This window comes from Elephas maximus, chromosome 7 (assembly GCF_024166365.1).
Source record: "Elephas maximus indicus isolate mEleMax1 chromosome 7, mEleMax1 primary haplotype, whole genome shotgun sequence".
Lineage (NCBI taxonomy): Eukaryota > Metazoa > Chordata > Mammalia > Proboscidea > Elephantidae > Elephas > Elephas maximus.
Window position 1 is genome coordinate 120,534,740 of NC_064825.1, and position 144,179 is coordinate 120,678,918.

At 40.6% G+C, this 144,179-nt stretch overlaps 2 protein-coding genes and 1 pseudogene across 2 annotated transcripts; all 3 read right to left on the reverse strand.

The window, feature by feature from the left end:
- Positions 1 to 6,207: 6,207 nt before the first annotated feature.
- On the reverse strand, positions 6,208 to 93,191 carry LOC126080868 (glycine N-acyltransferase-like). The gene is made up of 6 exons (XM_049892060.1): positions 93,128 to 93,191; positions 25,164 to 25,259; positions 23,492 to 23,599; positions 9,796 to 9,922; positions 7,346 to 7,517; positions 6,208 to 6,610 (listed from the first exon to the last, which is right to left on the reverse strand). The coding sequence occupies exons 2-6, from the start codon at positions 25,239 to 25,241 to the stop codon at positions 6,208 to 6,210; spliced, it is 888 nt and encodes a 295-aa protein (XP_049748017.1). The 5' UTR covers positions 25,242 to 25,259; positions 93,128 to 93,191.
- On the reverse strand, positions 67,380 to 93,191 carry LOC126080865 (glycine N-acyltransferase-like). Its single transcript, XM_049892057.1, has 6 exons — positions 93,128 to 93,191; positions 87,935 to 88,030; positions 86,259 to 86,366; positions 71,001 to 71,127; positions 68,531 to 68,702; positions 67,380 to 67,782 (listed from the first exon to the last, which is right to left on the reverse strand). Exons 2-6 carry the CDS (start codon positions 88,010 to 88,012, stop codon positions 67,380 to 67,382), a joined length of 888 nt encoding a protein of 295 aa, XP_049748014.1. The 5' UTR covers positions 88,013 to 88,030; positions 93,128 to 93,191.
- A 14,387-nt stretch (positions 93,192 to 107,578) lies between these two features.
- On the reverse strand, positions 107,579 to 113,465 carry LOC126080604 (glycine N-acyltransferase-like; annotated as a pseudogene).
- Positions 113,466 to 144,179: the final 30,714 nt, after the last annotated feature.

Sequence of the window (144,179 nt, forward strand, 5' to 3'; positions counted from 1 at the left end):
TTCATCCGTTGATGGACACCTTGGTTGCTTCCAGCTTTTTGCTATTGTAAACAGAGCTGCAATAAGCATGGGTGTGCATATATCTGTTTGTGTAAAGGCTCTTATTTCTCTAGGGTATATTCTGAGGAGTGGGATTTCTGGGTTGTATGGTAGTTCTATTTCTAACTTTTTAAGAAAATGCCAGATAGATTGCCAAAGTGGTTGTACCATTTGACATTCCCACCAGCAGTGTATAAGAGTTCCAATCTCTCTGCAGCCTGTCCAACATTTATTATTTTGTGTTTTTTGGATTAATGCCAGCCTTGTTGGAGTGAGATGGAATCTCATCGTAGTTTTAATTTGCATTTCTCTAATGGCTAATGATCGAGAGCATTTTCTCATGTATCTGTTAGCTGCCTGAATATCTTCTTTAGTGAAGTGCGTGTTCATATCCTTTGCCCACTTTTTGATTGGGTTGTTTGTCTTTTTGTGGTTGAGTTTTAACACAGTCATATCGATTTTAGAGATCAGGAGCCGGTCAGAGATGTCATAGCTGAAAATTCTTTCCCAGTCTGTAGGTGGTCTTTTTACTCTTTTGGTGAAGTCTTTAGATGAGCATAGGTGTTTGATTTTTAGGAGCTCCCAGTTATCTGGTTTCTCTTCGTCATTTTTGGTAATGTTTTGTATTCTGTTTATGCCTTGTATTAGGGCTCCTAAGGTTGTCCCTATTTTTTCTTCCGTGATCTTTATCATTTTAGTCTTTATGTTTAGGTCTTTGGTCCACTTGGAGTTAGTTTTTGTGCATGGTGTGAGGCATGGGTCCTGTTTCATTTTTTTTGCAAATGGATATCCAGTTATGCCAGCACCATTTGTTAAAAAGACTATCCCTTCTCCAATGAACTGACACTGGGCCTTTGTCAATTATCAGCTGCTCATATGTGGGTGGATTTACATCTGGGTTCTCAATTCTGTTCCATTGGTCTATGCATCTTTTGTTGTACCCGTACCAGGCTGTTTTGACTACTGTGGCTGTATAATATGTTCTAAAATCAGGTAAAGTGAGGCCTCCTACTTTCTTCTTCTTTTTCAGTAATGCTTTATTATCCGGGGCTTCTTTTCCTTCCATATGAAGTTGGCAATTTGTTTCTCCATCACATTAAAAAATGTCATTGGAATTTGGATCGGAAGCGCATTGTATGTATAGATGGCTTTTGGTAGAATAGACATTTTTACTATGTTAAGTCTTCCTATCCGTGAGCAAGGCATGTTTTTCCACTTATGTAGTTCCCTTTTAGTTTCTTGCACTAGTACTTTGTAGTTTTCTTTGTATAGGTCTTTTACATCTTTGGTAAGATTTATTCCTAAGTATTTTATCTTCTTGGGGGCTACTGTGAATGGTATTGATTTGGTGATTTCCTCTTCGATGTTCTTTTTCTTGATGGAGAGGAATCCAAGGAGGATTTTTGTATGTTTATCTTATAACCTGAGACTCTGCCAACTCTTCTATTAGTTTCAGTAGTTTTCTGGAGGATTCCTTGGGGTTTTCTGTGTATAAGATCATGTCATCTGCAAATAAAGATAATTTTACTTCCTCTTTGCCAATCCGGATGTCCTTTATTTCTTTGTCTAGCCTAATCGCTCTGGCTAGGACTTCTAGCAGAATGTTGAATAAGAGCGGTGATAAAGGGCATCCTGAATTATTTTTTTGATATGCGGTTGCATTCTATTGGCTAGAATTTTGTTGAGGATATTTGTCTGTAATTTTCTTTTTCTGTGGAGCCTTCACCGGGTTTTGGTATCAGGTTTATGCTGGCTTCATAAAATGAGTTTGGGAGTATTCCATCCTTTTCTATGCTCTGAAATACCTTTAGTAGTAATGCTGTTAACTCTTCTCTGAAAGTTTGGTAGAATTCTCCAGTGAAGCCGTTAGGGCCAGCGCTTCTCTTTGGTATGAGTTTTTTGAATACTTTTTCAATCCTTCCTTTTGTTATAGGTTTATTTAGTTGTTCTGTCTTTGATTATGTTAGTTTAGGTAGGTCGTGTGTTTCTAGAAATCTGTCCATTTCCTCTAGGTTTTCAAATTTCTTAGAGTGCAACTTTTCATCGTACTCTGTTATGATTCTTTTAATTTCGGTTGGGTCTGTTGTGATATCGCCCATCTCATTTCTTATTTGGGTTATTTGCTTCGTCTCCTGTTTTTCTTTTGTCCTTCTGGCCAGTGTTTTATGGATTGTATTAATGTTTCAAAGTGCCAGCTTTTGGTCTTGTTAACTCTTTCAGTTGTTTTTCTGTTCTCTATTTCTTTTAATTCTGCTGTAGTTTTTATTATTTGCTTTCTTCTGGTGCCTGGAGCTTTTTTTTGTTGCTCTCTTTCTATTTGTTCAAGTCGTAGGAATAATTTGTTCTTTGATTTTGGCCCCTTCTTCTTTTTGTATGCGTGCATTTATCGATCTAAATTGACTTCTGAGCACTGCTTTGGCTCTGTCCCAAAGTTCTGATAGGAAGTGTTCTCATTCTCTTGGATTCTATGAATTTCTTTATTCCATCCTTAATTTGTTCCATAATCCAGTCGTTTTTGAGCAAAGTGTTGTCAGTTTCCATGTGTTTGGTTCCTTTTCCCTGATTTTTCTGTCATTACCTTCTACTTTTCTGGTCAGAGAAGGTGCTTTGTAATATTTTCATATTTTGGATTCTGTTAAGGCTTGCTCTATGTCCTATTATGTGGTCTATTCTATAGAATGTTCCCTGTGCATTGGAAAGGAAAGTATACTTGGATGCTGTTGGGTGCAGTGTTCTGTATATGTCTATGAGGTCAAGTTGGCTGATTGTGGTATTTAGATCTTCTGTGCCTTTATTGAGCTTCTTTCTGGATGTTCTGTCCTTCACTGAAAGTGGTGTGTTGAAGTCTCCTACAATTATTGTGGAGCTATATAGCTTACTTTTCAATGCTTTTCGAGTTTGTTTTATGTATTTTGAAGCCTTGTCGCTGGGTGCATAAATATTTAATGTGGTAATATCCCCCTGGTATATTTTAATTTTAATCATTATATAGTGCTCTTCCGTATCATTTGTGGTAGATGTAAGTTTTGCTTCTGTTTTGTCAGAAATTAGTATAGCCACTCTTGCTCTTTTTTTGATTGTTGTTTGGTTGATGTATTTTTTCCCATCCTTTGAGTTTTAGTTTGTTTGTGTCTTTAAGTCTAAGGTGTGCCTCTTCTAGGCAGCTTATAGACGGATTGTGTTCTTTTTAGCCATTCTGCAACTCTCTGTCTCTTTATTTGTGCATTTAGTCCATTGACATTCAGCATGATTATAGACAGGTATGAGTTTAGTGCTGTCATTTTGATGCCTTTTTATGTGTATTGTTGACAGTTTCATTTTTTCACTTACTTTTTTGTGCTGAGAAGTTTTTCTTGGTAAATTGTGTGTTCCTGTTTTTCATTGTGGTTGAATTTGTTTTTGCTGAGTGTTTCTGTTTTTCTTGTTTTTTATTTTGAAGTGTAGGATTCTTAGTGTTCTTTGTGGTTGCCTTAACATTTACCCCTATTTTTATAAGTTTAAACCTATAAAGTTACGAATTCTTGATTTCTTTATTTTTATTCTTTTCTCATTTAATTTTAGTGTGCCTTCGAGTCAATATTTCAGTTAGGATGCATGGGCAATAAACTTTCTAATTGTATACACTGCACAGCATTCATTAAGTAAAGTTATTTTCTCTTATTACAAACCATCTCTGGTGTTGTCTAGTCAGCAGGTTCCATATGGGCAAAGGTGAAGGGGTGGTTTGCTGTCTGCCTACTATACTGCTTAATGGTGAGTTTTCCTGAGGTGTCCAATTTAGACCTTCATCCAAGAGAGATAAAAAGTCCTTAAAGGATGACTTGACCATTTCTGATGCCTGAGTCCCCAGAATATGTACGGGTGGTTGATATTAATTCTGGTACAAAACCCTTCTGGGTCTAATTTATACCACAAACTTGGAAGTCTACAACGTGGGTCCAGCTTGTTAACCATTTCTTGTTTTCCTCAGAGAAACAAACGGAATTGCCATGGTGCAAGTGAAAGAAATCAAACAGGGCAGGGCACTTTGGGTCAAAACGAATAATCCTGCTGTTCACTGGCAAGTCCAAAGGTTTTTATTACTTGCAGTAATCAGGACGAAGTAAATGGAGTGGGGCTTATCAAATAGAGTAGGTCCTCCCAAAAGGTTCTTTTCTAAGGGTGAAATGTTTGGTCACTTCCATGCACATCCCTCAATGGGTAAGAGAACAAAGAGGAACTTGGGGCTGGGTTTATATAGATAAACGGGAGAGTTGTAGTGCTGAAATGCATGGAAGTAAGAGGAAGGGGAGTAAGAGAAAGGTTCCTTTGTTCAGGTACCAATAGCACAGCAATCCGGGGACCAGGAAAATATCTTTGTTGAGGAAAAAACAACATGGCTGTCCTGTGACCAGCTTCCCCACTAACTACAAGATTAATAGTGCACATTTAAGTAGTTATGGATAGTCATGGAGACAGGAAAGTTACTGTGAGCTCAGACAGGGAGGAAGACTTCTCTGTCAATAAGAACCTGGGAGAGAGAGGTGTGACGCAATTCCCAGCCTCCTTATCAGAGAATGCTCTCAGCCCAAGACTTCAGCTTTGGTGGCCTGGAAACCAAAAGTCACTCCCTTCAAGCTGATTCCAACTCATAGCAACCCCAGAGGGTTTCCATGGCTGTAAATCTCTATGGCAGCAGACTACTACATCTTTCTCTCATGGAGCTACTGTTGGTTTTGAACTGCCAACATTTTCGTTAGCAGTCAATTGCTTTAACCACTGTGCCAACAGGGCTCCTTAGGTGGCCTGGATGGGAATCATAAAGGCAGATGGCCCACCCAGTACGAATCGTTATATCATCCAAGTGCTTTATAATAAAAATATCATCAAGTTAGAATAAGATGAGTCAATAAAAGATCATAGCTTATAAATTTTACAAAGGATCTTTATTCACTGCTATGTTCCAAATGCATCAAACAGAGGCTGGCACGTACTAAGTGATCAATTAATATTTATAGTTGTTGTTGAAATGAGGAAAATTACGGAGAATTTAACATATTCAGATTGGTGCTGCCAGCATGGAGAAACCTAAATCTGGATATCTAAATCAAGAGTTATGAGAATGTGGGCCCTCTTACATCTTGCCATTTCCAGATTTGGGAATTCTCCTCAAGAAAATAAGTTTAAGAAAATGGATATAGAAGGAAAAAATGAAGAAGGAAAGGAAGGAGGAAGGAAAGGAGGGAGGGAAGAAGGAAGGGAGGAAGAAAGGAAGGAAGGAAAGAGAAAAATGAAGAAAAGAAGGGATAAAATGACAGAAAACAAACTTCAGTGTTCACCAACAAGGCAATTAAATGATACTATATCAGTATGATTAAATATTTTGCCACATTCAACATGATCAAGCTATAGAAATTCTTAGATATTTCTAAGAAATAATATGAAAAATCATTTGGAACACAAGTTTCCATTATAACTACAAAAGTAGAATCAATATGCTTAATTAGAGCAGGATGTGAATTTTCATCTATAGTCCTATGGAATAAGATACACTGTATTATTTCTCTACACCAGTGGTTCTCAAAGGATGTCTCTGGACCAGCAATATCAAGATCACTTGGGAACTTGATAGAAATGCAAATTCTTGGGCACTACTCCATATCAACGGAAGCAGAAAATCTGGGGATGGGGCCAAGCAATCTGTGATTTGAAGAAGGCTGCAGATGATTTTGATGCAGGCCAAGTTTGAAAACCACAACTTGAAACCAGTAGCTCTCAACCAGGGGTGTTTTGCCTCCAGGGGACATTTGGGAATGTGTGGAAATACTTTTGGTTGTCAACTCTGGGAGGGAGGATGTTACTGGCATCTAGTGGGTAGAGGCCAGGGCTGCTGCTGATGAAAGAGTGTTGCAGCAATCCTGGAAATGTGGGGAGCTAAACAAAGTGGAGGCCACTGAAGGAATGTTGAGCCTGCTTCCTACTGAGGAACAAAATGGACGTCCATGAGCTCTTTGAGGGCAGGGACTGTGGCTGTTCTATCCACTATGGATTTCTGCATCCCCAGAGCCCAAAGAGCTCTCACTCCTTTACCAGTGGTTACAGTTTACTCTTTTTCGCCATCCACCCACCTGCTCCTCCAGCTACATCCACAGTCCCGCCCCCCAACATTTTCTATGTTCAGGTCCAGCGTCACAGAGGCACACAGTTCCATTGGTTCCAGGTACAGGGCATGATGATATGGTTCAGCTTGTGACTGAACTTTTGCATAGTTATGTTGCTCTTGTCTACGTGAGAATAGATGGGGAAGCCAAGTGTGAGCAGAGTCTGGGTGTGGTAATACCCGATATGGGAGATAAGGCCTTGTTCCCGATACTCAGGCATAGTACCTGCCATCCTCACCTCTCCCGTCTGATCCATCAAGGTCCAGGACACAGGGGTCCCTTCGGGCCCCAGCAGACAATAGGTAGGGAAGGCCCGAATACAGCGTTCAATATGTCTCTGGCTCCTCTCGTTGCCACCGAAGAGCCAAAATTTATTCACTAAAGCAGCATGGGTGACATCCAGTGATGAAGGCTTAAAGAGCTCTTGGTTGCTATGGAGAGGTCAAGAGAAAAGAAAAGCTGATGAGCATGAAGTTTTATCAGGAGCCCTGGCGGTGCACTCAGCTGCTAACTAAAAGATTGGTGGTTCGAATTCACTCAAGAGCTCTTCAGGAAAAAGACTTGGTGATCTGCTTACATAAAGATTACAGCCAAGAAAACCCTCTGGGGCAATTCTACTCGGTCACATGGATTTCTCATGAGTCAGAATCGACCCAGTAGCAAACAACAGGAGCAACAGTAACGTGAATTTTTCTGGTCCCTAGGTGACAAATTGTTTAGGCTTGACTATTAACCTAAAGGCCAGTAATTCAAACCCACTCTGTGTCACCGCAGAACAAAGCCTTAGCAATCAGCTTTCATAAAGATTACAGTCAAGAAAACCCTATCGAGTACAGTTCTCCTCTTAATATTTGGGGTCACCATGGGTCAAAATCCCCCTGCTGGCAACAAGTTTTATGAAGTTGTACATTTTCCCTTACCTCTATTGTCTTGGGAGACAGAGTAGGTAGAGGAAATAGCAAGTGCAAAGTGCTGGAGTATGGATGAGCATGTGACAATAGAGGAACAGAAAGAAGGCTAGTGTTGTTGGAAGGAATGAGCAGGAAGGACAAGACAGGTTGAAGAGGTAGACAGAGGCCTGATTTGATAGCCTTGAAGAAGAAAGCAGGGAAATATTTTAGTAGTGAGCGATATGGGTAATGCAGAGTAACTTTTATCACACTCACATGGCCTTGGTTCTGCCACTCACGGGTGATAAGTTCTTTGCATCCAGCAAAGAAGGAACCAGTTTCCTCAGTGTCTCAGGTGCCATATAGAGGATGCATTGTGTGTGCTGGACCTCGAAGGATTTAGTGGCTGCAAGACTTTGTATCACCTCATTCAGGCTGGACTGTGAACCTAGACAGGATTATAAGGAGAGATGTAATTGCTTAAGTACTTTTGAGGGAGAAGCTATCCAGTGGAGTAGGAAGTCCAGTGGAGTAGGAAATGTCTAGGATTTAAATTCAGAAAACCATGGTTCTGGGGTTGGTGCTGCTGCTGTGACCTTGGTATTATATATTAAGCATTTGTGCAACTTTCCCTGTCTTACACAAGTGGAAATATGCTGAAGGATTAATTCAGCCACTGTAATACCATTAGTGGCAGTACCAAGACCAGAACGAAGTTTTCTAGCCTGCATAAAAGAGCTGAGTTATAAAGAAAAAGTAGCCAACATCTCTGGGCACTTACTCTGCTCTCAAAATGGCAAATTTTGGCATTAATAACCCATGATTTGTCCAAACCTCCTGCTATCTATTTCCTGGGATAGTGCCCTAATGCATTGAGACTTACTGTGGTCATATGACTTCCTTTCACCAATGAGCCAAAAGTAAATTTGGTGTTTGAAGAGGCTTAAATGTGCTTGCATGTTGGAGCTTGGCCTCTCTTTTATGCTGTAGGTTACCTGGTAACTAACACCATATGAGTAGGCCTACACTAAGCTACCTGAGAACCTACATATAGTAGTCTACACAGGGCTTTATCTCCCTGTCACCGCAGCTAACAGTTGGCACTGACAGCCAGAGCCATCGTTCAGATATGTTAGTGATGTCACAGTATAGCAACCAGCCCTTAGCCTACCTACTGCCTGACCACAACTGCATGTGTGAACCAAGGAAAATCAGCAGAAAATCTGACTTGCAAAGCCCAACTGAATTGGTGATTTGCAGATGTAGGAGCTAACCAGTGATTGTAGATTTAACTTTTAGGGTGGTTTTTCTATGCAACAAGGGAAACTGATACATTCAGGTATTGTGCTAAGCTCTTCCTATTTAAGATTTCATTTCACAAGTTTTCTTAAAACCAAACAATTAAGTTAGCTTAACTAGTAAAGAATATCTGCCTTGTGCACTTTTTAAAATCTATCTATATGGGATCAAATTGTCAACACCAATTGAAATATTACATCGGAAACTTAGGTGGCAGTAAGTTTATGTTAATGGGGGAGGGACAACTTGGACAAGGAGGGTGAGAACTCTTGCACAACTCAAAGAAGGTACTCAATGTCACTGAACTGATATATGTCGAAATTGTTGAATTGGTGTATGCTTTTCTGTGCATGGTCTCAACAGCAACAACAAAATAAAATATATTATTTTAAAAAAAGGATTTAATTTCAGCTTTTCAGTGCCCCTATTTTTAGATAAGAACTTTCGATGCTAACCAAAAGGTTGGCAATTCTTCCACTCAGCAGCATCACAGGAAAAAGACCTGGTGATCTGTTTCTTTAAGGACTACAACCTAGAAATCCTATCGGACAATTCTACTCTGTCACATGGGGCCAGTATGAGTCAGAATCAACTCAACAGCACATAACAATGGCCCAACATGTTTAGGTACTATTATTATCCTCACTTTTATATATGAAGAAATGAGCCTCGGAGAGGGTAAATCACTTGGCTAAGATCACATGGAAACTCTGGTGGTGTAGTGGTTAAGTGCTATGGCTGCTAACCAAAGGCTCAGCAGTACAAATCCACACAGGTAGTTTGAATCACACAGAAAGGAACAGACCTAGGCAGTCTGATTCCAGAGGGCGTGTTCATAACCAAAACAGTTATCCTTGGTGAATGGAAGAGTGCTGTATGGTACAATGAGCTGTCATTGTTATTCCAGGAACAGAAGTCCAGATGGAAACTGCTTTCATGACTAATCACCTTCAGGGATCCTGAATATCTTAGCAAAATATATCATAAGTCATTGGCACCAATCAATTATATTATGGTTCCTTATATGAAACCTGGAGTCCCTGAGTTGTGCAAGTGGTTAACACATTCAGCTATTAACTGAAACTTTGGAGGGTCGAATCCACCCAGAGGCACCTCAGAAGGAAGACCTTACAATCTAGTTCCAAAAAATCAGCAATCAAAAATCTCACAGCTCACAGTTGTACTCCAACACACATGTAGTTGCCCTGAAATGGAATCGACTCGGTGGTAACTGGTATGTGAAACCTAATCTTTACAAGCTTTAAGGATTTTTTTTCCTTTATAGATATAGTAGCCGCTGAGTTAAAAAAAAAAAGGGGGGGGGGACAGTTGGCTGAGAGTCTGGAACTTGTAAGAAGGAGGTATAAGTCATCGGGGCACTGGCTCAGCACAAAGAAGTGAATCCGCACATATCCCAGGCCTCTTACTTTGGATCTGCAGATGTTGTTTCCAGTTGATGACTTCTGGTGGGTCAAGGAATTTCAGGCAGTTCTTGGGATCCTTGGAGTAGATTTGGTAAGTATTGATGTAGTGATCAAGATCATCTGTCATCTCCTGTTTGCATTGGAAAAAGGGGGATAAATCAAATTCATTCTATTTTACTATTGCAGTGCTGGTTTTTGGAATTTTAGTACACTGTGATAATTTTTAAGTACTGAAATATTGAAATTTTTCTGACTGCATTGTCAATATTTCTGAACCACTTAAATCATGAGATCAAGATCAGAGATTCTTCATCAATTGGTCCCAACCCACCTGGAGCAAAGCAGAATGAAAAACACCAAAGACACAAGGAAAATATTAGCCCAAGAGACAAAAGGGGTCACATAAACCAGATACTCCATCAGCCTGAGACCAGAAGAACTAGATGGTGCCTGGCTACCCCTGATGACTGCCCTGACAGAGAATAAAACAGAGAGCTCCTGACAGAGCAGGAGAAAAATGTGGTGTAGAATTCAAATTCTAGTAAAAAGGGCAGACTTAGTGGTCTGACTGAGACTGGAGGAACCACAGAATACATGGTTCCTAGACTCTCTGTTAATCTAGAACTAAAACCCTTCCTGAAGCCAACTCTTCAGGCAAAGAATAGACTGGACTATAAGACATGAAATGATACTCATGAAGAGTGTGCTTCTTAATTCGAGTAGATACATAAGTCTAAATGGGCAGCTTCTGTCCGGTGGTGAGATGAGAAGACAGAAAGGGATAGGACCTGATTGAATGGACACGGGAAATCCAGGGTGGAAAGGAGGAATGTGTAGTCACATTATAAGAATAACAACAAGAACACATAACAATGCGTGTAGAAAATTTTGCATGAGAAACTAACTTGATATGTAAACGTTCACCTAAAATACAATAAGACAAAAAAGAAGATGAAGAAAAAGAGATCAGAAATTCAAGTATTAAATTTATGATGCTCTCAGGGGACATCTGGTTCAATTGGCATAACATTATTTATAAACAAAATATTCTACATTCTGAGGTGCAACCAGGATGGCAGAATAGCCAGATGCTTCCAGCGATCCCTCTTACAACAAAGGCCAGAAAAAGCAAGTGAAATGATTATATTTATGACAAGCTAGAACATCAAAGGCAAAGTCAGAAAACAGACTGAGGGCAGGGGGAGGGAGAGAGGGTTCAGAAGCAGAGAGGAGTTACCGGACCTGAATCACCAGAATCCCTCAAGCACCGTTCATGGAATCAGCTATGGTGTGCTGGTTGTGCCATTCAGCCACAGTTTTCTCAAGGAGAAGCAGCCTGGCGCTCAGACAACTGACACCTCCGGAAGCACAGAAGAATGGCGCTCTTGGCAAAAGCTAAGTGCCTGCATATATTTTACCACACCCCCAGCCCCCAAGCTGGCTCCAGTGGCTGTTGATTTCCCTGGTCCTGAGACAGGCCCTGTTGAGTGCCTGGAGCCTTCCTCCTGGTCTTGGAGAAGGAATAAATTCACAATTGGGGGAAAAGATAATTTGCCAGCTCCACTAACCAGAGGAGCTCAGGAGAGAAACAGCTCCCGTCCAAGCATAAACAGTCCATGTTTATGCATGGTCCTTTGTGGGCTTACTTCAGGAGAATAGACCCTTGTTGGTGGAGTACAACTGTTTTACCTGTGCCATGAAGAGGTAGGTGTTTGATATTCGACACTGCTTTGCCTATTAAACAGGGTCTTTGCATACCCACATCAGGGGCCTAAGGTCTGGTGGCTGCACTCAGGTCACCCAGCCACCTGCGACAGGGGTCAAAGGATAACTGGTACCTCCCAGTCCTTACAACCAAAAGCACTGGGTGTCCATGATCTGTCTATGGAATCTGCCTACCTCTATGCTCTAGGGAACAGACACGCTTTCATCACAGACATTCGGGGGATGGTTCTCAGCTTGCTGCCTTGTTAAGAGCTTGAACCCCTGGTACAACCAGATACCAGTACCTACACCAATCACCCCTGCCCCTCTAAGACTTTAGGACAGAGCCTATACCATACACTTTGATGGTCAGCTACATGGACACCTGAGCTGAATTCATACAAGAAAAGTGAATGGACTCCTAGACTAATATACTGATAACATCTCTAGCCATCTGGTGACAGGACGTCAAAGCTTCAAAGGTGAAAATAATCCAGCTAGCTCACTCAAGCAACTCTTGGGCATATCAAAACAAAACAAAGCAAGAAGCTAGGGTATAGTAAACAAACATAAAATAAACTAATACAATAATTTATTGATTGCTCAGAGACAACAGTCAATATCAAGTCAAATGAAGAAACAGACCATGATCGCATCAACAAGCTCTCAAAACAAAGAATCAATGAACCTTCTGGATGAAGGTGCCTTCCTGGAATTACCGGATGCAGAATTCAAAAGATTAATATACAAAAGCAGTCAAGACATCAGGAATGAGACTAGGAAGGAGATGAGGCAATATGCACAGCAAGACCAGGAACACACAGATAAAGCAGCTGAAGATATTAAAAAGGTTATTCAAGAACATAACGAAAAATTTAATAAGCTGCAAGAATCCATAGAGAGACAGCAATCAGAAATTCAGAATATTAACAATAAATTTACAGAATTAGACAACTCAATAGAAAATCAGAGGAGCAGAATTGAGCAATTGGAAGGCAGAATTGGTGAGCTTGAAGATAAAGCACTTGGCACTAATATATTTGAAGAAAAATCAGAAAAAAACTAAAAAAAAAAAATGAAGAAACCTTAAGAATCATGTAGGACTTTATCAATAGAAATAACCTATGAGTGATTGAAGTACCAGAACAGGGATGGACAAGAGAAAAATATAGAGAGAACTGCTGAATGTTTGTTAGCAGATAATTTCCCGGATATAGTGAAAGATGAGAAGATAGCTATCCAAGATGCTCACCAAACACCACATTAGGTAGATTTTGAAAGAAAGTCACCAAGACCTATTATGATCAAACTTGCCAAAACCAAAGATAAAGAGAGAAGTTTAAGAGCACCTTGGGATAAATGAAAAGCAGAGAGTCAATAAGAATAAGCTTGGACTACTTGGCAGAAACCATGCAGGCAAGAAAGCAATGGGATGATTTACATAAAGCATTGAAGGAAAAGAAATGCCAGCCAAGAATGATATATCCAGCAAAACTGTCTCTCAAATATGAAGGTGAAATTAGGACATTTCCAGATAAACGGAAGTTTAGGGAATTCATAAAAACCACACCAGAACGACAAAAAAATACTAACGGGAGTTCTTTGGTTAGAAGATCAGTAATAGCAAGTGTCAGCCCAAGACTAGAACACTTGGCAGAGTGAACAGATGTCAACCCAGATAGGGAAATCACAAAAATAAATCAAGATAAAAAAATACTGAAAACAGGGAAACAGTGATGTTATTATGTAGAAGAAGACAACATTAAAACAATAAAGAGAGACTAAGAAATGTAGTCATAGAAATTTCATATGGAGAGGAAGACAAGGCGATATAAAGAAATCAAAGTTATTATTTTTTTTTTTTAAACATAGGAAACTAGGGGTAAATATTATGGTAACCCCAAAGGAGACTGACTATCCTACTTATCAAAACATTACAAAGCATCTTCTCTGACCATAAAGCCATAAAAGTAGAAATCAGTAACAGAATAAGCAGAGAAAAGAAATTGAACACTTGGAAACTGAACAGTACTCTGCTCAAAAATGACTAGGTTATAGAAGACATTAAGGATGGAATAAAGATATTCATAGAATCCAATGAGAATGAAAACACTTCCTATCAGAACCTTTGGGACACAGTGAAAGCAGTGCTTAGGGGTCGATTTAAATCAATAAATGCACAGATCCAAAAAGAAGAGAGGGCCAAAATCAAAGAATTATCCCCACAACTTGAACAAATAGAAAGAGAGCAATAAAAGAAGCCCTCAGGCACCAGAAGAAAGCAAATAATAAAAATTAGAGCAGAATTAAATAAAATAGAAACAGAAAAACATTTGAAAGTGTTAACAAGACCAAAAGCTGGTTGTTTGAAAAAATTAACAAAGTTGAAAAACCACTGGTCAAGCTGACAAAAGAAAAACAGGGGAGGAAGCAGATAACCAGAATAATAGATAAGATGGACGATATTACAGAAGACCCAGCTGAAACTAAAAGAATCATATCAGATTACTACCAAAAATTGTACTCTAAAAAATTTGAAATCCCAGAAAAAATGGATGAGTTCCTAGAAACATACTACTTACAAGCAGAGGTAGAACAACTAAGTCCACCCACAACTTAGTAGAACCATAAAAAAAGAAGGGGTGAAAAGGTAATCAAAAAACTCCCAAAAAAAAGAAACTAAGCCCTGACCTGGACGGCTTCACCGTGAAGTTCTTCTAAACTTTCAGAGAAGAGTTAACACCACTAGTACGAAAGGTATTTCAGAGCATAGAAAATGACAGAATACTCCCAAACTCATTCTATGAAGCCACCATATCCCTGATACCAAAAGCAGGTAAAGACACCACAGAAAAAGAAAATTGCAGACCTATATCCCTCATGAACTTAGATGCCAAAATCTTCAACAAAATTCTAGTCAATAGAATTCAACAACATAGCAAAAAACTAATTCACCATGACCAAGTGGGATTCATACCAGGTATGCATGGATGGTTCAACTTTAGAAAAACAAATAATGTAATCCATCATATAAATAAAACAAAAGACAAGAACCACATGATTTTATCAATTGATGCAGAAAAGGCCTTTGACATGGTTCAACACCCATTCATGATAAAAACTTTCATCAAAATAGTTATAGAAGAAAAATTCCTCAACATAATAAAGGGCATTTATACAAAGGAAACAGCCAACGTCATCCTAAATGGAGAGAGTCTGAAAGCATTCCCCTTGAGATTGGGAACCGGATGAGGATGCCCTTTATCACCACTCTTATTCAACATTGTGCTGGAGGTCCTAGCCAGAGCAATTAGGCTAGATAGAAAAGTAAAGTGCATCCGGACAGGTAAGGAAGAAGTAAAAAAATTTCTATTTGCAGATGACATGAACTTATACACAGAAAATCCTAAAGAATCCTCAAGAAAACTACTGAAACTAATGGAAGAGTTCAGCAGAGAATCAGGATACAAGATAAACGTACAAAAAACAGTTGGATTCCTTTACCCCAACAAAATGAACATCAAAGAGGAAATCACCAAATCAATACCATTTACAGTAGCCCCCAAGAAGATAAAATACTTAGGAATAAATTTTACTGGAGATATAAAAGACATCATATACAAAGAAAAGCACAACACACTACTGCAACATGCTGAAAGAGACCCACATAAGTGGAAACACATACCTTGCTCATGGATAGAAAGAATTAACATTGTAAAAATGTCTGTTGTACTGAAAGTGTTCTATAGATACAATGCAATACCAATTCAAATTCCAATGATGTTTTTTAATGAGATGGAGAAACAAACCAACAACTTCATATGGAAGGGAAAGATGCCCCAGATAAGTAAAGCAGTACCGAAAACAGAAGAACAAAGCTGGAGGCCTCACTCTACCTGATTTTAAAACCTATAATACAGCCACAATAGTAAAAAAACTCTGCTACTTGTACAACAACAGATACATAGGCCAATGGAACAGAATTGAGAATCCAGACATAAACCCATCCATGTATGAGCAGCTGATATTTGACACAGGCCCAAAGTCAGTCAAATGGGGAAACGATAGTCTATTTACAAATGGTGCTGGCATAACTGGAAATCCATCTGCAAAAAAAAAAAAAAAAAAAAAATGAAAAAAGACCCATACCTCACACCATGCACAAAAACTAACTCAAAATGGATCAAAGACCTAAGTATTAAATTGAAAATGATAAAAATCATAGAAGGAAAAATAGGGACAATGCTAGGAGCCCTAATACATGGCATAAACAGTATAGAATACATTACTAACAGTGCAGAAGAGAAACTAGATAACTGGGAGCTCCTAAAAATCAAACACCTATGCTTATCCAAAGACTTCACCAAAAGAGTAAAAAGATTACCTACAGATTGGGAAGAAGTTTTTAGCTATGACATTTCCGATTAGCATCTGATCTCTAAAATCTACATGATACTCCAAATACTCAACTACAAAAAGACAAATAACCCAACTCAAAAACAGGCAAAGGGTATGAACAGGCATGTCACTAAAGAAGACACTCAGGTAGCTAACAGATACATGAGAAAATGGTCACGATCATTAGTCACTAGAGAAATGCAAATCAAAAGTACAATGAGATTCCATCTTACTCCAACAAGGCTGGCATTAATCTAAAGAACACAAAATAATAAGTGTTGGTGAGGTTGTGGAGAGACTGGAACACTTCTACACTGCTGGTGGGAATGTAAAATGGTACAACCACTTTGGAAATCAATTTGGCGGATCTTTAAAAAACTTGAAATAGAATTACCATACGATCCAGTAATCCCACTCTTTGGAAGATATCCTAGAGAAATAAAAGCCTTTACACGAACAGATATATGCACACCCACGTTCATTGCAGCACTGTTTAAAATAGCAAAAAGATGGAAGCAACCAAGGCGCCCATCAATGGATGAATGAATAAATAAATGATGGTATATTCACACAGTGGAATACTGTTGTTTTTTGGTGCCACTGAGTCAGTTCCAATTCATAGCGACCCTATGCACAACAGAACGAAACACTGCCCTGTCCTGAGCCAGCCTGACAATCGTTGTTATGCTTGAGCTCATTGTTGCATCCACTGTGTCAATCCACCTCATTGAGGGTCTTCCTCTTTTCTGCTTACCCTGTGCTCTGCCAAGCCTGATGTCCTTCTCCAGGGACTAATCCCTCCTGACAACATGTCCAAAGAACTTAAGACACAGTCTCGCCATCCTTGCCTCTAAAGAGCATTCTGGCAGTACTTCTTCTAAGACAGATTTGTTCGTTCTTTTGGCAGTCCATGGTATATTAAATATTCTTCGCCAACACCACAATTCGAAGCGTCAATTCTTCTTCAGTCTTCCTTATTCATTGTCCAGGTTTCACATGCATATGATGCGATTGGAAATACCATGGCTTGGTTCAGGTGCACCTTAGTCTTCAAGGTGACATCTTTGCTCGTCAATGCTTTAAAGAAGTCCTTTGCAGCAGATTTACCCAATGCAATGCGTCTTTTGATTTCTTGACTGCTGCTTCCATGGTTGTTGATTGTGGATCCAAGTAAAATGAAATCCTTGAAAACTTCGGTCTTTTCTCCATTTATCACGATGTTGCTCATTGATCCAGTTGTGAAGTTGTTTTTTTTTTTATGTTGAGGCGCAATCCATACTGAAGGCTGTGGTCTTTGATCTTCATTCGTAAGTGTTTCAAGTCCTCTTCATTTTCAGCAAGCAAGGTTGTGTCATCTGCATAACACAGGTTATTAATAAGTCTTCCTCCAATCCTGATGCCCAGTTCTTCTTCATATAGTCCAGCTTCTCATATTGTTTGCTTAGCATTCACATTGAATAGGTATGGTGAAAGAGTACAACCCTGGCACACAGCTTTCCTGACTTTAATCCAATCAGTATCCCCTTGTTCTGTCCAAACAACTGCCTCTTGATCTATGCAAATGTTCCTCATGAGCACAATTAAGTGTTCTGGAATTTGCATGCTTTGCAATGTTATCTGTAATTTGTCATGATCCACACAGTCGAATGCCTTTGCATAGTCAATAAAACACAGGTAAACATCCTTCTGGTATTCTCTGCTTTCAGCCAGGATCCATCTGACATCAGCAATGATATACCTGGTTCCACGTTCTCTTCTGAAACTGGCCTGAATTTCTGGCAGCTCCCTGTCGATATACTGCTGTAGCCATTTTTGAATGATTTTCAGCAAAATTTTGCTTGCGTGTGATATTAATGATATTGTTCTATAATTTCCACTTTCGGTTGATCATCTTTTTTGGGAATAGGCATAAATATGGATCTTTTCCAGTCAGTTGGTCAGGAAGCTGTCTTCCATATTTCTTGCCATAGACGAGTGAGCCCGTCCAGTGATCCATCTGTTTGTTGAAATATCTCAAATGATATTCCATCAGTTCCTGGAGACTTGTTTTTCGCCAATGCCTTCAGAGCAGCTTGGACTCCTTCCTTCATTACCAACAGTTTCTGATCATATGCCACCTCTTGAAATGATTAAACATCGACTAATTCTTTGTGGTATAATGACTCTGTGTATTCCTTCCATCTTCTTTTAATGCTTCCTGCATCATTTAATATTTTCCCCATAGAATCCTTCACTATTGCAACTTGAGGCTTGAATTTCTTCCTCAGTGCTTTCAGATTCAGAAACTCCGAGCTTGTTCTTCCAGTCTAAGAAAGACTAGGAAGAAGGACCTGGGAGTCTACTTTTGAAAAGCATTAGCCAGTGAAAACCTTATGAGTAGCAGTGGAACACTGTCTAACATAGTGCTGGAAGATGAGCCCCCAATTTGGAAGGCACTCAAAAGATGACTGGGGAAGACATGCCTCCTCAAAGCAGAGTTGACCTTAATGAGATGGATGGAGTAAAGCTTTTGGGACCTTCATTTGCTGATGAGGCAGGACTCAAAAAAGAAGAAACAGCTGCTAACATCCATTAATAATCGGAACCTGGAAAGTACAAAGTATGAATCTAGGAAAACTGGAAATCATCAAAAATGAAATGGAACACATAAACATTGATACCCTAGGCATTAGTGAGCTGAAACGGACTGGTATTGGCCATTTTGAATTGGACAATCATATAGTCTACTATGCTGGGAATGACAACTTGAAGAGGAATGGTGTTGCATTCATCGTCGAAAAGAACATTTCAAGATCTATCCTGAAGTACAACGCTGTCAGTGATAGGATAATATCCATACACCTACAAGGAAGACCAGTTAATACGAATATTGCTCAAATTTACGCACCAACCACTAGGGCTAAAGATGAAGAAATAGAAGATTTTTATTAGCTGCTGCAGTCTGAAATTGATCAAACATGCAATGAAGACACATTGATAATTCCTCGTGATTGGAACGCAAAAGTCGGAAACAAAGAAGAAGGATCAGTAGTTGGGAAATATGGCCTTGGTGATAGAAACAATTCCGGAGATCGAATGATAGAATTTTGCAAGAGCAAAGACTTCTTCGTTACAAATACCTTCTTTCACCAACATAAACAGTGACTGTACACATGGACCTCGCCAGATGGAACTGACAGAAATCAAATTGACTATACCTGTGAAGAGATGATGGAAAAGCTCAATATCATCAGTCAGAACAAGGCCAGGCGCTGACTGTGGAACATACCATCAATTGCTCATATGTAAATTCAAGCTGAAACTGAGGAAAATCAGAGCAAGTCCATGAGAGACAAAATATGACCTTGAGTACATCTCTCTGAATTCAGAGACCATCTGAAGATTAGATTTGATGCAATGAACACTACTGACCAAAGATCAGACCAGTTGTGGGATGACATCAAGGATGTCATACATGAAGAAAGCAAGAGGTCATTGAAAAGACAGGAAAGAAAGAAAAGACCGAGATGGATGCCAGAGGAGACTCTGAAACTTGCTCTCGAACCTCGAGCAGCTAAAGCAAAAGGAAGAATTGATGAAGTTAAAGAACTGAACAGAAGATTTCAAAGGGCCTCTCGAGAAGACAAAGTAAAGTATTATTGCATGTGCAAAGAGCTGGAGATGGAAAACCAAAAGAGAAGAAATGGAGTGCTACGCATCCAGAAAGAACAATGATGAATCCATGAAACCTTTCATAACATCGATGAATCTGGAAGGCATTATGCTGAATGAAATTAGTCAGTTGTGAAAGGACAAATATTGTATAAGACCACTATTGTAATAACTGGAGAAATAGTTTAAGCAAAGAAGAATATGTTCTTTGATGTTTACGAGAGGGGGAAGGCGAGAGAGTGAGAGAGGTTTTCACTAATTAAATAGTAGGTAAGAATTATTTTAGGTGAAGGGAAAGACAACACAATACAGATGAGGTCAGCACTACTGGACTAAACTAAAAGCAAAGAAGTTTCCTGAATAAACTGAACGCTTTGAAGGCCAGTGTGGCAGGGGCGGAGGTTTGGAGACCATGGTTTCAGGGATCATCTAAGTCAACTGGCAAATAAAATCTATTAAGAAAACATTCTGCATCCCACTTTGGAGAATGGCTTCTGGGGTCTTAAACACTAGCAAGCGATCACCTAAGATGCATCAATGGGTCTCAACCCACCTGGAGCTAAAGAGAATGAAGAACCCCAAAGACACAAGGTAATTATGAGCCCAAGAGACAGAAAGGACCACATAAACCAGAGACTGCATTAGCCTGAGACCAGAAGAACTAGATGGTGGCTGACTACAACCGATGACTGCCCTGACAGGGAATAAACAGAGAACCCCTGAGGGAGCAGGAGAGCCGTGGGATGCAGACCCCAAATTCCCATAAAAAGACCAGACTTAATGGTCTGATTGATACTAGAAGGACCCAGGAGTTTATGGTCCCCAGAATCTTTTGTTAGCCCAAGACAGAAACCATTGCCAAAGCCAACTCTTTGGACAGGGATTGGACTGGACTAGGGGGTAGAAAATGATCCAAGAAGTATGAGCTTCTTGGATCAAATAGACACATGAGACCATGTGGGCATTTCCTGTCTGGAGGGGAGATGAGAGAGCAGAGGGGGTCAGAAGATGGCTGAATGGAGACAAAAATAGAGAGTGGAGGGAAGTAGTGTGCTGTTTCATTAGGGGGAGAGCAATTAGGAGTATATAGCAAGGTTTATATAAGTTTTTGTATGAGAGATTGACTTGATTTGTAAACTTTCACTTAAAGTACAATAAAAATTTTTAAAAATTCTACATTCTATTTTGGTGCATTATATCTGGGATATTTAAAGCATGTGAGTGGCTATCTAACATATTCCACCAGCCCTAGTCCATCTGGAGCAAGGGACAATGAAGAAAGCCAAAGAAAAAAGGGAAAGATTCATCCATAGGACTAATGGACCACAACTACCACAGCCTCCACCAGACTGAAAAAAAAAAGTGTTGCCGTTCAGTTGATTCTGACTCATAGCGACCCCATAGGACACGGTAGAACTGCCCCATATGGTTTCCAAGGAGTGCCACGTGGTTTCGAACTGCCAAAGTTTTGTTTAGCATCCATAGCTCATAAACACTAGGCCCCCAGGGTTTCCACCAGACTGATCCAGCACAATTAGATGGTGCCCAGCTATCACTACCAACTGTTCTGACAGGGATCACAATAGAGGGTCCCACACAGAGCTGGAGAAAAGTGTAGGACAAAATTCTAAAACACAGAAAAAGACCAGACTTACTGTCTTGACAGAGACTGGATAAAACCCGAGAGTGTGGCCCCCGGACACCCTTTTGACTCAGTACTGAAGTTACTCCTGAGGTTCACCCTTCAGCCAAAGATTAGACAGGCACATAAAACAAACAGGTCTAAATGGGCACAGCAGCCCAGGAGCAAGGACAAGAGGCAGGAGGGGACAGGAAAGCTGATAATGGGGAACCCAAGGTTGAGAAGGGAAGAGTGTTGACATATTGTGGGGCTGGCAACCATTGTCACAAAACAATATGTGTATTGTTTAATGAGAAACTAATTTGCTCTGTAAACCTTCACCTAAAGCACAATAAAAATATTTAGGATGGATATTTGCTGCAGAATACTGTCCTCTACACATATATTGCATTAAAATTTCAGAGCAAAGACATAACCATTTAGACAACACTGCGTTATACCTCCACAATCCTTTAGAGGAAGATGAAAAAATCAACTGACAAGGGAAGACTTCTGTTGCAAGGATGAATTTCACTACAGTTGGAATTCTTGTGGAAAACACTGAGGGTGAAGATGACAGTGTTAAATGTGCTTCAGGAACACAAGGATTCAAATAGCCATCTATACAGAACGCGGCCCCAAAAAATAAGGACCAATTAGGAAAGCTTTCTTATAAAATACCGTAAATCGTCATTCCAGAGAAACAAACCAACCACTTAGGACAAAAAAAAAAAAAAAAAACACCAAACCAAACCCATTGTCATCGATTCAATTCGGACTCATAGGAGCACCTAGTGGATTTGAACTGCGGACCTTTTGGTTAACAGCAGTAGCTCTTAATCACTAAGCCACCAGGGTTTCCCTTACTCAGAAAGATCCCCTTAAATTAGTGAATAACAGATGGGATTATTTGGAGGAATGAGCCAGAGGAAAATATTACCCCAGTTAGTATAAAAAAAAAAAAAAAAAAACCAGTTAGTATAGAATCAGTATAATTGGAAAATGATGGGCAAAAAATACATTCACAAGTCAGCAATGATATCACTGATACATTTTGTTTTGTAAGATCACATTTAAATAAAAGATCAAATCATTTCATTCTAAGTTTTTATTAATACAAAGTTCTTCATTTTACCAATTATTTAATTTAGTGATTTTTGCATTGCATTTTGCTTGTAGTAGAGGCATCACATTAATATTTTCATAAATTTATATTTTCAGTTGATGTTTGAAAATAAGTTGAAGAATTTTTGTCTTTGAAATGTATTAACAATTTAGCTTCACTACTTTTTAAAAACCTTTACCCAAAACGTACATGGAAATTCTTGCAATGTAATTTTGCTTTTTATTGTCCCCCTAGCTCACTTTGCAGTTTCACACCTTCCTGTCTGCTCTTTCTACTGTCTCTGGTGAGAACTCTCTTTTCCTTCTCAGTCTGACAAAAGTATATATTTTTTACAAAATTAAGTTCAGATGAAACCTCCACCAAGAAGTGTCTCTAACCGTCTCCCATAACCTCCACCACATCTAGTTTTAATCAGCTTTTGCCTGGACTAGTTTTTTTTTTTTTTTTAATTTTTCTTGTACTTTAGATGAAGGTTTTCAAAACATACTAGTTTCTCATCAAACAGTTAGTGCACACATTATTCTATGGCACTGGTTAACAACCCCACGACATATCAATACTCTCCGTTCTCAACCCTGGGTTCCCTATTACCAGCTTTCCTGTTCCCGCCTGCCTTCAAGTCCCTGCCCCAGGCCAGTGTGCCCCTTTAGTCTTTTTTGTTCCACGGTTCTGTTCAATATTTGTCTAAAGGGTGAGCCTCGACAGTGATCTCATTACTGAGATGAAAGGGTGTTGGGGGCCATACTCTTAGGGTTTCTCTAGTGTCCGTCAGGCCAACAAGTCTGGTCTTTCTTTTTGAGTAAGAATTTTGTTCTGCATTTCTCTCCAGCTCTGTCTGGGACCCTCTATTGTGATCCCTATCAGAGCAGTCAGTGGTAGTAGCTGGGCACCATCTAGTCATACTGGAGTCAGTCTGTTGGAGGCATGGTAGGTGTGGTCCATTAGTCTTTTGGACTAATCTTTCCCTTGTATGGACTAGTTCCGTATCTTGTACATCTTTTGTTCTTGCATATCTCACATCGTGTTGTAATTTATTTGTTTATCTTCTCTAGAGTAGGAACATCTTGAGGGCAGGAACTTGTTCCCCATCATCATGCTTCATTTCTGTATCCTCAGGGTCTACCCTATTGCCAGTCATGTGATAGGCACACAGCAAATAGAAACATAAAAGCATACTCATTCTACATCTGGCGTCTTACCTGTTCCTGAGGGCGGACAACCACTGTATTAAAATCTGGCCACTTGTCCACTAAGGCCTTTAGCTTGAATGGGTTTCCCTGGTTCATATGGAAGATGGTCCCATAAACCTGCAGCATTCCAAGAGATTAGGAGAGTTGGCGTGTTAGGCTGGGATAGTAAGTTGCCTTGTGCTTGATCAGAACAATGATTATTTCTATGAAACCATGAAAATGTGTGGTAGAAAGGGCCAAACAGGGCATCTAGATCAAATAATCTTTATGGTCTATGTTTTTATGCTAAATGAAAAGAACTTTTTCCTCTATCAAGTTATAAGAATTATACATAGAGTGAAATAGTCATACAAATAAAAAGAATGATTTAAAAAGTACCACTTTTTATTGATATTCTGATATGATATTTTTCAGGACTTTATGCTCATGGCAAGATGCAATTCTACAAAAATAGAATTACCTGACACATACTGTTTTGCAATTTGAACATACAGTGATACAGTGTGCACAATGACCACACTGTGGGCATATTTCCATGTTAATATATGCAAGCATTTCAACTCTTTTCTAAAGGCTGGGTTAAAAAAATAAATAAATAAAATGAGGAGCCAAGGGAGCTACCTTACCTCACCATGGAGGTGGTCCTCGAAAACACTCTGCCAATACTATTTCCACACTACTACTACACCTGGACCCGAAGCTGGTCAGCTTTGGAGATAGCTGATTGTGAAAAGTCATCTATTTTCATTAGCTGAAAAGACTTCAAATGAACTGGTCTCCAGTTTCAGTTGCTCCTGAATGTTGAAACACAGGCACAAATGCGTGCGCGCACACACACACACACACGCGTCCATGGATTCACTCACTTTGCAAATATATCATTGCAATGAAATGCCTATAGTTAAAAATTCTTTTTAAGACTCATTAATTGACCTAGTTTGTAAATCACAACATTTTGAGACTTGATAAAATACAATTTGACCTATGGCCACGGTCCAGGAAGACTCATGATAGTTGATCTCTCACTTGGCAATTATTCTTTAGGTTGAGCAAATTAAACAGTACTATATAATCTCAGTAAACTTTGGAGGACTCTGGACAAATTTCCAGTGTTGTTATGAAATGTTTCTTAGAAAAACGAACAAAGGAATATTTTTTGAATCAGCCCAGAGCAAAAAGCAGTGTTTGGTCTCAGATATACCCATGCTTACAACATATCATTGCAGTCCAGTATTTGTGTGCTATTGGGCAAGATATGCAACCAAGCTTCTCTTTTTTCATCTGCGACACAGACATAATAGTAAATATCTTGTAAAGAAAAAAAAAAAAACAAATCTGTTGCCCTCGAGTTGATTCTAGTTTATAATGGCCCTATAGGACAGAGCAGAACAACCCCAAAGGGCTTCCAATGCTGTAAATCTTTATGGAAGCAGACTGCCACATTTTTCTCCCCCAGAAAGGCTGGTGGATTTGTACCACTGACCTTTCAGTTACCAGCCAGGCACTGAGCCACTGCACCACGAGGGCTCCTTATCTTGTAGAAAGATAATGAAAATTAAGTGAGAAGGAACATGAGATAATGCCTGGCACAGAACAGATGTTCAATAAATGTTAGCATGTTTTCCTCCTCTTTCAGAGGAAGTTGCCATTTCTTGCTCCCTTTAGAATGTCCCGCTCTCACCTTTAAGGATTCAGGGAGGCTTTTCCTCAAGGAATTCTCCAGCTGCTGCAGCATCTGGGCTCCTTGCAATACAAACATGGTGGAGGACACTTCAACCTGGAGAGAAGACCAAGAAACAAGAGGGAATGAGAAGAGCCAGAGGAAGCTGAGAAATAAGAGTAGCAAATTCTATGCTAACGGCCAGAGTCTCTTCACCGTCACCACCTTCACTAAAGTCCACACCAGCTCCAAGTAAGGATAAGACTGGCAGAGCGCACAGGGGCCTTTTTCCAAATTTCCCTTTCTTACATTTTAATTGTTTCCAGCCATTAGTTTCACTTTTAGATTAACAAGCATATTTTTTAAATACGTATAGAATCTTTTGAAATTAAGTTGTTTTCGGTGACTCTCCTGATTCCACCAGTAACAAGCTATGTAATCTTGGGAAGGAGACCCTGGGTGGTGCAAACAAGGAACGTGTTCGACTGCTAAACAAAGGTTGGAAGTTTGGGTCTATTCAGAGGCATCACAGAAGGCCTGGTGATCTGCTTCTGAAAACTGAGCCATTGAAAACCCCATGGAGCACAGTTCTACTCTGAGATACCTGGTGTTGCCAAGAGTCAGAGTCGACTTCATTGGTCAGTTGGAACCTTGGGAAAGTTGTTTAGCTTCTGTGCCTCGGTTAACTCACATGTGGGTGGGATAACAGGACTGTCTATCTCAGAGTTTTTGTGAGGCTTAAATGAGTTAATACATGCCAAGTGTTTATTTTATTACTACTACAGTCTTCCTTCTTTTTCTCCTCCTCTTCCTCTAATGTCTTCGGTGGCAGACAACCTCACTGGGACTCGAATTGGTTCATTGGCTTCCTCTTCTTCTACACTGATGGACTGGGATGTATGTTTACATCTGGATTGTGCCATGAGATGGTACTGGAATCCGTGTGGCCTCCTCCTCCTCCACTTTCCCTTGTTCCTCTGTATTCACACCTTCTTCTTCCTCCCTCCTACAGGGTCGCTATGAGTTGGAATCGACTGGACAGCTACGGGTTTTTTGTTTGTTTGTTTTATTTCCTATGGTGGCGCAGTGGTTAAATTCTTGGCTGCTAACTGAAAGGTTGGCGGTGTGAACCCACCAGCCACTCCATAGGAGAAAGTTGCAGCAGAAGTCTGCTTTTGTAAAGATTTACAGCTTTGGAAACCCTATGGGGCCATTGTACTCTGTCGTATAGTGTTGCCATGAGTCGGAATTTGACTCGATGGTAATGGGTTGTTTCCAATGGAATCCAGCTCTCAGGAGCCAGACGTCAAGTTTTTATTGTAAATTCTCTGCTAATCACTCCCCAACTCATTAAAAAAGGCTCTGGTATGTTCTTTGCACTCCAGAAATGCATATAGTACATCATAAAGTACAAAACAAAAACAAACAAACAAACAAAAAAACCACATGAGGAAAGTCAGGCAATAGAAAACTGTAAGAAAACAATATGAAAGCAGGCTGATGTTTAGATTACACCTAATAGTGTTTTATGCTGTGGTGAGAAGAGGGTAAAAATTTGACTCTGAGCTTTTCTGAAGTCTAAGTAAAGAATAAATATGATCAAAATAATTTCCATTACATAAAAACTAGGAGCAGTAGATTCTAGTGATCAAGAGTCTCGACTTGACCTCGGGCAGACCTGAGATCAAATCCTACCTTTTCTACTTCTTAGCTGTGTAATCCTCAGCAAGTTTACTTAATCTCTCCTAGATTTTCTTTACATGCAGTGTAACATAGAGACTGGAGTCAGACTGAGCTCATATCATGGTGGTAGCACTTAGTAGCTCTTTGACCTGTTCAAGTTACTTAGCCTAAATGTACTTCAGTTTCCACATTGGTTAAATGGAGAAGAGAATGATACTATTTATTTCAAAGAGTTAAATGAATACTATTTACTTCAAAGAGTTCATGCATCTGGCACCAAGCCAATGACACAATGCATCCTAACCCTTAACAGAATGTCTGTCTCAATATGCAGTATTATAAAAAATATAATTAATGTTATTATTTGTGGGATATCATTCGCGATGGTGACCACCTGAATGCCTCCTATCCTGATTCATTAAAAATTAAGTAGACTTCTGTGAATCAGTTGGAAAACTGAGCAACTCTCCCTTCATCCATCCAGCGTCCCTCCGTCCATCCACCTACTTATTCATTCATTATTTCAATAAGTATTTTGAGTCCTTACTCTGAGAAACTTCCCGAGCTAGGAAGATATGGACCCTGTCCTCTAGGAATTCATAATAAGAGAAATGAAACCTGGCTATGACTAACAATGATATCTGCTAGAAACAACTAAGTCATTCGTTGGACACGGTGAAAGTGGGCCATGTTTTAAAGCAGCCATTTTAATGTAGGACATTTTGACACGGTCTAAAATATAAACAATTAACGTTTTCTTATTAACAAGTCCTATTCCAAACTGGTGTTCTCAGCCTATCACTGAGCCTCACTGGACCTTAGACTTTATCTTTAATCCCCACACATGGATCTGTGAGAAGAATTGCAGGAATTATTAACCAATTGCTGCTGAGTCAATTCCAACTCATGGCGAACGCCTGTGTGTCAGAGGAGAACTGTGATCCATAGGGTTTTCAATGTCTGACTTTTTGGAAGTAGACCACCAGGCCTTTCTTCTGAGATATCTCTGGGTGAGTCAGAACCTCCAACCTTTTGGTTAGCAGCTGAGTGTGTAAATGTTTGCACCAGCCACGGGCACCATAGAAATAACCAGGTAGTATTAAAAACAACAGCTTTACGTATTTGATTTATTGCATGAAATTGTGATCACCCAAACAACTGGCTTATAACATTTCAACTCAAAAACAAAGGTGAAAAAGTGGCTATGTCACAGTGCTTTCTTTAGAAGCTGTTATATTTGGAGGAGGAAGAAGTCACTTCTAAGTGGAGACATGAGAAAGTGTTTGGAGAGGACATTACGTTAAAACTGGCCATTGAAGAGAAGGCAGTATGAAATGCCACCCTCCAGGCCAGAGCTGAAGAACTTTGTGACTTTTTAAAATAGACTTTATTTTTTAGAGCCGTTTTACGTTTTAGAATACTGTGCAGAAAGTATAGAGTGTTACTATGTATCCCCTCCCCTCTGCACACAGTTTCTCCTATTAGCACCTTGCATTTCTGTGCTACATTTGTTACCTGTGGTACAGCCAATATGGACACAATGTTATTAACTAAAGCCCAGAAATATATTAACTACGGGCTTTTTTAGTTAAGAACATTGGAAGACATATATAAAAAAAAAAAAACACCCCTAGATGGAGCTTATGGAAATGAAAAATACAGTATCTAAAGGGAAACATACACTGGGTGTGAGTACCAGGAGATCAGCCATTGCAGAAGAAAAAGCTAGTGAACTTAACGACATCCCAATTGCAGCTATCCATAATGACACACAGAGAAAAAATAGATCGGAAGACTCAGTATCATTAAGGCGTCACTGTCCCCAAAATTGATCTATAGATTTAATCACAAAATGCCCCGTATTTCACTCATGGAAATTGGCAAGCTAATTCTAAAATTTGCATGTTTTCAAGACATAAGATTGAACTAAAGTAATCAAGACAGAGGTGTATTGGCATGTTGTCATCAGGTGCCATGGAGTCAGCCCTGCCTCATGTCAACCCCATGTATACAACAGAATGAGACCATTGTGATCCATAGGGTTTTCCTTGGCTATTTTTTCAGAAGTAGATCATCGGGCCTTTCTTCCTGGTCTGTTTTAGTCTGGAAGCTCCACTGAAACCTGTTCAGGATCGTAGCAACACACAAGCTCCACTGACAAATGGGTGGTGACTATGCTTGTGGTACATTGCCTGGGAATCAAACTTTGGTCTCTTGCATGGAAGACACACAGATCAGTGGAAGGGAATAGTTTGAGAAACAGACCTTTCTTTTATGGTCAGTTGATTTTCAGCAAAGATACCTTGGCAATTCAGTGGGGGAAAGACAGGTCTTTTCAACAAATGGTGCTGATTTTTATTTCTCAACAGTCAGATGGTCTCTTGACAGATTCAAGTGGCTGTAAACATCTGATTGCAGATGTTAGAAGGTCCGTCACTGTGTTAGGAGACTGAGATTCTCCAGGAAATCTGACACACTCACTGTGAGCTGCCAGAACTCGTCCTTTCGTTTGAACTTCAGGACCTTTGACCATTTCAGAAGTGGGGATTTATCCCAGGAAAACAAAAGAAATTTAGACAGAATTTGATAAAGCCACACAAACATAAAAAGGACTGAATAACATCTCAGTGTCCAGCAAAAGGAAAGGTAATATAAAATATCAGAATGCTGCAACTCTAAGGCATTAACATAATACCTCTACATATAGCTACGTGAGAGAGTATGAAAACAAATTGAGATAATGTAGGGCATAAAACAGTTCATATATGTCATAAGCATAAATTTAGAATAGAACACAGAAAAATAAGAAATAAGTAGGTGGTGGCAATAGCATTACAGGTACGATCTTTACTGTCAATTTTTTTTTATATGATTTCAATGGGCAATAAATCTGTTATGCATTCTTGTCTTTATTTAGCAGCATAGTTATTCTCTGACTTAAAGTGTGACAACTTCTTTACTAATCCTGCAGGAAAGAAGCTGCTGATCTTAGAATGTAACCAAAAGCCCATTGCTGTTGCGTGAACTCCGACTCATAAAGACCCTATAGGAGAGAGATCTGGTGGATTCAAAATGACGACCGTTTGGTTAGTAGCCGAGCTCTTAACCACTGTGCCACCAGGGCTCCAGAATGTAACCAGATGGATTAAGTAAGGTAATACTTGCATAGTGTCTCTACATAGCAAGTGCTAAATAAATGTTTCTTGGAGTTTTCTTGAAGATGCATATCTGTAGCCATTTACCTACCTGCTTCCAGAAAGTGCCCAAATCTTTCCACATTCATTTATTAGTTGGAACAGAAAATCCTCCAATAATTTTTTATAGTATGTCACAAAAAGTAGGGGTGAGTATATGGTTTTAAAAATTGAAGATATTCCTTTGCCCTGGGCCTATCTGCCAGGGTATTCTGCACATAGCTTGATTAGAGTATTTTGATTTGTCTCACTTCATTGGGCTGGAAGGGGGGGTGTCACAAAGCAATGGTCACTCTTTTTTGAGATGGGTCCTTACCTGGAAAGCTGTCTTCACACCGGTCTTCACAGATGTCCTCAGAAACAAAAGAAGAGCAGAACAGAAACTTCTGGAAGGTGAAATTTAATGCAGTTGGCTGAGCAGAGTGTTGCAGAGCTCCTTTTGGTGTATCTGCTCTGGAAATTGCTGAGCTGAGGTTTGTCGTGTGGACCTTGCACTAAGCTGACAAAAACTGATGAACATCAGCTCTAGTGGAATGCAGCCCTCCCCTCTGCATCCCTTGTTAAGGGAGTTGCTCTGCGAGGTTGGAAGCTGGCAGTGTGCCTCCTGAGCTTTCCTTTTCCAAAACACCACGCTGCCCTTTGATCCCACAACAATAAAACACAAACCTGTTACCATCAAGTCAATCCCAACCCATACTGACCCTATAGGACAGAGTAAAACTGCCCATAGGGTTTCCAAGGCTGTAATCTTGTTGGAAGCAAACTGCCACATCTTTAGGGGAGCAGCTGATGGGTTCAAACAACTGACCTTTCATTTAGACGCCAAGTGCTTACCCACTGTACCATCAGGGCTTCTCCTTGCCCCAACAGGCCCTGTTAGTACTCTACAAACCAAAACTGTGTGAAACCAACGGGCCAGAGAGAGGAAGGAGAGTCAGATTATCAAAAAATTAAAAAGAAACCCTGTTGCCATTGAGTTGATTCCGACTCATAGATACCCCATGTGACAGAGCAGAACTTCCCCACAGGGTTCCCAAGGCTGTAATCGTTTTTATTTTGTATTTTTTTAGTGTGATTTTAGATGAAGGTTTACAGAGCAAATTAGTTTCTCACTGACCAATACACATATTGTTTTGTGACACTGGCTGCCAACCCCACAATGTGTCAACACTCTCCCCTTCTCAATCATGGTCTCCCCATTACCAGGTTTCTTGTCCCATCCTGCCTTTTCATCCTTGCCCCTGCTCTGGTGTACACATTAAGTCTCGCTTTGTTTTATAGGCCTGTCAGAGCAGTTGGTGGTGGGCACCATCTGGCTGTGCTGGACTCAGTCTGGTAGAAGCTGTGGGAGTTGTGATCCATTAGTCCTATGGACTAATCTTTCCCTTGCATCTTTCGTTTTCTTCATTCTCCCTTGCTCCAGACAGGGTGAGACCAGTGGAATGTCTTAGATGACCACTCACAAGCTTTTAAGACCCCAAATGCTGCTCACCACTGTAGGATGTAGAACATTTTTTTCATAAACTATGCTATGCCAGTTGAGCTAGATGTTCCCCAAGACCATGGTCCCCATTCCTCAGCCCAGTAATCTGGTCCCTCAGCGAGTTTGGATGTGTCTATGAACCTTCTATGACCTTGCCTTGGTCAAGGGGTCCTGACTTCCCCAGTATTATGTACTGTCTTACCCTTCACCAAAGATATCACTTACCTATTGTCTAGTTAGTGTTTTTCCCTCTCTAGCTCTCCCCTTCCCTGTAACCATCAAAGATTGTTTCTTTCTGTATGCAAACCTTTTCATGAGCTTTCCTAATAGTGGTCTCATACAATGTTTGTCCTTTTGTGATTAACTTATTCCACTCAGCATTATGTCCTCCAGATTCACACATGTTGTAAAATGTTTTGCAGGTTCATCATCGTTCTTTATTGTTGTATAGCATTCCATTGTGTGTATGTACCATAGTTTGTTTACCCATTCATCTGTTGATTGGCACTTAGGTTCCTTTTTTGCTGTTGTGAATAAAGCTGCCAAAGCTGTAATCTTTACAAAAGGAGACTGCCATATCTTTCCCCATAGAGCAGCTGGTGGCTTCAAATTGCCAACCTTTCTCTTAGCAGCTGAGCACTTAACCACTGCCCCACCAGGGCCCCTTACAGTCCGATTACATAGGCAATATCCTCCTCCTCCTCCCCTCTCCTGTTCTCAAGTGCCTTCAATATAACCGAGATTTCTGGGTGAGATCTGATTTGGAGAATCTGATTGTCTTCCTTGTACGTACACAGAATAGCAAATCACTTTCATGGAGTGACTAATGCTGTTAGGATCCTCCTCCATTAGTGCAAACTGCACCCCATCGCCTCGCCATTCTGATGTTGAAGTGAAACATTACAACAATGATTCATTCTAGACACTTCTAAGTCTTACTTTTATAGATGAGGAAAACAAGCCTCAGGATGACTGAATAAGACTGGATTTTAACCCAAAAGCTTTGGGTTAAAACTTTGGAACTCAATAATTCCATTGCGGAAGGGGCAGGAAGAAATGTTCTAATCAGAAGTTCCGGGGCAGGGACAGCTAGTGTCCAGCCGTATCTAAAAACGCTCATGTGCTTCTCCAGTTAATGGATAACTACAGCAGAATTTGCACATATTTTTCTATGTCCTCTCCAGGAGTCTTGTCCCTCCTACAACAGCAATTTTAAATATCTCCTGAGCCTGAAGTCATTATGATCCTCCATTACCCTTTCTCCAAGGCTAATGGTCATTGAGACTGTTCTGTTACTGTTATGAATTAAAGGATGTTCTGTTCCAACAAAACATGTGTTGGAATCCTAACCCCTATACCTGTGACTGTAATCCCAGTTGGGAATAGGGTTTTCTTTGTTCTGTAAACAAAGTCATTTAAATACATGATGTGTCTTAAGCCAACCACTTTTGTGATACAGAATGTCATGGATTGAGTTGTGTTCCCCAAGAATATGTGTATCAATTTGGCTAGGCCCTGATTCCCAGTATTTTGTGATTGCCCACCATTTTGACATCTGATGTGATTTTCCTATGTGTTGTAAATCCTACCTCTATGATGTTAATGAGGTGGGATAGGAAGCAGTTATATTAATGACACAGGATTCAATCTACAATACTGAATTGCATCTTGAGCCAATCTCTTTGGAGATATAAAAGAGAGAAGCTAGCAGAGAGAGACCAGGGAACCTCACACCACCAAAAAAGCAGAACAGGGAGCAGGGCTCCTCCTTTGGACCTGAGCTTCCTGTGTAGAGAAGCTTGTATATGAGTGGAAGATTGATGACAAGGAACTTCCTCCAGAGCCAAAAGAGAAAGAAAGCCTTCCCCTGGAAGATGGTACCCTGAGTTTGGACTCGTAGCCTACTCAACTGTGACAGAATAAATTTCTTTTGTTAAAGCCATCCACTTGTGTTATTTTTGTTATAGCAGCCTTACATAACTAAGGCACAAATTGAGCATGTTAGGCACAGAAGCAAGCAAGCACAAATGGGAGAAAGATAGATGCATGTGGAGATCTTCAAGGAACATCAAGAGGAATGCTAGAGAAGCTGAGACAAGAATTTTTCCCCAAAGTGGATGAAGAGAGCCTTCCCCTAGAGCAGGTGCCCTGAATTCAGACTTTTAGATGAAGGTGAAGAAATTGAAAATTTTTACCAACTTCTGTAGTCTGTAATTGAGCAAACATGCAATCAAGATGCATTGATATTCACTGGTGATTGAAACGAGAATGTTGGAAACAACGAGAAGGGTCAATAGTTGGAAAATATGGCCCTGATGATAGAAATGATGCCAGAGATTACAATATAAAATTTTCCGAGATCAGCGACTTATTCATTTGAAATACCCTTTTTCAACAATAAACAGCAACTATAAACCTAGACCTTGTTGGATGGAATACACAGTGTTACGGATTGAGTTGTGTCCACCCACAATATGTGTCAACTTGGCTAAGTCATGATTCCCAGTATTGCATCATTCACCATTTTGTGATCTGATGTGATTATCCTATGTGTTACAAACCCTAACCTCTGTGATGTTAATGAGGCAGGATTAGAGGCAGTTACGTTAAGGAGACAGGACTCAAAGAGAGAGGAGAGGGAACCCCTACCATGAAGAAAGAAGAGCCAGGAGTGAAATGCGACTTTTGGATCTGGGGTTCCTATGCTGAGAAGCTCCTAGGCCAAGGGAAGATTGATGACAAGGCTCCTCCCTCAGAGCTGACAGAGAGAGAAAGCCTTCCTCTGGAGATGGCACTCTGGTTTCAGACTTCTAGCCTCCTAGACTGTGAGAGAATAAACTTCCAATTGTTAAAGCCATCCACTTGTGGTATTTCTGTTATAGCAGTACTAGGTAACTAAGATAGAATTTGGTACCAGGAGTGTGGACTGCTGCTCTAAAAGACACCTAAATTGTGGAAGCAGTTTTGAAATCTTGAATGGGTAGAAGCTGGGAGAGTTTTAAAGTGCCTAGTAGTAAAAGCCTAGATTGCCTTGAAGAGATTGTTATTGGAAGTATGGATATCAAAGACAATTCTGGTGAGGTCTCAGAAGGAAGTGAGGAGAGTTTACCACAAGAGATTACGCAGACCACAAGGAGCAGCAGCAGAGATATGGCAGCAGCAGAACCAGGAGACCAGCGCAAAGATGGACTCATGGAGCAAGAGAGCTGACTGCCTTCTGGCTGAGGCTTACTGGCAGAGTGAGGTGCCTCCAGGCACATATCAGTAGAGCTAAAGAGCTTTGGAACTCTTACCCTAGCAGGGCAGAATCCAGGCCTGTGCAAGAGGACCTAGGGCCCAAGAGGCCAAGAGGCCTAGAACCAAGGAAGTAGAAGCTGAAGAGACAAAGAGCACAGGAAGCAGAGATATCTAGGTCTCTAAGGGTAGGACCACAACTTCTGGGAACTTAAAGGGTGGAACCACAACCTACTGAATCTCAAAGGATGGGGCCACAGCCTCCTAGTTTTCCAATAGTCAGATCTTCACCAGCTTGGCTCTGGGGTGTGGGGATGAGATTCACAAGGACCTGGGGTGGAGGCAGAATCTGCTGTCCAAAGATAAGGAGGAGAGGCTTCCCTGCCTGAGGGACAGAAGAAGAGGACCTGCTGGGACTGAGGAGGTAGGTTCACCACTCACATGGACTAGGACAGTGGGGCCGTCCAAATTCAAGGGAGCATAGTTGCTGTCCAGTGGGCATGGAAGGCAGGGCTGCAGACCGGGTCCAAGGGGCCTTCACCCAGAATCCGGAGAGTGTGGCCAACACCCAGGGTCTGGAGGGCAGGGTCAATGCCTAATGGCCTCAGAGAACAAGAGGGATTTTTTCAAGCTTTGAGAGCTAATGTAATGTGTTCTCCTGGGTTTTGGACTTGCTTCGTGCCTATTATTCCTTCTTTCCCTCTGCTTTCTCCCACTCATAATGGAAATGTCTACTTTATGCCTGTTCCACCGCTGTACTTTGGAAGCAGATAACTTGTATTCTAGATTTCAGAGATGAAAAGGAATTTTTTTAGAATTTGGACTTGAAGTTGATTTAAGACTTCTGGGATGATATGATGGGGTAGAGATGTTTTACATGTGGCATGGACATGAATTTTGGGGGGCCAAAGTGTAGAAAGTTATAGATTGAACTGCACCCCCCAGAACTATGTGTCAATTTAGCTATGCTATGATTAACAGTATTGTATGGTTGTCCACCACACATAATCTGATGTGATTATCCTGTGTTGTATATCCTAACCTCTATGACGTTAATGGAGCCCTGGTAGCGCAGTGGTTAAGAGTTTGGCTGGTAATCAAAAGGTAATCAGCTGGTAATCTCCTTGGAAACTGTATTGGGCAGTTCTACTCTGTCCTATAGGGTTGCTATGAATCAAAATCAACTCAACAGCAATGGGTTTAGTTTTGGTTTTTGGTATATGACTAGAAAGGAGTCCTGATGGCACAAAGTTTAAGGGCTCAGCTACTAACCGAAAGGTCAGAGGTTCGAACCCACCAGCCACTCCACGGGAGAAAGATGTGGCAGGCTCCTTCTTTAAAAATTATAGCCTTGGAAAGCCTATGGGGAAGTTCTATTCTGTCCTATAGGGACACCATGAGTTGGAATTGACTCAATGGCAATGGGTTTTGGTATATGTCATGGATTGAATTGTGTCCTCCCAAAATATGTGTCAACTTGGTTAGGCCATGATTCCCAGTATCGTGTGGTTGCCCTCCATTTTGTGATTGTAATTTTATGTTAAAGAGGATTAGGGCGGGATTATAACACCCTTACTAAGGTCACATCCCTGACGGAATGTAAAGGGAGTTTCCCTGGGGTGTGGCCTGCACCACCTTTAATCTTACAAGAGATAAAAGGAAAGGGAAGCAAGAAGAGAGTTGAGGACCTCATACCACCAAGAAAGCAGTTCCTGGAGCAGAATATGTCCTTGGGACCCAGGGTTCCTGTGCAGAGAAGCTCCCAGGCCAAGTGAGAAGTGAAGACAAGGACCTGCCAGAGCTGACAGAAAGAGAGTGCTTTCGCCTTGAGCTGACGCCATGAATTTGGACTTCTAGCCTACCAGACTGTGAGAAAATAAACTTCTCTTTGTGAAAACCATCCAACTCGTGGTATTTCTATTATACCAGCACTAGATGACTAAGGCAGTATATGACTGGAAGTGTGCTACATTCTTGGAATAGAGTAGTAGACAATATACATGGTCCCTGCCTTCTTGACTTCCAATAAGAAAGACAGGTGTGGACCAAGTAAATATAAATTTAATTAATGTTATAAAGGAGAAGTTCAGGGTACCATGGGAAGAATTACAGAGGGACTTATTGTCTTGTGTCAGAGAAGACTGCCCCAGGAAAGTGATACTTGTTCTGAGACTAAATGGTGAGTAGGAGTTAGCAAGAGAATGGCAATTATGGTACAATGTCAATGAGACAAGAGGGAGAACTGTATTTGAAGAACTCTAAGAAGAAAGTATGGCCAGAGGGTGGAGAGTGATGGCAGAGGGATGTGAGGTGACAGGGACTGTCTCCTAAAGTGACTCATAAACTATATTAAGACTTTGGGCATAAGAAAACATTGAAGAGATTTAAACATCTAAGTGATCATGGCCTCAGGAAGATTATACTGGCTACAGAGTGGATAATTCATTAGAAGGGACTGAAGTGAAAGAGAGACTAATTCGGAGGCTATAGTGGAAATTCAGATGAGAAGTGATTGTTTCTTGGACTAAAGTGGTTGCAGCGGGCAATGGAGATAAATGGAAGGGAAACAAGTGTTTTAGAAAAATTCTAGGCTTACACTTCTCTAGAAATAAAAGTAAAAAATTTTTCTTGAAAGGTGAACAAAAAAAAAACATTTTGTGAAATGGAGAATCACGGGCACTCAAATAAGAGGCTGCAGCTTGTGTTCTAAATTATAGTAGCTGGGCACTACCTGATTCATTTTGCTATAGCTTCAGGTCTTGTCTTTAGGTTGTGTTGATCTTTGGCTGGTGTAAGTGTTGCAAACAGGGCCACATTAGGGGAACAATAATTTGCCATTTTAAAAAGGATTTGATTTTAGAACTACATTTTATTCTTTGAGCAAAATTAGTTTCTTCTAAATATGTGATTGTTCGCAGCAGATGAGTACAATGCAACACGTTGTCAGATTTCTTGACTGTGCTTCTGTGGCTGTTAATTGTGAATCCAAGGAAAATGAAATTATGACAACTTCGATCTTTTGTGCATTTATCATGATGTTGCTTATTGGTCCAGTTGTAAGAATTTTTGTTTTCTTTACATTGAAGCATACTGAAGGCTGTGGTCTTTGATCTGTATCAGTAAGTGCTTCAAGTTCTCTTCACTTTCAGCAAGCAAGGTTGTCATTATGCCATCTGAATATCGCAGATTGTTAATGAGTCTTCCTCCAATCCTGATGCCCCATTCTTCTTCATATAGTCCAACTTCTCGAATTATTTGCTCAGCATACAGATTGAATAAGTTTGGTAAAAGGGTACCACCCTGACACACACCTTTCCTGACTTTAAACCATGCAGTATCCCCTTGTTCTTTTCAAACAACTGCCTCTTGATCCATGTACAGATCCTCATGAGCACAATTTTGTCTTCCGAGATTCCCAGTGCAAAGTTATCCATAGTTTGTTCTGATCCACATCGTTGAATACCTTAACATAGTCAATAAAACTCAGGTAAACATCTTTCTTGTATTCTCTACTTTCAGCCAGGATCCATCTGACATCAGAAATGATATCCCTGAATCCATATCCTCTTCTAAATCTGGCTTGAATTTCTGGTAGTTCCCTGTCTACATACTGCTGCAGCTCCTTTTGGGTGATCTTCCGTAAAATTTTACTGGCATGTGTTATTAATGATATTATTTGATAATTTCTGCATTTGGCTGGATCACCTTTCTTGAGAATAGGCATAAATATGGATCTCTTTCAGTTGGTTGGCCAGGTAGCTGTCTTCCAAATTTCTCGGTAGAGGAGTGAGCACTTCCAGCGCTTCCTCTGTTTGTCAAAACATCTGCATTGGTATTCTGTCAATTCCTGGAGCCTTGTTTTTCACTAATGCCTTTCAGTGCAGCTTGGACTTCTTCCTTCAGTGCCACTGGTTCCTGATCATATGTTATCTCCTGAAATGGTTGAATGTAGACCAATTAGTTTTGGTATAGTGTCTCTGTGTGTTCCTTCCATGCACCTGTCATTTTGTTGTACTGTGGGGGCTTGTGTGTTGCTATGATGCTGGAAGCCATGCCGCTGGTATTCAAATACCAGCAGGGTCACCCATGGGTGGACAGGTGTCAGCTGAGCTTCCAGACTAAGACTAGGAAGAAGGACATGACACCTACTTCTGAAAAGAATTAGCCAGTGAAAACCATATGAATAGCAGCAAAACATTGTCTGATACAGTGCCAGAAGTTGTGCCCCTCAGGTTGGAAGGCACTCAAAATACGATTGGGGAAGAGCTGCCTCCTCAAAGTAGAGTTGAACTTAATGACCTGGGTGGAGTCAAGCTTTGGGAACCTTCATTTGCCAATGTGGCTTGACTCAAAATGAGAAGAAACAGCTACAAACATCCATTAATAATTGGAACACGGAATGTATGAAGTATGAATCTAGGAAAATTGGAAATCATCAAAAGTGAAATGGGATAGGGGGCCAAGATGGCTGACTACATAGACGCTACCTCGGATCCCTCTTGCAACAAAGACTCGGAAAAACAAGTGAATCGATCACATACATAACAATCTACGAACCCTGAACAAAAAACCCAGATTTAAAGAGTTGACCTGAGTGACAGAGACAGAGAACAAACAACTACGGGGAAGCAGCGACTGTTTTCGGAGCCTGGAGCCAGCGTCCCAGGCAGGTAACCTTGGCGCCCAGTTTAGAACTGGGTCCAGGGGAGCTGAACACAACATCTTGTGACGGCGCAAACAAGGGGCGCAGCCCTACCCCCTGAATTGATCCCGGGAGGGGACCCAGCAGGTCCGCGCAGGCGGCGTGGTGACGCGGCTGGTGGGAGAAGTCCCCAGGAGGCAGTGGCTGGTTTTGGAGCCGGGAGTGCAGCGTCCCAGCCGGGGAACCTTGGCACCGGGCTTTGGATTGGGCATAGGGGAGCTGAACACTGCATCCGCTCACAGCGCAAACAGGGGGCACAGCCCTACTCCCCTGAACTAACCCCGGGAGGGGGCCCAGCTGGTCCGCGTGGAGACACGGCTGGTGGGAGGAGAAGTCCCCAGGAGGCAGTGACTGGTTTTGGAGCTGGGAGTGCAGCGTCCCAACAGGGGAACCTTGACACTGGGCTTTGGACTGGCAGCAGAGGATCTGACCATGGCTTTATCTGGCCAGACCCTCAGGGGCAATCTCCACACAGCCAGCACACATAGGTGACACACCCCTCGGGAATCTCAGATAAAATAGTCATCCCAAGCAAGATAAGCAACTTTGGCTATATTCCGGGCTGCTACTCTCCTGTTTTTCTGAACCCTCCCCTCCCCTTCCCAGGTGCTTCATTAACATTGGAATTTCCCGAGCCAGAGGGAGCACAGCTCCGGCTCCGCGGCTTTGCTTTTCCTTTTTTTTTTTTTTTTTGGTCTTTTCCTAACCCATTCTTCAAGCCTGAGAGCAGCAACCACAAAAAACACAGGGACCAAAAATCCTTCCCTAATTGGACTGAGAACACAGAACCAGCTCCAGCCAGGCATATATGATCCAAATCTCGGGCTTTCATCCTTACAGGGAACAAGGTGGCTGTTATAATGCAAAGGCAGTTCTGATAGGTATCTGACTGCATTTTTTTTAGCAGATTTACTGGAAAAACAAGTTTCCCAGGTTTGATATCTCTGCTTATTCAACAGAGCCCTAACTGACCCACAACAGGGAACTGAGGGCTGAAGCTCCCCCCAGACCACCTAGCCTCTTGCCTTAGAGGTCTAAGGAGGGTGACACCTACCAATCAGTAGAGGTACTTGCATTGGGGGCCTAAGGTACAGCTGCAGTGCCCTCCCACCAAGGTGCTATAGGAATAGAGACACACCTACCTCACTGACACTTGGGGGAAGCCTGTCAGCATCCTGCCCCCCCCATAGTGTGAACCCCAGCTGCTACTAGAATCTGGTGCACACAACTATCACCACTACCTCTCGAGGTGGATAGGTATTAGAGTGCAGCACACACTTGATGACCTAAAATCAGATTCTACTCAAGAGTAGTGAATAGACTCAGGCATATATATCTGGCAACAGCCCAAACCAGCTGGTAATAGGTCATAAGTAAGGCAAGGGTTACAACAAAGAAGACAGCACAATCTAGTAGCCCATCTACGTATACTGAAAGAAAACAAAACAAGATAAGACTCAGTGAGCAATTATAGAATAAACCACTACTATTATATCTTAGTGATGGCTCGGAGACAGCAGTCGATATCAAACCACATAAAGAAGCAAACCATGACAGTTTCTACAACCCCCCAAACAAAAGAATCAAAATCTTTCCCCAATGAAGATACAATCCTGGAATTATCAGATACAGAATATAAAAAACTAATTTACAGAATGCTTCAAGACATCAGGGATGACCTCAGAATGAAATAAGGCAAACTGCAGAAAAGCCAAGGAACACACTGATAAAATAGTTGAAGAACTCAAAAAGATTATTCAAGAACATAGTGGAAAAATTAATAAGTTGCAAGAATCCATAGAGAGACAGCATGCAGAAATTCAAAAGATTAACAATAAAATTACAGAATTAGACAATGCAATAGGAAGTCAGAGGAGCAGACTCGAGCAATTAGAATGCAGACTGGGAAATCTGGAGGGCTAGGGAATCAACAACAACATAGCTGAAAAAAAATCAGATAAAAGAATTAAAAAAAATGAAGAAACCCTAAAAATCATGTGGGACTCTATCAAGAAGGATAACTTGCGTGTGATTGGAGTCCCAGAACAGGGAGGGAGGACAGAAAACACAGGGAAAATAGTTGAAGATCTGCTGACAGAAAACTTCCCTGACATCTTGAAAGACGAAAGGATATCTATCCAAGATGCTCATCGAACCCCATTTAAGATTGATCCAAAAAGAAAAAACACCAAGACATATTATGATCAAACTTGCCAAAACCAAAGATAAAGAGAAAATTTGAAAAGCAGCCAGGGAGAAAAGAAAGGTCTCCTTCAAGGGAGAATCAATAAGAATAAGTTCAGACTACTCAGCAGAAACCATGCAGGCAAGAAGGCAATGGGATGACATATACAGAATACTGAAGGAGAAAAACTGCCAGCCAAGGATCATATATCCAGCAAAACTCTCTCTGAAATATGAAGGTGAAATTAAGATATTTACAGATAAACACAAGCTTAGAGAATTTGCAAAAACCAAACCAAAGCTACAAGAAATACTAAAGGAAATTCGTCAGAAAACCAATAATATCAAATACCAGCACAACACAAGGTCACAGAACAGAACATCCTGATATCAACTCAAATAGGGAAATCACAAAAACAAATTAAGATTAATTAAAAAAAAAGGCTCAAAACAGGGAATCATTGAAGTCAATAGGTAAAAGATCACAATAATCAAAAAGAGGGACTAAATACAGGTGGCATAGAACTGCCATATGGAGAGGGATACAAGGCGATATAGGACAATACAAGTTAGGTTTTTACTTAGAAAAATAGGGGTAAATATTAAGGTAACCACAAAGAGGTATAACAACTCCATAACTCAAAATAAAACCAAGAAAAACGTAAAGACTCAACAAACATAAAGTCAAATACTATGAAAATGAGGATCTCACAATTTACAAAGGAAAACGTCTCAGCACAAAAAAGTAAGCGGAAAAATGAAATTGTCAACAACACACATAAAAAGGCATCAAAATGACAACACTAAACACTTACTTATCCATAATTACGCTGAATGTAAATGGACTAAATGCACCAATAAAGAGACAGAGAGTCTCAGACTGGATAAAGAAACATGATCCGTCTATATGCTGCCTACAAGAGACACACCTTAGACTTAGAGACACAAACTAAAACTCAAAGGATGGAAAAAAGTATATCAAGCAAACAATAAGCAAAAAAGAAGAGGAGTAGCAATATTAATTTCTGACAAAATAGACTTTAGACTTAAATCCACCACAAAGGATAAAGAAGGGCACTACATAATGATAAAAGGGACAATTGATCAGGAAGATATAACCATATTAAATATTTATGCACCCAATGACAGGGGCTGCAAGATACATAAATCAAATTTTAACAGAATTGAAAAGTGAGATAGACACCTCCACAATTAGAATAGGACACTTCAACACACCACTTTCGGAGAAGGACAGGACATCCAGTAAGAAGCTCAATAGAGACACGGAAGACCTAATTACAACAATCAACCAACTTGACCTCATTGACTTATACAGAACTCTCCACCCAACTGCTGCAAAATATACTTTTTTTTCTAGTGCACATGGAACATTCTCTAGAATAGACCACATACTAGGTCATAAAACAAACCTTTGCAGAATCCAAAACATCGAAACATTACAAAGCATCTTCTCAGACCACAAGGCAATAAAACTAGAAATCAATAACAGAAAAACTAGGGAAAAGAAATCAAATACTTGGAAACTGACCAATACCCTCCTGAAAAAGGACTGGGTTATAGAAGACATCAAGGAGGGAATAAGGAAATTCATAGAATGGAAAGAGAATGAAAATACTTCCTATCAAAACCTCTGGGATACAGCAAAAGCAGTGCTCAGAGGCCAATTTATATCGATAAATGCACACATACAAAAAGAAGAAAGAGCCAAAATCAGAGAACTGTCCCTACAACTTGAACAAATAGAAAGTGAGCAACAAAAGAATCCATCAGGCACCAGAAGAAAACAAATAATAAAAATTAGAGCTGAAATAAATGAATTAGAGAACAGAAAAACAATTGAAAGAATTAACAAAGCCAAAAGCTTGTTCTTTGAAAAAATTAACAAAATTAATAAACCACAGGCTAGACTGACTAAAGAAATACAGGAAAGGAAACAAATAACCCGAATAAGAAACGAGAAGGGCCACATCACAGCAGACCCAACTGAAATTAAAAGAATCATATCAGATTATTATGAAAAATTGTACTCTAACAAATTTGCAAACCTAGAAGAAATGGATGAATTCCTGGAAAAACACTACCTACCTAAACTAACACAATCAGAAGTAGAACAACTAAATAGACCCATAACAAAAAAAGAGATTGAAACGGTCATCAAAAAACTTCCAACAAAAAAAAGCCCTGGCCCGGACGGCTTCACTGCAGAGTTCTACCAAACTTTCAGAGAAGAGTTAACACCACTGCTACTAAAGGTATTTCAAAGCATAGAAAATGACGGAATACTACCCAACTCATTCTATGAAGCCACCATCTCCCTGATACCAAAACCAGGTAAAGACATTACAAAAAAAGAAAATTACAGACCTATATCCCTTATGAACATAGATGCAAAAATCCTCAACAAAATTCTAGCCAATAGAATTCAACAACATATCAAAAAAATAATTCACCATGACCAAGTGGGATTTATAAAAAAAAAAATTTTTTTTATGCAAGGCTGGTTTAATATTAGAAAAGCCATTAATGTAATCCACCAAATAAATAAAACAAAAGACAAAACCACATGATCTTATCAATTGATGCAGAAAAGGCATTTGACAAAGTCCAACACCCATTTATGATAAAAACTCTCACCAAAATAGGAATTGAGGGAAAATTCCTCAACATAATAAAGGGCATCTATGTAAAGCCAACAGCCAACATCACTCTAAATGGAGAGAGCCTGAAAGCATTTCCCTTGAGAAAGGGAACCAGACAAGGATGCCCTTTATCACCACTCTTATTCAACATTGTGCTAGAGGTCCTAGCCAGAGCAATTAGGCTAGACAAAGAAATAAAGGGCATCCGGATTGGCAAAGAGGAAGTAAAATTATCTCTATTTGCAGATGACATGATCTTATACACAGAAAACCCCAAGGAATCCTCCAGAAAACTACTGAAACTAAGAGAAGAGTTGGCAGAGTCTCAGGTTATAAGATAAACATACAAAAATCACTTGGATTCCTCTACATCAACAAAAAGAACATCGAAGAGGAAATCTCCAAATCAATACCATTCACAGTAGCCCCCAAGAAGATAAAATACTTAGGAATAAATCTTACCGAGGATGTAAAAGACCTATACAAAGAAAACTACAAAGCTCTACGATAAGAAATTAAAAAGGACATAGTTAAGTGGAAAAACTTACCTTGCTCATGGATAGGAAGTCTTAACGTAGTAAAAGTGTCTATTCTACCAAAAGCCATCTATACATACAATGCACTTCCAATCCAAATTCCAATGTCATTTTTTAAGGTGATAGAGAAACAAATCACCAACTTCATATGGAAGCGAAAAAAGCCTCAGATAAGCAAAGCATTACTGAAAAAGAAGAAGAAAGTGGGAGGCCTCACTCTACCTGATTTCAGAACCTATTACACAGCCACAGTAGTCAAAACAGCCTGGTACGGGTACAACAACAGACGCATAGACCAATGGAACAGAATTGAGAACCCAGATATAAATCCATCCACATATGAGCAGCTGATAATTGACAAAGGCCCAGTGTCAGTTCATTGGGGAAAAGATACACTTTTTAACAAATGGTGCTGGCATAACTGGATATCCATTTGCAAAAAAATGAAACAGGACCCATACCTCACACCATGCACAAAAACTAACTCCAAGTGGATCAAAGACCTAAACATAAAGACTAAAACGATAAAGATCATGGAAGAAAAAATAGGGACAACATTAGGAGCCCTAATACAAGGCATAAACAGAATGCAAAACATTACCAAAAATGACGAAGAGAAACCAGATAACTGGGAGCTCCTAAAAATCAAGCACCTATGCTCATCTAAAGGCTTCACCAAAAGAGTAAAAAGACCATCTACAGACTGGGAAAGAATTTTCAGCTATCACATCTCCGACCAGAGCCTGATCTCTAAAATCTATACGATTCTGTTAAAACTCAACCACAAATAGACAAACAACCCAATCAAGAAGTGGGCAAAGGATATGAACACACACTTCACTAAAGAAGATATTCAGGCAGCTAACAGATACATGAGAAAATGCTCTCGATCGTTAGCCATTAAAAAAAAAAATTAGAGAAATGCAAATTAAAACTACGATGAGATTCCATCTCACTCCAACAAGGCTGGCATTAATCCAAAAAACACAAAATAATAAATGTTGGAGAGGCTGCGGAGAGATTGGAACTCTTATACACTTCTGGTGGGAATGTCAAATGGTACAACCACTTTGGAAATCTATCTGGCGTTATCTTAAATAGTTAGAGATAGAACTACCATACAACCCAGAAATCCCACTCCTCGGAATATACCCTAGAGAAATAAGAGCCTTCACACAAACAGGTATATGCACACCCATGTTTATTGCAGCTCTGTTTACAATAGCAAAAAGCTGGAAGCAACCAAGGTGTCCATCAATGGATGAATGGTTAAATAAATTGTGGTATATTCACACAATGGAATACTACGCATCGATAAAGAACAGTGACAAATCTATGAAACATTTCATAACATGGAGGAACCTGGAAGGCATTATGCTGAGCGAAATCAGTCAGAGGCAAAAGGGCAAATATTGTATAAGACCACTATTATAAGATCTTGAGAAATAATATAAACTGAAAAGAACACATACTTTTGTGGTTATGAGGGGGGGAGGGAGGGAGGGTGGGAGAGGGTTTTTTACTGATGAATTAGTAGATAAGAACTGCTTTAGGTGAAGGGAAGGACAATACTCAATATGTGGAAGGTCAGCTCAACTGGACTGGACCAAAAGCAAAGAAGTTTCCGGGATAAAATGAATGCTTCAAAGGTCAGCGGAGCAAGGGCGGGGGTTTGGGGACCATGGTTTAAGGGGAATTCTAAGTCAATTGGCAAAATAATTCTATTATGAAAACATTCTGCATCCCACTTTGAAATGTGGCGTCTGGGCTCTTAAATGCTAACAAGCGGCCATCTAAGATGCATCAATTGGTCTCAACCCACCTGGAGCAAAGAAGAATGAAGAACACCAAGGTCACACGATAACTAAGAGCCCAAGAGACAGAAAGGGCCACATGAAACAGAGACCTACATCATCCTGAGACCAGAAGAACTAGTTGGTGCCCGGCCACAATCGATGACTGCCCTGACCGGGAGCACAACAGAGAACCCCCGAGGGAGCAGGAGATCAGTGGGATGCAGACCCCAAATTCTCATAAAAAGACCAGACTTAATGGTCTGACTGAGACTACAGGAATCCTGGCGGTCATGGTCCCCAAACCTTCTGTTGGCACAGGACAGGAACCATTCACGAAGACAACTCATCAGACATGAAAGGGACTGGACAGTGGGTAGGAGAGGGATGCTGATGAAGAGTGAGCTAATTATATCAGGTGGACACTTGAGACTGTGTTGGCATCTCCTGTCTGGAGCAGAGATGGGAGGATAGAGAGTTGGAAGCTGGCAAAATTGTCACGAAAGGAGAGACTGAAAGGGCTGACTCATTAGGGGGAGAGCAAGTGGGAGTACGGAGTAAGGTGTATATAAACTTGTATGTGACAGTCTGACTTGATTTGTAAACGTTCACTTGAAGCTCAATAAAAGTTAATAAAAAAAAAAGTGAAATGAAGTGCATAAAGATCAGTATCCTGGGCATTAGTGACCTGAAATGGATTTGCCTCCTGAGCTGTAAGAGAATAAATTTCTGTTTTTTAGAGCCACCCACGTGTATTTCTGTTACAGCAGCACTAAGATACAGACTGTCTTAGTCATCTAGTGCTGCTATAACGGAAATATCACAAATTGATGGTTTTAACGAAGAGAAATTTATTTTCTCACAGTATAGTAGGTTACAAGTCTAAATTCAGGGTGTCAGTTCCAGGGGAAGGCTTTCTCTCTCTGTGGGCTCTGGAGGAAGGTCCTTGTCCTCAATCTTCCCCTGGTCGAGGAGAATCTCGGGCACAGACACCCGGTGTCCAAAGGAGGCGCTTTGCTCCTCGTTTTGCTTTCTTGCTGGTATGAGGTCCCCAACTCTTTGCTTGCTTCCCTTTCCTTTTATCTCTTGAGAGACAAAAGGTGGTACAGGCCACAGATCAGGGAAACTCCCTTTGTACTGAAACAGGGAGGTGACCTGAGCAAGGGTGGTGTTACAATCCCACCCTAATCCTCTTAACATAAAATTACAATCACAAAATGGAGGACAACCATACAACACTGGGAAACATGGCCTAACCAAGTTGACACATATTTTTTGGGAGACACAATTCAATCCATGACACAGACCATACACACTTTTATTCTAACTATGGAGAAACCGATTCCCACAGAAAGGAAGTAATGTGCCCAAGGCCACTTAAAGATAGATGGCAGCAGGGTGGGGGGCTGTCTCTTGGGTCCCAGTTCCAGGCTCAGTCCACCCACTCACCTTGCCTCACTGCCTTTGGGTGAGCACAATCCAACTGAACACCTTCAAACTAAAATCAAGCCTGTAGCCATTGAGTTGACTGCAACTCATGGCGACCCTGTGTTCAGAGTAGAATGGCCCCATAGGTTAGATTTGAAGAGATGACTTTTGGTTAGCAGTGAGCTCTTAACTGCTGTGCCACCTGGGCTGTATTGAACACCTTAGGGGACACAAATGCAGACAATTACCCTGGCGGATAGGTGGGGGGAAATAGGCAAGATATTTAAGAAGCTGCAAGTTGCAGGTCCAACTAATCCGAACTGACACTGGCTGCAAACAGACACTGGCTGAATATCAGCCAGCCCAGCATGTAAGGGTCTCATTTCACACTCTGCATGCACTAGTCTCTCAATCCATGTTTGGGGACTGAATAAATGTATGAATGAGTGAATGAGGATGCAAAATGTTCTTAGCTAATATCATAAAGGAAGAAAGAAACCTCTTTCAATAGAAGTACAAAGTTATAACTGCAACATTATCTCTACCTTTCTTTCTCTGTTGTTGGTGTTGTTGGGTGCCGTCGAGTTGGTTCCAGCTCATAGCTACCCCATGCACAGCAGAAGGAAACACTGCCCAATCCTGCACCATCCTCACAATTGTTGCTATGCTTGAGCTCATTGCTGCAGCCACTGCGTCAGCTCATCTTGTTGAGGGTCTCCCTCTTTTTCGCTCACCCTCTAATTTACCAACCATAATGGCCTTCTCCGGTAACTGATCTCTCCTGATAACATGTCCAAAGTATGTGAGATGCAGTCTCGCCATCTTTGCTTCTAAGATGCATTCTGGTTGTACTTCTTCCAAGACATATTTGTTCATGTTTGGGCAGTCCATGGTATATTCAATATTCTTTGTCTTTGCCACAATTCAAAGGTGTCAATTCTTCTTTGATCTTCCTTATTTATTGTCCAGGTTTCACATGCATATGAGGTAATTGAAAACATCATGGATTGGACAGGCACACCTTAGTCCTCAAGGTGACACTTTACTTTTTAACACTTTGAAGAGGTCTTTTGTAGCAGATTTTCCCAAAGCAATATGTCTTTTGATTTCTCTGCTGTTGCTTCCATGAATATAGATCAGACAATGTTCCTCTGCTATTCATAAGGTTTTCACTGGCTAATTCTTTCAGAAGTAGACTGCCTGGTCCTTCTTCCTAGTCCGTCTTAGTCTGGAAGCTCACCTGAAACCTGTCCTCCATGAATGAACCTGTTGGTATTTGAATACTGGTGGTATAGCTTCCAGCATCACAGCAACATACAAGCCCCCACAGTATGACAAACTGACAGACGAGTGGGGGATCTTTATATCTATATCTCTATCATTTATATCCATATCTGTAAAACCAGTTGCTGCCTGGCCTCCCCCAGGTGTGTCAGAGTAGAACTGTTCTCCAATCATTAGCTGATTTTGTAGAAGTAGGTTGTCAGACCTTTCTTCCAAAGCACCTCTGGGTGAGTTCTACCCTCGGATCTTTTGGTTAGCAGCTGAGCGTGCTGTTTGCACCACCCAGGGACTCGTCTCTATCTCTATATCTAGCTACATCTACATCTAAGCCTATATCTATGTCATCTAGAGCTATATTAAATTAGGACCCAGTGAAAGGAGAAGGGGGGAGTTAGTTGGAATTTGACAAAATTGGATTTAGGCTATAGCTCTGCACTTCATGACTTAATCAAGTAACTTAGTCCCCTTGAACTTTTATTCTGGAGATATCCATGAATGCAAGGGGGAGGAGGAGGGGAACAAAGAATAATTTACCTGAGATTACACCAAGTAAGTGTCAGATAGGCTGAGAGGCCTGGGAGGCTTTAAGGCTATGGTTCAATGTCAGGGGTAGCCCAGGGATCCTGAATTCCATATGGGGGTCTTAAGGCCTTTCTCACCCTGAATTCAAGATGATGGGATTCTAGATTAAACCTCTAAATAACTCCTATTCTATCTGTTTGCACCCACATCTCCATCCTGCCATACACACATGAGAGTCGCCTAATCAAGGAGTCTATAAAACAAGCAAACAAACAAACAAAAAATCCACACTCATTGCTGTGGAGTGGATTCTGACCCATAGAGATCGTGTAGGCCAGTTTAGAACTGTTCCATAGTGTTTCGAAGGCCGTTAACTAAAGGAGACTGCCACACCTTTCTCCTGAAGAGCAGCTAGTGTGTTCCCACTGCTGACCTTTCAGTTAGCAGCCAAGTGCTGAACCACTGTACCACCAGAGCTCCAAGGAGTCTATGAGCTCAAAGAAGAAAACAAAACAAAAAAAACTTCCAGTTCCTTTCACTCTCCTTCCAAAGGCACCGGGGAATCCCTGCTTCCTGCCCTTTTCCTCACTTTCCTGGGATACTTTTCCCCATGGTTTCTTCCTTAGTCTGTCCCCCCTTTACCTTTACCGACACATCTATTCTTTATACCTTGGTGTTGAGAACATCAAGAATTATCAAAGAGATAAGAAAGCTGGGAAAGGAAGACAGAGTGAGACAAGTCCAGACCAGCTTCACTGAATTAACCTGTGTCCTCTGAACTCACAGCTGATACCTTCATTACATCTTGTCTGGATGATTTTTGTAGCTTCTGCTCAATGTCCCTACCACTTGAAGCACACAGCTGGGATCCAGGCAGCTTCTTAGGCAAAAACCTTACAGTGTAAATTCTCAGTTAAGCCTGCTGTAAGGAGAGGTTCTTGGGCTTTATTGAATCAGGACATTTAAAGATAAGTTCTGGAAATCTTTTTTGAAAATTTCTGAGAACCAAACTACACCGCACACAACTTAGGAAAACCTGTTGCCATTGTGTCGATTCTGACTCATAGCAACTCTACAGGACTCTCATAATGTTTCCAAGGAGCTTCTGGTGAACTTGACTTGCCAACCTTCTGGTTAGCAGGAAGATCTTAACCACCCCACCACCAGGCTGCCCCCACAGAACTTAAGTCTATATTAATAAGACATTACTATTCCATGGTCTTATTTAGCCACGCTTTACTATGATAGGAGACTCTTGGCTAGAGAAATGACATCATTATTCATGTCAGGAATTTCCAAAAGGCTCATCAATTCTGCAATAAAAAACATCAACAGACAGTTATGCCCTAAAATTATACAAATCCTTTGCTTTCCCTTGCTTTTTTCTCCCAATCCTGAACTCTTGTATTATGATCGTTAACCAATCCTAATCAAGTTTGTCTCTTTTCCCTGTTGAAGGACCCACTTTAAACTTACAATTCAGACCTCAACTTCCTCATGCTGGGATACTGCCAACTGGTGTTCTCCCTTTCCATAAAAAAAATAGTAAGCAATAAAATCACCCCCTCAGGTTGTGTTTGTGATATGTAGCAACAGTCCCCAGTAGATTCTGTGGCACAGTTAGATTTGAGAATACCAAATAAAATTGAGTCCTAACTGCTGAGTCTAACATTCAAATTCCCCAGCATGTCTGACCACTGCCTTCGTTTCACTTTAAACTAGTCTGTTCCCTTGTGTTTTATCCACTGTGGGCCACTTTTTATGCTTTTTCTCAGCACTTCATTCTCCAACATCTCAACATGTTTTTCCTACTTGTTATTGTAACTGGTCTCCAAAGACGACACCCAATGAGCCACCCATATTCCAGTGGTCATGCCCCTATGAGGTCCCCACCGACAGTGAATCTGGGCTTGCCCAGCTACTTTAACCAATTCAGTGTAGCAGACAGGAAGCTGTGCCATTTTGAGACCTAGGCCAAAGAAGGTTCCTGGTAACTTGAAGCTAGCTATCCAGCTATTCTGCTGGAGAGACCATATAGAAAGAGGCCATATGGAGAATGACAGACATTGAGACCTACTGCAGAGAAAGAGAAGCCCAGCTCTGCAAGTGTGCCAACTAAGCCCAGCCTTCACACCATCTTCACCTAGCCACTAGACGTGTAAGTGGGCCATCTTGAACATTCCAGCCTAACATAGTTCCTGGCCAACATCTCGTGGAACAGAAATGCCCACCAAACCCAGTCAAATCACAGAATTGTGAGGGATAGAGAATTGAATGTGATCTTAAAACACTAAATTTTGTGGTGGTTTGTTATATAGCAATAGTATGGAGAAGCTACTACCCTGATCCACGGACTTGGGACATTCTAGCCTCTACAACCTCGGGAGCCATTTCCTTGATATAAGTCTCCCAAAGGTGTTTTGTTTTTCTCTCTATATACTTAGACTCTTTACTGGTTTTGCTTCTCTAGAGAACCCAACCTAACACCCTGGGTTTCCAGGCTTACCTTAAAAGCTATTCTTTTATACAACTTTTGGCATTATCATACTCAACTGCCTTCTCATTTTCATAGCTGGAAGTAGAAATTATCTTGTTGTCTATCAAAGTCAAAAGGAGGCATTCAATTTCCTGAGTGGGACCTTCCATATTTTCTTAGCCTCTTCCTGAAGAATATTTCATGCATTCAATCAGTTTCAACAGCCAATTGGCCTTTTAGGTGAGACCTAAAATTTAGGAAAAGCTGTTCCCTATTAAGGGCCAGAAGAATTTGTGATAAATGGTTACCCCCAGTAGGCCAAAAGTACGGCCTACAGAGGTAAAATCACTATCCTGGGAGGGAATTGTACCTTTTAATCTTTAAAAATTACCCAGGTTATGGCTTATCTAGTAGCTGTTGTTGTTAGTTGCTGTCAAGTCGGCTCTGACTCATGGCGACCTTATGTATAATAGAAAGAAATGATGCCTGGCCCTTTACCGACTTCATGATGATTAGCATATTTGAGCTCATTGTTTTGGTCATTGTGTCAGTCCATCTCAGTAAGGGTTTCTCTCATTTGTGTTGATTCCCTACTTTACCAAACATGATGTCCTTTTCTAGCAATTGGCCTTTCTTGATGACAAGGCAAATTATGCAAGCTGAAGTCTCACCATCCTCACTTCTAAGGAGCATTCTGGTTGTATTTCTCCTGAGACTGATTTGTTTGTTCTTCTGGCACTCCACGGTATATTCACTATTGTTCACCAGCACCACAGATCGAATGCATCAATTCTTCTCCTGTCTTCTTTTTTCATTGCCTAGCTTTTGCATGCCTGTGAGGCAATTGAAAAGACCCTGGCTTGCATCAGGCACACCTTAGTCACAGACAGAAGTGATATCTTCACTTTTAAAACTTTAAAGAGACCTTTTGCAGCAGATTTGCCCAATGCAATATGTCATTTGATTTCTTGACCTCTGCTTCTATGAAGGTTGATTGTTAATCCAAATAGAAAGAAATCATTGACAACTTCAATTTCTTCTCCATACGTGTGGTATTATCTAGTAGAGACTGGGAAAATTATTAAGAGAATATAGAGGTGTAACCACAGAGACAAGTATAAGTGGGAAAGTGAGAGGTTGGCTTTCACCATTCTTGATTTATGGTAGTTTATTTATTTATTTTTTGTATTTTTATCATTTTTTAAATTGTGTTTTAGATGAAGCTTTACAGAGCAAATTAATTTCTAATTAAACAATTAATACACATATTGTTTTGTGACATTAGTTGCCAACTTCACAACGTGTCAACACTCTCCCGTTCTCTAACTTGTGTTCCCCCTTACCAGCTTTCCTGTCCCCTCCTGCCTTCACGTCCTTGTACCTGGGCTGGTGTGGCCATTAAGTCTCATTTTGTTTTATGGGCCTGTCTAATCCTTGGCTGAAGGGTGAACCTCAGGAGTGACTTCAGTACTGAGTTCAAAGGGTGTCCAGGGGCCATACTCTTGGGGTTTCTCCAATCACTTTCAGACCAGTAAGTCTAGTGTTTGTGAGTTAGAATTGTTCTACATTTTTCTCCATCTCTGTCCAGGGCCCTTTATTTTGCTGTCGTTTTTTTGACTAAATTGTTAACCCACGACCATGCTTTCAGACTGTCACAAAGACCAAGAGTGGCAATTATAGCAAAGGCTGCCCTAGGGGTGTGTGATAAATTTCTTCCTGGAGGCAGGGCTTGCTCCTGACTGTGTCTGCATTACTCTCCCCAGCAGAGGGCAGTGGAGGCACAAGAGTTGCCTTCCTGAGAAGCTCCTTCCTCTGGGAAGTTTTAGTGGCACAGGGACATCACTCTGCGGGCTGTTTTGTGAGACTGAATGAATGTGTGTTGCCTTTTGCAGAATACCCACACAATGCAGGTGTTTTTTGGAGTGGTTCTTGATATGTTGTGTCCAATGTATTTGTAAGCGGGGGGTGGGGGGAGGTTGGCAGTGGGGAGGGCCTTATGTCCCTTTGCTCCCTGCCTGTGCCAGCCACATATACATATTTACCTTCCAGCTTGGTGCTCAATACATGAAATTAACTCAATGATTAATAGTTAATTAGGAAAAGTGATACACTCAGTTTTCCCCATGAAGGGCATTATAGCCATATGTATAAGGACCATAAAAATATTCACATTCCCCCTCTGGCTGCAGCATTTCCATGTCTGGAAACCTATTTAAAAGAAATAAATCAGAGGAAGAAAACAATATTCACACTCAAAACTTTTTGTTGCTGTTAGTTGCCATTGATCTGTTGCAACTCCTGACAACATCATGTGTTAGAGTAGAACAGCTCCATAGGGTCACCAGACCTTTTCTTCCACAGTACCACTGGTCAGGTTCAAATCTTCCACGGTACTGCTAGGCAAGTTCAAATGACTAAACTTTAGGTTATTAGTCTAGTGCTCGCCGTTCAGAGTGGCACTGACTGTGTTGCATTGTTATATCTCCCTTGAGGAAGGAACTTGCTGCAAGGAGTATAGTTAACTGATAGCTTCCAGCTGCTGCACATTTGGGATGGACCAAGTTCACACTGTCCCCACGTTGTTCTTAGGAATGACTGACCATGGAACTGGACCATCCCTGTCTGAGGCAGTGTTCTTCTTGCAGGCAATCTTTCCTTTGGACTCCCCATCAGTTTGTACAACCAGAAAGCACTTAGCAGTAAGGATGGGGAGACTTCATCTCACATACTTTGGACATGTTATCTGGAGGGGTCACTCCCTGAACAAGGACATCATGCTTGGTAAAGTAGAGGGTCATCAAAAAAGAGGAAGAGCCTCAACAAGATGGATTGACACAGTGGCTGTAGCAATGGGCTCAGGCATAGCAGGGATTGTGAGTATGTCGCAGGACTGGACAGTGATTCCTGTTGTTGTACATAGGGTTGCTATTAGTTGGAACCATCTCAACGGTACCCAACAACAAAAACCTCATCAGCCTGGCTAAGACTTTCTCTTAGCTGCACCACAGGCTGAAGCTCTTCCTAACCAATTCTCCTTCCTCCCCTGAGACATGCTTTCCCAGCTTGCTCCTGCTCCTTCTTCCCCTTATTCTTCATGGGAATTTCTCCCAGTAAATATCTAGTGCTTGTAATTCCATCTTGGTGTCTGCTTCTTGGAGGTCCCAAACTGGCACAGTGCTAGGAATAATTAAAATGAGAAAGGCATTTTTTTGTTGTTTATTGTTTTTCCCAACTGAAGGTTTTATAGCCATTAACATGACATGCTTGGTAAAGTAGAGGGTCAGCAAAAAAGAGGAAGACAATCAGTGAGGTGGATTGATACAGTGCTGCAACAATGGGCTCAATCATAACAACGATCCTGAGGATGGCACATGACTTGGCAGTGTTTCAGTCTGTTGTACGTAGAGTTGCTATCAGTCAGAACCAACCTGATGGCACCTAACAACTATTGCAACAACATGACATTGTGGACAGGTGGGGAAGTGTTTATGGCCTAGATCTGAGAAGAGAGAAAAGCATAAAATCTGTTTGTATTTTTAATTTGAACGACATAAAAATGTGGACAAAATTCTCACCTCATAGATGCCATTTTACTTTTTACTTTAGGCCATAATACTTTTTTTAATAATAAATAAGAATATGACCTTTAAGCTTTAACAACAACTCAAAACTCTCTGCAGATAAAAATGTTAATTGCTTTATTTTAAATGATTTTGAAAAGTCTAGAACTGACCCAAAATGTATAAAAAAATGTCTAGCAATGAGTTAAGATAAAACATATGAGTATATCATTAATTAAAAGCATGAGTTTAGAGTCAGGCAGTTACGGACTTAGGTTCAAGCGAATCACTTTCTGAAATGCCTGTAAATGCAACAAATTTTAAAGAATATGTGTAAAAAGAAAAGCATGCCCAGTAAAATAACTCCCACAGAGTCACTGCAATATCCAAGTCTTGTTGTTAGCTGCCGCGGAGGTGATTCCAACTCATGGTGACCTTAAGTACAAGAGAATGAAATGTTGCCTGGTTCTGCGTCATCCTCAATCATCAGCATGTTCAAGTCCATCGTTGTGGCTATTTTGATAATCCGTCCCATGGAGGGTCTCTCATTGGTCTTCTACTTCACCAAACGTGATGCTTCGTCTAGTGTCTGATCTTTCCTGATGATGTGTCCAAAGCAAGCAAGTTGGACAACGCTCGGTTGTGATCTATAAGTGATTTCTAGGCCCTTCTCCCAAGCCTGTCTTAGTCTGGAAGCTCGGCTGAAATCTGTTCACCAAGGATGGCCTTGCTAGTATTTGAAATACTGGCAGCAGGGCATCCAGCATCATAGAAATATACTAGCAACTACAATATGACAAACTGACGGACAGGTGGTGAGACCTCTTTACTAAAGTTACTTTTTTTCCTTTTGGGACTGCCATAAAACATTTATTATATTTATTTTTATTTTATTTTTTTATGTTTTTATTGTGCTTTAAGTGAAAGTTTATAAATCAAGTCAGTCAGTCTCTCATGCAAAACCTTATATACACCTTGCTGTATACTCCTAACTGCTCTCCCCCTAATGAGACAGCACACTCATTCCCTCCACCCTGTATTTCCATGTCCATTCAGCCAGCTTCTCTCCCCCTTGTCCTTCATATCTCGCCTCCAGACAGGACCTGCACACATAGTCTCAAGCGTCCACTTAATCCAAGAAGCCCACTCCTCATCAATATCGTTTTCTCTCTTATACTCTAGTCCAATCCCTATTTGAAGAGTTGGTTTTGGGAATGGTTCCAGTCTTGGGCTAACAGAAGACCTGGGGACCATGACCTCCTGGGTCCCTCCAGTCTCAGTCAGACCATTAAATCTGCTCTTTTTACCAGAATTTGAGGGCTCGATGGCACTAGTTTTTTTTTTTTTTTTTTCATCCCACTAGTCTCCTGCTCCTTCAGGTGTTCTCTGTTGTGTTCCCTGTCATGGCAGCCATTGGTTGTAGCCAGGCACCATCCAATTCTTCTGGTCTCAGGCTGATGTAGTTTCTGATTTATGTGGTGCATTCCGACTCTTGGGCTCATACTTACCTTGTGTCTTTGGTGTTCTTCATTCTCCTTTGCTGCATGTGGGCTGAGACCAATTGTTGCATCTTAGACGGCCACTTGCTAGTGTTTAAGTCCCCAGATGCCACTCTCCAAAATGGGATGTAAGATGTTTTCTTAATAGATTTTATTATGCCAATTGACTTAGATGTTCCCTGAAACCGTGGTTCCCAAATCCCTGCCCCTGCTACGCTCATCTTTGAAGCATTCGCTTTATTCAGGAAACTTCTGTGCTTTTTGTTTAGTCCAGTTGTGCTGACCTCTCCCGTATTGTGTGTTTTCCTTTCTTTCACCTAAATTAGCTCTTGTCTGCTATCTAATTAGTGAATACCCTTCTCCCTCCCTCTTTCCCTCAACCCTTCTTGAAACCACCAAAGAATGTTTTCTTCTCTGTTTAAACTATTTCTTGAGTTCTTATAATAGTAGTCTCATACAATATTTGTCCTTTTGCAACTGACTAAAAGAAAAAAAAGTTTTTTTTTCTTTTTAATTTCACTCAGCATAATGCCTTCCAAATTCCTCCATGTTATGAAATGTTTCACAGACTCATCATTGTTCTTCATCAATGCACAGTATTGCATTGTGTGAATATAGCGTAACTTATCTATCCATTTATCTGTTGATGAGCACCTTGGTTGCTTTCATCGTTTTGCTGTTGTAAAGAACGCTGCAATGAACATGGGCGTGCATATATCTGTTGGTGTGATTGCTCTTACTTCTCTCGGATATAGTCCAAGGAGTGGGATTGCTGGATTGTATGGTAGCTCTATTTCTAGCTTTTTAAGGAAGCTCCAAATCAATTTCCAAAGTGGTTGTACCGTTTTACATTCCCACCAGCAGTGTAGAAGTGTTCCAGTCTCTCCACAACCTCTCCAACATTTATTCTTTTGTGTTTTTTAGATTAATGCCAGCTTTGTTGGAGTAAGATGGAATCTCATTGTACTTTTGATTTGCATTTCTCTAATGGCTAATGATCGTGAGCATTTTCTCATGTATCTGTTAGCTACCTGAATGTCTTCTTTAGTGAAGTGCCTGTTCATATCCTTTATGCATTTTTTAATTGGGTTATTTGTCTTTTTGTAGTTGAGTATTTGCAGTAACATGTAGATTTTAGAGATCAGGCACTGATCGGAAATGTCACAGCTAAAAACTTCTTTCCAATCTGTAGGTAATCTTTTTAGTCTTTTGGTGAAGTCTTTGGATGTGGATAGGTGTTTGACTTTTAGGAGCTCCCAGTTATCTAATTTCTCTTTTGCTGTTTGCACAGTTCAAGTAATGTTTTATACACTGTTTATGCCATGAATTAAGGCTCCTAACATTGTCCCTAGTTTTTCTTCCATGATCTTTATCACTTTAGATGTTATATTTAGGTCTTTGATCCATTTTGAGTTGGTTTTTATGGATGGTGTGAGATATGGGTCTTGTTTTATATTTTTGCAGATGGATATCCAGTTATGCCAGCACCGTTTGTTCAACAGACTGTCTTTCCCCCACTTAACTGACTTTGGGCCTTTGTCAAATATCAGCTGCTCATATGTGGATGGATTTATGTCTGGATTCTCAATTCTATTCCATTGGTCTATGTTTCTGTTGTTGTATCACCACCAGGCTGTTTTGACTACTGTGGTGGTATAAGAGGTTCTAAAATCAGGTAGTGTGATGCCTCCCACTTTGTTCTTCTTTCCGGGGCCTCTTTCCCTTCCATAGGAAGTTGTTGATTTGTTTCTCCATCTCGTTAAAAAATGTCTCTAGTATTTGGATCATGATTGCCTTGTTTCTGTTGAACTTTTTGGGCAGAATAGACATTTTTACAATGTTGAGTCTTCCTACCCATTCACAAGTTATGTTTTTCCACTTATGTACATCTCTTTTGGTTTCTTGTGGTAGTGTCTTCTAGTTTTCTTTGTATAGGTCTTATAAGTCTCTGATTAGATGTATTCGTAAGTATTTTATCTTCTTAGGGGCTATTGTAAAAGGTATTGATTTGGTGACTTTCTCTTCGTTGCTCTCTTTCTTGGTGTAGAGGAATCCAACTAATTTATGTATGTTTATCTTGTATCCTGATACTCTGTTGAACTCTTCTATAGTTTCAGTAGTTTTGTTGAGGATTCTTTAGGTTTTTCTGTGTATAAAATTGTGTCTCTGCAAACAGGGTACTTTTACTACTTCTTTGCCAACGTGGATGCCCTTTTTTTCTTTATCTAGCCTAATAGCTCTGGCTAGGACCTCCAACACAATGTTGAATAAGAGTGGTGATAAAGGGCACCCTTGTCTGCTTCCTGTTCTCAATGGGAAGGTTTCAGTCTCTCTTTGTTTAGGATGATGTTGGCTGTTGACTTTGTATAAATGCCCTTTATAATGTTTAGGAATTTTCCTTCTATTCCTATTTTGCTGAGAGTTTTTATCATGAATGGGTGTTGGACTTTGTCAAATGCGTTTTCTGGATAAATTGATAAGATCATGTGGTTCTTGCCTTTTGTTTCATTTATGTGATGGATTACATTAATTGTTTTTGTAACATTGAACCATCCCTGCATACCTGGTATGAATCCCACTGGGTTGTGGTGAATTTTTTTTTTTTTAATGATTTTTATTGTGCTTTAAGTGAAAGTTTACAAATCAAGTCAGTCTGTCACATATAAGCTTATATACACCATACTCCATACTCCCACTTACTCTCCCCCTAATGAGTCAGCCCACTCCGTCCTTCCAGTCTCTCCTTTTGTGACAATTTTGCCAGTTTCTTACCCTCTCTACCCTCCTATCTCCTCTCCAGACAGGAGATGCCAACCCAGTCTCAAGTGTCCACCTGATACAAGTAGCTCACTCTTCGTCAGCATCTCTCTCCAACCTATTGTCCAGTCCCTTCCATGTCTGATGAGTTGTCTTCGGGAATGGTTCCTGTCCTGGGCCAACAGAAGGTTTGGGGACCATGATCGCCGGGATTCCTCTAGTCTCAGGCAGACCATTAAGTTTGGTCTTTTGATGCTAATTTGGGGTCCGCATCCCACTGTTCTCTTGCTCCCTCAGGAGTTCTCTATTCTGCTCCCTGTCAGGGCAGTCATCGGTTGTGGCCGGGCACCATCGAGTTCTTCTGGTCTCAGGATGATGTAAGTCTCTGGTCCATGTGGCCCTTTCTGTCTCTTGGGCTCATAGTTATCGTGTGACCTTCATTCTCCTTTGATCCAGGTGTGTTGAGACCAAGTGTTGCATCTTAGATGGCCGCTTGTTAGCAATTAAGACCCCAGATGCCACATTTCAAAGTGGGATGCTGAATGTTTTCATAATTGAATTATTTTGCCAATTGACTTAGAAGTCCCCTTAAGCCGTAGTCCCCAAACCCCTGCCCTTGCTCCCCTGAACTTTGAAGCATTGAGTTTATCCCAGAAACTTCTTTGCTTTTGGTCCAGTCCAGTTGAGCTGACCTTCCGTGTATTGAGTATTGTCCTTCCCTTCACCTAAAGTAGTTCTTATCTATGAATTAATCAGTAAATAACCCTATCCCACCCTCCCTCCCTCCCCACCTCGTAACCACAAAAGTATGTGTTCTTCTCAGCTTATACTCTTTTTCAAGATCTTATAATAGCGGTCTTATACAATATTTGTCCTTTTGCCTCTATTTTCACTCAGCATAACGCGTTCCAGGTTCCTCCATGTTATGAAATGTTTCACAGATTTGTCACTGTTCTTTATCGTTGCATAGTATCCCATTGTGTTACTGTACCAGAATTTATTTAACCATTCATCCGTTGATGGACACCTTGGTTGCTTCCAGCTTTTTGCTATTGTAAACAGAGCTGTAATAAACATGGGTGTGCATATATCTGTTCATGTAAAGGCTCTTATTTCTCTAGGGTATATTCCGAGGAGTGGGATTTCTGGGTTGTATGGTAGTTCTATTTCTAACTTTTTAAGAAAACGCCAGATAGATTTCCAAAGTGGTTGTACCATTTGACATTCCCACCAGCAGTGTATAAGAGTTCCAATCTCTCCGCTGCCTCTCCAACACTTATTGTTTTGTGTTTTTTGGATTAATGCCAGCTTTGTTGGAGTGAGATGGAATCTCATCGTAGTTTTAATTTGCATTTCTCTAATGGCTAATGATCGTGAGCATTTTCTCATGTATCTGTTAGCTGCCTGAATATCTTCTTTAGTGAAGTGTGTGTTCATATCCTTTGCCCACTTTTTGATTGGGTTGTTTGTCTTTTGTGGTTGAGTTTTAACAGAATCGTATAGATTTTAGAGATCAGGCGCTGGTCGGAGATGTGATAGCTGAAAATTCTTTCCCAGTCTGTAGGTGGTCTTTTTACTCTTTTGGTGAAGTCTTTAGATGAGCATAGGTGTTAGATTTTTAGGAGTTCCCAGTTATCTGGCTTCTCTTCATCATTTTTGGTAATGTTTTGTATTCTGTTTATGCCTTGTATTAGGGCTTCTTACATTGTCCCTATATTTTCTTCCATGATCTTTATCGTTTTAGTCTTTATGTTTAGGTCTTTGATCCTCTTGGAGTTAGTTTTTGTGCATGGTGTGAGGTATGGGTCCTGTTTCATTTTTTTCCAAATGGATATCCAGTTATGCCAGCACCATTTGTTAAAAAGTGTATCTTTTCCCCAATGAACTGACACTGGGCCTTTGTCAATTATCAGCTGCTCATATGTGGATGGGTTTATATCTGGGTTCTCAATTCTGTTCCAGTGGTCTATGTGCTTGTTGTTGTACCAGTACCACGCTGTTTTGACTACTGTGGCTGTAGAAAAGCTTCTAAAATCAGGTAGAGTGAGGCCTCCCACTTTCTTCTTCTTTTTCAGTAATGCTTTACTTATCCGGGGCTTCTTTCCCTTCCATAGGAAGTTGGTGATTTGTTTCTCCATCACATTAAAAAATGTCATTGGAATTTGGATCGGAAGTACATTGTATGTATAGATGGCTTTTGGTAGAATAGACATTTTTACGGTGTTAAGACTTCCTATCCATGAGCAAGTATGTTTTTCCACTTATGGAGGTCCTTTTTAGTTTCTTGCACTAGTACTTTGTAGTTTTCTTTGTATAGGTCTTTTACATCCTCGGTAAGATTTATTCCTAAGTATTTTATCTTCTTGGGGGCTACTGTGAATGGTATTGATTTGGTGATTTCCTCTTCGATGTTCTTTTTGTTGATGGAGAGGAATCCAAGGAGGATTTTTGTATGTTTATCTTATAACCTGAGACTCTGCCAAACTCTTGTATTAGTTTCAGTAGTGTTCTGGAGGATTCCTTGGGGTTTTCTGTGTATAAGATCATGTCATCTGCAAATAGAGATAATTTTACTTCCTCTTTGCCAATCCGGATGCCCTTTATTTCTTTGTCTAGCCAGATTGCTCTGGCTAGGACCTCTAGCACAAAGTTGAATAAGAGTGGTGATAAAGGGCATCCTGAATTATTTTTTTGGTATGCTGTTGCATTCTATTGGCTAGAATATTGTTGAGGATATTTGTCTGTAATTTTCTTTTTCTGTGGCGCCTTTACCGGGTTTTGGTATCAGGTTTATGCTGGCTTCATAGAATGAGTTTGGGAGTATTCCATCCTTTTCTATGCTCTGAAATACCTTTAGTAGTAGTGCTGTTTACTTTTCTCTGAAAGTTTGGTAGAATTCTCCAGTGAAGCTGTTAGGGCCAGGGCTTCTCTTCGTTGGGAGTTTTTTGAATACTTTTTCAATCCTTCCTTTTGTTATAGGTTTATTTAGTTGTTCTGTCTATGTTTATGTTAGTTTAGGTAGGTCGTGTGTTTCTAGAAATCTGTCCATTTCTTCTAGGTTTTCAAATTTGTTAGAGTACAACTTTTCATCGTACTCTGTTATGATTCTTTTAATTTCGGTTGGGTCTGTTGTGATATCGCCCATCTCGTTTCTTATTTGGGTTATTTGCTTCGTCTCCTGTTTTTCTTTTGTCCTTCTGGCCAGTGTTTTATGGATTGTATTAATGTTTCAAAGTGCCAGCTTTTGGTCTTGTTAACTCTTTCAGTTGTTTTTCTGTTCTCTATTTCTGTTAATTCTGCTGTAATTTTTATTATTTGCTTTCTTCTGGTGCCTGGAGCTTTTTTTTGTTGCTCTCTTTCCATTTGTTCAAGTCGTAGGAATAATTTGTTCTTTGATTTTGGCCCCTTCTTCTTTTTGTATGCATGCATTTATCGATCTAAATTGACTTCTGAGCACTGCTTTGGCTCTGTCCCAAAGTTCTGATAGGAAGTGTTCTCTTGGATTCTATGAATTTCTTTATTTTGTCCTTAATTTGTTCCATAATCTAGTCGTTTTTGAGCAAAGTGTTGTCAGTTTCCATGTGTTTGTTTTCTTTTCCCTGATTTTCCTGTTATATTGCCTTCTACTTTTCTGGTCAGAGAAGGTGCTTTGTAATATTTTCATATTTTGGATTCTGTTAAGGCTTGCTCTATGTCCTATTATGTGGTCTATTCTATAGAATGTTCCCTGTGCATTGGAAAGGAAAGTATACTTGGATGCTGTTGGGTGCAGTGTTCTGTATATGTCTATGAGGTCAAGTTGGCTGATTGTGGTATTTAGATCTTTTGTGCCTTTACTGAGCTTCTTTCTGGATGTTCTGTCCTTCACTGAGAGTGGTGTGTTGAAGTCTCCTACAATTATTGTGGAGCTATATAGCTTACTTTTCAATGCTTTTCGAGTTTGTTTTATGTATTTTGAAGCCTTGTCGCTGAGTGCAGAAATATTTAATATGGTAATATTCCCCTGGTATATTTTCCTTTTAATCATTTTATAATGTCCTTCCTTATCATTTGCTGTAGATTTAAGTTTCAATTCTGTTTTGTCAGAAATTAGTATAGCCACTCTTGCTCTTTTTTTGATTGTTGTTTGGTTGATATATTTTTTCCCATCCTTTGAGTTTTAGTTTGTTTGTGTCTTTAAGTCTAAGGTGTGTCTCTTCCAGGCAGCTTATAGATGGATTGTGGTTTTTTTTTAGCCATTCTGCAACTCTCTGTCTCTTTATTTGTGCATTTAGTTCATTGACATTCAGCATGATTATAGGTAGGTATGAGTTTAGTGCTGCCATTTTGATGCCTTTTTATGTGTATTGTTGACAGTTTCATTTTTGCACTTACTTTTTTGTTCTGAGAAGTTTTTCTTGGTAAATTGTGTGTTCCTGTTTTTCATTGTGGTTGAATTTGTTTTTGCTGAGTGTTTCTGTTTTTCTTGTTTTTTATTTTGAAGTGTAGGATTCTTAGTGTTCTTTGTGGTTGCCTTAACATTTACCCCTATTTTTATAAGTTTAAACCTATAAAGTTACGAATTCTTGATTTCTTTATTTTTATTCATTTCTCATTTAATTCCAGTGTGCCTTCGAATCAATATTTCAGTTAGGGTGCATGGGCAATAAACTTTCTAATTGTATACACTGCACAGCATTCATTAAGTAAAGTTATTTTCTCTTGTTACAAACCATCTCTGGTGTTCTCTAGTCAGCAGGTTACATTTGGGAAATGGTGAAGGGGTGGTTTGCTGTCTGCCTACTATACTGCTTAATGGTGAGTTTTCCTGAGGTGTCCAATTTAGACCTTCATCCAAGAAAGATAAAAAGTCCTTAAAGGATGACTTGACCATTTCTGATGCCTGATGCCTGAGTCCCCAGAATATGTACGGGTGGTTGATATTAATTCTGGTACAAAACCCTTCTGGGTCTAATTTATACCACAAACTTGGAACTCTATAACTTGGGTCCAGCTTGTTACCCATTTCTTGCTTTCCTCAGAGAAACAAACGGAATTGCCATGGTGCAAGTGAAAGAAATCAAACAGTGCAGGGCTCTTTGGGTCAAAATGAATAATCCCACTGTTCACTGGCAAGTCCAGAGGTTTTTATTACTTACAGTAATGAGGACAAGATAAATGGAGTAGGGCTTATCAAATGGAGTACGTTCTCCCAAAAGGTTCTTTTCTAAGGGTGAAATGTTTGGCCACATCCATGCACATCCCTCAATGGGTAAGAGAACAAAGAGGAACTTGGGGCTGGGCTTATATAGATAAACAGGAGAATTGTAGGGCTGAACTGCATGGAAGCAAGAGGAAGGGGAGTAAGAGAAAGGTTCCTTTGTTCAGGTACCAATAGCATAGCAACCCTGGGACCAGGAAAATGTCTTTGTTGAGGCAAAAACTGTGTGGCTGTCCTGTGACCAGCTTCCCCACTAACTACAAGATTAATAGTGCACATTTAAGTAGTTATGGATAGTCATGGAGACAGAAAGTTACTGTGAGCTCAGACAGGGAGGAAGACTTCTCTGTCAATAAGAACCTGGGAGAGAGAGGTGTGACACAATTCCCAGCCTCCTTATCAGAGAATGCTCTGAGCCCAAGACTTCAGCTTTGGTGGCCTGGAAACCAAAAGTCGCTCCCTTCAGGTTGATTCCGACTCATAGCAACCCCAGAGGGTTTCCATGGCTGTAAATCTCCATTGCAGCAGACTACCACATCTTTCTCTCATGGAGCTACTGTTGGTTTCACACCGCCAACATTTTCATTAGCAGTCAATTGTTTTAACCACTGTGCCAACAGGGCTCCTTAGGTGGCCTGGATGGGAATCATAAAGGCAGATGGCCCACCCAGTACGAATCGTTACATCATCCAAGTGCTTTATAATAAAAATATCATCAAGTTAGAATAAGATGTGTCAATAAATGATCATAGCTTATAAATTTTACAAAGGATCTTTATTCACTGCTATGTTCCAAATGCATCAAACACAGCCTGGCACATACTAAATGATCAATTAATATTTATAGTTGTTGTTGAAATGAGGAAAATTATGGAGAATTTAACATATTCAGATTGGTGCTGCCAGCAAGGAGAAACCTAAATCTGGAAATCTAAATCAAGAGTTATGACAACGTGGGCCCTCTTGGATCTTGCCATTTCCAGATTTGGGAATTCTCCTCAAGAAAATAAGTTTAAGAAAATGGATATAGAAGGAAAAAATGAAGAAGGAAAGGAAGGAGGAAGGAAAGGAGGGAGGAAGGAAGGAAGGAAGGAAAGAGAAAAATGAAGAAAAGAAGGGATAAAATGATAGAAAACAAACCTCAGTGTTCACCAACAAGCCAAGTAAATGATACTGTATCAGTATGATTAAATATTTTGTCACATTCAAAATGATCAAAAATGATTAAATATTTTGCCACATTCAAAATGATCAAGCTATAGAAATTCTTAGATATTTCTAAGAAATAATATGAAAAATCATTTGGAACACAAGTTTCCATTATAACTACAAAAGTAGAATCAATATGCTTAATTAGAGCAGGATGTGAATTTTCATCTACAGTCCTATGGAATAAGATACACTGTATTATTTCTATACACCAGTGGTTCTCAAAGGATGTCTCTGGACCAGCAATATCAAGATCACTTGGGAACTTGATAGAAATGCAAATTCTTGGGCACTACTCCATATCAACGGAAGCAGAAAATCTGGGGATGGGGCCAAGCAATCTGTGATTTGAAGAAGGCTGCAGATGATTTTGATGCAGGCCAAGTTTGAAAACCACAACTCGAAACCAGTAGCTCTCAACCAGGGGTGTTTTGCCTCCAGGGGACATTTGGGAATGTGTGGAAATACTTTTTGGTTGTCAACTCTGGGAGGGAGGATGTTACTGGCATCTAGTGGGTAGAGGCCAGGGCTGCTGCTGATGAAAGAGTGTTGCAGCAATCCTGGAAATGTGGGGAGCTAAACAAAGTGGAGGCCACTGAAGGAACGTTGAGCCTGCTTCCTACTGAGGAACAAAATGGATGTCCATGAGCTCTCTGAGGGCAGGGACTGTGGCTGTTCTATCTACTATGCATTTCTGCTTCCCCAGAGCCCAAAGAGCTCTCACTCCTTTACCAGTGGGTACAATTTGCTCTTTTTCACCATCCACCCACCTGCTCCTCCAGCTACATCCCCAGCCCCACCCCCCCCAACACTGTCTATGTTCAGGTCCAGCATCACAGAGGTACACAGTTCCACTGGTTCCAGGTACAGGGCATGATGATATGGTTCAGCTTGTGACTCATCTTTTGCATAGCTATGTTGCTCTTGTCTACGTGAGAATAGATGGGGAAGCCAAGTGTGAGCAGAGCCTGGGTGTGGTAATAGATGATATGGGAGACGAGGCCTTGTTCCCGGTACTCAGGCATAGTACCTGCCATCCTCACCTCTCCCGTCTGATCCATCAAGTTCCAGGACACAGGGGTCCCTTCGGGCCCCAGCAGACAATAGGTAGGGAAGATCCGAATACAGCGTTCAATATGTCTCTGGCTCCTCTCGTTGCCACCGAAGAGCCAAAATTTATTCACTAAAGCAGCATGGGTGACATCCAGTGATGAAGGCTTAAAGAGCTCTTGGTTGCTATGGAGAGGTCAAGAGAAAAGAAAAGCTGATGAGTATGAAGTTTTATCAGGAGCCCTGGTGGTGCACTCAGCTGCTAACTAAAAGATTGGTGGTTCGAATTCACTCAAGAGCTCTTCAGAAAAAAGACTTGGTGATCTGCTTACATAAAGATTACAGCCAGGAAAACCCTCTGGGGCAATTCTACTCGGTCACATGGATTTCTTATGAGTCAGAGTCGACCCAGTAGCAAACAACAGGAGCAACAGTGACATGAATTTTTATGGTCCCTAGGTGACAAATTGTTTAAGCTTGACTATTAACCTAAAGGCCAGTAATTCAAACCCACTCTGTGTCACCGCAGAACAAAGCCTTAGCAATCAGCTTTCATAAAGATTACAGTCAAGAAAACCCTATCGAGTACAGTTCTCCTCTTAATATTTGGGGTCACCATGGGTCAAAATCCACCTGATGGCAACAAGTTTTATGAAGTTGTACATTTTCTCTTACCTCTATTGTCTTGGGAGACAGAGTAGGTAGAGGAAATAGCAAGTGCAAAGTGCTGGAGTATGGATGAGCATGTGACAATAGAGGAACAGAAAGAAGGCTCGTGTTGTTGGAAGGAATGAGCAGGAAGGACAAGACAGGTTGAAGAGGTAGACAGAGGCCTGATTTGATAGCCTTGAAGAAGAAAGCAGGGAAAGAAGTTGGGGGGCTACTTTAGTAGTGAGAGATATGAGTAATGCAGAGTAACTTTTATCACACTCACATGGCTTTGGGTTTGCCACTCACGGGTGATAAGTTCTTTGCATCCAGCAAAGAAGGAGCCAGTTTCCTCAGTGTCTCAGGTGCCATATAGAGGATGCATTGTGTGTGCTTGACCTCGAAGGATTTAGTGGCTGCAAGACTTTGTATCACCTCATTCAGGCTGGACTGTGAACCTAGACAGGATTATAAGGAGAGATGTAATTGCTTAAGTACTTTTGAGGGAGAAGCTATCCAGTGGAGTAGGAAGTCCAGTGGAGTAGGAAGTCCAGTGGAGTAGGAAATGTCTAGGATTTAAATTCAGAAAACCATGGTTCTGGGGTTGGTGCTGCTGCTGTGACCTTGGTATTATATATTAAGCATTTGTGCAACTTTCCCTGTCTTACACAAGTGGAAATATGCTGAAGGATTAATTCAGCCACTGTAATACCATTAGTGGCAGTACCAAGACCAGAACGAAGTTTTCTAGTCTGCATAAAAGAGCTGAGTTATAAAGAAAAAGTAGCCAACATCTCTGGGCACTTACTCTGCTCTCAAAATGGCAAATTTTGGCATTAATAACCCATGATTTGTCCAAACCTCCTGCTATTCGTTTCCTGGGATAGTGCCCTAATGCACTGAGGCTTACTGTGGTCATAAGACTTCCTTTCACCAATGAGCCAAAAGTAAATTTGGTGTTTGGAGAGGCTTTAATGTGCTTGCATGTTGGAGCTTGGCCTCTCTTTTATGCTGTAGATTACCTGGTAACTAACACCATATGAGTAGGCCTACACTAGGCTACCTGAGAACATACATATAGTAGCCTACATGTGGCCTTATCTCCCTGTCACCACAGCTAAGAGCTGGCACTAACTGACAGCCAGAACCATCGTTCAGACATGTTAGTGATGTCACAGTATAGCAACCAGCCCTTAGCCTACCTACTGCCTGACCACAACTGCATGTGTGAACCAAGGAAAATCAGCAGAAAATCTGACTTGCAAAGCCCAGCTGAATTGCTGATTTGCAGAATTATGAGCTAATAGCTGATTGTAGATTTAACTTTTAGGGTGGTTTTTCTATGCAGCAAAAGGTAACTGATACATTCAGGTATTGTGCTAAGCTCTTCCCATTCAAGATTTCATTTCACTGAAGTTTTCTGAAAACCAAAGAAAAAGTTAGCTTAACTAGTAAAGAATATCTGCCTTGTATCTATTTTAAAATCTATATATATAGGATCAAATTGTCAACACCAACTGAAATATTGCTTAGGAAACTTAGGTGGCAGTAAGTTTATGTTAATGGGGGAGGAACAACCTGGAAAAGGAGGGTGAGAACTCTTGCACAACTCAAAGAAGGTACTCAATGTCACTGAATTGATACATGTCGAAATTGCTGAATTGGTGTATGCTCATCTGTGCATATTCTCAACAGCAACAACAAAATAAAATATATTATTTTAAAAAGGATTTAATTTCAGCTTTTCAGTGCCCCTATTTTTAGATAAGAACCATGCATGCTAACGAAAAGTTGGCGGTTCTCCCATTCAGCAGCATCACAGGAAAAAGACCTGGTGATCTGTTTCTTTAAGGATTACAACCTAGGAATCCTATGGGACAATTCTATTCTGTCACATGGGGCCACTATGAGTCAGAATCAACTCAACAGCACATAACAATGGCCCAATATGTTTAGGTACTATTATTATCCTCACTTTTATATATGAAGAAATGAGCCTCGGAGAGGGTAAATCACTTGGCTAAGATCACATGGAAACTCTGGTGGTGTAGTGGTTAAGTGCTATGGCTGCTAACCAAAGGGTCAGCAGTACAAATCCATACAGCAAGTTCGGATCACACAGAAAGGAACAGACCTAGGCAGTCTGACTCCAGAGGTCGTGTTCATAACTACAACAGTTATCCTTGGTAAATGGAAGAGTGCTGTATGGTACAATGAGCTGTTATTGTTATTCCAGGAACAGAAGTCCAGATGGAAACTGCTTTCATGACTAATCACCCTCAGGGATCCTGAATATCTTAGCAAAATATATCATAAGTCATTGGCACCAATCAATTATATTATGGTTCCTTATATGAAACCTGGAGTCCCTGAGTTGTGCAAGTGGTTAACAAATTCAGCTGTTAACTGAAACTTTGGAGGGTCGAGTCCACCCAGAGGTACCTCAGAAGGAAGTCCTTGCAATCTACTTCCAAAAAATCGGCAATCAAAAATCTCACAGAGCACTGCTGTACTCCAACACATATGTAGTTGCCCTGAAATGGAATCGACTCGATGGCAACTGCTATATGAAACCTATTCTTTACTAGCTTTGAGGATTTTTTTTCCTTTATAGATATAGTAGCTGCTGAGTTAAAAAAAAAAATAAAACGGGGAGAGTGAACTGAGAGTCTGCAACTTGTAAGAAGGAGGTATAAGTCGTGGGGGCACTTGCTCAGCACAAAGAAGTGAATCAGCACATATCCCAGGCCTCTTACTTTGGATCTGCAGATGTTGTTTCCAGTTGATGACTTCTAGTGGGTCAAGGAATTTCAGGCAGTTCTTGGGATCCTTGGAGTAGATATGGTAAGTATTGAAGTAGTGATCAAGATCATCTGTCATCTCCTGTTTGCATTGGGAAAAGGGGGATAAATCAAATTCATTCTATTTTACTGTTGCAGTGCTGGTTTTTGGAATTTCAGTACACTGTGATAGTTTTTAATTACTGAAATATTGAAATTTTTGTGACTGCATCGCCAATATTTCTGAATCACTTAAATCATGAGATCAAGATCAGAGATTCTGCATCAATTGTTCCCAACCCACCTGGAGCAAAGCAGAATGAAAACACCAAAGACACAAGGAAAATATTAGCCCAAGAGACAAAAGGGGTCACATAAACCAGAGGCTCCATCAGCCTGGTACCAGAAGAACTAGATGGTGCCTGGCTACCCCTGATGACTGCCCTGACAGAGAATAAAACAGAGAGCTCCTGACAGAGCAGGAGAAAAATGTGGTGTAGAATTCAAATTCTAGTAAATAGGGCAGACTTAGTGGTCTGACTGAGACTGGAGGAACCACGGAATACATGGTTCCCAGACTCTCTGTTAATCTAGAACTAAAACCCTTCCTGAAGCCAACTCTTTAGGTAAAGAATAGACTGGACTATAAGACATAAAATACTCATGAAGAGTGTGCTTCTTAGTTGGAGCAGGTACATGAGTCTAAATGGGCAGCTCTTGTCCGGAGGTGAAATGAGAAGACAGAAAGGGATAGGACCTGATTTAATGGACACGGGAAATCCAGGTTGGAAAGGAGGAATGTGTAGTCACATTATAGGAATACCAACTAGGGTCACATAACAATGTAAGTATAAACTTTTGCATGAGAAGCTAACATGATATGTAAACTTTCACCTAAAATACAATAAGAAAAAAGAAGAAGAAAAAGAGATCAGAAATTCAAGTATTAAATTTGTGATGGATCTCAGGGGACATCTGGCTCAACTGGCATAACATAGTTTATAAGGAAAATATTCTACATTCTGAGGCATGGCCAGGATGGCAGAATAGCCAGATGCTTCCTGTGATCCCTCTTACAACAAAGGCCAGAAAAAGCAAGTGAAACAATGATATTTATGACAAGCTAGGAGTCCTGAACATGGAAGGCAAAGATAGAAAACAGACTGAAGGCAGGGGGAGGGAGAGGGGGTTCGGAAGCAGAGAGGAGTTACTGGACCTGAATCACCAGAATCCCTCAGGCACCTTTCATGGGATCAGCTGTGGTGGGCTGGTAGTGCCATGCCATTCAGCCACAGTTTTCTCAAGGAGAAGCAGCCAGACGCACAGCTTACTGACACCTCCGGAAGCAGAGAAGAATGGCGCTCTCGGCAAAAGCTAAGTATTTGCATATACTTTACCGTGCCCCCAGCCCCCAAGCCGGCTCCAGTGGCTGTTGATTTCCCTGGTCCTGAGACAGGCCCTGTTGAGTGCCTGGAGCCTTCCTCCTGGCCTTGGAGTAGGAATAAATTCACAATTGGGGGAAAAAGATAATTTGCCAGCTCCACTATCAGAGGAGCTCAGGAGAGAAACAGCTCCCATCCAAGTATAAACGGTCCATGTACTTTGAATAACATTCTCCCTGCATGGACCTTTGTGGGCTTATTTCAGGAGAATAGACCCTTGTTGGTGGACTGCAACTGTTTTACCTGTGCCATGAAGAGGTAGGTGTTTGATATTTGACATTGCTTTGCCTATTAAACAGGTCTTCACCTACCCACATCAGGGGCCTAAGGTCTGGTGGCTCCACTCAGGTCACCCAGCCACCTGCGACAGGGGTCAAAGGATAGCTAGTACCTCCCAGTCCTTACAACCAAAAGCACTGGGTGTCCATGATCTGTCTATGGAATCTACCTACCTGTATGCTGTAAGGAACAGACATGCTTTCATCACAGACATTGGGGGGATGGTTCTAAGCATGCTGCCTTGTTAAGAGCATGAACCCATGGTAGAACCAGATACCGGTACCTACACCAATCACCTCTGCCCCTCTAAGACTTTAGGATAGAGCCTATACCAGACACTTGATGGTCAGCTACATGGACACCTGAGCTGAATTCACACAAAAAAAGTGAATGGACTCCTAGACTAATATACCTGATAACATCTCTAGCCATCTGGTGACAGGATGTCAGAACTTTAAAGGTGAAAATAATTCAGCTAGCTCACTCAAGCAACTCATTTGGGCATATCAAAACAAAACAAAGCAAGAAGCTAGGATATAGTAAGCAAACATAAAATAAACTAATACAATAATTTATTGATTGCTCAGAGACAACAGTCAATATCAAGTCAAATAAAGAAACAGACCATGATCACATCAACAAGCTTTCAAAACAAAGAATCAATGAACCTTCCAGATGAATGTGCCTTCCTTGAATTACTGGATGCAGAATTCAAAAGATTAATATACAAAACTAGTCAAGACATCAGGAATGAGATTAGGAAGGAGATGAGGCAAAATGCAGAACAAGTCAAGGAACACAGATAAAGCAGTTGAAGATATTAAAAAGGTTATTCAAGAACTTAATGAAAAATTTAATAAGCTGCAAGAATCCATAGAGAGACAGCAATCAGAAATTCAGAGGATTAACAATAAATTTACAGAATTAGACAACTCAATAGAAAATCAGAGGAGCAGAATTGAGCAATTGGAAGGCAGAATTGGTGAGCTGAAGATAAAGCACTTGGCACTAATATATTTGAAGAAAAATCAGAAAAAAACTTAAAATAAAAAGAAGAAATCTTAAGAATCATGTGGGACTTTATCAATAGAAATAACCTATGAGTGATTGGAGTACCAGAACAGGGAGGGACAACAGAAAAATACAGAGATAATTGTTGCATATTTGTTAGCAGATAACTTCCCTGATATAGTGAAACATGAGAAGATATCTATCCAAGATGCTCATCGAACTCCACATTAAAAAAAAAAAACCACTTAGGTAGGTTTTAAAGGAAAGTCACCAAGACCTATTATAATCAAACTTGCCAAAACCAAAGATAAAGAGAGAATTTTAAGAGCAGCTAGGTATAAATGAAAAGTGGAGAGTCAATAAGAATAAGCTTGGACTACTTGGTAGAAACTATGCAGGCAAGAAGGCAGTGGAATGATTAACATAAAGCATTGAAGGAAAAGAAATGCCAGCCAAGAATCATAAATCCAGCAAAACAGTCTCTCAAATATGAAGGTGAAATTAGGACATTTCCAGATAAAAGTAAGTTTAAGTAATTCATGAAAACCAAACTAAAGGGAGTTTTTTCATTAGAAGATCAATAACATCAAGTGTCAACCGAAGACTAGAACACCCGATAGAGCGATCAGATGTCAACCCAGATAGGGAAATCACAAAAATAAATCAGGATAAAAAAATACTCAAAACAGGGAAACAGTGACGTTATTATGTAAAAGAAGACAAGATTAAAACAATAAAGAGAGACTAAGAAATGTAGTCATAGAAATTTCATATGGAGAGGAAGAGAAGGTGATATAAAGAAACTAAAGTTACGTTTAAACATAAAAAACTAGGGGTAAACATTATGGTAACCACAAAGGAGACTAACTATTCTACTCATCAAAATAAAATACAAGAAAAAAATAGAGACTCAGCAGAAACAAAATCAACAACAATGAATAAGAGGAAAAGACAATGTATAAAGATAAACTACTAGCACAAAAAATTAAGTTTGAAAAAGAAACTGTCAACAACACACAAAAAAACTCATTAAAATAACAGAACTAAGCTCATAAAAAAAAAATACCTACCTATAATCTGCCAAATGTAAATGGAATAAATGCACCAGTAAAGAGTCAGAGAGTGGCAGACTGGATAAATCACAAGATCCGTCTATATGCTGCCTACAAGAGACACACCTTAGACTTTGAGACACAAACAAACTAATACTCAAAGGATGGAAAAAAATATATCAAGCAAACAACAATCAAAAAAGAGCAGGAGTGGCAGTTTTAGTTTCTGACAAAATAGACTTTAAAGTTATATCCACCAAAAAGGACATGAAAGGACGCTATATAATGATTAAAGGGACAATATACCTGGTGGATAGAACCATATTAAATATTTATGCACCCAATGAAAGTTCTGCACCATACGTAAAACAAACTCTAACAGCATTGGGGCATTTCTACTCTGCCCTATAGGGTAGCTATCGACGGCAGTGGGAACAGCATTGAGAAGTGGGATAGACAGCTCTGCAGTTATAGTAGGAGACTTCAACAAACCACTTTCGGTGAAGGACAGGACATCCAGAAAGAAGCTCAATAAAGCCACGGAAGATCTAAATGCCACAATCAACCAACTTGACCTCAAAGACATATACAGAATGCTGCACCCAACAGCATTCAAGTATACTTTCTTTTTTAGTGCACATGGAACATTGTGTAGGATAGGCCACATATTAGGTCATAAAGCAAGTCTTAGCAGAATCCAAAACATCAAAATATTACAAAGCATCTTCTCTGACCATAAAGCCATAAAAGTAGAAATCAATAACAGAATATGCAGAGAAAAGAAATCGAACACTTGGAAACTGAACAGTACCCTGCTCAAAAATGACTGGGTTATAGAAGATATTAAGGATGGAATAAAGATATTCATAGAATCCAATGAGTATGAAAACACTTCCTATCAGAACCTTTGGGACACAGTGAAAGCAGTGCTCAGAGATCAATTTAAATCAATAAATGCACAGATCCAAAAAGAAGAGAGGGCCAAAATCAAAGAATTATCCCTACAACTTGAACAAATAGAAAGAGAGCAACAAAAGAAGCCCTCAGGCACCAGAAGAAAGCAAATAATAAAAATTAGAGCAGAATTATACAAAATAGACAACAGAAAAACATTTGGAAGTGTTAACAAGACCAAAAGCTGGTTGTTTGAAAAAATTAACAAAGTTGAAAAACCACTGGTTAAACTGACAAAAGAAAAACAGGGGAAGAAGCAGATAACCAGAATAAGAGATAAGATGGGCAATATTACAGAAGACCCAGTTGAAATGAAAAGAATCATATCAGATTACTACCAAAAATTGTACTCTAAAAAAATTTGAAATCCTAGAAAAAATGGATGAGTTCCTAGAAACATACTACCTCCAAACAGAGGTAGAACAACTAAGTAGACCCATTAAAAAAAAGAAGAGGGTGAAAAGGTAATCAAAAAACTCCCAACAGTCTTAAATGCTAGCAAGCAGCCATCTAAGATGCATCAATTGGTCTCAACCCACCTGGATCAAAGGAGAATGAAGAACACCAAGGACATAAGGTGATTACGAGCCCAAGGGACAGAAAGGGCCACATGAACCAGTGACTACATCATTCTGAGACCAGAAGAACTAGACGGTGCCTGGCCACAACGAATGACTGCACTGACAGGGAATACAACAGAGAACCCCTGAGGGAGCAGGAGAGCAGTGGGATGCAGACCCCAAATTCTCATAAGACCAGACTTAATAGTCTGACTGAGACTGGAAGGACCCCGGTGGTCATGGCCCCCAGACCTTCTGTTGGCCCAGGACAAGAACTATACCCGAAGCCAACTCTTCAGAAGTGGATTGGACTGGACAATGGGTTGGAGAGGGATGCTGGTGAGGAGTGAGCTTCATGGATCAGGTGGACACTTGAGACTACGTTGTCATCTCCTGCCTGGAGGGGAGATGAGAGGGTGGAGGGGGTTAGAACCTGGCAAAAAGGATACAAAAAGAGAGAGTGGAGGGAGAGAGCAGGCTGTGTCATCAGGGGGAGAGTAATTGGGAGTGTGTAGCAAGGTGAACATGGGTTTTTGTGTGAAAGACTGACTTGATTTGTAAACTTTCACTAAAAGCACAATAAAAATTATTTAAAAAAAAAAAAAAAACTCCCCCGCCCCCCGCAAAAAAAAAGCCCTGACCTGGGCAGCTTCACTGCACAGTTCTACCAACATTCAGAGAAGAGTTAACACCACTAGTACTAAAGGTATTTCAGAGCATAGAAAAGGACGGAATGCTCCCAAACTCATTCTATGAAGCCACCATATCCCTGATACCAAAACCAGGTAAAGAGACCACAAAAAAAAGAAAATTACAGACCTATATCCCTCATGAACTTAGATGCAAAAATCTTCAACAAAATTCTAACCAATAGAATTCAACAACATAGCAAAAAATGATTCACCATGACCAAGTGGGATTTATACAGGTATGCACAGATGGTTTCACTTTAGAAAAACAATTAATGTAATCCATCATATAAATAAAACAAAAGACAAGAACCACATGATTTTATCAATTGATGCAGAAAAGGCCTTTGACATGGTTCAACACCCATTCATGATTAAAAAAAAAAAAACTTTCATCAAAATAGGAATAGAAGGAAAATTCCTCAACATAATAAAGGGCATTTATACAAAGGCAACAGCCAACATCATCCTAAATGGAGAGAGTCTGAAAACATTCCCCTTGAGATCGGGAACCAGATGAGGATGCCCTTTATCACCACTCTTATTCAACATTGTGCTGGAGGTCCTAGCCAGAGCAATTAGGCTAGATGGAAAAGTAAAGTGCATCCAGACAGGTAAGGAAGAAGTAAAAGAATCTATTTTTAGATGACATGATCTTACACACAGAAAATCCTAAAGAATCCTCAAGAAAACTACTGAAAGTAAAAGAAGAGTCCAGCAGAGAATCAGGATACAAGATAAACATACAAAAATCAGTTGGATTCCTTTACACCAACAAAAAGAACATCAAAGAGGAAATCACTAAATCAATACCATTTACATTGCCCGCAAGAAGATAAAATACTTAGGAATAAATCTTACTGGAGATATAAAAGACATATACAAAGAAAAGTACAACACACTACTGCAAGAAACGGAAAGAGACCCACATAAGTGGAAAAACATACCTTGCTCATGGATAGAAAGAATTAACGTTGTGAAAATGTCTGTTCTACCAAAAGTGATCTATGGATACAATGCAATTCCAATTCAAATTCCAAAGATGTTTTTTAATGAGATGGAGAAACAAATCAACAACTTTATATGGAAGGGAAAGATGCCCCAGATAAGTAAAGCGTTACTGAAAACAGAAGAACAAAGCTGGAGGCCTCACTCTACCTGATTTTAAAACCTATAATACTGCCACAATAGTCAAAAATCTCTGCTACTGGTACAACAACAGATATGTAGGCCAATGGAACAGAATTGAGAATTCAGACATAAATCCATCCATATATGAGCAGCTGATATTTGACAAAGGCCCAAAGTCAGTTAAATGGGGAAAAGACAGTCTATTTAACAAAAGGTGCTGGCATAACTGGAAATCCAAATATGAAAAAAGATCCATACCTCACACCATGCACAAAAACTAACTCAAAATGGATCAAAGACCTAAATATAAAATCAAAATGATAAAGATCATAGAGGAAAAAGTAGGGACAATGCTAGGAGCCCTAATACATGGCATAAACAGTATAGAATACATTACTAACAGTGCAGAAGAGAAACTAGATAACTGGGAGCTCCTAAAAATCAAACACCTATGCTCATCCAAAGACTTCACCAAAAGAGTAAAAAGATTACCTACAGATTGGGAAGAAGTTTTTAGCTATGACATTTCCAATCAGCTTCTGATCTCTAAAATCTACATGATTCTGCTAAAACTCAACCACAAAAAGACAAACAACCCAGTTAAAAAATAGGCAAAGTATATGACCAGGCACTTCACTAAAGAAGACATTCAGGCAGCTAACAGATAAATGAGGAAATGCTCTCGATCATTAGCCATTACAGAAATGCAAATCAAAAGTACAATGAGATTCCATCTTACTCCAACAAGGCTTGCATTAATCTAAAGAACACAAAATAATAAATGCTGGCGAGGTTGTGGAGAGACTGGAACACTTATACAGTGCTGGTGAGAATGTAAAATGGTACAACCACTTTGGAAATCAATTTGGCGGATCTTTAAAAAACTAGAAATAGAATTACCATACGATCCAGTAATCCCACTCTTTGGAAGATATCCTAGAGAAATAAGAGCCTTTACACGAACAGATATATGCACACCCACGTTCATTGCAGCACTGTTTAAAATAGCAAAAAGATGGAAGCAACCAAGGTGCCCATCAATGGATGAATAAATAAATAATGATGGTATATTCACACAATGGAATACTGTTGCTGTTGTTAGGCTCCATCGAGTCAGTTCTGACTCATAGTGACCCTGTGCACAACAGAATGAAACACTGCCCGGTCCTGAGCCATCCTTACAATTGTTGTTACGCTTGAGCTCATTGTTGCAGCCACTGTGTTAATCCACCTCGTTGAGGGTCTTCCTCTTTTCCGCTGACCCTGTACTCTGCCAAGCTTGATGTCCTTCTCCAGAGACTGATCCCTCCTGACAACATGTCCAAAGAATGTAAGATGCAGTCTTGCCATGCTTGCCTCTAAGGAGCATGCTGGCTGTACTTCTTCCAAGACAGATTTGTTCGTTCTTTTGGCAGTCCATGGTATATTAAATATTCTTCACCAACACCACAATTCAAAGCGTCAATTCTTCTTCGGTCTTCCTTATTCATTGTCCAGTTTTCACAGGCATATGATGTGATTGGAAATACCATGGCTTGGTTCAGGTGCACCTTAGTCTTCAAGGTGACATCTTTGCTCTTCAACGTTTTAAAGAGGCCCTTTGCAGCAGATTTACCCAATGCAATGCATCTTTTGATTTCTTGATTGCTGCTTCCATGACTGTTGATTGTGGATCCAATTAAAATGAAACCCTTGACAACTCCACTCTTTTCTCCATTTATCATGATGTTGCTCATTGGTCCAGTTGTGAGGATTTTTGTTTTCTTTATGTGAGGCGCAATCCATACTGAAGGCTGTGGTCTTTGATCTTCGTTAGTAAGTGCTTCAAGTCCTCTTCACTTTCAGCAAGCAAGGTTGTGTCATCTGCATAACACAGGTTGTTAATGAGTCTTCCTCCAATCTGGATACCCCATTCTTCTTCATATAGCCCAGCTTCTTGGATTATTTGCTCAGCATACAGATTGAAGAGGTATGGTAAAAGAGTACAACCCTGGTGCACAACTTTTCTGAATTTAACCCAATCAGTATCCCCTTGTTCTGTCCAAACAACTGCCTCTTGATCTATGTAAAGGTTCCTCATGAGCACAGTTAAGTGTTCTGGAATTCCCATTCTTTGCAAAGTTACCTGTAATTTGTTATTATCCACACAGTCGAATGCCTTTGCATAGTCAATAAAACACATGTAAACATCCTCCTGGCATTCTCTGCTTTCATCCAGAACCCATCTGACATCAGCAATGATATCTCTGGTTCCATGTCCTCATCTGAAACCACCCTGAATTTCCGACAGTTCCCTGTTGATATACTGCTGCAGCCATTTTTGAATGATCTTCAGCAAAATTTTGCTTGCTTGTGATATTAATGATATTGTTCTATAATTTCCACATTCGGTTGGATGATCTTTCTTGGGAATAGGCATAAATATGGATCTCTTCCCGTCAGTTGGTCAGGAAGCTTTCTTCCATATTTCTTGGCGTAGACGAGTGAGCACCTCCAGTGATGCATCTGTTTGTTGAAACATCTCAAATAATATTCCATCAATTCCTGGAGCCTTGTTTTTCACCAATGCCTTCAGAGCAGCTTGGACTTCTTCCTTCAGTACCATCGGTTCCAGATCATATGCCACCTCTTGAAATGGTTGAACATTGACTAATTCTTTGTGGTATAATGACTCTGTGTATTCCTTCCAACTTCTTTTGATGCTTCTTGCATCATTTAATATTTTCCCCATAGAATCCTTCACTATTGCAACTCGAGGCTTGAATTTTTTCTACAGTTCTTTCAGATTGAGAAACGCTGAGCATGTTCTTCCAGTCTAAGAAAGACTATGAAGAAGGACCCGGCAGCCTACTTCTAAAAAGTATTGCCCAGTTAAAACCTTGTGAATAGCAGCAGAACATTGTCTAATATAGTGCTGGAAGATGAGCCCCCAGGTTGGAAGCCACTCAAAAGATGACTAGGGAAGACCTGCCTCCTCAAAGCAGTCAACCTTAATGACGTGGATGGAGTAAAGCTTTTGGGAACTCCATTTGCTGATGCAGCAGGACTCATAAAAGGAATAAACAGCTGCAAACGTCCATTAATAATCGGAACCTGGAATGTATGAAGTACGAATCTAGGAAAATTGGAAATCGTCAAAAATGAAATGGAATGCATAAACATTGATATCCTAGGCATTAGTGAGCTGAAATGGACTGGTATTGGCCATTTTGAATCGGACAATCATATAGTCTACTATGCTGGGAATGACAACTTGAAGAGGAATGGTGTTGCATTCATCGTCGAAAAGAACATTTCAAGATCTATCCTGAAGTACAACGCTGTCAGTGATAGGATAATATCCATATGCCTACACAGAAGACCAGTTAAATATGAATATTATTCAAATTTATGCACCAACCACTAGGGCTAAAGATGAAGAAATAGAAGATTTTTATTAGCTGCTGCAGTCTGAAATTGATCAAACATGCAATGAAGACACATTGATAATTCCTCGTGATTGGAACGCAAAAGTCGGAAACAAAGAAGAAGGATCAGTAGTTGGGAAATATGGCCTTGGTGATAGAAAAAATGCCGGAGATCGAATGATAGAATTTTGCAAGAAAAAAGACTTCTTCATTGCAAATACCTTCTTGCACCAACATAAACAGTGACTATACACAGTTTTTTATACACATGGACCTCGCCAGATGGAACTGACAGAAATAAAATTGTCTGTATCTGTGGAAAGAGATGATGGAAAAGCTCAATATCATCAGTCAGAACAAGGCCAGGGGCCAACTGTGGAACATACCATTAATTGCTCATATGTAAGTTCAAGCTGAAACTGAAGAAAATCAGAGCAAGTCCATGAGAGACAAAATATGACCTCAAGGGCATCCCTCCTGAATTCAGAGACCATCTGAAGAATAGATTTGATGAAATGAACACTAGTGACCAAAGATCAGACCAGTTGTGGAATGACTTCAAGGTCGTCACACATGAAGAAAGCAAGAGGTCATTGAAAAGACAGGAAAGAAAGAAAAGACCAAGATGGATGCCAGAGGAGACTCTGAAACTTGCTCTCGAACCTTGAGAAGCTAAAGCAAAACAGAGAATTGATGAAGTAAAAGAACTGAACAGAAGATTTCAAAGGGCCTCTCGAGAAGACAAAGTAAAGTATGATTGCATGTGCAAAGAGCTGGAGATGGAAAACCAAAAGGGAAGAAATGGAGTACTATGCATCCAGAAAGAACAATGATCAATCCATGAAACATTTCATAACATCGATGAATCTGGAAGGCATTATGCTGAGTGAAATTAGTCAGTTGCAAAAAGACAAATATTGTATAAGACCGCTATTATAATAACTGGAGAAATAATTTAAGCAAAGAAGAATATATTCTTTGATGTTTACGAGAGGGGGAAAGGGAGAGAGTGAGAGGGATTTTCACTAATTAGATAGTAGATAAGAATTATTTTAGGTGAAGGGAAAGATAACACAATACAGGCGAGGTCAGCACTACTGGACTAAACTAAAAGCAAAGATTTTCCTGAATAAACTGAACGCTTTGAAGGCCAGTGTAGCAGGGGTGGGCATTTGGAGACCATGGTTTCAGGGATCATCTATGTCAACTGGCATAATAAAATCTATTAAGAAAACGTTCTGCATCCCACTTTGGAGAATGGCTTCTGGGGTCTTAAATGCAATCAAGCAGTCACCTAAGATTCATCAATGGGTCTCAACGCTCCTGGAGCAAAAGAGAATGAAGAACTCCATAGACACAAGGTAATTATGAGCCCAGGAGACAGAAAGGACCACATAAACCAGAGACTACATTAGCCTGAGACCAGAAAAACAAGATGGTGACTGACTACAACCGATGACTACCCTGACAGGGAATAAACGGAGAACCCCTGAGGGAGCAGGAGAGCCGTGGGATGCAGACCCCAAATTCCCATAAAAAGACCAGACTTAATGGTCTGACTGATACTAGAAGGATCTGGGAGTTTATGGTCCCCAGAACCTTCTGTTAGCCCAAGACAGAAACCATTGCCAAAGCCAGCTCTTCAGACGGGGATTGGACTGGAATGATACTGGTGAAAAATGAGCTTCTTGGATCAAATAGACACATGAGACTATGTGGGCATCTCCTGTCTGGAAGGGAGATGAGAGAGCAGAGCCTGGGGTCAGAAGATGGCCAAATGGAGACGAAAACAGAGAGTGGAGGGAAGGAGTGTGCTGTTTCATTAGGGGGAGAGCAATTAGGAGTATATAGCAAAGTTTATATAAATTTTTGTATGAGAGACTGACTTGATTTGTAAACTTTCACTGAAAGCCCAATAAAAATTTTTTAAAAACTCTACATTCTATTTTGGTGCATTATATCTGGGATATTTAAAGCATGTGAGTGGCTATCTAACATATTCCGTCAGTCCTACTCCATCTGGAGTAAGGGACAATGAAGAAAGCCAAATAAAAAAGGGAAAGATTCGCCCATAGGACTAATGGACCACAACTACCACAGCCTCCACCAGACCGAAAAAAAAAAAAAAAAATAGTGTTGCCGTTCAGTTGATTCTGACTCATAGCGACCCTATAGGACACGGTAGAACTGTCCCATATGGTTTCCAAGGAGCGCTAGGTGGTTTCGAACTGCCAAAGTTTTGTTTAGCATCCATAGCTCATAAACACTAGGCCACCAGGGTTTCCATCAGACTGATCCAGCACAATTAGATGGTGCCCAGCTATCACTACCAACTGTTCTGACAGGGATCACAATAGAGGGTCCCACACAGAGCTGGAGAAAAGTGTAGGACAAAATTCTAAAACACAGAAAAAGACCAGACTTACTGTCTTGACAGAGACTGGATAAAACCCGAGAGTGTGGCCCCCGGACACCCTTTTGACTCAGTACTGAAGTTACTCCTGAGGTTCACCCTTCAGCCAAAGATTAGACAGGCACATAAAACAAACAGGTCTAAATGGGCACAGCAGCCCAGGAGCAAGGACAAGAGGCAGGAGGGGACAGGAAAGCTGATAATGGGGAACCCAAGGTTGAGAAGGGAAGAGTGTTGACATATTGTGGGGCTGGCAACCATTGTCACAAAACAATATGTGTATTGTTTAATGAGAAACTAATTTGCTCTGTAAACCTTCACCTAAAGCACAATAAAAATATTTAGGATGGATATTTGCTGCAGAATACTGTCCCCTACACATATATTGCATTAAAATTTCAGAGCAAAGACATAACCATTTAGACAACACTGCGTTATACCTCCACAATCCTTTAGAGGAAGATGAAAAAATCAACTGACAAGGGAAGACTTCTGTTGCAAGGATGAATTTCACTACAGTTGGAATTCTTGTGGAAAACACTGAGGGTGAAGATGACAGTGTTAAATGTGCTTCAGGAACACAAGGATTCAAATAGCCATCTATACAGAACGCGGCCTCAAAAAATAAGGACCAATTAGGAAAGCTTTCTTATAAAATACCGTAAATCGTCATTCCAGAGAAACAAACCAACCACTTAGGACAAAAAAAAAAAAAAACACCAAACCAAACCCATTGTCATCGATTCAATTCGGACTCATAGGAGCACCTAGTGGATTTGAACCGCGGACCTTTTGGTTAACAGCAGTAGCTCTTAATCACTAAGCCACCAGGGTTTCCCTTACTCAGAAAGATCCCCTTAAATTAGTGAATAACAGATGGGATTATTTGGAGGAATGAGCCAGAGGAAAATATTACCCCAGTTAGTATAAAAAAAAAAAAAAAAAACCAGTTAGTATAGAATCAGTATAATTGGAAAATGATGGGCAAAAAATACATTCACAAGTCAGCAATGATATCACTGATACATTTTGTTTTGTAAGATCACATTTAAATAAAAGATCAAATCATTTCATTCTAAGTTTTTATTAATACAAAGTTCTTCATTTTACCAATTATTTAATTTAGTGATTTTTGCATTGCATTTTGCTTGTAGTAGAGGCATCACATTAATATTTTCATAAATTTATATTTTCAGTTGATGTTTGAAAATAAGTTGAAGAATTTTTGTCTTTGAAATGTATTAACAATTTAGCTTCACTACTTTTTAAAAACCTTTACCCAAAACGTACATGGAAATTCTTGCAATGTAATTTTGCTTTTTATTGTCCCCCTAGCTCACTTTGCAGTTTCACACCTTCCTGTCTGCTCTTTCTACTGTCTCTGGTGAGAACTCTCTTTTCCTTCTCAGTCTGACAAAAGTATATATTTTTTACAAAATTAAGTTCAGATGAAACCTCCACCAAGAAGTGTCTCTAACCGTCTCCCATAACCTCCACCACATCTAGTTTTAATCAGCTTTTGCCTGGACTAGTTTTTTTTAAAACTTTTTCTTCTACTTTAGCTGAAGGTTTACAGAACATACTAGTTTCGCATCAAACAGTTAGTGCACACATTGTTCTATGGCACTGGTTAACAACCCCACGACATATCAATACTCTCCGTTCTCAACCCTGGGTTCCCTATTACCAGCTTTCCTGTTCCTGCCTGCCTTCAAGTCCCTGCCCCAGGCTACTGTGCCCCTTTAGTCTTTTTTGTTCCACGGTTCTGTTCAATATTTGTCTAAAGGGTGAGCCTCGACAGTGATCTCATTACTGAGATGAAAGCGTGTCGGGGGCCATACTCTTAGGGTTTCTCTAGTGTCCGTCAGGCCAACAAGTCTGGTCTTTTCTTTTCGAGTAAGAATTTTGTTCTGCATTTCTCTCCAGCTCTGTCTGGGACCCTCTATTGTGATCCCTATCAGAGCAGTCAGTGGTAGTAGCTGGGCACCATCCAGTCATACTGGACTCAGTCTGTTGGAGGCATGGTAGGCGTGGTCCATTAGTCTTTTGGACTAATCTTTCCCTTGTATGGACTAGTTCCGTATCTTGTACATCTTTTGTTCTTGCATATCTCACATCGTGTTGTAATTTATTTGTTTATCTTCTCTAGAGTAGGAACATCTTGAGGGCAGGAACTTGTTCCCCATCATCATGCTTCATTTCTGTATCCTCAGGGTCTACCCTATTGCCAGTCATGTGATAGGCACACAGCAAATAGAAACATAAAAGCATACTCATTCTACATCTGGCGTCTTACCTGTTCCTGAGGGCGGACAACCACTGTATTAAAATCTGGCCACTTGTCCACTAGGGCCTTTAGCTTGAATGGGTTTCCCTGGTTCATATGGAAGACGGTCCCATAAACCTGCAGCATCCCAAGAGATTAGGAGAGTTGGCGTGTTAGGCTGGGATAGTAAGTTGCCTTGTGTTTGATCAGAACAATGATTATTTCTATGAAACCATGAAAATGTGTGGTAGAAAGAGCCAAACAGGGCATCTAGATCAAATAATCTTTATGGTCTACATTTTTACCCTAAACGAAGAGAACTTTTTCCTCTATCAAGTTATAAGAATTATACATAGAGTGAAATAGTCATACAAATAAAAAGATTGATTTAAAAAGTACCACTTCTCATTGATATTCTGATATGATGTTTTTCAGGACTTTATTTATACTTATGGCAATAGGCAATTTTACAAAAATAGAATTACCTGATAATACTGTTTTGCAATTTGAACATACAGTGTGCACGATGACCACACTGTGGGCACATTTCCATGTTAATATATGCAAGCATTTCAATTATTTTCTAAAGGCTGGGTTAATAAATAAATAAATAAATCGAGGAGCCAAGGGAGCTACCTTACCTCACCACTGAGGTGGTCCTCGAAAACACCCTGCCAATACTATTTCCACACTACTACTACACCTGGACCTGAAGCTGGTCGGCTTCGGAGACAGTTGGTTGTGAAAAGTCATCTATTTTCATTAGCTGAAAAGACTTCAAATGAACTGGTCTACAGTTTCAGTTGCACCAGAATCTTGAAACACAGGCACAAATGTGCGCACGCACACACACACACACACACACACACACACACACACACATCCATGGATTCACTCCCTTTGCAAATATATCATTGCAATGAAGTGCCTATAGTTAAAAATTCTTTTTAAGACTCATTAATTGACCTAGGTTGTAAGTCACAACATTTTGAGACTTGATAAAATACAATTTGACCTATGGCCACGGTCCAGGAAGACTCATGATAGTTGATCTCTCACTTGGCAATTATTCTTTAGGTTGAGCAAATTAAACAGTACTATATAATCTCAGTAAACTTTGGAGGACTCTGGACAAATTTCCAGTGTTGTTATGAAATGTTTCTTAGAAAAACGAACAAAGGAATATTTTTTGAATCAGCCCAGAGCAAAAAGCAGTGGTCTCAGATATACCCATGCTTACAACATATCATTGCAGTCCAGTATTTGTGTGCTATTGGGCAAGATATGCAACCAAGCTTCCCTTTTTTCATCTGCGACACAGACATAATAGTAAATATCTTGTAAAGAAAAAAAACCAAACCCATTGCCCTCGAGTTGATTCTAGTTTATAATGGCCCTATAGGACAGAGCAGAACAACTCCAAAGGGCTTCCAATGCTGTAAATCTTTATGGAAGCAGACTGCCACATTTTTCTCCCTCAGAGAGGCTGGTGGATTTGTACCACTGACCTTTCAGTTACCAGCCAGGCACTGAACCACTGCACCACCAGGGCTCCTTATCTTGTAGAAAGATAATGAAAATTAAGTGAGACGGAACATGAGATAATGCCTGGCACAGAACAGATGTTCAATAAATGTTAGCATGTTTTCCTCCTCTTTCAGAGAAAGTTGCCATTTCTTGCTCCCTTTAGAATGTCCCGCTCTCACCTTTAAGGATTCAGGGAGGCTTTTCCTCAAGGAATTCTCCAGCTGCTGCAGCATCTGGGCTCCTTGCAATACAAACATGGTGGAGGACACTTCAACCTGGAGAGAAGACCAAGAAACAAGAGGGAATGAGAAGAGCCAGAGGAAGCTGAGAAATAAGAGTAGCAAATTCTATGCTAACGGCCAGAGTCTCTTCACCGTCACCACCTTCACTAAAGTCCACACCAGCTCCAAGTAAGGATAAGACTGGCAGAGCGCACAGGGGCCTTTTTCCAAATTTCCCTTTCTTACATTTTAATTGTTTCCAGCCATTAGTTTCACTTTTAGATTAACAAGCATATTTTTTAAATACGTATAGAATCTTTTGAAATTAAGTTGTTTTCGGTGACTCTCCTGATTCCACCAGTAACAAGCTATGTAACCTTGGGAAGAAGTCCCTGGGTGGTGCAAACAAGTAACGTGTTTGACTGCTAAACAAAGGTTGGAAGTTTGGGTCTATCCAGAGGCATCACAGAAGGCCTGGTGATCTACTTCTGAAAACTGAGCCACTGAAAACCCTATGGAGCAGAGTTCTGCTCTGAGATACCTGGTGTTGCCAAGAGTCAGAGTCGACTTCATTGGTTGGTTGGAACCTTGGGAAAGTTGTTTAGCTTCTGTGCCTCGGTTAACTCACATGTGGGTGGGATAACAGGACTGTCTATCTCAGAGTTTTTGTGAGGCTTAAATGAGTTAATACATGCCAGGTGTTTATTTTATTACTACTACCATCTTCCTTCTTTTTCTCTTCCTCTTCCTCTTAATGTCTTCGGTGGCAGACAACCTCACTGGGATCCAAACTGGTTCATTGGCTTCCTCTTCTTCTACATTGATGGACTGGGATGTATGTTTACATCTGGATTGTGCCATGAGATGGTACTGGAATCCGTGTGGCCTCCTCCTCCTCCACTTTCCTTTGTTCCTCTGTATTCACACCTTCTTCTTCCTCCCTCCTACAGGATCACTATGAGTTGGAATCGACTGGACAGCTACAGGTTTTTTGTTTGTTTGTTTTATTTCCTATGGTGGTGCAGTGGTTAAATTGTTGGCTGCTAACTGAAAGGTTGGCGGTGTGAACCCACCAGCCACTCCATGGGAGAAAGTTGCAGCGGAAGTCTGCTTCTGTAAAGATTTACAGCTTTGGAAACCCTGTGGGGCCATTGTACTCTGTTATATAGTGTTGCCATGAGTTGGAATTCGACTCGATGGTAATGGGCTGTTTCCAATGGAATTCAGCTCTCAGGAGCCAGATGTCAAGTTTATATTGTAATTCTCTGTTAATTAATCACTCCCCAACTCATTAAAAAAGGCTCTGATATGTACTTTGCACTCCAGAAATGCATGTAGGACATCATAATGTACAAAAAAAAAAAAAAAATGAGTAAAGTCAGGCAATAGAAAACAATATGAAAGCAGGCTGATGTTTAGATTACACCTAATAGTGTTTTATGCTGTGGTGAGAAGAGGGTAAAAATTTGACCCTGAGCTTTTCCGAAGTCTAAGCAAAAAATAAATACGATCAGAATAATTTCCATTAGTTAAAAACTAAGAGCAGTAGGTTCTAGTGATAAAGAACCTGGACTTGACCTCAGGCAGACCTGGGATCGAATCTTCCTTTTCCATTTCTTAGCTGTGTGATCTTCAGCAAGTTTACTTAATCTCTCCTAGATTTTCTTTCCATGCAGTGTATCACAGAGACTGGAGTCAGACTCCAGTCTCATATCACAACTGCGCACTTAGTAGCTCTTTGGCCTTGTTCAAGTTACTTAAGCTAAATGGACTTCAGTTTCCACATCTATTAAATGGAGAAGAGAATGATACTATTTATTTCAAAGAGTTAAATGAATACTATTTATTTCAAAGAGTTCACACATCTGGCACCAAGCCAATGACACAATGCATCCTAACCCTTAACAGAATGTCTGGCAAAGAGTAGTACTCAATATGTAGTATTCTAAGTAATGTTATTATTTGTGGGATATCATTTGCAGTGGTGACCACCTGAATGCTTCCTATCCTGATTTGTTAAAAATTAAGTAGACTTCTGTGAATCATTTGGAAAACTGAGCAACTCTCCCTTCATCCATCCAGCATCCATCCGTCCATCCACCTACTTATTCATTCATTATTTCAATAAATATTTTCAGTCCTTACTCTGAGAAACTTCCTGAGCTAGGGGTTTTGGGCATACAATGACACATTAAAGATATGGACCCTGTCCTCTAGGAATTCATAATAAGAGAAATGAAACCTGGCTACGACTAACAATGATATCTGCTAGAAACAACTAAGTCATTCGTTGGACATGGTGAAAGTGGGCCATGTTTTAAAGTAGCCATTTTAATGTAGGACATTTTGACACGGTCTAAAATATAAACAATTAACGTTTTCTTATTAACAAGTCCTATTCCAAACTGGTGTTCTCAGTCTATCACTGAGCCTCACTGGACCTTAGACTTTATCTTTAATGCCCACCCATGGATCTGTGATAAGTACTGCAGAAATTACTAACCAATTGCTGCTGAGCCGATTCCAACTCATGGCGAACGCCTGTGTGTCAGAGGAGAACTGTTGTCCATAGGGTTTTCAGTGTCTGACTTTTTGGAAGTAGACCACCAGGCCTTTCTTCTGAGGTACCTCTGGGTGAGTCAGAACCTCTAACCTTTTGGTTAGCAGCTGAGTGCATAAGTGTTTGCACCAGCCACGGGCACCATAGAAATAACCAGGTAGTATTAAAAACAACAGCTTTACGTATTTGATTTATTGCATGAAATTGTGATCACCAAAGCAACTGGCTTATAACATTTCAACTCAAAAACGAAGGTGAAAAAGTGGCTATGTCACAGTGCTTTCTTTAGAAGCTGTTATATTTGGAGGAGGAAGAAGTCACTTCTAAGTGGAGACATGAGAAAGTGTTTGGAGAAGACATTGCATTAAAACTGGCCGTTGAAGAGAAAGCAGTATGAAATGCCACCCTCCAGGCCAGAGCTGAATAACTTTGTGACTTTTTAAAATAGCCTTTATTTTTTAGAGCCGTTTTAGGTTTTAGAATACTGTGCAGAAAATACAGAGTGTTACTATGTATCCCCTCCTCTCTGCACACAGTTTCTCCCATTAGCACCTTGCATTTCTGTGCTACATTTGTTACCTGTGGTACAGCCAATATGGACACAATGTTATTAACTAAAGACCATAAATATATTAACTATGGGCTTTTTTAGTTAAGAACATTGGAAGATATATTAAAAAAAAAACAAACCCTAGATGGAGCTTATGGAAATGAAAAATACAGTATCTAAAGGGAAAAATACACTGGGTGTGAGTACCAGGAGATCAGCCATTGCAGAAGAAAAAACTAGTGAACTTAACGACATCCCAGTTGCAGCTATCCATAATGATACACAGAGAAAAAATAGATCGGAAGACTCAGTATCATTAAGGCATCACTGTCCCCAAAATTGATCTATAGATTTAATCACAAAATGCCCTGTATTTCACTCATGGAAACTGGCAAGCTAATTCTAAAATTTACATGTTTTCAAGACATAAGATTGAGCTACAGTAATCAAGACAGAGGTGTATTGGCATGTTGTCATCAGGTGCCATGGAGTCAGCCCTGCCTCATGTCAACCCCATGTATACAGCAGAATGAGACCATTGTGATCCATAGGGTTTTCCTTGGCTATTTTTTCAGAAGTAGATCATCGGGCCTTTCTTCCTGGTCTGTTTTAGTCTGGAAGCTCCACTGAAACCTGTTCAGGATCATAGCAACACACAAGCTCCACTGACAAATGGGTGGTGACTATGCTTGTGGTACATTGCCTGGGAATCAAACTTTGGTCTCTTGCATGGAAGACACACAGATCAATGGAAGGGAATAGTTTGAGAAATAGACCATTCTTTTAAGGTCAATTGATTTTCAGCAAAGGTACCTAGGCAATTCAGTGGGGGAAAGACAGGTCTTTTCAACAAATGGTGCTGATTTTTATTTCTCAACAGTCAGATGGTCTCTTGACAGATTCAAGTGGCCGTAAACATCTGATTGCAGATGTTAGAAGGTCCGTCACTGTGTTAGGAAACTGAGATTCTCCAGGAAATCTGACACACTCACCGTGAGCTGCCAGAACTGGTCAATGAACAACGTCCTTTCGTTTGAACTTCGGGACCTTTGACCATTTCACAAGTGGGGATTTATCCCAAGAAAACAAAAGAAATTTAGACAGAATTTGATAAAGCCACACAAACATAAAAAAGGACTGAATAACATGTCAGTGTCCAGCAAAAGGAAAGGTAATATAAAATATCAGAATGCTGCAACTCTAAGGCATTAACATAATACCTCTACATATAGCTACGTGAGAGAGTATGAAAACAAATTGAGAAAATGTAGGGCATAAAACAGTTCATATATGTCATAAGCATAAATTTAGAATAGAACACAGAAAAATAAGAAATAAGTAGGTGGTGGCGGTAGCATTACAGGTACGATCTTTACTGTCAATTTGTTTTTTTTTTTGTATGATTTCAATGGACAATAAATCTGTTATGCATTCTTGTCTTTATTTAGCAGCATAGTTATTCTCTGGCTTAAAGTGTGACAACTTCTTTACTAATCCTGCAGGGAAGAAGCTGCTGATCTTAGAATGTAACCAAAAGCCCATTGCTGTTGCGTGAACTCCGACTCATAAAGACCCTATAGGAGAGAGATCTGGTGGATTCAAAATGACGACCGTTTGGTTAGTAGCCGAGCTCTTAACCACTGTGCCACCAGGGCTCCAGAATGTAACCAGATGGATTAAGTAAGGTAATACTTGCATAGTGTCTCTACATAGCAAGTGCTAAATAAATGTTTCTTGGAGTTTTCTTGAAGATGCATATCTGTAGCCATTTACCTACCTGCTTCCAGAAAGTGCCCAAATCTTTCCACATTCATTTATTAGTTGGAACAGAAAAACCTCCAATAATTTTTTATAGTATGTCACAAAAAGTAGGGGTGAGTATATGGTTTTAAAAATTGAAGATATTCCTTTGCCCTGGGCCTATCTGCCAGGGTATTCTGCACATAGCTTGATTAGAGTATTTTGATTTGTCTCACTTCATTGGGCTGGAAGGGGGGGTGTCACAAAGCAATGGTCACCCTTTTTTGAGATGGGTCCTTACCTGGAAAGCTGTCTTCACACCGGTCTTCACAGATGTCCTCAGAAACAAAAGAAGAGCAGAGCAGCAACTTCTGGAAGGTGAAATTTAATGCAGTTGGCTGAGCAGAGTGTTGCAGAGCTCCTTTTGGTGTATCTGCTCTGGAAATTGCTGAGCTGAGGTTTGTCGTGTGGACCTTGCACTAAGCTGACAAAAACTGATGAACATCAGCTCTAGTGGAATGCAGCCCTCCCCTCTGCATCCCTTGTTAAGGGAGTTGCTCTGCGAGGTTGGAAGCTGGCAGTGTGCCTCCTGAGCTTTCCTTTTCCAAAACACCACGCTGCCCTTTGATCCCACAACAATAAAACACAAACCTGTTACCATCAAGTCAATCCCAACCCATACTGACCCTATAGGACAGAGTAAAACTGCCCATAGGGTTTCCAAGGCTGTAATCTTGTTGGAAGCAAACTGCCACATCTTTAGGGGAGCAGCTGATGGGTTCAAACAACTGACCTTTCATTTAGACGCCAAGTGCTTACCCACTGTACCATCAGGGCTTCTCCTTGCCCCAACAGGCCCTGTTAGTACTCTACAAACCAAAACTGTGTGAAACCAACGGGCCAGAGAGAGGAAGGAGAGTCAGATTATCAAAAAATTAAAAAGAAACCCTGTTGCCATTGAGTTGATTCCGACTCATAGATACCCCATGTGACAGAGCAGAACTTCCCCACAGGGTTCCCAAGGCTGTAATCGTTTTTATTTTGTATTTTTTAGTGTGATTTTAGATGAAGGTTTACAGAGCAAATTAGTTTCTCACTGACCAATACACATATTGTTTTGTGACACGGGCTGCCAACCCCACAATGTGTCAACACTCTCCCCTTCTCAACCATGGGCTCCCCATAACCAGGTTTCTTATCCCATTCTGCCTTTTCATCCTTGCCCCTGCTCTGGTGTACACATTAAGTCTCGCTTTGTTTTATAGGCCTGTCAGAGCAGTTGGTGGTGGGCACCATCTGGCTGTGCTGGACTCAGTCTGGTAGAGGCTGTGGGAGTTGTGGTCCATTAGTCCTATGGACCAATCTTTCCCTTGCATCTTTTGTTTTCTTCATTTTCCCTTGCTCCAGACGGGGTGAGACCAGTTGAATTTCTTAGATGGCCACTCACAAGCTTTTAAGACCCCAAATGCTACTCACCAAAGTAGGATGTGGAACATTTGCTTCATAAACTGTTATGCCAGTTGAGCTAGATGTCCCCCACAACCATGGTCCCTAGCCCTCAGCCCAGTAATTTGGTCCCTCAGCAAGTCTGGACATGTCTACGAAGTTTCTATGACCTTGCCTTGGTCAAGTGGTCCTGACTTCCCCAGTATTGTGTACTGTCTTACCCTTCACTAAAGATATCACTTACCTATTGTCTAAAAAATTGTCTAGTTGGTCTTTTTCCCTCTCTAGTCCTCCCCTTTCTTGTAACCATGAAAGATTGTTTCTTTCTGTGTGTAAACCTTTTCGTGAGCTTTCCTAATAGTGGTCTCATACATTATTTGTCCTTTTGTGATTAACTTATTTCACTCAGCATTATGTCCTCCAGATTCATACATGTTGTAAGATGTTTCGCAGATTCATCGTTATTTATTTTTGTATAGCATTCCACTATGTGTATGTAGCATAGTTTGTTTATCCGTTCACCTGTCGATTGGCACTTAGTTTGCTTTTTTTGCTATTGTGAATAAAGCTGCCAAAGCTGTAATCTTTATGAAAGCAGACTGTCATATCTTTCTCCTGCAGAGAAGCCGCTGGCTTCAAACTGCCAACCTTTCTCTTAGCAGCTGAGTGTTTAAGCACTGCCCCCCCAGGGCCCCTTATCATCAGATTACAAAGGCAATATCCTCCTCCTCCCCTTTCCTGTTCTCAAGTGCCTGCAACGGAAGCAATATTTTGGGGAAGCTCTGGGTGAGACCTGATTTGGAGAATCTGCTCTTCTTTCTTATACATACACAGAATAGCAAATTACTTTCATGGACTGACTGATGGTGTTAGGATCCTCCTCCATTAGTGCAAACTGCACCCATCCCCTGGGCATTCTGAGGCTGCAGTTAAACATTATGATGATGTTTCAATCTAGATGCTTCTAAGTGTTACTTTTATAGATGAGGAAAGTGAGCCTCAGAATGACTGAATAAGACTGGATTTTAACCCAAAACCTTTCCACCCAAACCCCCTCTACCCAGACCACCACTTGCTCTATCCTCAGAGAAGAAGGGATGGCTAGTATAAAATATCCTTTGAGTTCCAACTCTCTGTGGGATATAACCACAGAGGGAAACTTGTCACTATCCAGGACCGTGCCCTTGTGGCCTCTAAACTTGCTTATGAGGTTTGTCAATAATTACATTGTGGGGGGAGTAAGAAATGTAACCAGAAGTTCAGGGACAGGGACAGCAAGTGTCCAGTCACAGCTAAAAAAGGTCATGTGCTCCTCCCATTAATGGATAACCACAGCAGAACTTGCACTTTTTTTTTTTTGTTTCTATGTCCTCTCCAGGAGTCTTGTCCCTCGGGGAACATTAATTTTTATTTATCTCCTGGGCCTGAAGTCATTATGATCGTATATATACTTTCTCCAAGGCCAATGGTCATTGAGGGTGCTCTGTTGCTGTTATAAACTAAAGGGTGTTCTGTTCCAACAAAATATGTGTTGGAATTCTATCCCCTTTACCTGTGAATATATCTCAGTTGGGAACAGGGTTTTTTTTTTGTTAAGTAAACAAGACCATTTAAATTTATGGTGTGTTTTATAACAATCACTTTTGAGATATAAAATGTCATGGATTGAAATGTGTCCCCCAAAAATATGTGTATTGATTTGGCTAGGTCATGATTCCCAGTATTGTGTGATTTCCCACCGTTTTGGCATCTGATGTGATTTTCCTATGTGTTGTAAATCCTACCTCTGTGGTGTTAATGAGGTGGGATACATGGAAGTTATGTTAATGACACAGGATTCAATCTACAATACTGAATTGTGCCTTGAGCCAATCTCTTTGGAGATATAAAAGAGAGAAGCGAGCAGAGGGAGACCTGGGAGCCTCATACCTCCAAGAAAGCAGCACCAGGAGCAGAGTTCATCCTTTGCTCCTGAGGTTCCTGTGCGGAGAAGCTTGTAGATAAGGGGAAGATTGATAACAAGGACCTTCCTCCACAGCTGACAGAGAAAGAAAGCCTGTCCTTGGAGGTGATACCCAGAATTTAGAGTTGAACCCTACTCAACTGTGACAGAATAAATTTCTCTTTGTTGAAGCCATTCACTTATAGCAGCCTTTAATAACTAAGACATGAAATGAGCAGGTTAGGCACAGAAGCAAGCAAGCACAAATGGGAGAAAGATAGATGCCATGTGGAGATCTTCAAGGAACGTCAAGAAAAATGCTGGAGAAGCTGAGACAAGAATTTTCCCCCATAGTGGATAAACAGATACTTCCTCTAGAGCTGGTGCTCTGAATTCAGACTTGTAGAAGAAGATGAAGAATTTTACCAACTTCTGTAGCCTATAATTGAGCAACCATGCAATCGAGATGCATTGATATTCACTGGTGATTGAAATGAGAAAGTTGGAAACAAAGAAGAAGGATCAGTAGTTGGAAAATATGGCCTTGATGATAGAAATGATGCCAGAGATCACAAGACAGAATTTTCCAAGATCAACAACCTGTTCATTGGAAATACCCCTTTTCCACAACAAACAGCAACTATACACCTAGACCTTGTTGGATGGAATACAAAGTTACAGATTGAATTGTGCCCACCCAAAATATGTGTCAAGTTGGCTAGGTCATGATTCTCAGTATTGTGGAGTTGTCCACCATTTTGCGATCAGATGTGATTATCCCATGTGTTGTAAATCCTAACCCGTATGATGTTAATGAGACAGGATTAAAGGCAGTTACATTAACGAGGCAGGACTCAAGGAGAGAGGAGAAGGAACCCCTACCATCCAGAAAAAAGAGCCAGGAGTGGAATGTGACTTTTGCACCCCGGGTCCCTGTGCTGAGAAGCTCCTAGGTCAGGGGAAGATGGATGACAAGGCTCTTTCCCCATAGCTGACAGAGACAAAAAGCCTTTCTCTGCAGATGGCACCCTGATTTCAGACTTCTAGCCTCTTAGACTGTGAGAGAATAAACTTCCAAATGTTAAAGCCAACCACCTGTGGTATTTCTCTTCTAGTAGTACTAGATAACTAAGATAGAATTTCGTACCTGGAGCATGGGGTGCTGCTCTAAAAGACACCTAAATTGTGGAAGCAGTTTTGAAGCCTTGAATGGGTAGAGGCTGGAAGAGTTTTAAATAGCCTAGTAGTAAAAGCCTAGATTGCCTGAAAAGATTGTTATTGGAATTATGAATATCAAAGAAAATTCTGGTGAGGGCTCAGAAAGAAGTGAGGAGAGCTTTATCTCCGGAGATCATGCAGACCACAAGGAGCAACAGAACCAGGAGACCAGTGCAAAGATGGACTCATGGAGCAAGAGAGCTTACTGCCTTCTGGCTAAGGCTTACTGGCAGAGTGGGGTGCTTCCAGGGACTTATCAGCAGAGCTAAAGACCTTTGAAACACTTACCCTAGCAGGGCAGAATCCAGGGTTGTGCAAGAGGGCCAAGGGGCCAGGGGGCCAAGAGGCCAAGGAACAGGAAGTAGAAGCTGAAGAGAGAAAGAGCACAGGAAGCAGAGCTACCTAGGTCTCAAAGGATAGGGCCACAACCTCTGGGGACTTAAAGGGTAGAACCACAACCTGCTGGATATCAAAGGGTGGGGACACAGCTTACTAGGTTTCAAAGAGTCAGATCTTCACTAACTCGCTCTGAGGTGTGGGGCTAAGGTTCACAAGAACCAGGGGATGGGATAGACTCTTCCATCCAAAGGTGAGAAGGAGAGGCTCCCCTGCCTAACAGATAGAAGAAGAGAAACTCCCAGGACCATGGAGGTAGGGTCGACACTCAGATAGACTAGGATATGGGGCCATACAAACTCAAGGGAGCACAGTTATTGTCCCAGTGGGTGTGGAAGGCAGGGCTGAAGGCCAGGGCCAAGGGATCTTCACCCAAAATCCAGAGAGTGTGGCCAATAACCAGAGTATGGAGGGCAGGGTTGTTGCCTAAATGGTCTCAGAGAACAGAGGAATATTTTCAAGCTTTGAGAGCTAATGTAATGTGTTCTCCTGGGTTTTGGACTTGCTTGGTGCCTGTTATCCCTTTTTTCCTTCCAATTTCTCCCACTCATAATGGAAATGTCTACTTTGTGCCTGTTCCACTGCTGTACTTTGGAAGCAGATAACTTGTATTCTAGATTTCAGAGATGAAAAGGAATTTTTTGGAATTTGAAATTGAAGGTGATTTAATACTGTTGATATGATGGGGTGGAGGTGTTTTACATGTGGCATCGACAGGAACTTTTGGGGGCAAAGGGTAGAATGTTATAGATTGAACTTCATCCCCCAAAATTGTGTGTCAACTCGGCTAGTCTATGATTCCCAATATTGTATGATTGTCCACCACACATAATCTGATGTGATTATCCTATGCATTGTAAATCCTAACCTCTGTGATGTTAATGGAGCCCTGGTGGCACAGTGGTTATAAGTTCGGCTGGTAATCAAAAGGTAATCAGCTGGTAATCTCCTTGGAAACCATATGGGACAGTTCTACTCTGTCCTGTAGGGTTACTATGAATCAAAATCAACTCAACAGCAATGGGTTTTGTTTTGGGTTTTGGTATATGACTGGAAAGGAGCCCTGATGGCACAACATTTAAGGGCTTGGGTGCTAACCAAAAGGTCAGAGGTTCAAACCCACCAGCCACTCCATGGGAGAAAGATGTGGCAGTCTTCTTCTATAAAAATTTACAGCCTTGGAAGTCCTATGGGACAGTTCTACTCTGTCCTATAGGGTCACCATGAGTTGGAATTAACTCAATGGCAATGGGTTTTGGTATATGTCATAGATTGAATTGTGTCCTCCCAAAATAGGTGTCAACTTGGTTAGGCCATGTTTCCCAGTATCCTGTGGTGGTCCTCCATTTTGTGATTGTAATTTTAAGTTAAAGAGGATTAGGGTGTGGTTGTACCACCCTTACTAAGGTCACATCCTTGATCCAATGTAAAGGGAGTTTCCCTGGGTTGTGGTCTGCACCACCTTTTATCTTACTAGAGATAAAAGGAAAGGGAAGCAAGCAGAGAGTTGGGGGCCTCATGTCACCAAGAAAGCAGTGCCGAGAGCAGAACATGTCCTTTGGACCCAGGGTTCCTACTCAGAGAAACTCCCAGGCCAAGTGAAGACTGATGACAAGGACCTTCTCCAGAGCCAACAGAAAGAGAAAGCCTTCCCCTGGAGTTGACACCATGAATTTGGATTTCTAGCCTACTAGACTGTGAGAAAATAAATTTCTCTTTGTGAAAACCATCCACTTGTGGTATTTCAGTTATAGCAGCACTCGATGACTAAGACAGTATATAACTGGAATTGTGCTAAATTCTGGGAATAGAGAAGTAGACAATATACACAGTCCCTGCCTTCTTGACTTCTAATAAGAAAGACAAGTGTGGAACAAGTAAATATAAAAATAATTAATTTTATAAAGGAGGAGTTCGGGGTACCATGGGAAGAATTATAGGGGGACTTATTACCTGGTGCCAGAGAAGATTGCCCCAGGAAAGTGATATTTATACTGAGACTAAATGGTAAGTAGGAGTTAACCAGACAATGGCAATTACGGTACAATGACACTGAGATGGGGGGAAGCTGTATTTGAAGAACTCTAGGAAGAAAGTGGAAACCCTGGTGGCGTAGTGAAGTGCTACGGCTGCTAACCAAGAGTTAGCCAGCTTGAATCTTACAGGCACTCCTTGGAAACTCTATTGGGCAGTTCTAGTCTGTCCTATAGGGTCCCTTTGAGTTGGAATTGACACGACGGCAGTGGGTCTTTTTTGGGTTTAGGAAGAAAGTATGGCCAGAGGGTGGAGGGTGATGACAAAGGAATGTGAGGTGACAGGGACTGTCTCCTAAAGTGACTCATAAACTATGTTAAGACTCTGTGCGTAAGAAAACATTGAAGAGATTTAAACATCTAAGTGATCATCGCTTTAAGAAGATTATACTGGCTACAGAGTGGATAATTCATTAGGAGGGACAGAAGTGAAAGAGGGAGACTAATATGGAGGCTATAGTAGAAATTCAGATGAGAAACAATTGTTTCTTGGACTAAAGTGTTTGCAATGGGGGATGGAGATAAATAGATGGAAGGAAAATATGTGTTTTAGAGAAATTCTAGGCTTACACTTCCCTAGAAATAAAAGATTTTTATTGAAGGTTGAACAATAAGAACATTTTGTGAAATGGAGAATCACAGAGGCACTTAGATAAGAGGCTTTAGCTTGTGTTCTAAATTGTAGTAGCTGGGCACTATCTGATTCATTTTGCTGTAGCTTCAGGTCTTTTCTTTAGGGTGTGTTGATCTTTGGCTGGGGTAAGTGTTGTAAACAGGGCCACATTAGGGGAACAGTAATTTGACATTTTCAAAATGGTTTGATTTTAGAAGTACATTTTATTCTTTGAGCAAAATTAGTTTCTTCTAAATATATGATTCATTGCAGCTGATGTGCACAATGCAACATGTTGTCTGATTTCTTGTCTGTGCTTCTGTGGGTCTTGATTGTGGATCTAAGTAAAAGGAAATTATGACAACTTAGATCTTTTGTCCATTTACCATGATGTTGCTTATTGGTCCAGTTGTGAGGATTTTTGTTTTCTTTATACGGAAGTGTAATCCATACTGAAGGCTGTGGTCTTTGATCTTCATTAGTAAGTGCTTCAAGTCCTCTTCACTTTCAGCAAGCAATGTTATATCATTATGTCATCTGAATATCACGGGTTGATAATGAGTCTTCCTCCAGTCCTGATGCCCCGTTTTTCTTCATATCGTCCAACTTCTCAAATTATTTGCTCAGCATACAGATTAAGTTTGGTGAAAGGGTACCCCTGACACACACCTTTCCAATGTAGTACCCCTTTGTTCTGTTTAAACGGCTGCCTCTTGATCCATGTACAGATTCCTCATGAGCACGGTTATGTGTTCTGAAATTCCCATTCCAATGTTATCCATAATTAGTTATGATCCACACAGTCGAACGCCTTAACACATTCAGTAAAACTCAGGTAAACATCTTTCTGGTATTCTTTACTTTCAGCCAAGATCCATCTGACATCAGAAGTGATATCCCTGGGTCCACATTACCTTCTAAATCTTGCTTGAATTTCTGCCTGTTCCTTGTTGACATACTGCTGCAGTTGCTTTCGAATGATCTTCAGTAAAATTTTACCAGCATGTGATATTAATGATATTATTCAATAATTTCCACATTTGGTTGGATCACCTTTCTTGGGAGTAGGCATGAATATGGATCTCTTCTAGTTGGTTGACCAGGTAGCTATCTTCTAAGTTTCTTGGCATAGATGAGTGAGCACTTCCAGCACTTCATCCATTTTTTGAAACATCTCAATTGGTGTTCCATCAGTTCCTGGAGCCTTGTTTTTCACCAGTGCCTTCAGTGCAGCTTGGACTTCTTCCTTCAGGACCATTGGTTCTTGATCATATGTTACCTTCTGAAAAGATTGAACGTCAACCAATTATTTTTGGTACAGTGTCTCTGTGTATTCCTTCCACACACCTGTCAGTTTGTCATATGTGGGGGCTTGTGTGTTGCTGTGATGCTGGAAGCTATGCCATTGGTATTCAAATACCAGCAGGGTCACCCATGGTGGACAGGTGTCAGCTGAACTTCCAGACTAAGATAGATTAGGAAGAAGGACCCGGTGGTCTTCTTCTGAAAAGGATTAACCAGTGAAACCATATAAATAGCAGTGAAACATTGTCTCATATAGTGCCAGAAGATGAGCCCCTCAGGTTGGAAAGCACTCAAAATATGACTGCGGAAGAGCTGCCTCCTCAAAATTCAGTCAACCTTAATGACCCGGATGGAGTCAAGCTTTGGGAACCATTTGCCGATCTGGCATGACTCAAAATAAGAAAAAACAGATGCAAGCATCCATTAATAATTAGAACATGGAATGTACAAAGTATGAATCTAGGAAAATTGGAAACGGTCAAAAATGAAAAGGAACCCATAAAGACTGCTATGCTAGGCATTAGTGAGCCGAAATCAACTTGCCTCCTGAGCTGTGAGAAAATTAATTTCCGTTCTTTAGAGCCACCCAGGTGTATTTCTGTTACAGCAGCACTGAGATACAGACAGTTTTAGTCATCTAGTGCTGCTATAACAGAAATACCACAAGTCGACGGTTTTAACAAAGACAAATTTATTTTCTCAAAGTCTAGTAGGTTACAAGTCCAAATTCAGGGCGTCAGCTCCAGGGGAAGGCTTTCTCTCTCTGTGGGCTCTGGAGGAACGTCCTTGTCCTCAATCTTCTCCGATCGAGGAGCTTCTCAGGTGCAGGAACCCCGGGTCCAGAGGACGCACTCTGCTTCTGGTGCTGCTTTCTTGGTGGTAGGAGGTCCCCAACTGTCTGCTTGCTTCCCTTTCCTTTCACCTCTTGAGAGAGAAAAGGTGGTGTAGCCACACCCCAGGGAAACTCCCTTTACACTGAAACAGGGAGGTGACCTGAGTAAGGGTGGTGTTACAATCCCACCCTAATCTCTTAACATAAAATTACAACCACACAATACTGGAAATCATGGCCTCGCCAAGCTGACACATGTTTTTGGGGAGACACAATTCAGTCCATGACACAGAGCATCACACTTTTATTCTGACTTTGGAGAAACTGATTCCCAGAATAAGGAAATAATGTGTACAAGGTCACTTAAAGATGGTGTTACACTGTTATAGCTCCCTTGAGGAAGGAACTTGCTGCAAGGAGTATAGTTGTGTGATAGCTTGTAGCTGCTGCACATTTGGGATGGACCAAGTTCACACTGTCCCCACGCTGTTCTTAGCAATGACTGAGCATGGAACTGGCGTTGGAGCTGGACCATCTCTATCTGAGGCAGGGTGCCTCCTTCAGGCAATCTTTCTTTTGGACTCCCCATCAGTTAGTATAACCACAGTACACCCAGAATGCTCCTTAGGAGCAAGGATGGGGAGACTTCATCTCGTATGCTTTGGACATATTATCAGGAGGGATCACGCCCTAGAGAAGAACATCATGCTTACTAAAGTAGAGGGTCAGCAAAAAAGAGGAAGACCCTCAACAAGATGGATTGATAAGGTGGCTGTAACAATGGGCTCAGGCATAGCAGAGATTGTGACTATGGCGCAGGACTGGACAGTGTTTAATTTTGTTGAACTGACTCAACAGCACCTAACAACAACAACGCTATCAGACTGGCTGAGACTTTCTCTTAGCTGCGCCACAGGTCAAAGCTCTTCCTAACCAATTCTCCTTCCCCTACTCTCTCCTTTCACAGGTGTAAGACATGCTTCACCAGCTTGCTCCTGCTCCCTCTTTCCTTTATTCTTTAACGGAATTTCTCCCCATAAATATCTAGAGCCTGTAATTTCATCTTGGTGTATTTGTGTAATTTGTAATACAGTGTAATGCAGTGGTATAAACAATTGAAATGAGAAAGACTTTTTTTGGTGTTGTTTATTGTTTTTCCCAACTGAGGATTTTATAGCAATTAACATCACATGCTTAGTAAGTAGAGGGTCAGAAAAAAAGAGGAAGACCCTCAGTGAGATGGATTGACATAATGGCTGCAACAATGGGCTCAATCATAACAATTGTCATAAGGATGGCACACGACTAGATACTGTTTCATTCTGTTGTACTTAGGGTTGCTATGAGTTGGGACCCACTCGATGGCACCTAACAAAAACAACAATTAAAACATGACATTGTAGACAGGTGGGGAAGTATTTAAGGCTACATCTGATAAAAGAGAAAAGCATATAAACTGATTGTATTTTTAATTTCAACAATATGAAAATGTGGACAAAATTCTCCCTCATAGATGATGTTTTATTTTTTACTTTAGACCATAATACTTTTTTTCCTATAAATAAGAATATGACCTTTAAGCTTTAACAACAACACAAAACTCTCTACACATGAAAGTATTAACTGCATCATTTTATATGATTTTAAAAAGTCTAGAACTGACCCAAAATATATGAAAAAGATATCTAGTAATGAGATAAGATAAAACATACAACTATATGATTAGTTAAAAGCATGAGTTTAGAGTCAGGCAGTTACGGACTTAGATTCCAAGGAATTCCTTTCTGAAATGCATGTAAATATGACAAATTTTAAACAATGTATGTAAAAAGATAGACCCACGCCCAGTAATATAACTCCCAGAGAGTCACTGCAATATCCAACTTTTGTTGTTGTTAGCTGCCACAGAGTTGATTCCAACTCACGTGACCTTAAGTACAACAGAATGAACTCTTGCCTGGTCCTGCGTCATCCTCACAATGACCGGCAGGTTCAAGTCCATCGTTGTGGCTATTCTGACGATCATCCCCCTGAGAGTCTTCCATGCCCTCATTGGCCCTCTACTTCACCAAAGGTCCTTCCTCTAGTGACTGATCTTTCCTGATGATGTGTCCGAAGTGAGCAAGTTGGACGATGCTCTGTTGTGACCTGTAAGTGATCTCTAGGCCTTTCTCCCGTCTGTCTTAGTCTGGAAGCTTGGCTGAAACCTTTTCACCATGGATGAACTTGTTGGTATTTGAAATACTGTCAGCATTGTTTCCAGTATCAGAGCAATATGCTAGCAACTACAGTGTGACAACCTGACAGACGGGTAGTGAGACCTCTTCAGTAAAGTTGCTAATTCTTGATTATTTCTACTCATTTCTCATTTACATGAAGTGTGCCCTCAGGTCAATTTTTCATTTAGGGTGCATAGGCAATATACTTTCTAAATGTATACACTGCCCAGCATTCATTAGCTGAAGTTATTATTTTCTTTTATTACAAACCATCTCTGGTGTCCTCTAGACAGCAGGGTACGTGGGGAAGTGGTGAAGGGGTGGTTTGCTGTCTGCCTACTGGCCTGCTTATGGTGAGGTTTCTCGAGGTGTCCAATTTAGACCTTCATCCAAGAGAGGTGAAAAGATCTTAAAGGATGTCTTAACCCTTTCTGATGCCTGAGTCCCCTGAATATGTATGGATGGTTGATATTAATTGGGTACAAAATCCTTCTGGGTCCAATTAATAAACCATAAACTTGTATCTCTGTAACTTTGGCCCAGCCTGTTAACCATTTCTTGCCTTCCTCACACAAACAAACAGAATTGCCATGTTCCAAGTGAAAGAAATCAAACAGTGCAGGGCTCTTTGGGTCAGAAAGAGTAATCCCACTGTTCACTGGCAAGTGCACAGGCTTTTATTACTTACAGTAATCAAGATGAGATGAATGGAGTAGGGTTTATCAAAAGGAGCAGGTACTCCCAAAAGGCTCTTGTCTAAGGGTGAAATGTTTGGTCACTTCCGTGCACACTCCTCAATGGGTAAGAGAACAAACAGGAACTTGGGCCTGGGTTTATATATATAAACAGGAGAGTTGTAGTGCTGAACTGCATGGAAGCAAGAGGAGGGGGGTAAGAGAAAGGTGCCTTTGTTTAGGTACAAGTAGCATAGGAATCCCAGGACCAGAAAGATGACTTTGTCCAAGATCAAAGAGTGTAGCCATCCTGTGACCAGTTTCCCCACTAACTACAAGATTAACTGCGTACACTTAAGTAGTTACGCATTGTCATGGAGACAGAGAAAGTTACTGTGAGCTTAGTACAGGGAGGAAGACTTCTCTGTCAAGGAGAAACTGGGAGAGAGAGGTGAGACCCAATTCCCAGCCTCCTTATCAAAGAATACTCTGAGCCCAAGGCTTTAGGTTAGGTAGCCCGAAAACCAAAACTCACTGCCATCAAGTTGATTCCGACTTATAGCATCCCCATAGGGTTTCCAAGGCTGTAAATCTCTGTGGAAGCAGACTGCCACAACTTTCTCCTGTGGAGCAGCTTGTGGTTTCAAACTGCCAACCCTTTGGTTAGCAGTCGATCACTGTAACCACTGTGCCAACAGGGCTCCTTAGGTGGTCTGGATGGGAATCGTAAAGGCAGGCCTCCCTCCCAGCAAGAATTGTTACATCATTCTAGTGCTTTATAATAAAAATAACATGAAGGTAGAATAAAATGTGTCAATAAATGATCATAGCTCAAAAATTTCTCAAAGGATCTTTATTCATTGCTATATCCCAAATGCATAGAACAGTGCCTGACACATTCTAAGTGATCAATTAATATTTTTTGTTGTTGTTGAAATGAGGAAAATTATGGAGAATTTAGCAGATTGACATTGGTGCTGCCAGCATGGAGAAACCTAAATCAAGAGTTACGAGAATGTGGGCCCTCTTGTATCTTGCCATTTCCAGATTTGGGAATTCTCCACAAGAAAATAAGTTTAAGAAAAAGAATAATGAAGGAAAAAATGAAGAAGGAAGGCCAGAAGGGAGGGAGGAAGGAAAGGAGGGAGGGAGAGAAGAAGAAAGGGAGAAAGGAAGGAAGGAAAGAGAAAAATGAAGAAAAAAGAAGGGGAAAAATGACAGAAAATAAATTTCAGTGTTCTCTAACAAGGAAAGTAAATGATACTATATCAGTGTGATTAAATATTTTGCCACCACCAAAATGATAAAGTTATAGAAATTTTAAGGTGTTTCTACGAAATAATATGAAAAATCAATTGGAACATAAGTTTCCGTTATAACTACAGAAGTATCATCAATATGCTTAACTAGAGTGGGAAGTGAATTTCCATCTACAATCCTAGGGAATAACATACACTCTATTATTTCTCTACACCAGTGGTTCTCAAAGGATGTCTCTGGACCAGTAATATCGGGATCCTTTGCGAACTTGTTAGAAATACAAATTCGCGGGCCCTACTCCATATCAACTAAAGCAGAAAATCTGGGGATGGGGCCCAGCAATCTGTGTTTTTAAGAAACCTGCAAATGAATTTGATGCAGGCTCAAGTTTGAGAACCAAAACTCTAAACAGGCAGTTCTCAACCAGGGGCTATTTTGCCTCCAGGGGACATATGGGAATGGGTGGAGATATTTTTGGTTGTCAACTCTGGGAGGAGGATGCAACTGGCATCTAGTGGGTCGTGGCCAGGGATGCTGCTGATGAAAGAGTATTGCAGTAGTCCTGGAAATGTGGGGCAACAGGAAGGCCACCGAGGGAATGCTGAGCCTGCTTCCTACTGAGGAACCAAATGGATGTCCCTGAACTCTTTGAGGGCAGGAACCTTGGCTGTTCTGTTCGCTATGCATTTCTGCTTTCCCAGAGCCCAAACTGCTCTCACTCCTTTACCAGTGGTTACAATTTGTTCTTTTCCTCCACCTGCCCTTCTGCTCCTCCAGCCACATGCCTAGCCCCACTCCCCAACAATATCTATGTTCAGGTACAGCAACACAGAGGAACACAGTTCCCCTGGTTCCAGGTACAGGGCATGATTCTATGGTTCAGCTTGTGACTCAACTCCTGTACAGCTTTGTTGCTCTTGTCTGTGTGAAAATAGGTGGGCAAACTAAGTTTGAGCAGAACCTGGGCATAGTGATAGACAACATGGTGGGTAAGGCCTTGATTCCGGTACTCAGGTACAGCACCTACCATCCTCGTCTCTCCAGTCAGATCCCTCAAGGCCCAGGACACCGGGGTCCCCTCTGGCCCTAGCAGACAATAGGTAGGGAAGGTCCGGATACAGCGCTCAATAAGTCTCTGGCTCCTCTCGTTGCCACCGAAGAGCCAAAATTTATTCACTAAAGCAGCATGGGTGACATCCAGGGATGAGGGCTTAAACAGCTCTTGGTTGCTATGGAGAAGCCAAGGGAAAAGAAAAGCTCATGAGTATGAAGTTTTATAAGGAGCCCTGGTGGTGCACTCAGCTGCTAACCAAATGATCGGTAGTTCAAATTTACTCAACAGCGATTCAGGAAAAAGACTTGGTGATCTGCTTACATAAGGATTACAGCCAAGAAAACCCTCTGGGGCAGTTCTCCTCTGTCACCTGGGGTCGTTATGAGTCAGAATCGACCCAGCAGCAAAGAATAAGAACAAAAGCAACTCGAAGTTTTATGGTCCCTGGGTGACAAATGGTTTATGCTTGACTATTAACCTAAAGGCTGGCAATTCGAACCCACTCCAGGGCATCAGAGAACAAAGGCCTGGCAATCTGGTTTCGTAAAGATTAAAGCCAAGAAAACCTGGTGGAGTACAATTCTACTGTGTAACACATGGGGTCGCCATGAGTTGGAATCCACTTGACGGCAACAGGTTTTATAAAGTTTTACATTTCCTCTTACCTCTATTGTCTTGAGAGACAGAGTAGGCAGAGGAAATAGCAAGTGCAAAGTCCTGCAGTATGGATGAGCGTGTGATAACAGAAAAACAGAAAAGGGCTCGTGTTGTTGGAGGGAATGAGCAGGAAGGACAAGACAGGTTGAAGAGGTAGACTGATTTGATAGCCTTGAAGTAGAAAGCAGGGAAAGAAGCTGGGGGACTACTTCAGTAGTGAGAGATATGTGTAGTGCAGAGTAACTTTTATCACACTCAGATTGCCTTGGGTCTGCCAATCACGGGTGATAAGTTCTTTGTATCCAGCAGAGAAGGAAGTAGTTTCCTTAGTGTCTCATGCTCCATGGAGAGGATGCATTGTGTGTGCTGGACCTCGAATGATTTAGTGGCTGCAAGACTTTGTATCACCTCATTCAGGCTGGACTGTGAACCTGGGTAGGATTATAAGGAGAGATGTAATTCTAGGGGGAAGCTTTCCAGTGCAGTAAGAAGTGTCTGGAATTTGAATTCAGAAAACCTTGGTTCTGGGGTTGGTGCTGCTGCTGTGTGACCTTAGTGTTATGTATTAAGCATTTGTGCAACTTTCCTTGTTTTACACAAGTGGAAACATGCCCAGGGATTGATTTGGCAGCACCAAGAACAGAGCCAAGTTTTCCAGGCTGCATAACCACGCAGTTTTGGTAATTAAAAGAGGTGAGTTATAAAGAAAAAGTAGCCAACATTTTTGAGCAATTACTCTGTTCTCAAAACGGCAAATTGTTGCAGTAATAACCCACAATTTCTCCAAACAGCCTGCTATCCTTTTCCTGGGATAGTCCCCTAATGCAATGAGGTTTACTGTGGCCATGTGACTTCCTTTCACCAATGGGACAAAAGTAAATTTGGTGTTTGGAGAGGCTTAAAAGTGCTTGTGTGTTGGAGCTTGCCCTCTCTTTTCTACTCCCAGTTACCCCGAATCTAACACCATATGAGTAGGCCCATACTAGGCTACCTGAGAACTAACATACCCTAGCCTGCACATGGCCTTATCACCTTGTCACCACAGCCAAGAGCTGGCACTAACTGACAGCCAGAACCATCATTCAGACATGTGAGTGAGGTCACACTGTAGCAGCCAGCCCGTAGTCCACCCACCACCTGACCACAGCTGCATGAGTAAACCAAGGAATACCAGCAGAAAACCTGCCTTGCAAAGCCTAGCCGAAATGCTGATTTGCAAAATTATGAGCTGAGCAGCGATTGTTGATTTAACTTTTAGGGTGGTTTTTCTATGCAGGAAAAGCTAACTGATGCATTCAGGTATTGTGCTAAGCTCTTTCCACTGAAGATTTCTATTCACCTAAGTTTTCTTAAAATGAAATGATAGTTTAGCTTAACTGGTAAAAATGTCTACTTTGTGCTCTTTTTTTTTATATGGGATCAAACTGACAACAGCAACTTGAAAGATTAGATAGCAAACTTAGGGGGCAGTAATTTCATGTTAATGGGGGAGGAACAACTTGGAAAAGGAGGGTGAGAATGGTTGCACAACTCAAAAAGGTAATCAATGTCACTGAATTGATACATGTAGAAACTGTTGAATTGGTGTAAGTTCAGCAGTGTATATTCTCAAAAACAACAACAAAATAAAATAAATTATTTAAAAAAAAGATTCAATTTCAGGTTTTCAGTGCTCCTGTGTTTTAGATAAGAAGCTTGGATGCTAACCAAAAAATTATATTATGGTTCCCTATATGAAACCAGGAATCCGTGGGTGGTGGAAATGGTTAATACACTCAGCTGTTAACGGAAACCTTGGAGGTTCGAGTCCACCCAGAGGTGCCTCAGAAGAAAGATGGGACAATCTACTTCCAAAAAATCAGCCGTTGAAAATCTCACGGAACACAGTTGTACTCCGACATGCCTAGAGTTGCCTTGAAATGGAGTCGATTTTATGGCAACTGGTATGTGAAACCTGTTCTTTACTAGCTTTGAGGTTTTTCTTTTTTCTTTATAGATGTAGTTGTAGATGAGTTTGAAAAAAAAAAGAAAAGAAAACAGCAGACTGAGAGTCTGGAACTTGTAAGGAGGTATAAGTCATAGCGGAAACTTGCTCTGCACAAAGAAATGAATCAGCACACATCCCAGGCCTCTTACTCTGGATCTGCAAATGTTGTTTCCAGTTGATGACTTCTGGTGGGTTGAGGAATTTCAGGCAGTTGTTGGGATCCTTGGAGTAGATTTGGTAAGTATTGAAGTAGTGGTCAAGATCATCTGTCATCTCCTGTTTGTGTTGGAAAGGGAAATAAATCAAATTCATTCTATTTTACTGTTGCAATGCTGGTTTTTGGAATTTCAGTACACTGTGATAATTTTTAAGTACTAAAGTATTTGATATTTGTAGGAGTGCATTACCATTATTTCTGAATCACTTAAATCATGAGATCAAGATCAGAGATTCTGCATCAATTGCTCCCAACCCACCTGGAGCAAAGCAGAATGAAAAGCACCAAAGACACAAGGAAATATTAGCCCAAGAGACAAAAGGGGCCACATAAACCAGAGACTCCATCGGCCTGAGACCAGAAGAACTAGATGGTGCCTGGCTACCATCCATGACCTCCCTGGCAGGGAACAAAACAGAGAGTCGCTGACAGAGCAGGAGAAAAATGGGGTGCAGAACTTAAATTCTAGTAAAAAGAATAGACTTAAGGGTCTGACTATGACTGGAGGAACCACAGAATACATGGCTCCTGGACTCTGTGATATCCCAGAACTAAAACCATGCCCAAAGCCAACTCTTCAGACAAAGAATAGACTGGACTATAAGACATAAAGTGATACTCATGAAGAGTGTGCTTCTTAGTTCAAGTAGACAGAAGAGGCTTAATGGGCAGCTCCTATCCAGAGGTGAGATGAGAAGACAGAAAGGGATAGGAGCTGGTTGAATGGACACTGGAAATCTGGGGTTGAAAGCAGGAATGTACAGTCACATTAAAGGAATAGCAACTAGGAGTACATAACAATGTATGTATAAATTTTTGTATGAGAAACTGACTTCAGCTGTAAAGTTTCACCTAAAGCACAATTAAAAAAAAAAAGATCAGTGATTCAAGTATCAAATTTATGACGGTTCTCAGGGGACATCTAGCTCAATTGACATAGCTTATATAGAAAATAATCTGTATTCCCTTTTGGCGAATAGCACGTGGGATCTTATAAGCGTGTGAGTGGAGATCTAAGATACTCCACTAGTCCATCTGGAGCAAGGTAGAATGAAGAAAACCGAAGACACAAGGGAAAGATCAGTCCATAGGACTAATGGACCACAACTACCACAGCCTCTGCAAGACTGAAAAAAAAAAAAAAAGTGTTGCCTTTGAGTCGATTCTGGCCCATAGTGACTCTATAGGGCAGAATAGAACTGCCCCATTGGGTTTCCAAGGAGTGCCTGGTGGATTCAAACTGCCAAATTTTTGGTTACCAATCGTAGCTCGTAACCACTACGGTACCAGGATTTCCACCAGGCTGTGTTCCGCACAGTTAGATGGTAACCAGCTATCACCACCAACTGTTCTGACAGGGATCACAATAGAGGGTCCCAGGCAGAGCTGGAGAAAAATGTAGGACAAAATTCTAACACACACACACACACAAAAAAGACCAGACTTACTGGCATGACTCTACAGGGGAAACCCTGAGGATATTGCCCCCAGACACACTTTTAACTCAGTACTGAAGTCACTCCTGAGGTTCACCCTTCAGTCAATGAGTGCTTGTAGCAGAAACATCACATTAATATTTTTATAAATTTATATTTTCACAAGATATTTTAAAATGAGCATAAGAATTTTCATCTTTGAAATATATTAAAAATTTGGCTTCACTACTTTTTTAAAACATTTACCCAAAACATATATGGAAATTCTAGTGCTATAATTTTGCTCTTCATTGTCCCCCTAACTCACTGTGCAGTTTCACACCTTCCTGTCTGCTCTTTCTACTGTCTTTGGTTAGAACACTCTTTTCCTTCTCAGTCTGACAAAAATACATTTATTTACATAGTCAAGTTCAGATGAAACCTCCACCAAGAAGTATCTCTAACCCTCTCCTGTAACCTTCACCACATCTAGTTTAAATCAGCTTTTGCCTAGAATAGTTCTTTTTTTTTTTAGATAAAGATTTGCAGAACAAACTGGTTTCTCTTCAAACAGTACATATCGTTCTATGACATTCGTTAACAACTCCACAATATGTCAACACCCTCCGTTCTCAACCCAGCATTATTACCAGCTTTCTTGTTCCCTGCTGCCTTCAAGACCTACCCCAGGGCTGGTGTACCCCTTTAATCTTGTTTTGTTCCATGGATCTGTTCAATCTTTGGCTGAAGGATGAACCTCGGCAGTGACCTCATTACTGAGCTGAAAGGGTGTCGGGAGCCATAGTCTCAGAGTTTCTCCAGTCTCTGTCAGGCCAGCAAGTCTGGTCTTTCTTTTTGATTAAGAATTTTGTTCTACATTTTTCTCCAGCTCTATCTGGGGCCCTCTATTGTGATCCCTGTCAGAGCAGTCAGTGGTGGTAGCCAGGTACCACCTAGTTGAACTTGACTCAGTCTGGTGGAGGCTGTGGTAGATGTGGTCCATTAGTCCTTTAGACTAATCTTTCCCTTGTATGGACTAGTTCTGTATCTTGTACATCTTCTGTTGTTGCATATCTCACATCGTGCTGTAATTTATTTGTTTATCTTCTCCTCTAGTGTATGAACTTCTTGAGGACAGGAACTTGTTCCCCATCACCATGGTTTATTTGCGGACCCTCAGGGTCTACCCTATTGCCAGTCACATGATAGGCACACAGCAAATAGAGACATAAAAGCATACTCATTCTACATCTGGCACCTTACCTGTTCCTGAGGGCGGACAACCACTGTATTAAAATCTGGCCACTTGTCCACCAGGGCCTTTAACTTGAATGGGTTTCCTTGGTTCATATGGAAGACGGTCCCATAAACCTGCAGCATCCCAGGAAAGTAAGAGAGTTGGCATGTTAGGATGGGATGGCAAGGTGCCTTGTGTTTGATCACAACAATGATTATTTCTATGAAACCAAGAAAATGTGTGGTAGAAAGAGCCAAACAGGGCATCTAAACCAAATAATCATTATGTTCTACACTTTTAGCCCAAATGAAAAGAACTTTCTCCATCAAATTATGAGAATTATAAACCAAACCCACTGCCGTCGATCATAGCAACCCTATAGAATAGAGTAGAACTGCCCCATAGAGTTTCCAAGGAGCGCCTGACGGATTCGAAATGCTGAACTCTTGGTTAGCAGCCATAGCACTTAACCACAACGCCACCAGTGTTCCCATAAGAATTATACATAGAGTGAAATAGTCCTACCAATAAAAACAATCATTTGAAAACCACCACTCTTGAGGCGGAGCCAAGATGGCGAAACAGACAGATGCTTCCGTCGAACCCTCTTTACAACAAAGACCCAAAAAAACGAGTGAAACGAGTGCATTTGTGACAAGCTGGGAGCCCTGAACATCAAAGGCAAGCTTCCACAAAGAACTGAGGGGCAGGGGAAGGAAGAGACTGTTCAGAAGTGGAGGGGAGGTAATGAGCTTGAATCTGGGGAGCCCTCAGGCACCATTCCCAGAGCGGTGGAGGTGGTGGTTCTCAGCCCCCTGCCTTGTTCAGAGCGTGACCCCCTGCTGCAATCAGATATGGGTATATACGCCAATCACTCCTGCCCCTCTAAGAGTGTAGGACAGAGCCTGTACCACACACTTGATATCACCTACCTGGAAACCTGAGCTGAATTCATACAAGAAAACTGAATGGACTCCTAGACTGGTACACCTGATAACAGCTCTAGCCAGCTGGGGACAGGACACCAGAGCTCCAAAGGTGAAAATAATCAAACTAGCTCACTCAAGCACCCACAGGGGTATACCAAACAAAACAAAGCAAACAGCTACAAAACAGTAAGCAAGCATAAACTAATACAAGAACTTATAGATGGCTCGGAGAAAACAGTCAATATCAAGTCACATAAAGAAACAGGCCATGATCACCTCAAAAGGCTCTCAGAACAAAGAACCCAAGGATCTTTTAGATGAAAGTGCATTTCTGGAATTACCAGACGCAAAATACAAAAGTTTAATATACAGAACCCTTCAAGACATCAGGAAGGAAATGAGGCAATATGCACAACAAGCCAAGGAACACATAGATAAAGCAACTGAAGAAATCAGAAAGATTATTCAGGAACATAAAGAAAAGTTTAATAAGCTGGAAAAATTCATAGACAGCAATCAGAAATTCAGAAGATTAACAATAAAATTACAGAATTAGATAACTCAATAGAAAGTCAGAGGTGCAGAATCGAGCAAGTAGAGGTTAGAATTTCTGAACTCGAAGATAAATCACTTGGCACTAATAAGTTAGAAGAAAAATAAGATAAAAGAATTTTTAAAAAATGAAGAAAACTTAAGAATCATGTGGGACTCTATCAAGAGAAATTATGTATGAGTGATTGGAGTATCAGAACAGGGAGGGATAACAGAAAATACAGAGAAAATTGTTGAGGATTTGTTGGCAGAAAACTTCCCTGATAGTGTGAAAGATGGGAAGATATCTATCCAAGATGCTCATAGAACTCCACATAAGGTAGATCTTAAAAGAAAGTCACCAAGACATATTATAATCAAGCTTGCCATAACCAAAAATAAAGAGACAATTATAAGAGCAGTGAGGGATAAAAGAAAAGTCACCTACAAGGGAGAGCCAAGAAGAATAAGCTCGGACTGCTCGGCAGAAACCATGCAGGCAAGAAGGCAATGGGATGACATATTTAAAAAATTGAAGGAAAAAATTGCCTGCCAAGAATCATATATCCATCAAAACTGCCTCTTAAATATGAAGGTGAAATTAAGATATTTCCAGATAAACACAAGTTGAGGGAATTCGTAAAAAACCAAACCAAACCTACAAGAAATACTAAAGGGAGCTCTTTGGTTAGAAAATCAATAATATCAGGTATCGACCCAAGACTAGAACACTGGGCAGAGCAACCAGAAGTCAAGCAAGACAGGGAAATCCACCCTCCCCCACCAAAAAAAAAAAAAAAAAACCAACACAGGGTAACGGCGTTGTTATTATACAAAAGAAGACAACATTAAAATAATAAAGAGGGACTAAGAAATGTAACCATTCACCTTCCATATGGAGAGGAAGATACGGTGATACAAAGAAATAAAAGGTATAAATTTAGAAAAATAGGGGTAAATAATAAGGTAACCACAAAGGAGACAAACTATCTTACTCATCAAAATAAAATACAAGGGAAAAATACAGACTCCACAGAAACAAAATCAACAACAACAAATATGAGGAAAGGACAATATACAAAGAAAATCTACTCAGCACATGAAATCAAGTGGGAAAAAGCTGTCAACACACAAAAAAAGACATCAAAATGATAGTACTAAATTCATATCTATCCATAATTACTCTGAAGGTAAATGGACTAAACGCACCAATAAAGAGACACAGAGTGGCAGAATGGATTAAAAAACAAGATCCATCTATATGCTGCCTACAAGAGACACACCTTAGACATAGAGACACAAACAAACTAAAACTCAAAGGATGGAAAAAAACAGATCAAGCAAACAACAATCCAAAAGAGCAGGAGTGGCAATATTAATTTCTGACAAAATAGACTTTAAAGTTAAATCCCTCAGAAAGGATAAGGAAGGACACTATATAATGATTAAAGGGACAATACACCAAGAAGATATAACCATGTTAAATATTTATGCACCCAATGACAGGGCTGCAAGATTCATAAAACAAACTCTACCAGCATCGGAAAGTGAGATAAAACCAGCATTGGAAAGTGAGATAGCTCCACAATAATAGTAGGAGACTTCAACACACCACTTTTGGAGAAGGACAAGACATCCAGAAAGAAGCTTAATAAAGACACGGAAGATCTAAATGCCACAATCAACCAACTTGACCTTGTAGACATATACAGAACACTCCACCCAACAGCAACCAACTATACTTCCTTTTTTAGTGCACATGGAACATTCTCTAGAATAGACCACATATTAGGTCATAAAGCAAGGCTTAGCAGAATCCAAAACATTGAAATATTACAAAATATCTTCTCTGACCATAAGGCCATAAAAGTGGAAATCAATAACAGGAAAAGCAGGGAAGAGAAATCAAACACTTGGAAACTGAACAATACCCTGCTTAAAAAAAAAACAAAAACTGCATTATAGAAGACATTAAGGATGGAATTAAGAAAATTCATAGAATCCAATGAGAATCAAAACATTTCTTATCAGAACCTTTGGGACACAGCAAAAGTGGTGCTCAGAGGCCAATTTATATCAATAAATGCACACACCCAAAAAGAAGAAAAGGTCCAAATCAAAGAACTATCCCTACAACTTGAATAAACAGAAAGAGAGCAACAAAAGAAACCCACAGGCACCAGAAGAAAACAAATAATAAAAATTAGAGCTCAACTAAATGAAATAGAAAACTGAAAAACAATTGAAAGAATTAACAAGACCAAAAGCTGGTTTTTTGAAAAACTCAACAAAATTGATAAATCAGTGGCCAAACTGACAAAACAAAAACAGGAGAGGAAGCAAATAACCCAAATAAGAAATGAGATGGGCAATATTACAACAGACCCAACTGAAATTAAAAGAATCAAATCAAATTACTATGAAAAACTATACTCAAATTTGAAAACCTAGAAGAAATGGATGAATTCCTAGAAACCCACTACCTAAATTAACACAAACAGAAGTAGAACGACTAAATAGACTCATAACAAAAGAAGAGATTGAAAAGGTAATCAAAAAACTCCCAACAAAAAAAAGCCCTGGTCTGGACGGCTTCACTGCAGAGTTCTACCAAACTTTCAGAGAAGAGTTAACACCACTACTACTAAAGGTATTTCAGAGCATAGAAAAGGATGGAATACTACCAAACTCATTCTATGAAGCTGCCATATCCCTGATACCAAAACCAGGTAAAGACACCACAAGAAAAGAAAATTATAGACCTATATCCCTCATGAATGTAGCTGCAAAAATCCTCAACAAAATTCTAGCCAATGGAATTCAACAACATCTCAAAAAAATAATTCACCATGACCAAGTGGGATTCATACCAGTTATGCAGGGATGGTTCAACATTAGAAAAACAATTAATGTAATCCACCACATAAATAAAACAAAAGACAAGAATCACATGATTTTATCAACTGATGCAGAAAAGGCATTTGACAAAGTCCAACACCCATTCATGACAAAAACTGTCAGCAAAGTCGGAATAGAAGGAAAATTCCTCAACATAATAAAGGGCATTTATTCAAAGCCAGCAGCCAACATCACCCTAAATGGAGAGAGCCTGAAAACATTCCCACTGAGATCGGGAAGCAGACAAGGATGTCCTTTATCACCACTCTTATTCAACATTTTGCTGGAAGTCCTAGCCAGAGCAGCCGGGCTGGATAAAGAAATAAAGGGCATCCAGATTGGCAAGGAAGAAGTAAACGTATCTCTATTTGCAGATGACATGATCTTATACACAGAAAACCTTAAGGAATCCTCCAGAAAACTACTGAAACTAATAGAAGAGTTCAGCGGAGTATCGGGATACAAGATGAACATACAAAAATCAGTTGGATTCCTCTATACCAACAAAAAGAACATCAGAGAGGAAATCGCCAAATCAATGCCATTTACAGTAGTCCCCAAGAAGATAAAATACTTAGGAATAAATCTTACCAGAGATGTAGAAGACTTATACAAAGAAAACTACAGTACACTTCTGCAAGAAACCAAAAGAGACTTCCATAAGTGGAAGAACATACCTTGCTCATGGATAGGGAGACTTAACATTATAAAAATGTCTATTCTACCAAAAGCGATCTATACATTTAATGCAATTCCGATTCAAATCCCAAGGACTTTCTTTAATGAGATGGAGAAACAAATCACCAATTTCATATGGAAGGGAAAGAGGTCCTGGATAAATAAGGCATTACTGAAAAAGAAGAATAAAGTGGGAGGCCTTACTTTACCTGATTTTAGAACCTATTATACCGCCACAGTAGTCAAAACAGCGGGGTACTGGTACAACAACAGATATATATGGACCAATGGAACAGAATTGAGAATCCAGACATAAATCCATCCACATATGAGCAGTTAATATTTGACAAAGGCCCCAAAACAGTGAAAGGGGGAAAAGACAGTCTTTTTAACAAGCGGTGCTGGCATAACTAGATATCCATCTGCAAAGAAATGAAACAAGACCCATACCTCACTCCATGCACAAAAACTAACTCAAAATGGATCAAAGACCTAAATATAAAATCTAAAACGATAAAGATCATGGAAGAAAAAATAGGGACAATGTTAGGAGCCCTAATACATGGCATAAACAGTATACAGAACATTATAAAGAACGTAGAAGAAAAACTAGATAACTGGGAGCTCCTAAAAATCAAACACCTATGCTCATCCAAAGACTTCACCAAAAGAGTAAAAAGGCTACCTACAGACTGGGAAAAACTTTTTAGCTATGACATTTCTGATCAGCGCCTGATCTCTAAAATCTACATGATACTGCAAAACTCAACTGCAAAAAGACAAATAACCCAATTAAAAAATGGGCAAAAGATATGAACACACACTTCACTGGAGAAGACATTCAGGTAGCTAACAGACATATGAGGAAATGTTCACGATCATTAACCATTAAAGAAATGCAGATCAAAACTACAATGAGGTTTCATCTCACTCCAACAAGGCTGTCATTAATCCAAAAAACACAAAATAATAAATGTTGGAGAGGCTGTGGAGAGATTGGAACACTTCTACACTGCTGGTGGGAATGTCAAATGGTACAACCACTTTGGAAATCAATTTGGTGCTTCCTTAAAAAGTTAGAAATGGAACTACCATACGATCCAGCAATCTCACTCCTTGGAATATATCCTAGAGAAATAAGAGCCTTTACACGAACAGATATATGCACATCCATGTTTATTGCAGCACTGTTTACAATAGCAAAAACATGGAAGCAACCAAGGTGCCCATCAATGGATGAATGGATAAATAAATTATGGTATATATTCACACAATGGAATACTACGCATCGATAAAGAACAGTGAGGAATCTGTGAAACATTTCACAACATGGAGGAACCTGGAAGGCATTATGCTGAGTGAAATTAGTCAGTTGCAAAAGGACAAATATTGTATAAGACCACTATTATAAGAACTTGAGAAACAGTTTAAACTGAGAAGAAAACATTCTTTTGTGGTTACGAGAGGGGGCAGGGAGGGAGGGTGGCAGAGGGGTATTCACTAATTAGACAGTAGACAAGAACTACTTTAGGTGAAGGGAAAGACAGTACACAATACAGGGGATATGGCTGCTAACCAAATGTTCGGCAGTTCAAGACAGGGGAGGTCAGCACTATTGGACTAAACCAAAAGCAAAGAAGTTTCCTGAGTAAACTGAAAGCTTCGAAGGCCAGAGTAGCAGGGGCACGGGTCTGGGGACCATGGTTTCAGGGGACATCTAAGTCAATTGGGATAATAAAATCTATTCAAAAACATTCTGCATCCCACTTTGAAGAGTGGGGTCTGGGGTCTTAAACGCTTGGAAGCAGCCATCTAAGATGCATCAATTGGTCTCAACCCACCTGGATCAAAGGAGAATGAAGAACACCAAGGACACAAGATGATTACGAGCCCAAGAGACAGAAAGGGCCACATGAACCAGAGACTACATCATCCTGAGACCAGAAGAACTAGATGGTGGCCGGCTACAAGCAATGACTGCCCTGACAGGGAACACAACAGAGAACTCCTGAGGGAGCAGGAGAGCAGTGGGATGCAGACTCCAAATTCTCATAAGACCAGACTTAATGGTCTGACTGAGACTGGAAGAACCCCAGTGGTCATGGCCCCCAGACCCTCTGTTGGCCCAGGACAAGAACCATTCCCGAAGCCAACTCTTCAGACATGGATTGGCCTGGACAATGGGTTGGAGAGGGATGCTGGTGAGGAGTGAGCTTCTTGGATCAGGTGGACACTTGAGACTCTATTGGCATCTCCCGCCTGGAGGGGAGATAAGGGAGTGGAGGGGGTTAGAAGCTGGTGAAATAGACACAAAAAGAGAGAGTGGAGGGAGAGAGCGGGCTGTCTCATTAGGGGGAGAGTAATTGGGAGTGTGTAGCAAGGTGTATATAAGTTTTTGTGTGAGAGACTGACTTGATTTGTAAACTTTCACTTAAAGCACAATAAAAATTATTAAAAAAAAAATCAAATGATGCATTGCATTGGGGAAATCTGCTGCAAAAGACCTCTTTAAAGTACTGAAAAGCAAAGATGTTACTTTGAGTGTTAAGGTGCATCTGACCCAAGCCATGGTATTTTCTATCGCATCATATGCATGTGAAAACTGGACAATGAGTAGGGAAGACTGAAGAAGAATTGATGCCTTGGAATTATGGTGTAGGCAACGAATATTGAATATACCATGGACCGCCAGAAGAATGAACAAATCTGTCTTGGAGGAAGTACAGCCAGAATGCTCCTTAGAAGCAAGAATGATAAGACTTTGTCTCACGTACTTTGCACATGTTGTCAAGAGGGAGCAGTCCCTGGAGACTGACTGATGCTTGGTAGAGGGTTATGCTTGGCAGAGGGTAAGCGAAAAAGAGGAAGACCCTCGTGAGACGGATTGAGACAGTGACTGTAGCAGCGGACTCAAGCATAACAACAATTTGGAGGATGGTGCAAGACCAGGCAGTGCTTCATTCTGTTGTACACGGGATCGCTATGAGCTGAAAGTGACTGGGCGGCATCTCACAACAAGAAGCAAGGGGCACTGATCTTGTAAGGCATGATGTCTGACTAAAAAAAATTCTTGATCTGTCAAAGAAAGCATCGCATTCAGGGATAGGTGGACTCTAGAACAAAGGTGTGTTTAAGCATTAAATGATCTTTAGCACTAGTCATGGAGTTACTGGGATGTGGCTTTTTCAGATTGACTAACTTGCAGGTCATGGCCACTGGTGGGAGGCTGTTGTCCATTGTTTGGCTTTCAGAAATGTGTGTTCTGATGCAAAGTTGCCATTGATCAGTTTGGATAAGCTTAAAACTGGTTGGCATTGTTATTTGCCTGTTGCTCAGGGCTATGGTCAAAGAACTCTGTCTTTTCCTTTCTTCAGTTTGGCATACAGAAACTTTTTATTTGCATTCCCCTTTCATTTGCATCTCTCCCAGCCAAAGCTGTGGAAGAAACTGTGAAGGATTGCTTGGTTCTTCAGCACTGTTGTTGATTCTCCTTGACGATGAATTTTTATTTCAGAGATTTCATTTTCAGATTGAATGTCAATAAACATGCTTTTCTACTTTTTTTTTTAACTATTTGTTAAATTACCCTGTGAGACAGTGACTGCATAAAAAAAAAGAGGTATTTAATTCTCTGTATCACAGATAGCCAATGACTGTGAGACAAATAAGGATAACTAAAACTAGTATAAGAAAGAACTGGAAGGCAGTCTGAAACCATGACTCATGATTTCTCAGGAATGCCTGAGAAAACAAATTCTGACAGTTTCCTAAGTGTACCTTAGCTTGTCAGATGACATTTTATTTATTTTGGATATGGATTGCTTCAACTCAGCTTTGTTGTTAATCTGGGTACATCATGTTGTATTTGCAGTGGCACAGATTCTCACCAAACCCAAAAACCAAACCAAACCCATTGCCCCATAGGGTTTCCAAGGAGTACCTGGTGGATTCGTACTGCTGACCTTTTTCAGTTAGCAGCCATACCTCTTAACAGCTATGCCACCAGACTCTCACGTTACCCAAAAATAAATAAATAAAGGTGAACATCCTAGGCAGCTCCATTATCCTTATTCGGCCTAAAGAATATAAACTGGCTTGACATGGCTTCTTGTAATGAGAAATCTTAGAAGTCAACTTAAAATGTATAAAGGGGATATGTAATTTTCAAGAACCTTTCAGGGGTTCATTCGTAAAAAGTGCTTGAATGCTACTGTGATTAGGCATGAGAAATAATTAACATAGTGTCTGAAATACAGCCAGCCATCCAAACACATTTAGCCACTCTAATGGAAACCCTGGTGGCATAGTGGTTAAGTGTTATGACTGTTAACCAAGAGGTCGGCAGTTCGAATGCGACAGGCACTCCTTGGAAACTCTACGGGGCAGTTCTACTCTGTCCTATAGGGTTGCTATTGGTCGGAATTCGACTCGACGGCAGTGGGTTTGGTTTTTTGGGTTTTATTATTGCAAATGTGTGCAAATGGGTGGTGGACACATTGAATCTGCTTCCAATTCAACTAATAAGTGTGGGCATTTGGGTGAAGAAATGAAGAGACAAGGCCAAGACATCTCCACGATTCCATACTGAGGGAAACAATTTCATTTGGCCCCCTCATATGACCTCCATTGTATTTGACCTCAGATATCCCAATTTTGTCCTCGATTATTTACCTAAAAAGCTTATCCCGAGGATCACCAATGGTGCAGAATTCTCAAGATGGCCTCCTCTGCGGCTGCTAAGAGTTTTGTTTTGCAAATTCTTAGACTGCATTGCTCAAGGACCTTATGGTATCTATCACATCCTTTGTCCTCTGTCTTCAACTGCCCTCTATCCTGACTTGGTCCCTCTGGCATTTAAATATGCTCAAACCTCACATCTTTGAAATCAAAACAGAGGAACCAAGATATTTCTTTAATGTAGCATCCCTATAGCTACCACCTTAGTTCTTTACTTCCAAGTGTAACTTCCCATCAAACCTCTTGGAAGAGTTTAATACCCTCTGGGTCAGTTACTTACCTCCCATCCTCTGAGTGAACATTCCTAACTGGAATCTTACCATCCTCATCTGTCCACTGCTCTTTCCTTCATTCATTCAACAGATATTTATTAAGTGCCTACTATGTGCCAGGCATTGTTGTAGACTCCAGGCATGGAAGACCTCCTTGATAAGTCTAATTGGCACTTTTCAATGATAATTTCACTTGGATCCCTCTGCAACTTTGGCACTTTTGGCTGCTTCCTCTTTCCACGTTTTCCTGGTTTTCCAAGAATCTTTATCTTGGTGACTAGAATTACCTGCCACTCAATACCCTCTCTATGCTTTTATTTAACCTCCACCTTTGGTTCTAAGGAAACCCTAAATGATAAAGCTCTTCAGGACTTTCTCCTAGGGTTTATGCTCTTCTTGGTATTCACCCTCTTTCTAGAGTGCCTCACTTTGATGGGTGCAATAATCGATGGCACCCACATTTACAATTCCTGTTCAGTCATTTCTTCTTAGCTCCAGACCTCACTATACAATTGTGTAACTGACATCTCCACTTGTGTATCCCAAAGGCACTGCAAACTTAACATACTCAGAATTTAACTCAGCAGCTCTCCTCTAAAACCCCAGTATCCAAGGATCTTTATCTTGATAACTAGAATTCCTAGCCACTCAGTTGGTCAAGTCAGAAACCTGTGAACCATCCTGGGGTCTTTCTCTGCCCTCCCTACCAAACCCAAATCCATTGCCAAGCATTTTTTTAGTCTACATCCTAAACATGTGAGTATGCAAACTTTAAAACTGTGGCTGCTCGGCCTGATGGAAATCTTGTCCTTTTAACTAACCCTTGCGCAGCTAAAGTGGATGGAATGAACCCTTGGATTCATTTGTCAGAACTCAAGAAAGCTAAAGAACCTATTTAGACTTGCCAGCCAGCCAGCAAGTCTGCTGCAAAAGATCTCTTTAAAGTGTTGAAAAGCAAAGAAGACACTTTAAAGCCTCAGGTGCTCCTGCCTCAAGCCATGGTGTTTTCAGTGGCCTCAATATGCACGTGAAAACAAAGAGTACGGAAGACTGAAGAAAAATTGACACCTTTGAATTGGTTTGGCAAAGAATATTGACTATACCAGGGAGTGACAAAAGAACAAATATGTCTTGGAGAAGTACAGCCGGAATGCTTCTTAGAAGCAAGGCTGGTGAGACTTAATCCCACATATATTGGACTTGTTATCAGGAGACATCAGTCCCTGGAGAAGCACACCATTCTTGGTAAAGTACAGGAGGGTCCTGAACGAAAAATCGAAAAAGAATACATCAACAAGATGGGCTGATGACACAGTGGCTGCAACAATGGGCTCAAACAGAACAGTGATCACGAGGATGGCACAGGGCCAGGCAGTGTTTTCTTCCGTTGTGCGTAGGGTCGCTGTGAGTCAAAATCAATCAAAGGCACCTAGTATCAACAGCCAGCCAGAGGTTTGAAACTCAGACTGCAGCATTGCCCCAGTGATCAAGAGCAAGCAAGTTCAAAGCCAAGCCACTAACTCCAAAATCACAGAACAACATCACATAAAAGCTGGTAAAATCTATGAATTCTGCTTCTGAACTGTTAATATTTTAATAGTCTTAACTAGTTTTGCTTACCTGTAGAATTATTCCTTAATAGCGCTAATGATCATTAAATATCTTTAACCCAGAAGTTAAACCTTTTTATTCTTTATACCAGTAATTGAAATTGTAACACTTCTTTGATCCTTATAACTTTGAAAATGTCTTTATTTTTCCTACTTAGGCTCATCTCCTGGTAAATTATAAAAATTAAAAGGAATGCATTTTATGCTCATTAATTTCTCTTTGATTTACTGTATTACTTTAGTTAACTTTTCTCGATTATAAAATGTACAATAAATTTCCTCTTTCTATTTGTTATAACCACCACTAATGCCCAGAAAGAAAGAAAATGCTTTTATCAAATTAACTCAATCACTTGCCAGCACAAGCGATTTAACAGAATGTTAGGTATGTCACTCTGCCCAAGGTCCACACAGAGCCATGCTTAGCCTCTCGCTGTGCCACTTTTAGATTATAAATTCACACCTAATTTTACTATTGATTTTAAAAAACTGTTAAATGAGCTATCCGTATCAAATTATGATTACCCCCCTAGAGGGACCCCAGAGGTCATGGTCTCCAGACCCTCTGTTAGCCCAAGGCTAAAATCATTTCCGAAGTCAACTCTTCATATAGGGATTAGACTGGACTAGAAGACAAAAAATGATACTGGTGAGGAGTGAGCTTCTTGGCTCAAGTAGATACATGAGACTACGTGGGCAGCTTCTGTCTGGAGGCAAGATGAGAAGGCAGAGGGGGACAGGAGCTGGTTGAATGGACACCGGGAATGCAGGGTGGAGAGGAGAAGTGTGCTGTCTCATTAGGGAGAGAGCAGCTAGCAGTACATAGCAAGGTGTGTATAAGTTTTTGTATGAGAGACTGATTTCATTTGTGAACATTCACTTAAATCACAATAAATAGCAAAAAAAGAAACTCCAAAAAAATTAAGATTACCTCCAGATTATCCACTATCCATCCACTCCCTGTTTTAAACTCACCCATATTTATTCGGAATGTGACCTTTTCATTAATAATACTCAGTATTATAACTTGACAGCAAACGGTTGTTTTAGAAATAATCCAGATCTCCCAGTTCATACTCAACTCCAGGATCCCCTAATTTTTAGTCAGTTATCGATTCATAATGACCCATTAAGTGCAGACTGCCTTAAAAAGGCCAATAAGTCCATTGCATTTCTTAATATTCAAACTGGAACAGGAATGTTATAAGCCCCATCCAGGTATAGATATAAAAAAAAATCAGCATATTTAAGGCATAAGTCTAATAATTCACCTTATACTTGAGCCTTGCCATGTTTAGATAATTAGATAATTATAAAAATTAGAATACGTTAAATCAATATTCTTTAAGAACTCTTGAAGTTCCTGTAAGTGTCCATTGATACAATAACAGCTTACTAAATTCAGTGACTCAAAATTAATATCCATACAGAAGAGACAACTTGTCCTCTCAGATAAACCTGTTACTATTAGACCTGGATGGCACTAGTCATTCTTCCAAACCTTCATTCCTTCTTAAGGTGTATTTGAACTAGAAAAGTCTATTAGCAATCTATCTGCCACTTTGGCTCAGGTTGCTGATAGTATTGCTGAGGAAATAACAGATCAACAAAAATCTTTTTAAAATCTTTGGTAAAAGTTAGACTACAGACTTTCCCTGGATTTTCTTTTAAATCATCAAGAAAGGGTTTGTGATGTCAGAAATACTTCTTGTTCATAGATAAATACCTCTGGAAAAATAAAACAAGACATCTCTAAAACATGCCAAAATGCCTCCTAATTACATACCATCCCTTTCATAACCATTCATTTCTTCCTTAATATTTTTAGCAGATTACCCCAGAGCACCAAGCCTGGAATACACTCCTTTCTGCTAGCCTGTCTCCTTCTAATCATTATATTTATTATAATGGAGCTTGTTAACGCAGTGTGTTTCTCATTGCCATGTCCAATCCTCAAGGCACCTGGCCAAGTGGTGAATCATATATTTAGAAGAAAATAATTTTGCTAAAAGAATAAAATGTAGTTCTAAAATTAAGCCCATTTTAAAACATCAAATTACTGTTCCCCTAATGTGGCCCCGTTTGCAACACTTACCCCAACCACAGATCAACACACCTTAAAGGCAAGACTTGAAGCTATAGCAAAGGAATCAGATAGTACCCACCTACGAAAAAATAGTGTCCTGGATCCTAAAGGCTTGTCTAAGGCTAGCAGCCACCTAAAAACTGTAGCAGCTGGAATCTTAAATGGTCAACCAAGAGCAGCCATCCTAGAGACTCCAAGTCCTCACAGACAACAGGCAACTCCAGTATTATTAATAACTTAAGTGATCTGCGCCCCCTAGTGGCGGTTTGATAAAAATGAATATGCAAACCTTTAAACTGAGGCTGCTTAACCCAATTGAAATAGGTAATGCCAGACCTGAGTTGAAATTTCATTAAATTAAGCTGCAACTAGGTTTGAAGCCTACTTCTGCCATACTGCAAAGACAGTTTGGCCTTTTGAAAAAGTTTCGACTGCAAAAAGTGCAGAGATCTGGGCCTTAGCTTCAGTAATAAAACTTAAAAGAAAAAAAAATGTATAACCCTAAGCATTGCCCACATAGCCCAGTAGCCCGTGTTTACATTTCAAAAGACTTGAGGTTGGAGCTGATCTAATGTTCTCACCTTCTTAACTGCCTGGTATTCTTCTACATTTCAAAGACTTCAACAAGTGCTGACCAAGTCCACTATCAATCCCTAGCCCCTCCCCGTCCCCAGTCAAGAGTGTCTGTACGGCTTGCCTTAGAAACACTGCTTAGCCAATTTATTTAGGGAAATAAGAGACTAATATTATGTTAAAAATTTATGTTAGGAAAGGTTATAGCTGGACAATTCCATATAAATTTTTCCTTCTTTCCCCTGTAACCCCTCTTGATGTGAAACCATTTGCCTTTGTTATTCTGCCTAATAAATACCTCACTGCTCTCCCTACAATTTAGAACACACAACCTGCAGCCTCTTGTTTGAGTGATCCTGTGATTCTCCATTTCACAAAATGTTTTTATTCTTTACCCTTCAATAAAAAATCTTTTACTTTTCTTTCTAGGGAAGTGTAAGCCTAGAATTTCTCTAAAAAACATGTTTTCATTCCATCTCCATCCCCCATTGCAACCACTTTACTCCAAGAAACAATCATTTCTCATCTGAATTTCCTCTACAGCCTCCAGATTAGTCTCCCTCTTTCACTTCTATCCCTTCTAATGAATTATCCACTCTGTAGGCAGTATAATCTTCCTAAAGCAATGATCACTTAGATGTTTAAATCTCTTCAATGTTTTCTTATGCCCAAAGTATTAACACAGTTTATGAGTCACTTTAGGAGACAGTCCCTGTCACCTCACATCCCTCTGTCATCATTATCCACCCTCTGGCCATACTTTCTTCCTAGAGTTCTTCAAATACAGTTCTCCCTCCTGTCTCAGTGACATTGTACCGTGATTGCCATTGTCTGGCTAGCTCCTACTCACCATTCAGTCTCAGCACAAATATCGCTTTCTTGGGACAATCTTCTCTGGCACCAGATAATAAGTCTCCCTGTATTTCTTCCCATGGTACCCTGAACTTCTCCTTTATAACATTAGTTATATTTATATTTACTTGTTCCACACTTGTCTATGGTATTGGAAGTCAAGAAGGCAGGGACCATGTACATTGCCTACTACTCTATTCCCAGAATTTAGCACAGTTCCAGTCCATATACTGTCTTAGTCATCTAGTGCTGCTATAACAGAAATACAACGAGTGGATGATTTTCACGAAGAGACATTAATTTTCTCACAGTCTAGTGGGCTAGAAGTCCAAATTTAAGGCTTCAGCTTCAGGGCAAGCCTTTCTCTTTCTGTTGGCTCTGGAGGAAGGTCCTTGTCATCAGTCTTCACTTGGCCTGGGAGTTTCTCTGTGCAGGAACCCTGGGTCCAAAGGACATATATGTTCCGCTCTGGGCACTGCTTTCTCAGGGGTATGAGGCCCCCAACTCTTTGCTTGCTTCCCTGTCCTTTTATCTCTTGTAAGATAAAAGATGGTGCAGGCCACACCCCAGGGAAACTCCCTTTACATTGGATCAAGGATGTGACCTTAGTAAGGGTGTTACAATCCCACCCTAATCCTCTTTAACATAAAATTACAATCACAAAGCGGAGGACAACCACGCAATACTAGGAATCATGGCCTAACCAAGTTGACACATATTTTGGGAGGATGCAATTCAATCCATGATGTATACCAAAGCCCATTGCCATTGAGTCAATTCCAACTCATGGCGACCCTATAGGACAGAGTAGAACTGCCCCATAGGATTTCCAAGGCTGTAAATTCTTATAGAAACAGGCTGCCATAACTCTCTCACTTTGGAGTGGCTGGTGGGTTTGAACCTCTGACCTTTCAGTTAGCATCCAAGCCCTTAACCTTTGTGCTATAATGAATCCTTTCCAGTGATATACCGAAAACCAAAACTAAACGCGTTGCTGCCGAGTCGATTTTGACTCATAGCAAGCCTCTAGAGCAGAGTAGAACTGCCCCATACACTTTCCAAGCAGATTACCAGCTTTTGATTACCAGCCCAACTCAACCACTGTGCCACTAAGGCTCCATTAACATCATAGAGGTTAGGATTTACAACACATAGGATAATCACATCAGATTATGTGTGGTGAACAACCATACAATATTGGGAATCATAGGCTAGCTGAGTTGACACACAATTTTGGGGGGTACAATTCAATCCATAACATTCCATCCTTAGTCCCCCCAAAAGTCATGTCTGTGACATACGTAAAACACCTTCACCCCATCATATCACCCCAAAAGTCTTAAATCAGCTTCAAGTCCAAAGTCCAAAAAAAAACCATTTCATCTGTGAAATCTAGAATACAAGTTATCTGCTTCAAAGGTACATTGGTGGAACAGGCACAAAGTAGGCATTTCCACTATGAGTGGGAGAAATTGGAGGGAAAGAAGGGAAAACAGGCACTAAGCAAGTCCAAAACCCAGGAGAACACATTATATTAGTGCTCAAAGCTTGAAAATACTCCTCTGTTCTCTGAGACCATTTAGGCAATGGCCCTGCCCTCTAGACTCTGGGTTTTGGCCACACTCTGTGGATTCTGAGTAAAGGCCCCTTGGCCCTGGTCTTCAGCTCTGCCTTCCACACCCCCTGGGACAGCAATCCTGCTCCCTTGAATTTGGATGACCCTGTTGTCCTAGTCCATCTGATTGGTGATACTACCTCCTAGGTCCTGGCAGGCCTGTCCTTCGGTCCCTTGGGCAGGGAAGCCTTTCCTCCTCAGCTCTGGACAGCAGATTCTGCCCCATACCTTGGTTCTTGTGAACCTTAGCATCACACTCCAGAACCGAGCTGGTGAAGATCTGACTCTTTGAATCCTAGGAGGGTGTGGCCCAACCCTTTGCGATCCAGAAGGTCTTGGGTCCACTCTTTAAGATCCCAGGATTGTGGCCCTACCCATTGAGACATAGGTAGTTCTGCTTCCTGTGGACTTTTTCCCTTCACCTTCTACTTCCTTGTTCCTTGGCCTCTTGGCCCCTTGGCCCCTCGGTCTTCTTCTGCCGGCCTGGATTCTGCCCTGCTCAAGCAAGTGTTCTAAAGGTCTTTAGCTCTACTGATAAGTGCCTGGAGGTGCCTCATTCTGCAAGTTAGCCTCGGCCAGAAGGCAGTCAGCTCTCTCGCTCCATGAATCCTTCTTCGCACTGGTCTCCTCGTTCTCCTGCTGCTATATCTCTGCTGCTGCTCCTTATTGTCTGCATCATCTACGGTGCTACCGCTCTCCTCGCTTCCTTCTGAGACCTCACCAGAATGTTCTTTGATATCCATAATTCCAGTAACAATGTCTTCAAGGCAATCTAGGCTTTTACCACTAGGCAGTTTAAAACTCTTCCAGCCTCTACCCATTCAAGGTTTCAAAACTGCTTCCACAATTTAGGTATCTTTTACAGCAGCACTCCATGCTCCTGGTACCAAATTCTATCTCAGTTATATAGTACTGCTATAACAGAAATACCACAAGTGGATGGCTTTAACAATTGGAAGTTTATTCTCTCACTGTCCTGGAGGCTGCTGTTGTTGTTGTTAGGTGCCGTTGAGTCAGTTCCGACCATAGTGACCCTATGCACAACAGAACGATACACTGCCCGGTCCTGCGCCATCCTTACAATCGTTGTTATGCTTGAGTTCATTGTGGCAGCCACTGTGTCAGTCCACCTTGTTGAGGGTCTTCCTCTTTCCCGCTAACACTGTACTCTGCCAAGCATGATGTCCTTCTGCAGGGACTCATCCCTCCTGACAACATGCCCAAAATATGTAAGACGCAGTCTCGCCATCCTTGCCTCTAAGGAGCATTCTGGCTGCACTTCTTCCAAGACAGATCTGTTCGTTCTTTTGGCAGTCCATGGTATATTCAATATTCTTCGCCAACACCACAATTCAAAGGCATCAACTCTTCTTCGGTCTTCCTTATTCATTGTCCAGCTTTTACATGCATATGATGCGAGTGAAAATACCATGGCTTGGGTCAGGTGCACCTTAGTCTTCAGGGTGACATCTTTGCTCTTCAACTCTTTCAAGAGGTCCTTTGCAGCAGATTTGCCCAGTGCAATGTGTCTTTTGATTTCTTGACTGCTGCTTCCATGGATGTTGATTGTGGATCCAGTAAAATGAAATCCTTGACAACTTCAATCTTTTCTCCATTTATCATGTTGTTACTCATTGGTCCAGTTGTGAGGATTTTTGTTTTCTTTATGTTGGTGTGTAATCCATACTGAAGGCTGTGGTCTTTGATCTTCATTAGTAAGTGCTTCAGGTCCTCTTCACTTTCAGCAAGCAAGGTTGTATCACCTGTATGACACAGGTTGTTAATGAGTCTTCCTCCATTCCTCATGCCCCGTTCTTCATATAGTCCAGCTTGTCGTATTATTTGTTCAGCATACAGATTAAAGAGGTGTGGTGAAAGAATACAACCCTTATGCACACCTTTCCTGACTTTAAACCAATCAGTATCCCCTTGTTCTGTCTGAACAACTGCCTCTTGATCCATGTAAAGGTTCCTCATGAGCACAATTAAGTGTTCTGGAATTCCCATTCTTTGCAGTGTTATCCATAGTTTGTTAGGGCCCACACAGTCGAATGCCTTTGCGTAGTCAATAAAACACAGGTATAAAAACCCGTCTGGTAGTCTCTGCTTTTTGCCAGGATCCATCTGACATCAGCAATGATATCCCTGGTTCCACGTCCTCTTCTGAAACCAGCCTAAATTTCTGGCATTTCCCTGACGATATACTGCTGCAACTGTTTTTGAATGATCTTCAGCAAAATTTTGCTTGCGTGTGATATTAACGATAAAAAAAAAAAAAAGATAGTCTTCTATAATATCCACTTTTAGTTCGTTTACCTTTCTTGGGAATAGGCATAAATATGGATCTCTTCCAATCAGTTGGCCAGGAAGCTGTCTTCCATATTTCTTGGCATAGACAAGTGAGCCCCTCCAGCGCTGCATCTGTTTGTTGAAACATCTCAATTGATATTCCATCAATTCCTGGAGCCTTGATTTTCGCCAATGCCTTCAGAGCAGCTTGGACTTCCTCCTTCAGTACCATCGGTTCCTGGTCATATGCCACCTCTTGAAAGGGTTGAATATCGACTAATTCTTTTTGGTATAATGACTCTGTGTTTTCTTTCCATCTTCTTTTGATGCTTCCTGTGTCATTTAATATTTTCCCAATGGAATCCTTCACTATTGCAAATTGAGGCTTGAATTTTTTCTTCAGTTCTTTCAGCTTGAGAAACACCGAGCATGTTCTTCCCTTTTGGTTTTCTATCTCCTGCTCTTTGCACATGTCATTATAATACTTTACTTTGTCTTCTCGAGAGGCCCTTTGAAATCTTCTGTTCAGTTCTTTTACTTCAACAATTCTTCCTTTTGCTTTAGCTGCTCGACCCTCAAGGGCAAGTTTCAGAGTCTTCTCTGACATCCATCTTGGTCTTTTCTTTCTTTCCTGTCTTTTCAGTGACCTTTTGCTTTCTTCATGGATGATGTCCTTGATGTCATTCCAGAACTCATCTGGTCTTAAGTCACTAGTGTTCAGTGCATCAAATCTATTCTTCAGATGGTCTCTAAATTCAGGTGGGATATACTCAAGGTCATATTTTGGCTCTCGTGGACTTGCTCTGATTTTCTTCAGTTTCAGCTTGAACTTGCATATGAGCATTTGATGGTCTATTCCACAGTCGGTCCCTGCCCTTGTTCTGACTGATGATATTGAGCTTTTCCATCATCTTTTTCCACAGATGTAGTCAATTCGATTTCTGTGTGTTCCATCTGGCAAGATCCATGTGTATAGTCACCGTTTACGTTGGTGAAAGAAGGTATTTGCAATGAAGAATTCGTTGGTCTTGCAAAACTCTATCATTCAATATACAGCATTGTTTCTATCACCAAGGCCATATTTTCCAACTACTGATCCTTCTTCTTTGTTTCCAACTTTTGCATTCCAATTGCCAGTAATTATCAATGCATCTTGATTGCATGTTGCATCAATTTCAGACTGTAGCAGCTGATAAAAATCTTGGAGGCTAGAAGTCTGAAATCAGAGTGCCATCTCCAGAGGAAGGCTTTCTCTCTCTGTCATCTCTGGGGGAAGATCCTTGTCATCCATGTTCCCCTGGCCAAGGAGTTTCTCAGCACAGGGACTCCAGATCCAAAAGTCACATTCTACTCCTGCCTTTTCTTTCTTGATGATAGGGATTCCCTCTCATCTCTACTATCTTTTTTACCTCAGAACACATTGAGTCCTTCCTCATTAACATAACTGCCTGTAATCCTGCCTCACTAACATCATACAGGTTAGGATTTATAACACAGGATAACCGCATCAGATCACAAAATGGTGGACAACCACACAATACTGGGAATCATGATCTAGTCAAGTTGACACAACACACATTTTGGGTGGACACAATTCAGTCTACAACACTGCACATTCTATCCAACAAGGTCTAGATGTATAAATAGTTGCTGTTTATTGTTGAAAAAGGGTATTTCCAATGAATACGTTGTTGATCTTGGAAAATTCCATCTTGTGATCTCTGGTATCATTTCCATCATCAAGGCCATATTATCCAACTACAGACCCTTCTCTGTTTCCAAGTTTCTCATTTCAATAACCGGTGATTATCAATGCATCTTGATTGCATGTTTGCTCAATTATAGACTGCAGAAGTTGGTAAAATTCTTCAATTTCTTCATCTTCATCAGGAGGCTACAAGTCTGAATTCAGGGCACCAGCTCAATGGGAAGGCTCTCTTTATCCACTCTGGAGGAAAATTCTTGTCTCAGCTTCTCTAGCATTCTTCTTGATGTTCCTTGAAGATCTCCTCATAGAATCTATCTTTCTCCCATTTGTGCTTGCTTGTTTCTGTGCCTAACATGCTCATTTTGTGTCTTAGTTACCTAAGCCTGCTAAAAATAACAGAAATAAGACAAGTAGATGGCTTTAACAAAAAGAAATTTATTCTGTCACAGTCGAGTAGGCCACAAGTCCAAATTCAGGGTACCAGCTCCAGGGGAAGGCTTTTTTTCTGTCAGCTCTGAGGAAGGTCCTTGTATCAATCCTCCCCTCATCTACGAGCTTCTCTGCACAGGAACCTGAGGTCCAAAGGATGAGCCCTGACCCTGGTGCTGATTTCTTGGTGATATGAATTTCCCTAGTCTCTCTCTGCTAGCTTCTCTCTTTTATATCTTCAGAGAGATTCACTCAAGACGCAATTCTATCTTGTAGATTGAGTCCTGTGTCATTAACATAACTGCTGCCTATCTCATCTTTTTAATATCGTAAAGGTAGGATTTACAACACATATGAAAATCACCTCAGATGACAAAATGGTGGGCAATCACACAATACTGGGGAGTCATGGTCTAGCCAAAGTGATGCACATATGTTTTGGGGGGACACAACTCAATGCATGACATTTTGTATCTCAAAAACGATTGGTTGAAAACATACCATATATTTAAATGGATTTGTTTACATAACAAAGAAAACCCTATTCCCAACTGAGATTACATTAATAGGTATATTGGTTAGGATTCCAGCACATATGTTGTTGGAATAGAGTACCCTTTAATTCATAACAGTAACAGAACACCATCGATGACCATTGTCCTTGGAGAAAGGGTAATGGAGGATCATAATGACTTCAGTTCCAGGAGATAAGATTAAAATTACTGTTCTAGGATGGACAAGACTCCTGGAGAGGACATAGAGAGAAAACATGCAAATTTTTGCTGTGGTGGTCCACTAACTAGAGAAGCACATGAGCTTTTTTAGCTGCGACTGGACACTAGCTGTCCCTGTCCCTGAACTTCTGATTAGAACATTTCTTCCTTCCCCCTCAAATTATTGACAAAGCTCATAAGCAAGTTTAGAGGTGACAAGGGCAAGGTCATGGATAGTGGCCAACTTCCCTCTATTTTTATGGCCCACAGGGAGGTGGAACTCAAAAGATCTTTTATACTAGACATCCTTTCTTGTCTAAGGATGATAGAGCAAGTGTTGGTCTGGGTAGTGGGGTTTCAGGAGTGAAAAGATCTTGGGTTAAAATCCACTCTTATTCAGTCATTCTGAGGCTCACTTTCTTCATCTATAAAAGCAAGACTTAGAAGTGTCTAGATTGAAACATCATTGTAGTGTTTAACTGCAGCCTCAGAATGGTCAGGGAATGGGGCTCCATTTGCACTAACAGAGGAGGATCCTAACAGCATTAGTCACTCCATGTAAGTGATTTGCTATTCTGTGTATGTATAAGAAAGAAGACCAGATTCTCCAAATCAGATCTCACCCAGACCTCTCCCACCATCTTGCTTCTATTGCAGGCACTTGAGAACAGAAAAGGGGAGGAGGAGGATATTGCCTATGTAATCTGAGTGTAAGGGGCTCTGGTGGGGCAGTGGTTAAGAATTCAGCTGCTAAGAGAAAGGTTGACAGTTTGAAGCCACTAGCTGCTCTGAGGGAGAAAGACATGGCAGTCTCCTTTTGTAAAGATTACAGCTTTGGCAGTTTTATTCATGAGAGCAAAAAGCAACCTCAGTGCCAATCAACAGATGAATGGATAAACAAACTATGGTACATACACAAAATGGAATGCTATACAACAATAAAGAGCAATGATGAACCTGTGAAACATCATACAGCATGTATGAATCTGGAGGGCATTATGCTGAGTGAAATAAGTCAATCACAAAAGGACAAATATTATATGAGAACACTATTAGAAAAGCTCATAAAAAGTTTTACACACAGCAAGAAACAATCTTTGAGAGTTACAAGGGAGGGGAGTTCTAGGGAAGGAAAAGCAATAGAAAATAGGTAAGTGGTAACTTTGGTGAAGGGAAACGCAGTACACAATACTGGGGAAGACAGCACCACTTGACCAAGGCAAGGTCATAGAAGGTTCATAGACACATCTAAACTCCCCAAGGAAACAAATTACTGGGCTGAGGGCTGGGGACCATGGTCTTGAGGCACATCTAACTCAACTGGCATAATATAGTCTATAAAGAAAATGTTCTATATCCTACTTTGGTGAGTACCATCGGGGGTCTTAAAAGCTTGTCAGTGGTCTTCTAAGACATTCCACCGATTTCACCCTATCTGGAGCAAGGGAGAATGAAGAACATCAAAGACACCAGGGAAAGATTAGTCCATAGGACTAATGGACCACAACTCCCACAGCCTCTACCAGACTGAGACCAGCACAACTAGATGGTGCCACCACCAACTGCTATGACAGGCTCATAAAACACAACGAGGCTTAATGAGCACACCAGCCCAGGGGCCAGGATGAAAATGCAGGAGGCGTCAAGAATTCTGATAATGGGGAACTCAAGGTTGAGAAGGGGAGACTGTTGCCACATTGTGGGGTTGGCAAGCAAAGTCACAAAACAGTATGTGTATTGTTTAGTGAGAAACTAATTTGCTCTGTAAACTTTCATCTAAAAGCACAATTAAAAAGAAAAAAATTACAACTTTGGGAACCCTATGGGGAAGTTCTGCTCTGTCACACGGGGTATCTATGAGTCAGAATCAACTCAATGGCAATGGGTTTCTTTTTTATTTTTTGATAATCTGACTCTCATTCCACTCTCTGGCCTGTTGGTTTCACACAGCTCAGGTTTGTAGAGTAATAACAGGGCCTGCTGGGGCAAGGAGGAGCCCTGATGGTGCAGTGGTTAAGCGCTTGGCTTCTATACAAAAGGTCAGTGGTTTGAACCCATCAGCTGCTCCCCAGGAGAAAGATGTAGCAGTCTGCTTCTGAAAAGATTACAGCCTTGGAAACCCTATGGGCAGTTTTATTCTGCCCTATAGAGCCAAAGTAAACATTGGTGGCATAATGCTTAAGTCCCATGGCTGCTAACCAAAGGGTAGACACCCATAAAGTTTCCAGGTGCTCCTTGGAAACTTTATGGGGCAGTTCTACTCTGTCCTATAGGGTAACTATGAGTTGGAATCAACTTGATGACAAGTCGTTTGTTTGTTTTTTTTTTTTAATAGGGTCAATATGTGTTAGAATTGACTTGATGGCAACAGGCTTGGGTTTGATTATTATTGGAACAAGGGGCAGCCTGGTGTTTTGGAAAGAAAGCTTAGGAGGCACGCTGCCAGCTTCCAACCTTGCAGAGCAACAACCTCAACAAGAGATGCAGAGGGGAGGGCTGCATTCCACAAGAGCTGATGTTCATCATTTTTTGTCAGCTCAGTGCAAGCAAGGTCCACACTACAAACCTCAGCTCAGCAATTCCCGGAGAAGATACACCAAAACATGCGCTGCAAGACTCTGCTCAGCTGACTGCATTAAGTTTCACCTTCCAGAAGTCTGCTGGTCTGCTCTTCATTTGTTTCTGCGGACATCTGAGAAGACTGGTGTGAAGACAGCTTTCCAGGTGAGGACCCATCTCAAAAAAGGGTGACCATTGCTTTGTGACACGCCCTCCACTGAAGTGAGACAAGCCAAAATGCTCTTATTGAGCTAAGTGCAGAATACCCTTGCAGATATGCCCAAGACAAAGGAATACCTTCAATTAAAAAAAAAAACACATACTGACACCAACTTTTTCTTGTTGTTGTCAGGTGCAATTGAGTCGGTTCTGACTCATATCGGCCCTTTGCACAACAGAACGAAACATTGTCCAGTCCTCCCCCATCCTTACAATCACTGTTATGCTTGAGCTCATTGTTGCAGCCACTGTGTCAATCCACCTCATTGAGGGTCTTCCTCTTTTCCACTGACCCTGACTTTCCCAAGCATGGTGTCCTTCTCCAAGGACTGATCCCTCCTGACAACATGTCCAAAGTATGTAAGACACAGTCTCACCACCCTTGCTTCTAAGGAGCACTCTGGTTGTACTTCTTTGAAGACAGATTTGTTCATTCTTTCGGCAGTCTGTGGTATATTCAGTATTCTTCCCCAGCACCACAATTCAAAGTCCTCAGTTCTTCTTCGGTCTTCCTTATTCATTGTCCAGGTTTCACATGCATATGATGTGATTGCAAATACCATGGCTTGGATCAGGCGCACCTTAGTCTTCAAGGTGACATCTTTTCTCTTCAACACTTTAAAGAGGTCCTTTGCATCAGATTTACCCAAAGCAATGCATCTTTTGATTTCTTGACTGCTGCTTCCATGGTTGTTGATTGTGGATCCAAGTAAAATGAAATCCTTGACAACTTCAATCTTTTCTCCATTTATCATGATGTTGCTCATTTGTCCAGTTGTAAGGATTTTTGTTTTCTTTATGTTGAGTTGCTATCTGTAATGAAGGCTGTGGTCTTTGATCTTCATTAGTAAGTGCTTCAAGTCCTCTTCACTTTCAGCAAGCAAGGCTGTGTCATCTGCATAACGCAGGTTGTTAATGAGTCTTCCTCCAACCCTGATGCCCCATTCTTTTTCATATAGTCCAGCTTCTCATATTATTTGCTGGGCATACAGATTGAATAGGTATGGTGAAAGAATACAACCCTGACGCACACCTTTCCTGACTTTAAACCAATCAGTTTGTTACATACTATAAAAAATGATTGGAGGTTTTTTTGTTCCAACTAATAAATGAATGTGGAAGGATTTGGGCACTTTCTGGAAGCAGGTGGGTAAATGGAGGCAGAACTGTATCTTCAAGAAAGGTCCAAGTAACACTTAGCACTTACTATGTGGGGACACTATGCAAGGATTATCTTCTTTAATCCACCTGGTTACATTCTGGAGCCCTGGTGGCACAGTGTTTAAAAGGTTGGCTGCTAACCAAAAGGTCAGCTTTTTGAATCTATCAGTTCTCTGTCCAGGAGGGTCTTTATGAGTTGGAATCCACTCAACAGCAATGGGTTTTTGGTTACATTCTAAGATCAGCAGCTTTTTCCCTGCAGGATTAATAAAGAAGCTGTCAGACTTTAAGTCACAGAAGAACTATGCCACTAAATAAAGACAAGAATGCAGACCAGATTTACTGACCATTGAAAGCATAGTAAAAAAAAAAAAAAAATTGACAGTGAAGATTTCACCTATAGTTCTACTGCCAACACCTATATTTCTTATTTTTCTGTGTTCTATACTAAATTTATGCTTTATGACATGTATGAATTGTTTTATGTCCTACATTTTCTCATTTTATTTTAATACTCTTTCATGTAGCTATATGTAGAAGTATTATGTTAATGCCTTAAAATTCCAGCATTCTGATGCTTTATATTACCTTTCCTTTTGCTGGACACTGAGATTTTATTCAGTCCTATTTTTTCTTTTTTTTTTTTTATGTTTGTGTGGCTTTATCAAATTCTGTCTAAATTTCTTTTGTTTTCTTTGGGTAAATCCCTACTTCTGGGACCGTCAAAGGTTCTGAAGTTCAATGGCAAGGACAGTTGCTCATCGCAGTTCTGGCAGCTCATAGTGAGTGTGTCAGATTTCCTGGAAAATCTCAGTCTCCAAACACAGTGACTGACCTTCTAACATCTGCAATCAGGTGTTTATGGCCCCTTGAATCTGTCAAGAAACCCTCTGACTGTTGAAAAATAAAAATCAGCACCATTTGTTGAAAAGACTCTTCTTTCCCCCACTGAATTGCCTAGGTATCTTTGCTGAAAGTCGGTTGACCATAAATGAATGGTTCATTTCTCAAACTATTCCGTTCCAGTGATCCAGGTTTGATTCCCGGTCAATGTACCACAAGCACAGCCACCACCTATTTGTCGGTGGACCTTGTGTATTGGTATGATTCTGAACAGGTTTCCGTGAAGCTTCCAGACTAAAACAGACTAGGAAGAAAGGTGCAATGATCTATTTCTGAAAAAATCAGCCAAGGAAACCCTATGGATCACAGTGGTCTGATCCTGTGGTATACATGGGGCCGCCATGAGCCAGGGCTGACTACACAGCAGCTAGCGACAACATGCCAATACACCTTTGTCTTGATTATGGTAGCTTAATAGTGTGTCTTGAAAACATGTAAATTTTCGAATTAGCCTGCCAGTTTCAACAAATAAAACCTGCGGCATTTTGTGATTAAGTCGATAGATCAAATTTGGGCAGAGTAACACCTTAATAATATTGAGTCTTCTGATTTATTTTTTCTCGTGTTTCATTAGGTTCACTATTTTTTTCTTCTGCAATGGCTAATCTCCTGCTAGTCACATCCAGTGTATTTTTCACTTTAGATATTGTATTTTTCATTTCTATAAGGTCCATCTTGATTTTTTTCTTAATATACCTTCCAGTGTTATTAACTGAAGCCTATAGATAATATATTTATGAACTTTAGGTAATGATATTGTGTCCATATTGGCTGTACTGCAGGTAATAAATGTAGCTCCGAAACGCAAGATGCTAATGGGAGAAAGTGTGTGCAGAGGGGAGGGGACACATGGTAATTGTCTGTACTTTCTGCACAGTGTTCTGAAACTTAAAACTGCTCTAAAAAATAAAGTCTATTTTAAAAAGGCACAAAGTTACTCAGCTCTGGCCTGGAGGTCGGCATTTCATACCGCCTTCTCTTCAATGGCCAGTTTAATGAAATGTCCTCTCCAAACACTTCCTCAGTGTCTCCACTTAGAAGCAATTTCTTCCTCCTCCAAATATCATAGGTTCTGAAGAAAGCACTGTGATGTTGCCACTTTTTCTCCTTTTAGTGTAGTTGAAATGTTATGAGCTAGTTGTTTTGGTGATCGCAATTTGATGCAATAACTCAAATATGTAAAACTCCTGTTTTTATACTACCTCCGAATTTGTATGGAGCCCCTTGCGGGTGCAAACATTTACACACACGGCTGTTAACCAAAAGGTTCAGGTTCCAGCTCACCCAGAGATACCTCAGAAGAAAGGCTTGGTGGTCTACTTCCAAAAAATCAGACACTGAAAACCCTATGGACAATAGTTCTCCTCTGACACACATGGGGTCACCATGAGTTGGAATCGACTCAGCAGCAATTGGTTAATAATCGCTGCAATACATATCACAGATCCAGGGGTGAGGATTAAAGATAAAGTCGAAGGTTTATTGAAGTTCAGTGATTGGCTGAAAACACCAGTTTGGAATAGGACTTGTTACTAAGAAAGTGTTAATTGTTTATATTTTAGACCATGTCAAAATGTCCTGTGTTAAAATGGCTGCTTTAAAACATCACGCACTTTCACCATGTTCTGTGAATGACTTAGTTGTTTCTAGCATATATCATGGTTAGTTGTAGCCATGTTTCATTTTTCTTACTAACTATGAATTCCTAGAGGACAGGGTCCATATCTTTAATGTGTTGTTGTATGCCCAAAACCCCTAGCTCAGGAAGTTTCTCACGGTAAGAACTCAAAATAGTTATTGAATAAATGAATAGATAACTGGATGGGAAAGTGGATGGATGGACGGATGGAAGGATGGACGGATGGAAGGATGGACGGATGGGTGGATGCATGGACGGATGGACGGGTGGACAGAAGGGCAGGCAGACGGACGGATGGATAGTTCTTCAGTTTTCCAAGTGATTCGCAGAAGTCTACTTAATTTTTTAATGAATCAGCATAGGAAGAATTCAGTTGGTCACCATTGCAAATGATATTCCACAAATAATAACATTACTTATAATAGTACATATTGAGTACTACTCTTTGCCAGACATTCTGTTAAGGGTTAGGATGCATTGTGCCATTGACTTGGTATCAGATGCATGAATCATTCATTCAACCTTCTGAAATAGATAGTATTATTCTTATCTCCATTTAATAAATGAGGAAACTGAAGTCCATTTAGCTTAAGTAACTTGAACAAGGTCAAAGGGCTACTAAGTGCTACAGCCATGATATGAGCTAAATCAGACTCCAGTCTTTATCTAATGGAAATAATTCTGATCATATTTCATCCTTTTTTTAAAATTTTTTTATTGTGCTTTAAGTGAAAGTTTACAAATCAAGTGAATCTGTCATACAAAAATTTATATACACTTGCTGTATACTCCTGATGCTCTTCCTTTAATGAGACAGCACACTCCTTCCCTCCACTCTCTATTATCGTGTCCTTTTGGCCAGCTTCTGACCCCTTCTGCCCTCTCATCTCCTCTCCAGACAAGATATGCCCACATAGTCTCTTGTGCCTACTTGATCCGAGAAGTTCAGCTCTTCACCAGTATCATTTTCTATCTCATAGTTCAGTCCATGGATGTGAAAACTGGACAATGAATAAGGAAGACCAAAGAAGAATAGACGCCTTTGAATTGTAGTGTTGGCGAAGGAAAGCGAATATACCATGGACTGCCAAAAGAACAAACAAATCTGTCTTAGAAGTACAACCAGAACACTCCTTAGAAGCAAGGATGGTGAGACTGTGTCTTACATACTTTGGACATGTTGTTAGGAGGGATCAGACCCTGGAGAAGGACATCGTGCTTGGCAAAGTACAGGGTCAGTGAAAAAGAGGAAGACACTGAATGAGGTGGATTGACACAGTGGCTGCAACAATGAGCTCAAGCATAACAATGATTGTAAGGATGGGGCGGGACCGGGCAGTACTTCTTTCTGTTGTGCATAGGGTCACTACAAGTTGGAACCGACTCAACGGCACCTGACAACAACAACAACAGTTCAGTCCAATTGCTGTCTGAAGACTTGGCTTTGGGAATGGTTCCTGTCTTGAGCTAATAGAAGGTCTGTGAACCATGACCTCTGGGGTCCCTCTATTCTTAGTCAGACCATTAAGTCTGGTCTTTTTACCAGAACTTGACGTCTGCATCCCACTGCCTTTCTGCTCCCTCAGGGGTTCTCTGTTGTGTTCCCCATCAGGGCAGTCATCAGTTCCATCGGGGCACCATCTAGTTCTTTTGGTCTCAGGCTGATGTAGTCTCTGATTTATGTGGACCTTCTGTCTGTTGGGCTCATAATTATCTTGTGTATTGGTGCTCTTCATTCTCCTTTGGTCCAGGTGGGTTGAGACCAATTGATGCATCTTACATGGCCCCTTGCTAGCATTTAAGACCCCAGATGCCACTCTCCAAAGTAGGATGCAGAGTGTTCCTTAATAGATTTTATTATGCCAGTTGACTTAGATGTCTCCTGAAACCATGGTTCCCAAACTCCTGCCCCTGCTACACAGGCTTTTGAAGTGTTCCGTTTATTCAGGAAACTTATTTGCTTTTGGCTTAGTCCAGTTGTGCTGACCTCTCCTGTATTGTGTATTGTCTTTCCCTTCACCTGTAATAGTTCTTATCTACTATCTAATTAGTGAAAACTCCTCTCCCTCCCGCCCGCCCTGGTCTTGTAACCATCAAAGAGTATTTTCTTCTCTGCTTAAACTATTTTTTGAGTTCTTGTAATAGTGGTCTCATACAGTATTTGTCCTTTTGCAACTGACTAATTTCACTCAGCATCATGCCTTCCAGATTTCTCCAAGTTATGAAATGTTTCACGGATTCATCATTGTTTTTTTATCAATGCAGAGTATTCCATTGTGTGAACATACTATAATTTATTTATCCATTCATCCTTTGATGGCACCGTGGTTGCTCCCATCTTTTTGGTATTGTAAACACTGCTGCAAGGAACATGAGTATGCATCTATCTGCTCGTGTAAAGGCTCTTATTTCTCTAGGATGTATTCCAAGAAGTGGGATTGCTGGAT

What these genes read in the sequence shown, in the direction of transcription:
- LOC126080865 (XM_049892057.1), bottom strand. Translation starts at nt 88,012, where the DNA reads ATGTTTGTATTGCAAGGAGCCCAGATGCTGCAGCAGCTGGAGAATTCC. An exon ending in TTGTCCGCCCTCAGGAACAG is followed by an intron (nt 71,128 to 86,258) that starts GTAAGACGCCAG and finishes CAATGCAAACAG; the next exon opens with GAGATGACAGATGATCTTGA. An exon ending in ACAACATCTGCAGATCCAAA is followed by an intron (nt 68,703 to 71,000) that starts GTAAGAGGCCTG and finishes AATCCTGTCTAG; the next exon opens with GTTCACAGTCCAGCCTGAAT.
- LOC126080868 (XM_049892060.1), bottom strand. Translation starts at nt 25,241, where the DNA reads ATGTTTGTATTGCAAGGAGCCCAGATGCTGCAGCAGCTGGAGAATTCC. An exon ending in ACAACATCTGCAGATCCAAA is followed by an intron (nt 7,518 to 9,795) that starts GTAAGAGGCCTG and finishes AATCCTGTCTAG; the next exon opens with GTTCACAGTCCAGCCTGAAT. An exon ending in AGTGGCAGAACCAAGGCCAT is followed by an intron (nt 6,611 to 7,345) that starts GTGAGTGTGATA and finishes ACCTCTCCATAG; the next exon opens with CAACCAAGAGCTCTTTAAGC.